Here is a 140,534-nt window from a genome sequence, read left to right as displayed (position 1 = left end):
GTGGGGAGGGGGGAGAAGGATGGCGGAGGATGGATAGGGAGTTTGGGGTAGACACGTACCCTCCGCCGCGTTTAAGATGGATCTACTGTACAGCTCAGGGGACTCTGCTCAACGTTATGTGGCAGCCTGGACGGGAGGGGAGTTTCAGGTGAATGGATACGTGTGGCCGAGTCCCTTTGCCATCCAGCTGAAACAATCACAGCACTGCCGGTCGGCTGTATCCAATATCAAGTAAAAAGTTAAAGCGTAAACCCGCGGGAAGAAAACTGCCGCCTCGCGCGACAGACACACCTCAGCAGCCTGTCAGGTCATTCCAGCGGCTGCCCCCCTCCGCGGCTGCTCTGCAGGGCTCCAGCGCCCACCTCAACAAGGCGCCGCCCGTCTCCCCCAGAGCCGGAGACCCCCCGGCGGCAGACGCTGCTTCACCCCCGTCATACTGGGAGTTCTTAAAGGACCCAAGCGGCAGCTCCCTCTGCAGATCAGAAAACTCCCAAAGGGAGAGGCGACATCTTCTGTTGTCGCTCATAAAATTACAGCGTATAGTCTGTTGGGCTTCCCAGGCGGCGCTTGTGGTAAAGAATCTGCCTGTCAGTGCAGGATACATAAGACACGTGGGTTCAGTCCCTGGGTCAGGAAGATTCCCCTGGAGGAGCGCATGGCAACCTGTAGGATTTTGAGCAGAGAAAGTGAAAATGATCGAACCCAGGTCTCCAGCATTGCAGGCAGATTCTTTACCAGCTGAGCCACAAGAGAAGCTCAAGAATACTGGAATGAGTAGCCTATCCCTTCTCCAGCGGATCTTCCCAACCCAGGAATCAAACCAGGGCCTCCTGCATTGCAAGCGGCTTCTTTACCAAGCGAGCTATCAGGAAATCCCCTGACCTAACCTGAATTACCTTTCAAAGGATCAGCCTGGAACCCATGGAGACAATAGACTGTAGAAAGGCGGGAAATAGAAGCAGAGTCAAGCTCTCTGGAATGAGTTTCTTGCCTTTGACACTGACAGGCATCCAGCAGCTGATGTCCAGCTGAGGTCTGGGAGCCTCAGACCTCTGCTCTCCCCTCACCCCGTGGAGTCCCAGCTGACGAGCAATTATTCTCCGTAAGGACAGAGGTCATGTACAGATGTGAGAGTTGCACCGTAAAGAAGGCTGAGCACCAAAGAATTGATGCTTTTGAACTGTGGTGTTGGAGAAGACTCTCAAGAGTCCCTTGGACAGCAAGGAGATCCAACCAGTCCATCCTAAAGGAGATCAGTCCTGAATATTCATTGGAAGGACTGATGCTGAAGCTGAAACTCCAATACTTTGGCCACCTGATGCAAAGAACTGACTCACTGGAAAAGACCCTGATGCTGGGAAAGATAGAGGGCAGGAGGAGAAGGGGACGACAGAGGATGAGATGGTTGGATGGCATCAGTGACTTGATGGACATGGGTTTGGGTGGACTCTGGGAGTTGGTGATGGACAGGGAGGCCTGGCGTGCTGCGGTTCATGGGGTCGCAAACAGTCAGACACACCTGAGCGACTGAACACCAACCAAAGACAAGGGCAAGGACCCTGTACGTTCACTGCTCACCCCTATTTGCCCTCCAATGATTGGGTACAGAGGCCCTGACCCCTGGGAGCTTAGGGCGGGGGAGTTGTTTGTAGAGGGGCCCCTGAAGTCTGGCTGAGCCTCGGTTTCCAGAAGAGAAAGGCACGAGGTGGCCACTAGGGGCCAGCATTGCTCCGCTGAGAAGGTGGCGCTCCGCTTCCAAGAGCTGGGCGCTTCCGTCCCAGGGAGAAAGGAGCAAAACCTCGCCCTGGCCCTGCGCGCGCCTTCAAGGGTGACGGATGACGACGACGGCGGCGAGGGTGGGGATTACTCCAGGGGTTTCCACGACAGCAGAAACTTTCCACCACAATCGCTTCTAGTGACTCACGGAAAATTCTGTGAGATCGCCCTATGGGGCCCTAGCTGTCCATTTTATAGGGGAGAAAAGTGAAAGTCACTCAGTCGTGTCTGACTCTTTGTGACCCCATGGAGTGCAGCCCGCCAGGCTCCTCTGTCCAGGGGATTCTCCAGGCAAGAACTGGAGTGGTTGCCATGCCCTCCTCCAGGGGATCTTCCCGACCCGGGGATTGAACCTGCCTCTCTCGCATCACAGGCAGATGCTTTACTGTGTGAGACAGAAGTGAGAACGGAGGTAGAAAGATCTCAAGACCTTCCAACAGCAGAGCCTTGCTCTCCTCTGATCCTCCCACGCCTCCCGGAACCTAAAGCAGCGGCGGTGTGAGACGTGGACACAGAGAAGTGGGGAAAGCTGCCTTTACTTGCCACGGTTTGTGGGTCCAAGGGGCTTAAGCACTTCTGAGGATGAGGGGACAATCAGAATCTCAGCACATCAGCTCGGAGGGGTAGCTAAAGTCAACCCACATAAAATCAAAACAGGATCAAACAAGATGGCAAAGCAGGAGAAATTACGTTTTTGATTGCCTAGCTGTCTTTTGGAGAAAGAAATGTCTTTTGGAGAAACCCACTCCAGTATTCTTGCCTGGAGAATCCCACGGACAGAGAAGCCTGGTGGGATACAGTCCTTGGGATCGCGGAGAGTCAGGCACAGCTGAGCCACAAACACCAGCATTCTTGCTTGGAAAATTCCACGGACAGAAGAGCCTGGTGGCTGCCATCCATGGGTCACAAGGAGTCAGACACGACTGAGAACCCACCGTTGTCTTATAAACAATTAATGGAATTTGTTTAATCCCTCAAAAAAGAGGGCGTGGCTCCCTATAAATGCCTTCCCCTGTCAACCCAGTCAGACCCTGCATCACCAGGCACTGTGTATCTCTCCTTTATCACCATCTCAAGGGCCCCGCTGACATTCTCTTAAGTAACTACTGGACTAATATCTCTCTCCCAGATCAGCGCGTTGGCCTCCTGGGAGAAAGGGGTTGGTCTCTTTGGGCTCCAAATTGTAGCCTCACCCCCAGCGCCCTGTGTGGCCCCGGAGAGGGTGCTCGGGAGGCGCGAGTGAGTGCACGCATGGACGAGCGAGTGCAGCGCGCTGTCCTGGCCCAGCCCCGTGTCCTCCTCGAGCTGCCCCTTCTTCCCCCGAGCGCTGCTGCGCCCGCAGGAGCGAGCTGTCTATTGCTGCTTGAAGGGTGACCGTGCTCCGCAAGCCCAGAACCACAGTTGGTTCCACGCCAAAAGCGTCCCCAGCCCGGCTTTGGACCGATTCCCCCCGGATGGGCAGATAGAGCACCGTGTGTGGTGACCCGGTGACGCCAGCCCCCAGCCCTACTCCTGTGCCCCCCGCGCCTCTGACGGCTGGGAGTCCGGAGAGGCTTGCTCATAAATTCCATTTCAGGCGGTCTGCTGGGAAGATTAGGATCGCACTGGTTTGGAGCCAGGGCTTTCCAGCGTCTCCCTGCAGGAGAAGTGGTTCAGGGATAAACAGACCCAGCAGTGAGACAAGAGAAGGAGGGGAAGGGAGAGAGGGGAGGGCTGGAAAGGAGGGAAGGCAGAGAGGCAAGATGGGAGAGGGGGAGAGAGGCAGAGACGCAGGGCAGAGAGAGGCAGGGCCGCCCGAAAGACGAGGGCTGGAGGCCACAGAGCGGGGCCTGGGCCACGGGGCAGGGGCGGCGGGCTGGCTGAGGCGCCTGTCCAGGCAGGCCAGTGAGCACAGCCTCACCTCTCACCGCTTCTGCCTCGCTTTCCAGTGGGCAGGTAGGCTCTGATGGACACGCCCGTGTGTGTCACCTGCCCCCAGCCCCCAGCCCCCAGCGGAGGGCCAGCACATCAAAACCCCCGCTAACACCAATTAAACACCGTCCGAGCCCCAAACCCAAGACGAAGCGTTCTAGGAGGATTATCCGGCCTAATCCCCACAACCACCTCACACCCCCCAAGTGCGTCCGTCACCTGAGGATGAGAGATTTACCTGCTCAGGGCCCGCCTGCTTCCCCCACGGGGTCACTCGGGGCCTGTGGACAACCCTCAGGTCTGCTGGTCCCTGCAGTCTTTAAGGCCTGGGGGAGGAGCTGGCTCAGAGCAGGCGCTCAGGCCGTGGCTGGGGAGGGAACCTAGCACCCATTATTGTCCCCCTTCTGCAGGTGAGGGCACTGAGGCTTAGAGAGACCAACTCAGTTGCCCAAGATCCCACAGGGAGGATACTTTAAAGCCCGGCATCCAGACTCCAACACATCCTGTTAGCCCCCAGCCTGTACAGCGGGAGGACAGAGCGTAATTGATGAGTACGTGCGCGTGTAAATGAATGAATGAATGAGTGCACTACCCTTCCCACCTCGTCTGCTTAGGTGGCCTGTGCTTTTTCGACATCGTGGAGCAAAGTAACCCCTTGAAATCTGGAGGCAAGAACTAGACCTAAGACCCTGACCTTGGAGCATCAGCTCACGGGTCCTGCTCGGAGACAGGCATCAAGGGTCCTGAGTCACACAGCCTGGTGGTTGGCAGACGGACACCTCCTCCCTCAGGCGTGCCCCTCCCTGAACCGACCCTGTGCTTGGTGCCCCAGCACAGGCTGGGCGTTAAACTCCCGCCCTGCTGTTTGCTCGCTGTGTGACCTGAAGCACCTCCTTGCCCTCTCTGAGTCTCTCCCACTGCGAAAATGGGAATATTGCTCCCAAACCCCCCAGGGCTGTTCTGAAAATTAGGGCGGGAAATCCTGGACCCCCAGCTCAGTTGGAGAACAGAGCTCTGCTCAGCAAACCCCAGCAGCCTCTCCCAGCCTCTCGACCTCTGCCCCAGGACCACCGACAGGGGCCTGCCAAACCCCAGAACCAACCTGACAACTTGGGGAAGTCTGCATCCGAGGAAAATGATTGAGGTTAATTCCTCAGCATCTCACACATACCACCCACCTCTCCTCCCAGCAGGCCAGGGAGGATTTATGAGTTAATGGTGGCATTGTCATGTAAAGGGCTTTGAGATCCTTGGAGAGAGGGCCCTGGGGATGTGGAAAGTATGGAATAGGAGGCATAATGGTATTAGCACCCAATTACTCCAGGATGATCACTCCAGCTCTCCCAGGAGCTAAAACCGAAGAGCCATCCGCTCCAGGACCCCCTCCATCACCCCGGCCAGGACCAGGTGGGGGCAGGCAGGTGCCCATCTGCCCTAGGAAGTGCACACACCCTCTCTGGGTGCCTCTGGGTGTCCGGCCTCATTACCTGTGCTGAGGTCCCTGCAAATCAACAGGCCCGTAATGCACTGAGCCTGCTTCTCTGCCCCTGTATGGGCCCATAGCGCTAGACCAGGCCACGCTGGTCGCGCCTAGGTGTCCACCCAGGATGGAAGCCGGGGAGCTGGCTCCCAGCCCAGGTTCCTTCCCCACCCCTCCACCTTAGACATCCCCTGAGGACACATGGTCAAATGGGTCCCAGAATCTGCGACAGAATACTTTTCACTTAGCACATGCCACTGAGTACCTTTCACCCGTTCAGTTCAGTCGCTCAGTCGTGTCCGACTCTTTGCGACCCCATGGACTGCAGCACGCCAGGCCTCCCTGCCCATGATCAACTCCTGGAGTTTACTCAAACTTATGTCCATGAGTCGGTGATGCCATCCAACCGTCTCATCCTCTGTCATCCCCTTCTCCTCCCGCCTTCAGTCTTTCCCAGCAATCAGGGTCTTTTCATAGACCTTTCAAGAGTCTCTTTCATAGCAACACATTTAATCCTTAGCACAGCTCTATAAAGTACCTGCCAATAGCGTCCCCATTCTATGGAAGGGGAAGCTGAGGCCACGTCCTTGCCCAGGTTCCCACACTGGGAAGCAGGCCCGCACGGCTCACCTCCAGGAGGGCCAGCTCCCGCCCCACGTTCTCATGCTCAGGACTTCCCGGAGGGAGCCACGGCCAGCTCTGCACTCACCCCTGCTGACGAAACATGAACAAAGCTGTATTGAGCCTCTATTGCAGGTCAGGTTCTGTGCTGAGCACCGGCCCTCTTATACCAAACTCACCTCCTGGGAAGCGGGGCGCTTCATTGCCAGCTGACGGGTGCAGGATCTGCGGCGCAGGGAGGGTCCCTGGCCTTGCGGCTGGCTGCGGTGCGACCACTCCATCATCTACGGCCCCACCCGCCCTCACACTCTCCGCGGGGCTTCCGCTCAGCTCACCAGTTCACGTGTTCGTTTGTGGAGGCGCTTACCTTGCTGCCCTGACTGTGCATCCTCGTCTGGCCGCGCCCGTCCTATCGCCTGCTGTGCCCCCGTGCCAGGAGCTGTGCCAGGTGCACGGGAAAGCGGCGTGGGAGCGGAAGGCACTCAGTCGTGTCCGACTCTTTGCGACCCCATGGACCACGCAGTCTGTGGAACTCTCCAGGCCAGAATACCAGAGTGCATAGCCTTTCCCTTCTCCAGGGGACCTTCCCAACCCAGGGATCGAAGCCGGGTCTCCCACACTGCAGGCAGATTCTCTACCAGCTGAGCCACCAGGGACGCCCAAGGTGCATAGTAGGAGCTCAACAGACACTAGGTTGGCCGAAGAGCTCATTCGGGTTTTCCACGCCGGCTTATGGCAAGCCCGAACGAACTTGCTGGCCAACACATTATTGTGACTAAAGGCTGAAAGGAAGCATTTTGTAGTCCTGGGTGCCCTCCGCACAGGGTGGGAACCTTAGACTTGGCCTTGAGCGAGGTAAGGAGGCTGGGACGGGGGTGAGCCTGCTCAGAGGAGGACAGTCAGCAGAATCATCCGGGAAGGGATGCCTCCCACCCAAAGCGGCGAGATTCTGGGACAAATGTGCAGCAAGATTGGCAGCCAGAGGGGACCTCGGAGCCCCTCCCCACGGGCGGCTCGGGAGCTGGGGGTCCCAGAGCCCTCACCGCCCGCTGCTCCTTGCCCAGGACTGACCGCCCCACCAGTCTTTCCCATTGGAGCCACGCACCCTCTGCAGATGAACCTAGCGCTTCTCTTTTGCTTCCTCAGATGTGGCCAGTGCCGCCAGCGGGCTCTCTGCCTTTGCCCACCCACCCCCACCGCACCTCCTCCACCCATCAGAAGTTAATTCCTCAGAAAACTTTCCTTGGGAGCAATTTCCACTTCTTATTATGCCCGCTGCGCCGGCCCAGCTTTTGCTATCTGGCTCCCGACAGCAGGGAAGACGTCTGACACTTGCCTGGAATAGCAGAGGTGACGGAGGTGGGGGGGGGCCGACTCCTGGGATTATGATAAGGGCTGGCAGGCCGTTTGGTATGCCAGCCCAGGCCACACGCTCTCCCTTCCATATTGGGGTGATAAAGATGATTTTCCATGCTGGTCCCTATCTGCTATCAAGACCAAACATTCAAATGCAACCCTCCGTTTTAAACTACCCCTCTGCAACCTTCTACAAGATACCACCTCCTCCAAAGAAAATTGAACCTTCTGATTTGAAAGAAGAAAAAAAAAAATTAATTGAAGTAGCCAGGTCATTCCCTCCCTAGGACTCTCGGATTTAATGAAAAATGGAGATGATTTTGAAGCCAGGTGTGCTTGTGGGATGCGGAGGAGGGAGAGAGAAGAGGCCTGGCAGGCGTTTCTTGGGTTGGTTCTGAGGAGGCCCCGCCCCATCCGGAGGGTTTGGGGTAAGGGCACAGCTTCCCGACCCACGTGCCAGATGCTCTGACCTCAAAATTGTAACATCAGATATCACTCCTCGACTCAGGAGGGAGATCTTGACACAAAAGAGAGGTGCTGGGTGGAGGGGTGGGCAGGGAGGAGGCGTGACTTCACGTCCCATCTTAACAAAATGTTACCCAAAGAGAAAGAGGCTTCAGGAGGGTTTGGGTTCTCTCTCTTTATTATTATTATTTTTTAGAGTTTCAGAATTGTTTCCTGGGTTTGGAGGCTGTCAGCAAAATACTTATTGTACTTTATGGTGCATTAGTAACGAGATTGTCTTCCCTTCCCAGAGCCGACTTCAAGCCCCCGTCTGTCTAGAAGGAGAGTGTATTAAGTACGAGGATTTCTTTTTTGCCAAAGTCAGCAGCTAGAGCAGAGACGCCCCAACTCCCAGAGCTCCAGCGGTCGTGGTGGCCTGGCCCATGGAGGCTTGGGGAGCAGGGAGCCCGCTGGACCTGGCCCCCATGGCCTTCCACCCCACCCCACTCTGGCATGGGCACCCCAAATTCTTCACACGGCCGCAGGGGGCTGCTGCCCCTCAGGGTCTCCCCACCCACCCCCAGCAGGGTACCACACCCCAGGATGACCTCAGTACTAGCCGCAAATTACAGCCCAGACGAGCACAGATTCCTGGCCAGCAGGGAAGTGCTGGTAGGGGGGCGCAGGATGGGGAGGTGGCCTGTCTGCCCCCTTCTGAAGAGCAGGGGGACAAAGGACCGGAACAGGGAGGCTGGCCATTCAGCCTGCCGCCCTGCCCACAGCGGCTTCCCATACAGGTTTTACAGGTCTGCCCTGGAGGCGGGGAGAAGCGTGGCCACAAGCCATTCATTACAAATTGGTTCAGGGAGGGCAAGACTGGAGAAGCTATTTACACACACACACACACACACACACACACACACACACACACACCCCACGCCCCAACCTCAGGTGGAAATCCTCTACTCCAGTCAGGATGGGCCCCAGAGCAAGCACTGGGCTAGGAACAGCATCTCCTTGTGTTCGCTGGGTGATGTCAGTGGGTCCCTGGCCCTCTGAGCCTCACTTCCCCACCTGGCAACCACGCTGCTGGATCAGATTGTCTCTAGCAGTATTCCTGATTCTGATCACATCTGTGTTCAGTTCAGGTCAGTCCAGTCACTCAGTCGTGTCCGACTCTTTGCGACCCCATGAACCAGAGTACACCAGGCCGCCCTGTCCATCACCAACTCCCAGAGTCCACCCAAACCCATGTCCATTGAGTCACTGATGCCATCCAACCATCTCATCCTGTGTCGTCCCCTTCTCCTCCTGCCATCAATCTTTCCCAGTATCAGGGTCTTTTCAAATGAATCAGTTCTTCGCATCAGGTGGCCAATGTATTGGAGTTGCAGCTTCAAAATCAGTCCTACTAATGAACACCCAGGACTGATCTTCTTTAGGATGGACTGGTTGGATCTCCTTGCAGTCTAAGGGACTCTCAAGAGTCTTCTCCAACACCACAATTCAAAAGCATCAATTCTTTGGAGCTCAACTTTCTTTATAGTCCAACTCTCACAACCATACATGACCACTGGAAAAACCATAGCCTTGACCAGACGGACCTTTATTGACAAAGTAATGTCTCTGATTTTCAATATGCTGTCTAGGTTGGTCATAACTTTCCTTCCAAGGAGTAAGCGTCTTTTAATTTCATGGCTGCAATCACCATCTGCAGTGATTTTGGAGCCCAAAAAAATAAAGTCTGACACTGTTTCCCCCTCTATTTGCCATGAAGTGATGGGACCAGATGCCATGATCTTCGTTTTCTGAATGTTGAGCTTTAAGCCAACTTTTTCCCTCTCCTCTTTCACTCTAATCAAGAGGCTTTTTAGTTCCTCTTCACTTTCTGCCATAAGGGTGGTGCCATCTGCATATCTGAGGTTATTGAGATTTCTCCCAGCAATCTTGATTCTAGCTTGTGCTTCTTCCAGCCCAGAGTTTCTCATGATGTACTCTGCATATAACTTAAATAAACAGGGTGACAACATACAGCCTTGACGTACTCCTTTCCCAATTTGGAACCAGTCTGTTGTTCCATGTCCAGTTCTAACTGTTGCTTCCTGACCTGCATACAGATTTCTCAAGAGGCAGGTCAGGTGGTCTGGTGTTCCTATCTCTTTCAGAATTTTCCACAGTTGATTGTGATCCACACAGTCAAAGGCTTTGACATAGTCAATAAAGCAGAAATAGATGTTTTTCTGGAACTCTCTTGCTTTTTCCATGATCCAGCGGATGTTAGCAATTTGATCTCTGGTTCCTCTGCCTTTTCTAAAACCAGCTTGAACATCTGGAAGTTTATGGTTCACGTATTGCTGAAGCCTGGCTTGGAGAATTTTAAGCATCACTTTACTAGCGTGTGAGAAGAGTGCAATTGTGATGTAGTTTGAGCATTCTTTGGCATTGCCTTTCTTTGGGATTGGAATGAAAACTGACCTTTTCCAGTCCTGTGGCCACTCCTGAGTTTTCCAAATTTGCTGGCATATTGAGTGCAGCACTTTCACAGCATCATCTTCCAGGATTTGACTAGCACGTCTGTGTTAGTCGTTCAGTTGTATCTGACTCTTTACGACCCCATGGACTGTAGCCCACCAAGCTCCTCTGTCCATGGGATTCTCCAGACAAGGATACTGGCGTGGGTTGCCCTTTCCTTCTCCAGGGGATCTTCCCAGCCCGGGGATCAAACCCACGTCTCTTGTGTCTCCTGCATTGGCAGGCAGGTTCTTTATTACAAGTGCTACCTGGGAAGCCCAATTCTGATCGTAACAATCATTAAATAGTAACAGTAACAACAGTGATAACAAGCACTGCGTGGTGAGAGCTGACTGGGGGCCAACGCCGTGCTGTCCCCTTATAGTATCTCATGGAATTCTCCAGCAACACTGCGAGCTGGGTATCATTATCCTTACCGCTCAGATGAGGGCGCAGGAGCTGAAGCAGCAAGTTCAGTGGCCCAGGAAGTGGAGGGCGCTTCGGCATCAGGCAGGCAGTATCCGGGCCCCCATCCTGCCCGACTCCAAATCCCCATCTCCTGACTCTCCCAGTGTGGCTGCCTTGGGCAGCTCTGCAGGTCTAGGGTGATCCATTTATCTTCCGACTTTTCCTCCTCAATTAAAAACAAAGAAAGAGATGTGTCTAGAATCTTAAGACTTCCAGAGGCTTTCCTGGGTGGAGAGTGCTCAGCCATGCCTGCGCAAACATCGGCTGAGAGATGGGGAAGGCCAGGTCTGGGTCGTCATTCTAGGAGGTGGGGAAGGTGCAGAGAAGGCCCCCAAACCCCGTGAGTGGGAGCCCCACCTGCCCACAGATCGTATTATCACCCTCCCCATCTCCTCTCCTCCTCCAGGATGCCCCCATCCCACCGGGCTCACCCCTCCTCCCACTGGGCCAGCATCTAGAGAAGGGCTTCTCAGCCTCAGAACCACAGACCCACTGAGCTGGCAATGCTGTGTTATAGGAGCCTGTCTTGTACGCTGCAGGACACTGAACAGCATCTCTGGCCTCTGCCCAGGAGACACGAGTAGCTTCCCGTCACTTATCCCTGCCCCCATCATTGTGACAGCTGCAAGTGTTTTCAGGTATTGCTGAATGCCCTCTGGGGGACAAAAGCGTGCCCCAGTTGGGGTCTGTTGCTCTAGTTGCTAAAAGTACAGGGGCCAAGGCACTCCGGTTCAGATGTCCCTCTGCCGCTGAGGGTCCCATTGGTTATCCTCTCTAAGCTCAGTCTCCACATCTGTAAAAGGGGGGTGGTAAAGACACACAGGGACGTTGTCTGAGGAGCCCATGAGATAAAACCTGTGAGGGGTACGTGAGGAGCTCAGCCCGGCAGCTGGCAAGTGTGCTTCACCAAGGAAATGGCCCCAGGGTGGGGGGAGCAGACTGCGTCTCCCAGAGATCAGCATCAGTGATGGAAGGCGCCAGAGCCAGCTGGGAGCAGCGCAGGCTGGAAAACGTGGGGACTTTGAGGCTTGATCCTGAAGACCCTGCTGGTCACACTGTCCAGCCCTTTATCCAAAGACCCCCCTTCAGGGATGGCTTCCTTTCACCAGATCATCAGTGCCTGACCAGGGCAGTTTTATCCCCAAAAGACATTTGGCATTGTCTGGAGATACTGTTAATTATTCCGACCGAGGGGGGTGGGCAGTGGGGGTTGTTTCTGGCTGGGGGTGCGGCTACAGACACCGCAGCACAGGGCAGCCCTTCACAGCGAGGAGCTCTCAGCCCAGCACGTCACTGCTGCCCAGGTCAGGAGACCCTGCACCAGACTGAGGGAAGCCCCTTGCTTCTCCTCTTGGCACAGAGCAAAGTTCTGATGAGCCAGCCCGGTCACCACAGTCCTCCACCAACCATCACCCTCCCTTCCGTGCCACCAGGCTGCCTGAGGGGAACACCAGGCTCAAAACCGCAGATGTAAGTGTATCCATACAATGGAATATTATTCAGCCATAAAAGGACTGAAGTCCTGATTCCCGCTACAGCACAGATGAACTGGGACAGCGTCCTGCTAAGCGAGGGATGCCAGGCGCTAATGAGACGTACTGTGTGATTCCACTGAGAGGAAACATTTGCAGCAGGCAAACCTGCAGATACAGAAAGTAAGGTAGTGGTTGCTAAGGGCCGGGGTCAGGCCTCCCAGGCAGCGCTAGTGGTAAAGCACCCGTCTGCCAGTGCAGGAAACATAAGAGACACGAGTTCGATCCCTGGGTCGGGAAGATCCCCTGGAGGAGGGCACGGCGACCCACTCCAGTTTTCTGGCCTGGAGAATCCCATGGACAGAGGAGCCTGGCGGGCTACAGTCCATGGGGTCACAAAGAGTCGGACACGGCTGAGCGACTTAGTGTGCACACACGCAAGGGCTGGGGTCAGGGAAGGAATGAGAGATGGCTGCTACGGGGTATGTGGTTTCCTTCGGAGGAGAGAGAATATTCCAGAGCTACATAGTGGTGATGGCTACGCAGTGTTCTAAGTGTTCTAAACGCCTCCGGCCTGCGTGGTTTAAAATGGTTAGACGTGGCGCACTTTGTGTGGCGTTGCTGCTTAACCACTAAGTCACGGCCACCTCTTTTGCAGCCCCGTGGACTGGACCTGCCAGGCTCCTGTGCCATGGGATTTCCTAGATAAGAAAACTGAAGGGGTTTGCCATTTCCGTCTCCAGGGGCTCTTCCTGGCCCAGGGATCGAACCCACACCTCCTGCATTTGGCAACCAGGGAAGCCCTTCTGTGGTTCATATACACGCATGTGTGTTCCCACAGTTGTTTTAAATGTAAAGAAAGAATGGAAAACAGAGGAAGAGGAGAAAGAAAGACTTAGAAAGGAAAGAAGGGAGGAAGAAAGGGCGAGCGGGACTGGGGTGGCTCCTGCAGGCGGGGGTGTGTGTGGGCGTCTGTTTCCTCCTCCTCCATCTTTCCGTTTGGGAATGTCCTTTGCTCAACAAACGAATCAAAGGAGGCGGAGGGGGGTCGGGGGAGAGAAGGAGAAGGGAGAAAGAACAGCCCAGCCCCTGGGGCAGCTGGATCGGCGGGTCAGAGAGGTGCTGCGGCCGGTCTGTCAGAGGGCTGTTTTGTCTGTGCAGCGCAGCACAGCTGGTTCCAAGCTTGGGGCTTTGCTTGCTTTTCCCTCGCTTTGACTGGCTGCCTGAACTTGGTGAATAAGCAATTTGAGAATGACTGGGGAAAAATAATATTTTCACTCAAGCCCAGGTTTCCAAATTGCCCAATTAATAGAGTAGAGAGAGACCTCTCTTTGAAGGACCTGGCCTCAGGCATTTGGCATCAGAGTGACTGCTGGTCCCTCTCCAAGGGAAGGGAAAGTGATGCAAGGGGCTTGGCTCTTCCCTGGGGCCGAGAGGGGAGGGTTTATACAACAGGTGTGCTGGGGGGCTCATCTTCACGGCCTTAGTTCTCCTGGGGGAAGGGGAAAGCAACCGCAGAAGTGTCAGCTGGGAACAGCTAATGGAACTGCACTATATCCATACAATGGAAGACGATGCTGTCTGGATAAAAAAGCAACTGTGAGCATGGAGATATACTTTCCTATAGATTTGAGTAAAACAGCACATAGTGGGGTGGCAAATGTAGGTAGAGGGGAAAATACTGGAAACAAACACGTGAAAAGAAAAAAATGCAGCGAATGATTTCGTGATGGGCGGTCTTTATTTCGTCCTACATCGCAAAGAGCGGGGGTTGCTTGTATAATCCAAAAACATTTTTTTTCTCCAAACATTTTCAGGGGATATCAAGGACCAGCCTTCCCTTTGAAATGGCTTCCAGCTTGCAAACAACCTAAACTCATCTCTGCTTTCTGCCTGTCACGGCAGCGGCGGGGGGGATTCAGATCACAGGCGGAGAAGCCACTCAGCGCAGGCTGCCAGCCACTTCCCAGAGTTGCTGCCTCGGCAGAGAGCAGCAGAGAGAACAGGTGCTAGGGAGGCTGTGGTGTTTGAGGGCTGGGGGGTGGGCGGTGGGCAGCGAGGGGACACACAGCCCCTCTCCAGGAGAGCGCGGTCCTCTCCATTCCCTGGCTCCGCCTATACGGACTTCCCTCCCAGAATCAGCACCATCCTCTTCGACCTGAGCGACCTGAGCATCAGTGGTCCTCCCCTTCCGCCTCCCATCCTGCCTTCTCTTGCGCCTGCTCTCCAGCTCTACTTTGATCACATAGCTGGTCGTGTGTCCTTGAAAAAGTCATCGGAATCACCATCGTTGAAGGGAAATACAGGGGCTTCCCTGGTGGCCCAGTGGTGCTTGCGATGCGGGGGACACAGGTTCAACTCCTGGTCGGGGAACTAAGATCCCATGGGCCACAGAACAACTAAGTGAGCCGATGCACTCTGAATGCGGGCCACAAAACTAGAGAGCACATCGACCACAGCCGAAGGTCCCCAGCACAGCGACCAAGACCCCGTGCGGCCAAATCAATGAGCAAAAAAGAAACCCACTCTGTCACCGTGGATGCTGAACCCACGGATCCAGAGGGTGAGCTGTATTCTGCTGCGCCGTACCGTTTCATATAAGGGAGTCGAGCGCCCGCAATTTTGGTGCCCACGAGGGCTGCTGGAACCAATGCCCCAAGTATGCTGAAGAGAGATAAACGAGGTTGTTTCAGTGAGATTCAAATGAGCACGTCCTCAGCGCTCCAGTCCTGCCTGTGACTTTAACCCTGCATTCAGGCCACTCCGGCCCACTCAGCCACCTATCTGGACAGCTCCCGGGGGCAGACGGACCTCTACCAGCGAGGAAAGTCACACAGCTGGAAAATGGCAGAGTCGGGGTTTGAACACAGACCTTAGGCTCAGGGCCAAAGCCACTTTGAACTGTTCCTCGCTTTTGTGTCCACGCTGTCCCTCTGGCTACAGTGTGGCTTGGCAATAAATGTCATCTGGTTCAGTAAACGTGTGTGACGAATCTTTAATAATAATAAACGTTGATTATACAACTACTAAATGTCAGCGGCTGCGCCAAGTGCCTCTCACGCACCACCTCGGCTAACATTTCATCAGTTAGGTACCAGCCCCGCTTTACAGACAAAGAGATGAAGAAACAGAGGCACCCAGGGTCACACAGCTTGGTGAGCCAGGGTGTCTGAACCCCGGAGGGCTGGCTGTGCGGAAGTTTACTAGCACTATGGCTTGGGATTTACAGCTGGGATCTGTATAGCTGGCTCAGCGGTTAAGAGCCTGCCTGCCAACACAAGAGACGCAAGAGACTCGGGTTCAGTCCCTGGGTAGGGAAGATCCCCTGAAGAAGGAAATGGTTATCTCCTCCAGTATTCTTACTTGGGAGAGCCCATGGACAGAGGAGCCTGGCAGGCTACAGTCCATGGGGTCACATAGAGTCCGGCACGACTGGACACACACACACCATCTATTAATAAACAGGGGTAATGGGTTCTATACTGACTGCCTTGGGTAGGTTCAGACAGTAAGGCCACTGGCAACCTTGACCCCAGGTTCTGGCTTAGAGCTGGGCAGCATTGCCCTGGGTCTAGCACTGTTGGTACCTCGGGTCTCCCATTGCTCAGCAGAGACTGGCAGCAGGGAGCTCTAGCTGTGGCCCAGTGGACGTTGGGACGCAGCTATAGGTCAGCGGACATCACCGGGTTGAAAAAGACAAGCTGTGATGCTCTTTACTTGGCAGCCTGAGCACGTGCCCCACTGACGAAGTGCAGGCGTTCACTTCCCAACCTCTCACACATCACGCACGCGCAGAGACCGCTGATACCTGCGATGAACCAGGCTTGCAGCCGGAGGCAACTGACTCAGCCACCCCCATGCGCACCCCAAGTTTGGGAATCCAGACCTTGGTACACAATGTGGGAGGCTTTGTGTTCAGGAAGCTCTCCCCACTGCTCTCTCCCATTGCTGCTCTCTAGGGTTTACCTTGCACTTGAAGGGAAAATAAAGAATTTGCCTCTGGAGGGTTTTTAAAGGACTCCCAGTTCTTTCCAAGGAAGCTCTGCTTTCATGTCAACTCCCAGTTTCCCTGCGAAAGCTTTGGTGTCCATGAGCATTTGAAGAAATGTTTGACTTTCCAGTGAGCACGTTTGAATGGCTCACGTTTTGCAATTCACAGCAACCAACCCAGGATCAGTCAACACTTTTTGGTTAATGTATCTTTCAGGGAATAAAGATAACTGAAGTCTGCTCCTTTTATCTGTATCTGTCTACATCTTCTACGAATTCCAGCCCACAGCGGGCTTTAGGGCACAGACGTTCACTGCAGCCATGAAATTAAAAGACGCTTGCTCCTCAGAAGAAAAGCTATGACAAACCTAGACAGCACTTAAAAAAGCAGAGACATCACTTTGCCAACAAAGGTTTTTCAAGCAGTCATGTATGGATGTGAGAGCTGGACCATAAAGAAGACTGAGTGCCAAAGAATTGATGCTTCTGAACTGTGGTGTTGGAAAAGACTCTTGAGAGTCCCTTGGACTGCAAGAAGATCCAACCAGTCCATCCTAAAGGAAATCAACCCTGAATATTCACTGAAAGGTCTGATGCTTTTTAAGTTGAAGCTCCAATACTTTGGCCACCTGATGCAAAGAGCCAACTGACTGGAAAAGACCCTGATGCTGGGAAAGACTGAGGGCAGGAGAAGGAGACGACAGAGGATGAGGTGGCTGGATGGCAACACTGACTCAGTGGACATGAGTTTGAACAAACACCAGGAGACAGGGAAAGACAGGGAAGCCTAGCGTGCTGTAGTCCATGAGGCCACAAAGAGTCAGACGCACCTTAGCTACTGAACAACAACAAACGCACAAGTCCACACACACACGTTCTCACTTTACAATTCCATGTTTCTTCCCTAGAATTAATCAATCTAGGAACACAGCTCTGTGAATCTTCTCAACCAGACCCAGCTCTGGACGTTCAGAGCAGAAAAATAATTTTCAGGTTCCAAATCCTGGATACAATCTTCTAGGGACCCTCAGACCCTGTAATTAAACTGAGGAGTCCACTGAGGCCCAGAGGGGAAGTGACTTGGCCAAGGTCATCCAGTGAATCTGTGCTGGAGCCCAAGTGGGCCCCAGGCCCCTTGGCTCCCAGTCCAGCGCTGCCCAGAGAGGTTCAAGAACCAAGGTCATTGTCTAAATCGCAAGGAGACAAATACACTTCCCCATCCCCGAGGACAGCCAATGGAGGGAATCTTTGCAGGCACAATTGCCACAGAAAGTTTTCAAAGCCTTTCCTAACCTAATATATGTAAAGAAATCTTTGGAGAGTCATTCCCCATTAATCAGCTGTCAGCAGCGTTCTGAGCGACGGAGGAGGAGGGGAGCGGAGACTAACTCATTTCCCAGAGCCTGTCTTCAGGATTTCAAAAACGAGTTTAGCAGAGCCAGTCACTTTGGGGGCATCTGAAAAAGATGAGAAATGCCTCTCACACCCCAAATACATGCCCCCCCAGTACTGGCACCATGGCCCCCCTCACACCCCCAAATACTCTAACCCAGCACCAGGACCCTGACTTAGTGACCCTCCCCTTTACATGAATCATCTGGAAGGCTATTAAAACACAGATGCTTGCCGCCACCCCCCAGACACCCACCCACCCACCCAGAGCTTCTGATGGAGCCCGAGACGTTGCATTGCTAACAAGCTCCCTGGTGATCTAATGCCGCTGGGTCCAGGGAACCACGCCTGGAGAGCCAGTGTTCTCGCTCCTGAAGCTGCTGGGACAGTCCAGACAAAAGAGCAGGGCGGGGAAATATGTTATTTATCTGGGAGCCAAATAACACAGCGGTCGGGCCCAAGACTCCAGGTCTAACAGAGGTTCTGGCCCCCGACACCGCTAACTGCAGGCGCGCCGCTCCCTGCTGTCTGGGGCCGGCATATCGTGGGTGGGTGTCAGGGAGAGGCCGGCATATCATGGGTGTCGGGGAGAGAGGTGTTGGGGTGCTGTCTTGGGTGCTGTGTGGAGGTAAATCAAGCAGGCGTTTCCCCCCTCCCTACACGGAAGGGAGGGACCCAGCACAAGGGTCTAGGGGAGCCTCAACTAGGAGAATATCAAGAGTGGTCCGAGGGGCTTCCCCGGAGGCTCAGCAGACTCCACCTGCCAATGCAGGAGACACGGGTTCAGGCCTTGATCTGGGAAGATCCCACAGGTGCGGAGCAGCTGAGCCCGGGAGCCGTGGCTACTGAAGCCCGAGGGCCTGCCAGCCCGCCCTCTGCAGCAAGAGACGCCCTCGTACCACTACGGAGAGGAGCCCTCGCCTGCGCCCCGAGAGAACGCCCACGCAGCAGCAAAGACCCCGCACGGCCAGAAATACATAAACAAAATTATTTAAAAAAAAAAAAAAAGAGTGACCCGAGTCTCATTTCTTTGCCTTGATATTGGGTTGGGGGGTAATTAGGTGCTAAGACAGCAACATGGGCTTGAAGTCTGTTTCTTCCCATTTATAATAATTTGCAAGTGGATACCTTTCTTTTTCAAAGTTAAAATCCTCACGATAGAAGATGCAGAAAGTGCCTGGAGGCAAAAAGAAGAAAAGTATCTTACCCTTTGGTAGCACTTATTCACTATTTGGGTCAACATTCCTCTGGGGCTACTTTTCTACGCATAAGTTTTGCTTTTTTTTTTTTAATGTAGTATCACGCCTTTTTGGAAGTGACTTTTTTCACTCAATATTTCATAAACGTCTTGCCAAGTTATTAAAAATTCTGAGAGGGAGTATAGTTAAGACAGACCTTGCATCTGGGTGACCTGAGTTCACCCTGAGGTCTGCCACTGACCAGGTAAGAGACCAGGAAAAGTTAATGTTAGTGTGCTTCATGCTCTTCCCCAGCTGGGATGGTAATGTTAGCAGCTCTCTCGAACAGCTGTAGGTATTAAATGAGCTAAGCATTTACAGTGGTTGCCAGCATGGAGTGAAAGAAATATTATGCAAATGTTACTTTACTGTGTGGCCCTGTGATGGTTCCAGAGTATGCCCCTATATGGATGCTTTGTAACATACTGGCAATATCCTCTTGTTAAAAGTTTCTTTTCCTGTTTTTCTTATTGTGGGAAAAAAAATGTGATGAACACACTTACATCTTTGCCCATATGCATGATAAATTCCTAAAAGTATAAAGCGATAGCCAGAGGATGGTTCTAAACATTCCTAAAGCTTTAGAAACGCGCTTTCCAAGTTGCCCTTCAGAAACTGATACCAGTACAGTCTGCCACAAACAGTATATGAGAGTTCCAGCTTCCAGAACCCTCAGTGACCCTGCTGCTACTGCTAAGTCGCTTCAGTCATGTCCGACTCTGTGCGACCCCATAGATGGCAGCCCACCAGGCTCCCCCGTCCCTGGGATTCTCCAGGCAAGAAGACTGGACAGTATCATTTTCCCCCTCATAGCTGCCACTGTGATGGGTGAGCATGGTAACTGGTTAATTTCATTTCTTGGGTATCTGGTAGTCCATGGGATCTCAAAGAGTCGGACACGACTGAGCAACTGAACTGAACTGAACTGACTGGATATCTGGTAAGACCGGCAATTGATGGCTCAGACAGGAAAGAATCTGCCTACAAAGTGGGAGACCCAGGCTTGATCCCTGGATCAGAACATCCCCTAGAGAAGGAAGTGGCTACCCACTCCATTATTTCTTGTCTGGAGAATTCCATGGACAGTACAGTCCATGGGGTCGCGAAGAGTCAGACATGACTGAGCAACTAATACTTAACAACTCACATGTATGTCTTTAATAAACTGCCTCTCCGTGTCCATTGACCAGGGGTTGTTCGTCATCCTTATTGATTTGCAGGAGCTCTTTGTATAGCAAAGACGTGAACAGCAGAGATGTTGCAAGTATTTTCTTCAGCTTGCCATTTACTTCTCAGCTTGATTTTTGGTGGGTTTTCCCACCTTGTGTGCTACTTTGTTCTCGGATCCATCTGGTGACAAGCCAGGGGGGCCATAGCTTCCTCCCCATCCTCATCTCCCCTGCCCAGTTCTGTCAGCCTAGGGCCCTTTTAAGTTTGCAGCCTGGGGCAGTCCCTTTGATTTACTGCCCCCTACATAATGAAAAAGCCCGGATTGGAAAGTGGTCTCTCAGATCTTTCCAGAAGTCCTAGATGACCCCAAATCTCCTGGGCTCCCACCCCTGCTGGCTGCATAGGTCACAGGTCATCACGCCCCAGTGACCCCCTAAAAAGGGATAACTCAGGCCCCTTGGTGATAGCAGTTGATGCTAGCCAACTGGCTTGGCGGCTTGTGTCTCTAAATTTCCCTGATAATTTTTGGTGGAATGTAGGTTATAACCCAGGACTGAAAGAGGAAAACACCATTCAGTTGAGAAAAGCAAAGAGAGCTGCCCTTACTGAGCCCTGCTGAGTACCTTCTCTCCCCAGCAATCCCCACAAGTTAAGTGTTTCTCTGCTCATTTTTAAAATGAAGAAAGCAAAGTTCAGAAAGGTTATGCCACTTGTCCCAGGAAACACAGCTCCTGAGGACCAAAACCTAAATGAAAACGGAGCTCATCAAGATAGAAGGCCTAGGTCCTCTTGCAGAATCCCACTCACTGGACCTATCTGGATTCTGCAAACTGGCTTCCCTCATAGCTCCGTTGATAAAGAATCTGCCTGCAATGCAGGAGACCCCGGGTTGATTCCTGGGTCAGGAAGATCTGCTGTAGAAGGGATAATCTACCCACTACAGTATTCTTGGGCTTCCCTGGTGGCTCAGCTGGTAAAGAATCCACCTGCAATGTGGGAGTCCTGGGTTCCATCCCTGGGTTGGAAAGAGCCCCTGGAGAAGGGAAAGGTTACCCACTCCAGTATTCTGGCCTGGAGAGTCCCACAGACTGTATAGTCCACAGGGTGGCAAAGAGTCGGGCACAACTGAATGCCTTTCCCTTTCACTTCACTTTCACTTTGCCACCTGCTTGCTCTATGACGCCAGGAAAGTTGCTTCATGCCTTCATCTCAGCTTTCCTTCATCTCGGGAGAATAACAGCCTGCCTGTATGTAACGCCACATTAGGAGAGAATCAAGTTTTCTTCTTTTTCTGGTGGGTTCCAGTGCCTTCCCGCTGATGGTTGCTCAACAGCTAGTTGCGATTTTGGTTCTCTGGCCAGAGAGGATGAGCACACGTCCTTCTACTCTGCCATCTTGAACCAATCACCTGGTTTTCTTATTCGAGGCTATCTGGCTTGGGTCTCAAGCTCCCGAGAAGCCTGGGACGGGCAGGAAGCTGCTCCATCTTCTTCAGTTCACCCGCTGGCAGTGGTTCTCAGCAGAGAATCAAGTTTTTAAAACATGGTCATGAAAACTCCCGGAGAAAGCAATGGCAACCCACTCCAGCACTCTTGCCTGGAAAATTCCTTGGACGGAGGAGCCTGATGAGCTGCAGTCCATGGGGTCGCTACAAGTCGGACACGACTGAGTGGCTTCACTTTCACTTTTCACTTTCATGCATTGGAGAAGGAAATGGCAACCCACTGCAGTGTTCTTGCCTGGAGAATCCCAGGGACGGAGGAGCCTGGTGGGCTGACGTCTATGGGGTCACACAGAGTTGGAGACGACTCAAGCGATTTGGCATGAAAACTCCATAAATTGTAAAAGTGTTCAAGTGAGGTGCAAATCCTAGATGAATTTCACAGAAGCGCTTACAACCTTACAATTTATACCAACGTGTATCAACTTGAATTCATCATACATACTATAAACATACAGGACAGATCTCCCACTGGTTCCTACCCTCACAATCACACACATTCATTTGCTCAGCAAATAATCACTGTTTCCTAGGTCCCGGTCAGGGTGGTGGGGGAGGCGGACTGTATCTGTGACCTCAAGGAGCTCACACTAGCACACACACGTGCACACGTACTCATACACACACCATGCACACGTGCACACACATTCTTGTCTCCACTTGAATGTTCCTGTTGAGTGTCTTGCTCTTCATGTCTGGGAACATTGCCTCTTCTGAGGTCTCAGAGGCACGGAATCCTTAAGTTCACTTGAAATCAGGTTCCCATAGCTTCTGCCTGCTGCAACGATCCCAGCCTTCCCAACACATGGCAAATCTGTGTTCATCCGGGTCCCCTACCTTGGGGTACAGGGAAGGCAAGTGTGGGCCTGCCCTTACAGAACACGGCAGCCAGAGACATCTCAGCTTCTACCCAGCAGAACATTTCACAGGGGCGAAAATCAGGCCACTCCAGATCCAAGCGTATTTGCCTAGGATATTAGATACTTCCCTGTCTTTGAACCAACACTATTTGGAACTTCTTTGGTGTTGCAGGGGATAAGAATCCACCTGCCAATGCAGGAGACATGGGTTCGATCCCTGGTCTGGGAAGATGCCACGTGCCTCAGAGCAGCCAAGTCATGCACCCCAGAGCCCTCAGGTCCTAGAACCTGTGCTCATCAACAAGAGAAACCACCGCACGAGACGCCCACGCCCTGCAGCGAAGAGCAGCCCCGCTCACCACAGCTGGAGAAAAGCCCGCGAGAGAAGAGCAGTGAGGAGCCAGCACAGCCCCCAAACCAGAGCCTGGCAGCTGCTTGCGCCAGTGAGGGTGGGTTTCAGAACCATTACGTTGGGAAACAAAGGCAAATTTCAGGATGAAGCCTGTGTATAGCATTATATAAACTGTGAAGACTACGTATTTCAATGTAAAAGGTTGTGAGATGATAAAAGGATATATTTTACTTTCCCGTGATTGTGGTAACAGATCTCTACAGGCTTGGTGGCTTAGGACAACAGGAATTTACTCTCTCACGGTTCTGGAGATCACACAGTCACTGGGCCAAAACCAAGGTGTCATAAAGTGTGTTCTCCCTGGAAGCTTTGTGGGAGAACCATCCCTACTTCCTTCGGCTTCCGGTGGCTGCCAGCATTCCTCGGTTTGTGGCCGCTTCACTCCAGTCTGTCTCCACAGTCACAGCGACCCATCCTCCTCTGGCTGCATCAAATCTCTTCCTTCCCCTCTCTTCGAAGGACACATGGTATGGCATTTAGGACCCTCCTATAAAATCCCTGTCTCAAGAGTCTTAGCTAAGTCTCATCTGCAAAGATCCTTTTTGATTTTAAGGTAACATTTAGAGGTTCCAGGAATTAGGACCTGATATCCCCTGGACCACAAGGAGATCAAACCAGTCCATCCTAAAGAAAATCAACCCTGAATATTTATTGGAAGGACTGATGCTGAAGCTGGAGCTCCATTACTTTGGCCACCTGATATGAAGAGCCGACTCATTGGAAAAGACCCTGATGCTGGGAAAGACTGAAGGCAGGAGGAGAAGGGGACGACAGAGGATGAGATGGTTGGATGGCATCACCGACTCCGTGGACTTGAGTTTGAGCAAGCTCCGGGAGTTGGTGATGGACAGGGAGGCCTGGCGTGCTGCAGTCCGTGGGCTCACAAAGAGTTGGACACGACTGAGCGACTGAACAACAGCAATCTTTGGGGGCTATTAGTCAGCCTCCTTCAGCGTGTACAGAAATAACAGCAAATTCATGACTGTGTTTCTTCTGAAGGAGAAGAAAGGGAATAATTCGGCAGAGGAGAGCATGAGGAAGTTGTCTACAGGCGCCCACTCTATTGCATCTGCGTGAAATACTTAATAATTTAAAAGAAATTTAAAACATTGCCACCTCCGAGCAGTGTGACCCTGGGCAATTTATTTCACATTTCTGGACTTTCATCTCCTCTTCTGTAATATGAAGATATCGATCCCTCCTTCACGAGAACATAGGAGCTTTCAACAGTATCATGTTTACGAAGTGCCTAGCGGGTGTCTGGTTCATCATAAGCCATCATTATTATTGCTGCTGTTGTTGTCTTTCTGAAACTGAGCAGCATTTTCTATAGCACACTCGGGCGCACGCACGCACACACACACACACGCACACACACGCACATGCACACACGCACATGCACGCACACGCACGTGCACGCACACATGCGCGTGTGCACGTGCACGCACACGCACACACACACACACTTACTGAGTGAGAGAAATAAGGTTTTCTGCTCCAAGCTCTGGTTTCTGAAAGCCAGCATTGGTGGGGGTGGGGTGAGCAGGAGAGCTGGGACCACGGCGGTAGAGGCGGGCGGGGGGACCTGTGCAAAGGCCCTTTTTGATCTCCTCTAACTGCCACTATAGAGAATTAGATGGAATTCATTTCTATGATGAAGGAATTAATGGTTATGGAGAGAATTGGGTTCAGGTGGAAGACTTGAATCCAAAGAAGGGAATAAAGCCTTGAAATTCAAATGAAAAATTATTATATAAGCATAAAGGAAACCTATTTTACACCTGTAAGACTAAATGTATAAATATGAACCAACCGCTCCCTCTGGGAAATGGGGATTGTGCTTTTAATTCACCTAGACAAATGTGCAGTGCTCTCTCCCTTCCCTCTATGCATTCTGGTGAAGGCCGGCACCTCCCGGGGCTGCGGAGCAATGCCCCCTCGAGACTGGCCACCTCCTCCCTTGGTCTAAGCATCTTCTGGGTTCCCCAGGGCCCCCAGGAGGGGGCTGCTCTCCTGAACCTGCGAATTGCGTGGACAGGGTCCTCTCAAAGGCTCCTCCCAGCTCTGGCATGCTCTGGTCTGGTCCTGCCATCCCCTCCCCACCCCTCCTCACCCCCACGGACTCTCGTACAGGACATAATGCCCTCTGGTCATTAGGATGTTTCAATTCCATTCATTTATTCCTTCAGTAGCATCTCTGAGCACCCCCCAAGTACCAGTCTCTGTGCTTAGAGCTGGCAATCTTCCAGTTTACCAAAGGGGAAACTGGTGCAGCAAGAAAAGAAATGGGAGCGAGACAGAGAGCCCCCTTCAGAGTCCAGGAGGACTAAGTAGAATCCTTTCCCTACCACCTGATGGCTCCTCGACCTGCAACCGGTCTCAGTTTGACCTTTGTTGTTCAATCGCTAAGTCATGTCCAACTGTTTGAGACCCCACGAGCTGCAGCACATTAGGCTTCCCTGTCCTTCACTGTCCCCTGGAGTTTGCCCAAACTCATGTCCAGTGAGTCAGTGATGCCATCCAGCCATCTCATCCTCTGCCACCGCCTTCTCCTCCTGCCCTCAATCTTTCCCAGCATCAGGGTCTTTTCAAATGAGTCACCTCTTCACAGCCAGTGACCAAAGTACTGGAGCTTTAACTTCAGCATCAGTCCTTCCAGTAAACATTCAGGGTTGATGTCCTTTAGGATCGGCTGGTTTGAAAAGGCAAAAGAGATGACACCAGATGAGCCCCTCCAGGTCAGCAGGCGTCCAATACGCCATTGCGGAAGAGAGGAAAAATAGCTCCTGAAACAATTTGACCTTGGACCTCCCTGAAACTCAGCTTCCCCCTCTGTACAATACAGATGCTGGTATCTACCACCAGGAGTGGCTTTCAGACTAAACAGGCTTTCCTGGGTGCCTGGCACGGGGCTACCGTTCAACACTACTAGTTACTTACCCTGGGGCTCAGGGTCAAAGAGTGACACGGTCACTCAGGTTAGCCCTTTCTTGAGCACCCTGTGCCCTCGCTCAGCCCCAGAGATAAATGCAAAAGGAACCCAGTGGCTGACTGTAAGGAGGAAGCGGGAAGGAAGGGAGCCAGCGCCCGCGGAGTGCCGCCTGCAGATCAGACGCTAGCCTGGGTGTTTGCACCCAGCGCACCACTGCTGCTCAGGATGGCACGGGTCAGCCAGGCTTCGAGCTCCACTTGCGCTACTTTCTCTCTGCACGTGTGGCTAGTCACCCTTCTCACGCTCCAAGAGACTGAGAAAGCCCTGGCGCACAGAAGCCACACCAAAGGTTCGATATCCCTACAAATCACTGGCCTCACAAGATTCAAGCCCAGGTCTCCCATCCTTTCTCAAGTCCAGACATCCTGTTTGTGCCAAATTCATTCATTCCCCCACCCATTTATCCAATGAGTATTTACTGAACGTCTACTAAGGAACTTAGCTGACGGCAGGAAATACACAGAGTAAGCGCTCCTGCACCCAGGAGAAGAAAGACCCCTCCCCACATGACGGAGGAGGGGCCTTCTCTAGAAGAGGAGGACGGAGAAACCCTGGGGACCCGAGGAACTCAATTCCACCAGCTTCCGCCTAGCAGCAAGCCCATCCGAGGTGGGAACCCAGCAGTGTCTGATGGTTGTATCCTCAATCCGGTCCCACCCCAGCCCTCCAAAGCCTGGGGGCCTGGAAGGAAAGCTTGACTGGGATTGTGGGCTTCCCTGGAACGTGTGCACAGCCACAAGCTCTAGGCTGGCTGGAGCAGACCGCCGCCACCCCTTTTGGATTTGTTTAATGAAAACGCTTTGCCGGTTCCACAGATGCTCAGCTGCGATAAGGTAACTGTCTGAGCACAGTAGACAACCCGTTAACGCTGGACTCAAGGCAAGTTGAACTTGGAGAAATGAACTGAAGCGGTCAGTGATTCCAGTCCATCTTCATCCGACACGTGGTCTTTTGTTCAGGCAGCCAGGGGCTTGGGAGGAGACGGCCCTCCCCAGGCTCCTCCACGGATCCAGCACACAGGGCTTTCTGTGGCACACCCACTTCCACCTCCTCGGATCTGTGTGCACACACACAGGCACACATGCCCACATACAGACGTCCCCACGCACTCGCATACGTGCACTCAGCTCACTTGTCCTCACGCACACACTCTGACAACACAGTCACCAACTCCCCACTCCACGCCCCTCAGGCCACTGAGACCCGATCGGAGGGACACTCTCCTCTTCCTGGGGAGGTCCTTTGCCCACCCCAGAAACGGCAAGGAAAGAGAGATTCACGGGCAGCGGGAAGGTGTGTACAGATATGGGGCAGCGCTGCACTTCTGAAAGTCAATGGGAAAGCAGGGACAAGACAGGGATGTCCAGAGCGGGAGGAGCAGGACGAGGGGGTGGCCCCAGCGGACAAGCCACCGGCCAGTGAGGGGCCCAGGCACCTCGACCTCACTGTCTTTCCTTCCAAGTTTTCAGGAGGCTCTCAGGACCAGCCTGAGAATAAGGAGAAAGCGGGGGAGGAGGAGGAGGACAGAGCCCCAGGAAGAAGGAAGGAGGAGGCTGCCTGAAGCCGAAGGAGCAGCAGGCCTGGGAGAAGCCTCGTTATGAGTGTGTTGTCACTGTTTACCTTGGGAACTGGAATCCAAGGCACCCCATTCTGTTTTTCTGGGGGAAATTAAAATGTCAAGCCCAGAAACACCCGTTTTGCTTTTTTTCTTCCTCGGGTTTGGGCAAATATTTCAAGGTCACTCTGAGAAGAGTGTTCCTTCCTAAGAGGAAAAAAATAGCGAAAGATGCTGGGGAGTAGGGGGAAAGGTGCCTCTTCCAAGACGGCCCTGAGGAATTCTGGCCTCCGGAACCGGAGAGAGCCCGAAGCTGCCACCAGAGGGGCCTTTGTTCGTGGATATTCCATTTCTCTCCCCGCCCCCACCTCCCTCATTATCAAACATTTGAAGACTGAATAATTCCATTTGTCGACATCTTCGGCTGGAGCCTCAGAAAATGCAAAAGGCCCTGCCAAAATCAAAACTCTTGGTTTTCAAGGTGGATTTATCACCCTTTAAAGGAAGATTTATTGGGTAATCGCCTTCAAAAAGTGCTCATTGCACAGGGATCTGAAAGAGTGTCCTCTCCCTTGGGCTGGGGAGAGACCCCTGGCCCCCGGGGGTCCGGGAAAGGAGCCCCAGTGGTGGCCATAACTGATCTCCTGAGTCTCATCAATTCACAGCCAGAGAAAGACCAACTTCCCCAGCTGAAGTCAACCCGGGGTCTTGCCCCTAACCCTTGGGCCTTTGTCTTTCCCATTTCAATTGGGGTTGGAGGGTTCCATTTGGGAATGTGGGGGAGTGGGGGATTCCTTATTTTAGCACTGTTGTGGCCCTTAATGAAGAGGGGGAGGAGCTCTTAGACCAGACAGGTGGGAGCAGAGAGCCACTGCTCAAGCCTTTAGAACGTCTAGGAGACACTGGGAGTGGGTGCTCAACCACACTGGGCCGGGCCTGTAGTTTAAGGCGGATGCCAAACAGAGGGAGGTGTCTTCCCAGAGGTCGCTGTGGATCCCCAGCTAACCAAAGGGACTCAGGCTCAGAGAGCCAAGCAGGACATGGCGGTGGGCGACGCGGCAGACAAACTGGGCAGAGGCGGGGAGGAGATAGCCCGGGAGAAGTCAGAAAGGCCGAGCGGAAATGAGAGGGGACTGGGGGAAAAGACAGAGGAGCCCGTGACACAGACTGCTGGGGGGGGCAGAGAGGGGCAGAAAAGTGTGTGAGACAGACAGCAGGAGAGGAGGGGAAGAAACAGGGAAAGAGAGAGACTGGGGTGAGGGGCTGCCTCCAGCCCCGGAACACTTTCCGGGCCAAGAGGAGGGGGAGTGTTCCCTCCCCGTGCAGCGGTGCCGCCCGGAGCCCAGGTGAACCACCCCCCTTTTCCCCTGCTGGATGTGAAATCGCCATTTCACCCCGCCACACTTCTTAATTGTTGCAAAAATCATTTGTGAAATTGGTCTCCAACAGGCAAGAACGGCCACGCTCATTCCGACAGACACCCCCCTCTTTCTCCCCGTCCGCCGGCCCGGCGGGAGCCCACGGGATCCCCCAGCCTCGGAAACCCAGAGTTGGATCCGCCAGCCCGGGTTTAGGGGCGCCGGCTGGGGGGTCTCCCTCGCGATTGACTGAACCCACCCCGCTGAGTCGTCTGCAGCAGCGGAAGGCAGGGACCAGGCCAAGAGTTAGATGGCCCCGAGTGGGTCGCCTGGGGTCCCAACGTCCTTGGCAGCCACCGGTTGGGGCCCTGAACTGAGAGGACTGGCTGCGCGCTCGCCCCACTCGGTCCGGAGAGGAGCCCGCGCCCGCGGCCAAGTGCGCGGAGACCGGATGGAGCTCAGCGCGCTCCGGAGGGCTTCTCTCACCCGGGGATCCACCGAATCCCGATTCACCCCTTCCTGATGGGTGCTGGGAGCTACGCTCGAACAACAAGGAAGAGACGGCAGAGACTAAACGCTGGCACTGACCCTCACTTAGAAGCACACACTGAGTGGGCACACAAGCCACACACCCACCGCAGACCCACACACCCACAAACACACCCACACACACACACCCACACACACACACCCACACACACACACACACCCCTTCCCCCCGACTCACACAGATGTGGACATGAACCACACCCACACACACCCACACCCACACACACACCCACACACACACCCACACACACACACACACCCCACACACACCCACAGACACCCACACACACACACACCCCACACACCCACACACACCCACACACACACACACCCCTTCCCCCCCTCCCGACTCACTCAGATGTGGACAGGAACCTGTCCACACACAGACACGCCGGCCAGCCCTCTCCACCCGCACACGCAGAGGCCGGGAGGCGTAGGCGCACCCTCACCACGACGGCGATTACTGATGGGCGCACGAGCAGATGGACAATGTGTGCGTGTGTGTGTGTGTTACATAGGTATGTCTGTGTGTATGCCTGTGTGTATATATGCAGCCACCTCAGGAGGTCAAGGCAGTCCAGACACAGATGAGATGGAAAAGGGACTGGCTCAAAGCTGACTCATGGTCCCCAGACTCACACATTGCGGCGTAAAATGCCACCTTCTCATCTCTCTTGGGGGCAAGCGGATTCAGTGGGGAAAGGGTCACAGAAAGCCTTGCAGGGCCCCTGTAACTCAGGTAGCCTGGCCCCTTGGTTTCCTAAAGGGACTGGGAGCCGGGGGCTTTCCAATTTTAAAGCTACTTGGTCTTCCCCCCCTCAATTCTGGGGCCCCGAGGGGGCATGAATGTAACAGCTTTTCAGCAGCCCCCATTTCTAGAAGGCCTCCCCCACCCCCGCCCCACCTCACCTGCTGCCGGAGGAGCCCCCAGTCCTGGAGTAGAGGGGAGAGGAAGGAGACTGTCACAGGCTTAGAGGGGCAAAGGTCACAGGTGAGGCAAGGGGGAGGGGAGGGGGCGCACTGGGCCAGCCTGAGGAGGCTCCCAGGACAGGGCTGGAGGGGGCTGACCCCAGCACGCGGAGAGGGCGGGCAGGGGGCAGGCTGGGGGTGGGGGCGAGTTTGGGGGCTGGGTTTATTTTATTGTATCTGGCCTCCAGCGCTGGGCCGGAGACACTCTTTCTCGGGGGAGACAAAAGACCCGCAGTCTTGGCGTCCTGCCCCGCTGGGAGGGCGTTTCACCCCCAGGACTCGGCATCCCCCTGGCAGAAGGGTCCGGTCAGTCCGGCCCTGGGAAAGGTGGGGAGAGCGCAAAATGGCAGGACCTCCCTCCCACACTCAGTGATTAACTGGGGCTCCCTCCCCCCCACCAGCAGAGGACCTTGGAACTAGGGGTCTCGAGGGGTACCCTCCCCCCCACGTCCCAGCCCTTTGGACCCCCAGATCCTGGGCACCGCCTTGCGGGTCCGCCTCAAGGCAGGGAAGTACCTGCTGGAGAGGGCTTCTGGGTGTGGGCTGAACAGGGGCAGGAGTTTAATCCTGGCTGGAGATGGGTGAGGACTGGGGGCCCGGGAGGGGAGGGGAAGAGGGAGAGTGTCCCTAACACTGAGCAGAGGGCTTTCCCAGCCCCAGACCCCGCCATCCTCCTGGGCTTCCCAGAGCTGCAGGAGGCCAGGCAAGAATAGGAGACCGGGGCTCAGAGGCAGTTTCACAGAGAAAGTCATACCCCTAGCCCCAGGTCACCTAGGCCAATTCCAGGTGGACCCCAATGGCAGAAATGTCAGAGTGTGTGAGTGAGGCCAGGGGGAAGACGTGAGATCCAGCTGGGCTCCGACTCTGGGAGGCTAGAGCTGAGGAGAGAATTCGAGGCAACCACCGACGGGAGGCAGGCATTCCCACGCAGCCGGACTGCAGAGCCGGGCTGTGGGCGACCTGGGGGCTGGGGGCTCGGCCGCCGGGCCCATCCGTCAAGGGAAGACACCGGGCCGGGGGGCCCCCTCCCCTTCTCCCTCGCCCCCCAACCCCCACCACGCCCCCGCCTTCTGCTCCCTCTATTTTAACGGGCGGTTCAGACGCTCCCCCCAAAGGGAGGTGAGTCGAGGATTAAAAAACGGAGGAGGAAAAAAATAAATTCGTAGATTTCTTCTCGTTATTGGTCCTCGGCTGCCTTCCGCCCTGGCCCCTGCCCTCCTCATGAATAAAAGAAAAGTCCGAACCCATCACGTCCCATTCGCCGCCGCCGCCGCCTCCCGCGCGCTACAGCCAGCACTTCTGCGCAACTTACCCAGCGGATCGCTCGCCCCTCGCCTCCCCTCGCCTCCCCCCGCCTCCCCCCGACCCCGCCACCCCCTTGTCGCCCCCTCTTCGGCCCCCGCAACCAGAGAGGTTCCTTCTTCCCTCCCCAGATCTTCGGGTGGGGGGGGGGGGGGCGGGAGTGTGAAAGCTGGCGCGTCCGCGAGGAGCGAGTGTGGTCGGAGAAAGAAGGCGTGGAGAAGAGCAGGCGAGAGGGCGGGGGAGCGAGAGGATAAATATATAAATAAATACGGAAACAGGAATCCAGTCCGCAGCCGCTCGGCTCAGAAACTTTGGCCCGCAGCGCGGGAGCGCGGCCCTCTCCAGTCCGAGGCTGGGGGCCCGGACTCCGGCCGCGATCCCCTCGCCACCCCCGCCAGCCTCGTTCGGCCTCCGGGCCGCGGCCCCCGCTGCTGCCCCGCGCATCCGCCCGCACAACTTCTGGCCGAGCGGGGCGGGCAGAGGAGGCCTCGGGGTGGCTGTGTTTGTTTGTTTGAACTTCCTCGTCGCCACCTCCCCTCTTTCCCCAGCCTCCCGACCTCCGCCCCCCAACCTCACCCCCACCCCGCCCTCCCCAGCTTCTGGACGCGAGCGGCTGCTGCCGGGGGTGGGGGGTGGGGAGTGTTTGCCGAGGGGAGGGGGAGGAGGTTTAAAAAAAAAAAAGACGGAGAAGAAGAAGAGGAAAGAAAGAGATCGCGGCAGGGGGAAGGGGAGCGGACGGGAAGCGATTTTTGCCGACTCGGGACCCGCCGCCGGCGTGCGCGAAGAATGGCGGCGCTTCCCGGCACGGTACCCAGGATGGTGCGGCCGGCTCCCGGGCAGAACTACCCTCGCACGGGGTTTCCGCTGGAAGGTAAGAGCGCCCGGGGTGGCCTCCCTCCTCCGCCGGGGCCTCCGAGTCCTCGGAGAGGTGGCAGTCTTCGCGGGGCGGCGGTGGCGCCAGCAAGGGGGGAGCCGGGGGGTTCCCTTCCCTTTTGAGTCCGAGTCCCGGCGCCCGACCCAGGAAGTTTCTGGGGACCCACACTTGTCCGTTTCCGCGTGGGTTTCACCGACCGGCGGCCCCAGCGTCCCGCGTCCTGGGTTGCGGCCTTTCCCCGCCAGGCTGAACTCCGAGGCGATCTCGACTCCTAGTCAATTTCAAGTCCTGGCGGATCTCAACTGATTCCACTCTCTTCAGATACTTTCCACCTAGTACTTTCTCGGCTCTCCCGTGTTCCGCCCGCTACGGGGCTTTCTACTCTTGTTTTGAATTGTTCTTTTCACCCCGGGATGGTTTAACAATCCCTTTTATTTCGAAATACCAACAGTGTGTGATGCTTTATATGTCTTAACTAGGACCTCGCCTTCGAGGCTGGAAACAAGCTAATGTGAAATAATAAACAGTAACGATTTCGGCCCCCCGGAAACTTTCCACTCGGGCTTCCGAACTCTAGAAATCCCTCGGGAGAGACCTCAAGACGGCGAGAGGGCCCGGAAATGTCCAGACAAGGGGAAAGTGTTAGTTTCCTAAGGCCTCCTCCCTAAACACCCAGCACCGGGGATGAGCCGAAGGGACTGGCGGGAGTGAACCGCTTCTCGGCTCCAGCGAGGGCTGGAGCGCACCGAGATCCTTTCCTGCATTTTTGTTTTGCTTTCTTTTAAAACTAATATTAGGTCTTCGACCTGTCAACTGAGGGATCTCTTGGCTACTGGGGGTAGGTAGCCCAGGATGTCAGACGTGGTTAGAGATAGGTGCGACTTTTATTTCTAATTACTCTTCTCATAATTGTATGAGCCACTTGTGCGCGAGGAAGGGAAAGAAGGCAAGGAGGGGAAGGACGGGCAGGCAGCCTGTGATCTGGGGAGGGGGCTGTCCCTCCGGCAGCTAGCCGGCGCGGGTCCCGGAATTAGACCGCGGCGAGGACAGCGGCTCCGTGATCAAGTGCGCGCCAGCAGCCACGCAGGCGGGAGAGCGCGGCGGCCCGGGGATTTGTCGCAGCGCTCTCTTGTAGCGAATGCAAGTAAAACAGGCGGCCGCGGCCGCGCAGCGGATTAGGACAATATTTGCCCAACATGACGGAGAATACTGAGGAGAGCCGAGTGCCGGTCGCTAAAGAGGCTCTTGAATATAAAGTTGGGCGCTCGAGAGCTCTCCAGCGCTAATGGCATATCCCGCCACGGAGACCGAGTGACTCTGACTTGGCGGCGCACGATTTCTGATTAAATCCGAGGGTGGCTTCAGGCACCCACTTTTCCATGGGGGGGGGGGGCGGCAGAGCGAGGGGAGGAGGCGGTAGGAACCGCTCAGCTACCGAGCCTCTTTCAATTATACTGTCAGCTCCCTCCACTCCCCGGGCTGTGAAATCGTTCTAATCTACCAGATCTCCGCAGCCGCAGAGTCCCCAAATTGGGGGGATGGAGGCTGGATTAGTGCACCGGGTGTCCCCCCGACCCCCAACCTTCTGGAAAGAAATTGTGTGGGCTTTGCATGAAAGCTTCCTCCGCATACTCCCCTCCCGGCTCGCACGGCAAACCGCGTCTGTCTTCCTGGTTCCCAGAAGGGGCTCTGGCCCATCTGTGCACCGGCCTCTCCGAACCTGCAGGGACAGTTCATGGGTGTCTGAAGCCAAATGAGTATTTGATTTAGGAGCTTGCTGACAGTGGAGCAAATCACCCCCAAATCATCCCCAAATGAAATCTGAACTGCGAGAGGGGTAGGAAGGAGAGGGAGTCCCTAGAGGGGCAGTCAGGAGCCCCCAGGGGCAGCAGCCAACGGCTTTCTGTGGCCGGTCCCTCTGCTGTGCCTCGACCATCCAGTTATGGGTAGGACAGTTCTGCTGCACAAGCCAGAGCTGTAAATACTAGTAATCAGCCCGTCTTTCCAGGGCCAATATCAAATGAATCAGACTTGACCACTTAGAGCATGGAACCGACCCGATGGGCCCCATCTCACCAGTTACCAGCCTCTCTAGAAGGCAAGCAGTGCTCTGCCCAAGCTGCCGGTCCAGAGGGCCGTCGGTTCAAGTCCCCAGGCTCCCCCGGTCTCTGGGCTCACCCCTCTGCATCTCTCTTTCCCCTTCTCAGACACAGATCCCCCAGGTGTATCCTCATCCCCCGTAGCGTGGCAGGACTGGGGACGCGGCATCTGGGGGGACTCTGGCAGCCAGCCGCGAGTCTCCCCATCCCTGCCGGGCCTTCCCTTGGCTTCATAGCAGCTTTCCCCCTGACATCTGAACTGCAGCAGCTCCAAATGTGGGGGATGGAGACCTGTTTACAGGGGTCCTGGAGCTCAAACAAAACTGAAGTGCAAAGGGCAGTACTCAGTATTCTCATCCTCACCCCATGCCTCTCTTTTTCCTCACCTCCCCCTTCCCTCTCCAGTATCCACCCCGCTTGGCCAAGGCCGGGTCAATCAGCTGGGTGGGGTCTTCATCAACGGGCGACCCCTGCCTAATCACATCCGCCACAAGATCGTGGAGATGGCCCACCACGGCATCCGGCCCTGCGTCATTTCACGCCAGCTGCGTGTGTCCCACGGCTGCGTCTCCAAGATCCTCTGCCGCTACCAGGAGACTGGGTCCATCCGGCCCGGGGCCATTGGCGGCAGCAAGCCCAGAGTGAGTGTCTTTGCCGCAGAGCTGACAGCCAGCCTTCCCATGGCTGGGGGTCCTGGCTGGAGCCGCACTCTGCCATCCAGCAGCAGTAGGCAGTGTCTACATGCTACCTATGGGCAGTACAGTGGAAAAAGGTCCCCAAGCACAGAGCTCCTCCATTATTTGAATTTCTCAGAGATGGGGGTAACCGGGGGCCAGATTTCCCAAAAGGCCAATGAGTCATTCCTGTGTTGTCCTTACAGCTGCCCAGAACCCCGTTACCATCCCAAATGGGGAAACCTTCCTTCAGTCTTGCCTGGAATAGTGGTGGAGGGGGGGGTCCTAATTAGGTTTCTAGTTTATTACCTATCCTATTCTACATTCCCCAACCCCAGCAGCCTTCCTGGGAGCCAGGAACAGGTTTCTGGAAAGGGTGAAGCCAGTCTCAGAATGGAGGAATGGTGACCAGAGCTGTCAGCCTGGCCCTGGGGCTCCTGGGAGGTTGATATTAAAAGTGTCTCCCTCCCCCCACCCCATCTTCCCACTCCGACTCTCCCACCTCCACCTCTGAAGCAGGTGGCGACTCCGGACGTGGAGAAAAAGATTGAGGACTACAAGAGGGAAAACCCGGGCATGTTTAGCTGGGAGATCCGAGACCGCCTGCTGAAGGACGGGCACTGTGACCGCAGCACCGTGCCCTCAGGTGAGAAGGCAGCTGAGCCCACACAGCGCGCCCGTCCTCACCCTGTGTGTTCTTTCTCCAAGCCACCAGGGCCACGGCTCGAGCCATGTGGGGCTGCGACTGGGGGCAAGGGGAGGTGATGGAAGCCCGGGAGCGTGGAGAAAAGCTGGGAGGAAGAGCCAGAGCGCAAAGGAGGCGGGGGCACAGGAGGGGGTTAAAACGAAAGGAAGATGGGGAGAGGGAAGAAGGGAGGCAACGAAGTTAGGGAAGGAGAGAGGAGCAGAAGAAGGGAGGGAGAGGGGAGCAAGGGAGGGAGGGGGGACGGTGGAGTTGAGCAGAAAGTTACAAAATTGGGTGACGAGCGAAGTTCCCTTGGTGCCTTCGCAGAGAATGGCCTACAGGGCTGAGTCCATCCTGGAAGGGTAGGTCACAAGCTCCCTGGACTTCTTTCTCCAGGTCACCATTTCTGTGCTGTTGCTGCCCCAGCCACCAGTGGGCCCCAAATGTGGAGGCCCCGGATCTGCTGCCTGTGGGCGGGAAGGTGCCCCCAGGGGTATATGTGTGTGCACCTGAGCATTCAGGGGTGTCTGTGTGTGTGTGCACCTGAGCATTCAGGGGTGTCTGTGTGTGTGTACCTGAGCATTCAGGGATGTATGTGTGTGTGTAGGGGTGTATGTGTGTGTGTGTACCTGAGCATTCAGGGGTGTCTGTGTACCTGAGCATTCAGGGGTGTCTGTGTGTGTACCTGAGCATTCAGGGGTGTATGTGTGTGTGTAGGGGTGTGTGTGTGTGTGTGTACCTGAGCATTCAGGGGTGTATGTGTCTGTGTGTGTGTGCACCCTCGAGCATTCAGGGGTGTCTGTGTGTGTGTAGGGGTGTATGTGTGTGTGTGTACCCAAGCATTCAGGTGTACCACTGGGATGCACACCTGAGTGTGGGGAGCAGCGAGCTGGCTGGAGGGGCCCCAGGGAGGTCCTGGGGGGTGGGGTGGGTATGAGTGCGTCTAGGAAGGTAGGCTACCCACTCCAGTATTCTCGGGCTTCCCTGGTGGCTCAGCTGCCCTGGTGGCTCAGCTGGTAAAGAATCCGCCTGCAATGTGGGAGACCTGGGTTTGATCCCTGGGTTGGGAAGATCCCCTGGAGAAGGGAAAGGCTACCCACTCCAGTATTCTGTCCTGAAGACTTCCATGGACTGTATAATCCACGGGGTCGCAAAGAGTCGGACACGCCTGGGAGACTTTCACTGACTGACTGACTGAGGGTGTGTGATCGCGCAAAGTCCAGGTGTGCACAGGCGTGGCAGGCTGGCACCAGGGGGCCTCTGTCACAGCCTTGGGGGGTCCGTGCCCCCGGGGAGTCTCCACGTGGGTGACCTGCCTGTGCCTCCGGATGAGTGTAGGTGGTCACCCGCGATGGGGCGGGGGGTGGCTGTGAGTCCCCCTGAGTGTGCTCAGGGGGAAATGCGCTTCGAGACTTCTCCCAGCGCCCCAGGCGGCCGGCCTGCGCGGCCCCAACGACTTATACCCGCTCTTTTGCCTTTGAATTTCTGAGGTTTAGTGAGTTCGATTAGCCGAGTGCTCAGAATCAAGTTCGGGAAGAAGGAGGAGGACGACGAAGGGGACAAGAAGGAGGAGGACGGCGAGAAGAAAGCCAAGCACAGCATCGACGGCATCCTGGGCGACAAAGGTAGGGAGCCGCCCGGGGCCGGGGACGCCCGAGCACGCGGGGCTCCTCGTGCGCCAGCGTGCGGGCGGTGGCGGCGCCGTCCCACCGGACCGGCGGGTGGAACGAGAGCCTGTCGGGGTGTGCGGGGAGCGCCCCCCGCCCGGGGCGCCCTCGGCTCGGGCCGGGAGCGGCTCCCGCGACGCCGTTGCGCGGCAGAGCAGGGTCCAGTCGTCCCCGGGTACCCCGGCAGCTCGTGGGGGCTCCGGGGGCCGCGAACCGCGCACCCTGGCGCACCCGCTCCGGCCGAGGGCTCCGGGCCGTGCGTCCTCCGGGGCCGGCGTTTTGGCTGGTAGTCCGGTGTCGATCTATTATTTATAGGAAACGGGCAAAGGGGCGGGAGGGGGGGGGCGGGCGAGGAAGGAGGAGCCGGCCTGCGGCTCCCTAAATGAATTTGTTAACCAGACCCGCACACGCTCTTTAAACGGTCCCTTGAAACCCCGCCTGACAGTTGACTGACCGCTGCAATCAATAAAAATTAGCGCGGGCCGCGTGGGCCGCCGCCTCACTGTCCGACCCGCGACGCCAGGGCCGCACAGACAGCGCGGAGGCAGAAGCGTACATTTTTAAGGCGCTTTCCTCTCGGGCACGCGCCGGTGGGCCCACGGGTGAAGGCCAACTTCCCAGATGCCTAGGGTGGGCGGGGGGGGGGGTCCCCGTGGGAGGGAGAGTTTCGGGCTCCACCCTGCCCTGTCCCCGCTTTTAGCGGGGCTGTATTTTGGAGATGAGCTGGGGAAGGCATTTTTCTTTCAAGCGCCTGCAGGCCCAGGAAAGGGGGGGGGGTGCTTTTGTTTACTGAAGGGTTATTTTTCAGGAGAAAGGAAAGTCCTTCCCCATCATCACTGCCTCCGTAGGTCTCTTTGAGACTTGGTCAGTGTGCTTGGGTGGGGGAGGGAGGGCCTGGAAAAATAAGTAAAAACGCAAGACCCAAAATCACAAAGATGGACCAGGGAAAGAAGCTAAACCCCCAGACACAATGCGGGGAGGCAGCAGGCAAACCGGAAAGGCAATGGCCTTTATAACCTCAAATAAAAATTTAAAAAAAGTGGCTTTGGAGAAAGTTGGGGAGGAGTGTTTTGAACCCCGAAACTTGTTCAAGTGCACAGTTCTCTTGGAGCTTCCTTCCAAGGGGTTACTGAGGTTCTCCTCTCCCCGCCTCCCTGGAACTTCTACCCGCATCTCCCTCTGGTTTTCAGTAGTCTGTCCCAACCTTGAAGATGAACTTCACAGACAAAGCCCCGCTTCCAAAGACAAGTCCCAGCGAAGCCCAGCCCCCACAGGCCTGATCTAAGGAGGGAGGGGGGAAGCAGGGGCAGCCTAGTGTGAGAGCAGGCTGGGGCTGGGGAAGGGGCGGGCTATTGACATTCAGGGCCCCTAGTAGAGCCCAGTCCCACTGGGACAAAAGGGCAGGAAAGAAAGGGAGCGGGCTGTGCCCGGCACCCCGCTGTGCGGGGCCTGCGGAAGGCCTGGGGTCTGCGGAGGGGGGCCGCTGCCTGCCAAGGAGCCCCTGGCTGGGCAGAGGCAGCCCAGGATCCTTGCGTGGGGACCCACTCCGTGTTTCAGTTTGGAATAAAAAGGGACTTAGTCAGACTTCCTTTGTGGGGGGCTGGGAGGGGACAGAGAACTTAAATAATCTTTCCTGGCCAATGCAGCGCTGCAGACGCATCTTCTGAGAGGCGCCCTGGGAGGAAAGAGGAGGTTTGGTTTTGTTCGGAGAGACTTTTAGGGGTGTGTGTGTGTGTGTGTGTGCAGCAGGGGTATGTCCAATTCAGTCTGTGAGGAAGCACAACAGACTCATTCCTCCTGAGACGGAAGAGAAAGAAAGGAAGAGGGTAGCAAGTCCGGTCTGACGATGCCTTTGGCTCAAAGGAATCCAGGGGTTTCTAGTGCTGACCTGGCTTACAGAACCAGCGGATAAGCAGTTTCGCTGGACAGAGGTTTTCCCTGAGTGGAACCAGGAAGCTCCAGGTCCCCAAGGGTTTCAGGAGGAGGCTGGCAGTTGCAGAGTCCTGGCGCTTCTGGGCGTCTAGGAGCAGAGCTGCAGAAATGAAATGAAAGTGGTGGGCCTGGTGTCCAGCAAGCTGTGTGGTTTGGGAGTGACAGTGGGCGTGTGGCACCCCGTGGCTGGGAGCTGGATGGCCGTGTAAGTGCACGTGTCTCAGTGTGGCTGTCTGCCCACCGGCCTTTGGAGTGGAATCGTGGGATTCTGCGTGGATGTGCAGTGCGATCGCAGACGGGCGGAATGGCTGATGTGAGAGCAGGGAAGAGAGAGGGCTGTCTTTCCATCTGTGGACAAAGGGTCCCTATCAGCTCTGGATTCGAGTACCTTGGCCAGGGACTGGCATCCTGCTGAACCACCCAGTTGGAAACTCTCATCTCTCTCCCAGGCCCCGGGAGTCAGTTTCATGGCCAAGTTAAAGGTGAAAAGACCTCCCAACCTCCACCCAAGTGGGCCAGGTGGGGAGAGGCAGAGATCCCCTTGGGCAGAGCAGGGGGAGGGGTGCACACCCACAAACTTTGTTTTGGCTTCTTGCTCTTGACAAATGCTTTCTCCGGGGGTTGCCCCTCTCATGGCGGGGAGTCGCCCAAGAAGGGGTTTAAGAGCTCTCCTCTTTAAGCGCTAAAGAGAGATCCCTCCCTGAGTCCGTTTTTTCCTATCGTCCGCTTGGCATTTAATAATGTTAAGACTTATTAGAGCTGGTAATGAAAACTGGGACTGCTGAATAGGAAACTGTGTTGGAGAGGGGTGTAATAGCTTCCAGGCATGGTAAGAAACTATTTATCCGCAATCAGTCCTCACTCTCAGAGTTTGAAGCACAAACGTTAAGTTGAAGGGTTTTAAAGCAGATTAAATTGAGCTTTTATTTCTGTGCACTTTCATCTCTGAACAGCTCACTTCTGCTCCCCTTGGGCTGATATTCATGAGGCTGTTCATATTTTTTTTTTTTTTTGCTCTTATCCTTGTTAAGGCTGAGTTATTAGGATTGTTGGTTGTGAGAATTCTCAGACCACTGTGGATAGGGGCTCCGGCTACACTCAGCACACCTGGAAAGGTTCCTTGCCCTCAGCCACTTGGCCTCTCTCCTCCTCACCCCTTCTCCGAGGAGAATCAGGGCAGACCCAGGCAGGGACTGCCTGAAAAGGATTTGAGGAGGGGTGGGGAAAGAAAAAGATTTTCCCAACCTGAGTCCAGGGAGATGCTTGTGGGAAATTTGATAGGGGTTTGCAGAGTCAAACCGTTCTTCTGTGAGAAGCGGAGGGAGTGAGTGTGAAGAAATAATTTAGAAAAAGAGTAGCAACAGTAGTAATCAGTAAGAGGCCTCTTGCATCTGACAAGTTTAGGCTGAAACTGACCAGATCAGACCGTAGTTGGTCTGTAGGGTAGAAAGCCCAGCTGGGTCACAATTAGTATGAAATAAGGGGGAAAGTCACAAGATTAAAAAGAAGAGTGCATTCTCCCGCGGAGAGGGGGCCAAGTCCATCTGAGAATCTGTTGACATCCGAAGTGGGGGGCCAAGGTGTGTGTGAGAGGCAGATCTGTATTTCTTTGCGTTCTTCCTTAATTCATTTTTAAAGCAGCAAACTTTCAGGTGTGCAGTGAGAAATGACGGGGAAGGAGGGGAGAGCCCGAAGTCTGGGTTTCAGACACTTGTAAAAGGAGGTGGGAAACAATTTAATTTGGCAGCAGCGATAGCTGCTAATGCGGTTTTCGGTCGTTTGCTACACCGGAGGAAGCTGTTTTGATTGTGTGTACAAGGACCTGCCAAATTTAATTAGGCTCCGGGGGAGCGAATGAATAGCGGGAGGGGGGGCAGGGCTCCCCTCAGCCCACACCGTTTTTTCGGCTTCACACCTGGAAGGGGCATTGTTTACTGGATAGGCGAGAAGGGGAAAGGGGAGGGAGGGGCCCCCAGGGAGAGAGGCCCTTGGAAGAGCGAGGAGGGAGGGGTCGAAGAGAGTCCATTTATCAAGAAACAATCTGCATTGATTTAAACCAACAAGTTCCCTCCTCTGTAAATGTGTGTTTAGAGAAAGGTAATTGACACTCCACCAAATCAAAGGATTACCCCGGGTTGGCAATCTAATCAAACAGAGTCCAGGCGGGATTTGAGGCTGTTCAGAGTGGGATCAGCTTCGCATAATGGGGGCTCGGAGGAAGATGGGAGGGTGTCAGGCAATTCCCCGGCTTTAGGCAGCGCTCGGCGGTGGATATTCAGTGAGACCGGAGGGGGAGAGGGGGGAGCGAGGGCTGTGCCGCGCTGGGGCGGTGGGGGGATGGGGGCAGCGGAGAGGGGGCGCGCGGGGCGAGGGGGGATCTACCCCGGCGGAGGGGGCCCCGGGCGAGGGGCGAACCCACACTGGGATGACAAGACTCCCCCTGTCTTTCCTCTACTCCCCCCAACCGAAGACGAGAGAGGGGCGGAGGGAGCCGGGACTAACGAAGAACAACAATGAGATAGCTGTTACAAAGGCGACCCTGGCGCGCGCGCGCTCGCAGCCCCAGAACCCACGGTAAACAAACAGAGCCGGCAAACTGTTTGCCAGATAAACTCGTGCCTAAATCGAGTGTGACGGGCAAAGAGAGAAGAGACAGAAGGAGATAAGGTTGGAGGGGGAATGAACGAACATAATCTAATAGAAGACATTTAGAAAACAAACTTGAAACAAGCGAGAACAGGCGAGCGGAGGGTAATTACCCGCCCCAGAGAGCGAGGGACGCCTTCCGAGGGCTGCGGGTGGGGTCTCGGAGACGCGAGCCGCCGAGAGCCGCGCGCTGCGGAGGAGGGAGGCCTTCGGGACTCCGCAGGGAACCGGGAGAGGGTCTCCGGGGCGCCAAGGAAGGAGCTCGGCTCCCAGACTGAGGCTCCCGCGCGGTCCCCCGTCTCTGAACGCGTTTCGGAGCAGGGTGGGGTCCCCCGCTGCGAGGGCGCGCGGGTTTTCTGTTCACCCCGGGGCGCGCACCGCCACGCACCGGCTGTTTCTAGGCGTTTGTACCTAAAAGACTTGGTGTGCACGGCACAGCCGTTAAAGGAATTAGATATTTACCAGTTTGAAATAAGCCTGGCTAAGAAGAAGAGAGAGACATTGAAAAGATGAGGCTGGGGGAAGACTTCAAACGAATTCATCATTTGGAATGGTGGAGAGGAGATTTACCAGACAGTATTGGGAAGTTATTTAGATATTAATAACACATTTTCCTGAGGCGCGACCACGGCGGCCATCTGCGCTGTTCTCCGAGCTATTTGGCTGGGTGAAATATGGGCGTCTCAAATGTTGGGAAGAGATAACGCAATCAGGCTAACCCTGGTCCTAAGACGGCATCGCAGCGTTAAACCCGGATTAACCTCCCCCTCCCACTCCCGCGGCCCCCTCCCCTTTCACAGCTTTCCAAATTTTTCAGTGGAATTTACATGGAAGGATTTAAAAGCACATATAACAGTAGCCTTAAAGCAGTAAGGTGATTATTTGGACTTTTTTTTTTTTAAAGGACGTCTTTCTGAAAATGATAGTTGTCACACACTACATTTTATATAAATAATATTATTTACAAACATACGTATTTTTATATATAGAGAGAGCACTGAGCAAATGAGATTTCCTTCTAGGTTGCCTGTTTGGCGTTTCTATTTACCATCATCAGCAAAGTTGATGAAGCTTCACTCCTAATGGGGACTAAGGATATAAACATGAAATGTACAGGATCCCGGGCCCTGGCTCTGGCCCTGGGACAAGCAGAGTCCAAAGCCAAGAGAGAACTCACACCACATAATGGACGGTCCCTGGTGAGGGGAAGCGTTCCTGCTATAAAGAGGGACATAGAGGAGACACCCCAAAGGGGACGTTCTCCAGGGACTTTGGGGCCTTGAAGGCCATGACTAAGGGGGGCACATTCCAGGAATTCCATAAAAATAGTTCCTCTTCGTCTCCCACTCCAGACTAAGGAGGTGATTAAGAAACCCAGTTGGGGTTGGGGGTAAGAGGGATTGGAAGGTTGGGACAATCCCCCCTCCTTTCTCAGTTTTTGCTGTCGCGGGCTTTTCTGCTTCTCTCCGCTCCCCCAGCCCTCCCGCCCCTTCCCCCAGCTCTGGCTGAAAGAGGAAAGGTGGAAATGGGGTCAGCGCTTTCTGACCCGCTCCGGAGCGATTGGCCCCGGCTGGGGTCGGGTAGAGGGAGGGAGGGAACGCGCCTTCCCAAATCGAATCAAGGCAGAACGGTGACCTAAGGGGGAAACTTCCCCATTAGTAGATAGATCTCTCCAGAACTTCAAACAAAGTGGGGGGAAGGGAGAGGCGAGGCAGAGGGGGAGTCCGGAGAGCGCGCAGGGGGCACTAGGAGCTAGCCAAGGGGAGGGGCCTGCAAGAGGAAGAGAAGGGGTCGAGGGCAAAGGGGAGGTGGGGGCCAAAGGAAGGGGTATAGGAAAGGGGGTGCGGGGGGTGGGGGCTCCACTTGAAACTTCAGCCCCCGGGGAGCGGTGAGGCGTCTCGGACCACAGCAGCGAGGGAGCGATGAGGGGAAGTTGCGTACACCCCAAGTCTTGCTCCGCAGAGGCCCCGAGGGCATTCCAGGGCGCCTTGGGCGGCTCTCTTGGGCAGCTGAGTGAGCGTGGGTTGCCAGGGGCTAGGAATGAACTGGTTCAGCTTTCTGGGGCTGCGGGTCAGCCCGTGGACGTTTCCAAGATGCGGTCGCCCGGGGCTTCGGGCTGTGCTGGGCCCGAGCCCGGGTCGAGAGGAAACGAGGGACGAGTAGAGACCCGGGAGACCCAGAGCCACGGAAGGGCGGGGGGACGAAAGACAGGAAGAGGGTGGAGAGCGTCGGAACAGAGCGCGCGCGAGAGAAAACTCAGAGAAAGACCCGCGCGGGAGGAAAGAGCCTTGCCTAGAGCGTTCGCGCAGGGCGAGGGAGGCGCGCCGCGGCAGAAAGGACAAAGAGGCGCCTAAGCACCAACAGGCGGGCCTGGGCCGGGCGGATCAGGACGGGCCGCGGGGCCGGAGACAGCCCGCGGGCGGCGAGGCCGAGCGCGCAGGGCCGGGCGGCGGCGGGAGGCGGGCGAGCCGCTGCCGTCCTTTTGATCCTCCGCGGCCTGCCCTTATCAGAAGAGCTTTCGGTGACACTGGCACAAAGGCAGTTCATCATATTACAGCGCGGCCCGGCGGCTCGCTGAGATCCCGCCGCTTAATTAGAGGCGAGCAAGTCGGGCCGGCGGGGCGGGCGGGAGGCCGACCCGGGTGCTGGAAAGCGGCCGGCCCGCGCGCCAGGCCCCTCCGGGACTCGCCGCGAGCGAGAGGGGGCGGAGAACCCTTCCTCGGAGCGTTGCTAAAGAAACGTCCCAGTCCGGGCTGCGCAGCCCGGAGACGGAGGCTCACCGCCTTCCGGTTTTTAGCAGACGCCCCCTTCGAAATTCCCAGCTTGGGGAGGAGATGGCGCCCGGGCCATCATCTCCACTCGCAGCTTCGGACGCGCAGACTGGAGGGTGAGCAGCGTGAGTTACAGAACTGGACGAGCTGCCGGCTTCGCGCTGCTCTGGATCCAGTCCTCACCCACCGGCTCCCAGCGGCTGATAGTTGGATTCCCGCCTCCGAGGGCCTGCTCTCCCCAGTCTCCGCCTGAACCCAGCAGGGCGAATCCGGGAGGGGCCGGGAGCGCTGCGGGGTACCGAGAGAGTAAGGGTTCTGCCACCCCCACTCCCCACCTCACTAGCAAGGAAATCCTGAAGAGCTCTCTTAGGCTCCTCTGGGTCTTTGTTTTCGTGAAAAACCAGAGAATTGCACCAGTTATCATCCTCTGGGGGACTCTGGACCCCTTTGAGAATCGGCTAGCACCCTGAGAAATTGCCCATTCACAGAGGTTCATACAGGAGGCATTTTACAGACAGAACATAAATGATCTCTCTCTGGGCTGCTAGAGGCCACACCCCAGTAAGAACTTCACATACACGTTTTCTGGTGACTCCGGTATTCTTGAGGGAACAGCGGATTCCAGGAGCAGGCTTCCAGGAGGAGGAAATGGATGGTGGATGGGATGGGATGGGATGGGATGGGATGGGATGGGATGGGATGGGATGGGATGGGATGGGATGGGATGGGATGGGATGGGGTGGGGTGGGGCGAGAGGTGAGGCTGAGCGCCTGCTTGCCTCTGGCCGTTGCTGCTTCCTCCTCTTTCCAAAACAGAGGCAGTGACCCCCACCATCCCACCCCTATGTGGTTGTTGGAGGGGTCCTTAAGAGGCTGTTGTGTGCAGAACTAAACCCAAACGCCGTGCGCCTCTTCTGTCCCTGGGAAAGAGAGAGAGAAACAGAAAGGGAGAGGAAAAAAGAGGTGGGGAAAGACACCTTCTCAGGGGCCCAAGTCTTCATTCTTTGTTAAAAATTGCTGAGCATCTGCTAAGGGCCCGGCACTGTGTTAAGTGCCCAGGATCCCTGAGACATCAGAAAGGCCTCCTGCCTTGGTGGAGTTCTGAGCCAGCTGGTAGAGACACAAAATTAAAGGCTGGTGATAAACAGACACGCTTCAGTGCGTGTGTTTGTGTGAGTGTTTACCTACCTGCCTGGTTACCTGTGTACGTCTGGATGTTCGTGGACGCTGGCGGATGGGGGGGATGAAGTGTGGGTGGGGAGCTGGAAGGGCAGGCACAACAGCAGGATGTGTTTGGGGGTCGTGGCTGAATTTGGCACGCAGCCTCCAAGCTCATCTGGGCAGCCGCAGGCAGCCGCCGGTGCCTCCAAGCGCGCCGCGGGTTCGAGCGGGAGGAGGACCGGCCGGCCGCGGGGCCGGAGCCGCCGGCCTTCCCTGTGCTCTTTGTCTGGCCGGAGATCAAAGAGGCCCCGGGCCGGACCGAAAAGAGGGTGGGCGCCGGCACTGAGAGGTAGCTTGGAAACTCCCCCCTGAACCCCTCTGGGGCCCTTTCCGGGGGACCCAGACCCAACAGAGCCCCAGCCGAGTGGGCGGCCATCCTTCCGCGGGGCCCTCTCCACTCGGGTCACCCGGGGTGACAGGTGGAGAGGATGTGATGGTTTGGGGCTGGAATTCGGACCGCAGGACTCCGGGCAGCTGGGGAAGGTGTCGAGCCGGCAAGAGTGGGTGTCCGTGGGTTTCGGTGCAGTGTGTTTCTACTTGTGCGTGGAGATGCGGCCAGACCTTCCTGTTGCCTGGAAGCTGATCCTCGAAGCCCGCGCCGAATTTTCTGTGCTGTCTAGACAAGAACATGGGATTCACGCTAGAGTTTTCTTTCTAGAGCGACCGTTTCGGCGTTGGGAGGGGTCGGAGGCGTCCTAACGAACCTTCTCAGGGTCTTAAGGAAGCTTCTGGAACTCTCTAGTTCCCAATGAAAACCTATAAAAAGCTTGTATCTCCGGATCTCTCTTGTACCCACGGGTACAACTGACCCACGGCTGGTCCAGCTGCAGAACTAGAACCTGACGCCAGAATCTGCACTAAGCTCCCCCTCCCTTCCCCCTCTGGCGACCCTCATCCTTACAGTTTTCCTCCTAGTCTGGACTTTTTGAGCGCGGATTCACGCCTCGGAGGGTCAAAAAGTCCGGCAGAAATAAAGAAATCCCAGCGTCCGCACTTGGGAGAAGGGGCGCAGCTAGTCTCCTTCCTTCTGCTGCCCCCCTACCCCACCCCCATCTCTGTCCCTTCTCTGTTCTGCCTCCAGCTGCCGGGAAAGTCCACGTGCAGAATCTCTGCCACCCCTCCCATCTTCGGCGACGGGGGAAGATTCTGAATTATTGCGCCCCCATTTCTGGGGTTTATCCGAAGTGTGGAGAGTGAAGCCTAAGACAGAAGGTCCTGGAACTTTCTTGAATAGGTGGGGCAGAACTTCCCTCCCTCAGGGGGTCGCCTCGTGTTTAGGTCAGGACTTTCCTTTTGGTGGCCTGTACAGGCAGGCGACAGCAAGGGATTTAGCTGGTGCGCTCGGAGCTGAGAGCCCTGGGCGTCTCCCCCCCCCCCCAAAAAACAAAACAAAACCACACAAACCCCCCTTTCCGCCCCTGGCTGCACGGTGGGTTTGAATGCCGGAGCGCATCTTCTAGCGCGGAGCCTCAGTTTCCCGATCTGATTAGTGGGGCTAAGACCCCTCCCCACCTCGCGAGGCGAGCGGGAAGCAGGGCCGGGAAAGGCTCTTTAGAAACCGGTCCGCGAGTCCGAGGAAGGGGGGAGGAAGGAGGGGGAGTTCCTCCCGCGCCCTGGCAGCCCCCTCCTCCCAGCGCCCTGTCGGCCCCGTCCCGCTCGCGCCTCAATGGCCACTTTAGAAATACAAACAACTTTAGAAATAAAGTAACCAAACCCCCGAAAGGGGCTTTGAAGGGGCGAATGCCTGGTGGCGCTTTACTATGGTGTGGGCCGAGGCCCCGGCCTAATCCCGCTTTCATTTTCACCGACGGCCGCGGGGGAAGCGCTCCCGGCCTCCCGGCCCCTCAGGAGGCTGATTAGCCCACAAAGAGCCCCCATTATCCCGAGAAGAAAACCGGGGGGCGGCGCGGGGGGAGCGGCCTGCCCGCGCCCGGGCTATTGACTTAGTGGATGAAGTCAAGAACCGGCGCGCTGGGAGCCCGGGACGGGGGCCGGAGGCCGAACAAAACAGGACGCGCAAAGCCCCACCGCGAGCCTGAGCCCCGGCCCGGGCGCGCCAGACCCCGGTGGGCTGGGGGGCTTCTGCTGGGTCAGCCGCCCCTGGCGGCCCCCGGGGCTGGGGATGTCCCACCGGAGCCTGGCGTCGCTGGCTGTCTTGGGAGGGGGCTCGGAAGAAGGGAGAGAGGTGTCTGGGGTGAAGCAGTGCTGGCTAGCGCTGCGGCCCTGACTCTCAGGCCTTGCCTTCCTCCTCCGGAACAGAAGGGCTTGGCCCCCCGCGGGTCCACCTGCGGCCTGCGATGAGTGACGTCTGGTGGGCGGAGGCCACTTCTGGAGAGGCCCTGGAGGAGGGCCCTGAGTGAGAGGCCGGGAGAGAGGAGATGAAAGAAGTCCTGGACCTCTGCATGGTCTGGGTAACTTTGAGTGAGTTCCCTTGAGAGCCTCAGTGACCCCATCTGTAAAATGGCCCCATGGATGACACCTGTGAAGTGCGCTGGAAAGAGTCAGCAATATAATGACATAAATCACAGGACCGATTGATATTTTTCTCCAATCCTTTCCACCTCTTCTTCTCCAAGGCTTCTTTCCATCTACAGCCCACTGTCCTTTGGCTTCAGAAATAATGGGGGCTAGAAAGCTACAAGCGATCACTGTATTTGGACTGGGGTGTGTGTGGGGGTGAGGGCAGGTACTCAGCTGGGTGCCAACGAATAGAGCTCTTCCTTAACTGAAAGAAATCAGCTGTCAGCGGGCAGCTCCTCATTCAGCAGAGGCCAAAGAAGGCAAAAATAGAACTCCACAGCCTTGTCAGATGTGCAGACAGACTTCCCTTCCTAAAGAGCGCTGCCCACTCCCAAAGAAAGGCAGCTTTGGCAGGTAAGGGAGGAAGGTGGGCAGCACGCGGTGACTGAGGAAATGGTGGAAGCACCCTCCAGGGGAAAAGGAAGCAGGCCCCCAAAGACCTCCCCTCTCCAGTCCCAGCTCCTCACTTCCGAAATGGAGTAGGTCCACACCCTGGCCCAGGCTGTCCGTCCCTTCATTCCACAAGTGTTAATGAAGCCCTCCTTCCTGCGAGCTGTGCTGGGGGTGATCCCACCAGAGCCCCAATTGTAGACTCCTCGAGGCAGAGTGGAGGCGTTAGGCCTTACTCCGAGGGCAGTAGGGAGCCAGGGCCGGGTAGAGTTGGACTGAGCAGTGTGTACAGGAAGGTGTGCAGAGACCAGCCGGGAGGTTAATGTGAGACAGAGGCACAGAGGATGAGCGGAGGGATTTTAGGAGAGGGGAGCCCCAGCCTCGATGGAGAGGCAGGGAGAGAAGCAGTTGTTTCCAGATTCTTCCCACCTGATGCCCACGTGTGCTGAGCCCGGGGCTGGCTGGGTGAATTCAAAGGAGCTTGGAAATCCTGTCTAGGCTGAGATCCCAAAGGGTAAGACGGTTGAGCCTGTACATCTAAAACGGCCATCAGCTCAGCTCATCTCACAGATGGGAAAGCTGAGGTTCAGAGGTTGTAGCCAGAGAGAGCCCAAAGGAGGAAGAAATAACCTGGTCTGCTGGCAGTTGCTTTGGTAAAGGGTCAGAATGAGTTGGTGGAAATCTCATCTCCAGGAATTGAAGGCTTTGGAGGAAGGGCGTGGAAACACCGCCCTTTCCCATCCGTAGGGCACATCATTCTTTATGTGTAACGTGATGCATGCTTTCAAGTTCTATTTCAGAGGAGGAAACAGGCACGGAGAAATGTGCCCAAGGAAGAAGGCCGTGGGGCTTCTTCCCTAGTAGGGTCTGCAGGACTTTGATGCCTCTTTCCCCAAGAAGGCTGAAGGGCACAAACCCCACTGTGCTTCCTGCCACTTCTGAGCAATGCAGCCCCCAGCAGCCTCCCCATCCTTCACGAACCCTAGATCCTCAGGCCCCAGAGAGACTGTGGCTTAAGCTGGTACCCCCACCCCCACCCCCCTGCCCACTGCTTCCCATGAACACCTACTGGGATCTTGAGACTTGAGGGATGCTGCCGATTTGGCCTTCTGAGGGTCTGGGAAGAGTCCTTTTAGCAGCAAGAGAAAATAAAGCCCCAAGGGAAAGTAACTACAGTATCCTGGCTAGGGCTGGAATTCAGATCCTCCCATGAAGAGGCCCTGGTTTCAGCACTAACTGCCATGTAACTCGACACAATTTCTCTGGTCCCTGCTCCTGTCTGAGCAATGGCAAGGTGCAACCAGCCTTGCGGTTCTCTAACGCTGTTCCTTGGAGCCTTGGGGTTCCATGCAGGAGCTTCAGGGGTGATGCAGTCTGTGAAGGTCCGCCAAGCACTGATGCTCTGAGCACGTCTGCACTGGGAGGTGGTGGGGGGAGGAAGTCAGAATTATTGATAGAGGAAACTCTGATGAGATGGGGCTTTGTCCTGGAGACTAGCCGGGACTACTGTCCTGGCTACTCTGGAGGGGAGGAGGGAGGAGCTCTGTTTATGCCTGGAATCGAGCCCCAGGCTGTGGTCATTGGTCTTCAGAGATAAGCTGATATTGCTTATCTGGTGACAAATGGTTCCCCCTCCCCTTCTATTGCCCTGATTAGGGAACTTTCTCTCCTGGCTGGGAGGTTTCTCTGGGAGAGCAGGCAGAGCTGGGCTTGATTCCAGACCGTGGGAGTCCCTGCCCAGCCTGCTGTGTGACCACGGGGAGGCGGTTGCCCTCTCTGTGCTTCCTTGGGACACTGGTGGTGTGGCTGGTTTGCAGTGCCGTCTTGGCTTGGTCCTGGAAGGAGGATTCAGTATAGGGTAGGAGAGATGGAAGGCCAGGAGGGCAGAAGGGTGTGCCCAAGTCACCCAGGCATTTTTGCCAAGCCTACACACCTGCTGCTTTCTCAGTTTGGGACTTCTGCGGGGAGTGGGGTTTGGGTCGTTCTGATGGCCACCCCAGTTGAGAGCCGTTGGCCTAGTGCAGCGCCCTATTTATAGACGGAGAAACTGAGGCCCAGAGAGGGAGAGAGACTTGTTTCCTGTCGCACAGCAAATTGAGAACAGTCGGAACAGAGACCGACCTCCAGACTGGGAGACCAGACGCCGTGCAGGGAACGTCCTTCCAAGTCTCTGGGCGCCTCACCTTTGATCACTGTCACTGCCCCCACTGAAGGGGCATCCTGCCAAGGCACCATGCCGAGAACCATGGGGCTGAGGCACCCCCTGCCTGCCCTGTGCCCAGCTCTGCCCACGCCGCGGGGATGGCCTCCAGACACTCACCGTCATCTCAGCTCAGGCCTCCAGCCCTCCCACCCCGAGGCAGCCACTGCTGGGCCGTGAAAGGAGCCAGTGAGACCCAGACCCAGCCCCCTGCCCCGTGTCCCCCGAGAGAGTCACTTCACCTCCCTGAGGCTTGGTTTTCCCATCCAGCCAGTGGACAGCAAGAATTACAACAGGAGTGAACGAGTGAGAGGGAGAAAAGGTGGCTGGCACCCAGGGAGCGTGTGATTACCATGAGATAACAGGCAGGCCTGACAGTGATCCGTGTGGCATAGGGGGGGTCCCTAAAAGTGGCTGAGAAGAGAGCTTCCCGAGCCAAACACACGTTGTTTTATCAGGGGCTGGAAAATAGCTATGCATATGTCTTTTCATATGAATTTTAAAATATATTACAAAAGCCGCAAAATACTCATAATATTTCAAAGCAGAAAAAAGTATATAAAATGTTTTTTTAATATATAAAAAATCATCTACTTCTCTAGCGAGAATCCTCTACTTCCCTAGAGATAACTTTGTTGAGACTGGGGGTATAGCTATCTCAGTGTATATACATATATCTAGATTATATCAATATTCATCAATCCATCCATTTAGATGTATATTTAAAGGAAAGTGACATCACGTCAACTTAACCCAGGGACTACAGAGGCTTCGGAGGGGACCATGGAGCCCCCCCAAACAGAGTCTTCACTCATGGGCGCTTGTCTGTGTGTATGCATTTCCCTAAGGGAGAATCCCTTAGGTTTCCTGGGCCTGCTAGCGCTCGAGAGCCTCGAAAGGTTGAGCGTTCCGAGGTGGGGGCTTTGCAGGCCTCTGTCCTCTCTGGTGAGGGGCAGACAGAGGTACCCCCTCCCCCCAGGCCCTTCAGCGCTCCCCCCTCCCCTCCGTGCACCTGCCTGGGCTTCCGGCCTCCTCGGCTTCAAAGCGGCAGGCTGGGCTTTACCTGCCTCGCCTTGGAGAAAAGCAGCCTGGTTTGAAAGGGGAAGTGGCATTTCAGGCACTTAATTAGACCCAGGACAAGAATGGAGGCTGGCTCTAGGGTCAGGCCAGGGGGGATTGTTGGGGGATTAACACCCAGGTAAACCCATCAAGGCTCACTGGGCCCCTTGGCAGCAGGCAGCGGAAAGGCTGGGCCGGCAGGTCGGGAAGGGGGGCGGCGGGGTGCAAGGGGGGTGGAGGATGGGAGGAGAAGGAAGGGTTCCTCGGCCTGCAGCCTCTACCATCCTCCTTCCTCTCCCTCACCACCAGTGCCCCAGGGGGCAGAGCTAGAACTACCACTTTATTCCCACAACGATGTGCTGAGCACCTACTGTGCGCTGGGCACTGTGCCAGGGCCTGGGACAACAGCCCGGAACCACACAAAACCCTGGTTTCCTGGATCTTGCACCTTGGGGGAAGGGAGGCAACATACACATCCCCAAGTCAGGAAATACTTCCAGAAGGTGGACAAAGGTTTGAAGAGGATAAAGCAGAGTCCTAAGACAAAGTGACTGACGGGGTGCAGTGGGGTGGGGTGGGGTGGGGTGGGGTGGGCTGGGGTGGGGTGGGGTGGGGTGGGGAGGGGAGGGGAGGGGAGGGGTAGGCTGGGAGAGTGATTATCAGGGCAGCCTGCCTGGAGGAGGTGATATTTGACCTAAGGCCTGGATGGCAAGAGAGAGGCAGCCATTTATTGAATATCTACTTGGGAGAATAGCCCATTGGGAGCCGACTATGGGTCAGGCACTGGGTTAAGCCCTTTATAGGAATGAATGCATGAAATCCTCCCAAGAGCACCTTGAAGGAGGGATTATTGCGACGCCCGCTTATAGATTCAAAGCGTGAGGCACAAGGAAGTATTCAGCCTTTGGGGCACAGACAGATAGGGGTGTCTCATTGGAACAGCATGCTGTTGGCCTATCCCCCTTGTGATGCTTCATCTCACTTAACCCCTCAACCCTGCCCTGTGGGTATTTATTATCCCGATTTTGAAGACGAAAGCAGAGCTCAGAGAGGTTTGCTGGATTCCCCAGAGACACACAGCCAGCAGACGGCAGAGCCAGAAACAGAACCCGTGCGCTGCGAACTCTTCCTGCTCTGGCGCCGGCATTTGGCAGGCACCTGACTCTGGAATGCCCTGCACTGATTCGAGCGTCCTGTGTCCCTGGGGAGTGGCTCCCCTGTCTCTAGAGCCAGGGGCTTGTCATTAACAGAAGATTCAGCAAGAAGGCGGCTTGAAGATCTGTTTTTCTTAACAGGGTACCCTGCCCCATTTCTGATCTGCATTTGGGACTCTGAACTGAGAAATTGAAGGTGGCCTTGGGAGTGTGTTAGAAGGTAGACGCTGGGATCCATTCAGGGAGTGTTTTTTCCGTGTGTGTGTTGTTGCAGCAGTACTGTGCACACATGGTTGCTGATGGATCATGTTTAGGAGTCAAGGCGAGGTAGGGTTGGCTATGGTTGGATTTTTTCTTTTTAAATCAATTGGTTTTGGCCACACTGCTCGGTATGTGGATTCTTAGTTCCCCAACCAGGGATCGAACCCAGGCACCTGCCTTGGAAGTGCAGAATCTTAGCCACTAGACCTCCAGAAAAGTCAGGACAGGGGCTTTGTCTTGGGATGTTGGTATGTGTGAGTGTGTCCTTGTGATGTGAGGTGTGAGGATGGCGTGTGAGTGTGTTCAGGCGTGTGAGTGTGTTCAGGGGTGGAGTGTGTGGATGTGTAGATATGGGTGTGCGTCTGTTGGCGATGTCACGGGAACGGTCCTGGGTGCGTGTGTACTCTTGGGGTTACATCATTTCCGCTGTGCATGGGAGAGGTCAGTGCGTTTCTCTGGGGTCTAAGCGCACCTGCCCCCATCTTCCAGATGGCAACTGAGCCTCAGAGACTTGAGCTGCCGGAAGCTGCCTAGTTAGTTAGTGGCTGAGCCAAGAAGGAAAACCAGGGCTGCCCTGGGTTCCAGCCTCTCTCCTCTGGTCCCCAGGAAGGGTTTAAGGGACAACAAAAGGTTCACAAGCCAGCATGCATGGCGGCAGCCTCTGTCCCGGGGCCTGGCGGGTGGATGTGTATGCGGTCACATGCTTGTCCCCCTCCTCATCCTGGCGTCTCAGCCTCTGCCCACTCCCTGGGCCCCCGGCCCAGCCCTGTTGCACGAGGGGCCTTTCTTTCTTGGGATTGCAAATACGCCGAAGATTAACGCCCGCAGCTGGCTACAGCCCTGAACAATGGCAAGACCTAGGAAGTGAAGAAATCACCAGAGAGGCACCACAGTCCTCTCCAGAGAGGCAGTCCGCAGGGTCTGCCCACTTGACTCGGAGTGACCCATCCCCCCAGCCCTCCCCCCCCCCTCCTCCTCCCAGCTAGAAAGGGAAAACAGCCGGTAAAGAAATTCTCACTCCAGAGAACACTGCTCACAAGTTCCCCGCCTTAGACCAGAGATTAGGGGAAAGTTAAAGAAGGGGAGAGGCACCCCTTCCAGGGGGAATAGCCAATAAATAATCACATGTGGGAGAGAGAAGGAGAAGGCTGGGCAGGGGCCGGGGGGGCTGGGATCCCAGCTGGATGCTGTGACCCAGCCTGAGATGTATCAGCTCCAGCTCTGATCTCCTTAGTGGACGACAAAGCGCAGCAGAATCAAGCAGAGCCAGCTCACCGCGATGCAGAGCCTTTCTCCTTCCTGAATCTCGGCTCACCCACTTCTTCCTGGCAAGCCAGGAGGTGAGCATGTGCGCCTGGAGGGCTTCACAGGCGGCAGGGCTGGTGGAGAGAAAACAGCAAGGTCAGCTGGGCTGGGAGCTAGCAGGGCCAGACTGCAAGGCTGTGACAGCTCCAGCTGGGCAGGCCGGGCTCTTCTCCAGCTAAGGCGAAGTGTTAGTCGCTCAGTCACGTCTGACTCTTTGCGACCCCGTGGACGGTAGCCTGCCGGGCTCTTCTGTCCTTGAGATTCCGCAGGCCAGAATACTGGGGTGGGTTGCCGTTCCTTCCTCCAGGGGATCTTTCCTACCCAGGGATCAAACCCCGATGCAGCTCTGGAAGACGAGCTCGGCAGGGCGGAGGACTCACCGTGTGCCGGGCAATCGCCCTCCTTAAGGTGCCCACAAGCCTGTTGAGTATCACAGGTTTTCTTAAACCCACTTTACAGATGAAGGAACTGAGGCCCAGAAAGGTTAAAGTTACTTGCATAAGATCAGGTCTAGAAAAAGAAGCGGAAGGAGTTTGATCCCAGTCTCTCTGGCTTTCAGGTCAGTCCCCCGACCACCTCCCCCAAGAGGGGCCAATCAAAGGGAGAACTGAATTCGCTTTGCACAGGCTTACCGTGACACAGTCACATCAGAAGCGCATATGTATTCCTTTCTTTTTGGCATAATTATTAGGATTTAATTTTAACTCTGCTCTTTCATCTGGAGCTGGTCAGGTTTGTGCAAGCTCCTTCCCAATTCATCTCAACAGCGCAAAAAAGAAAGAAAGAAAAAATACTGTTTTAAAGGAGGATGACATAAGTCCCTTCTAGCATCCAGAAGCTGCGCTCCCTGGATTCCAGTTTGCACGGTCAGAAACAAGGGCTACCGCCCTGTCCCAGCCCTTGACTGGGAAGCTTAGAAATGCAGGTGGCACGTCCCCTCCTCAGATGAAGCCACTTAATTACCACGCAATCAATATGCAAACAAGTGCCAAACTGGGTTTGAATCAAATTTCTCATTGGGGACTCAGTGGGGGAGGAGAGTCCTGCAGAAGGGGGGCCCTCTGGGGTGGGCTGGCAGGGAGGGGGGCTGTGGACAGGGGGGCTTTGACTGGGACCCGGGCACCCGAGGGCCGCTCCGAGGCCCCCGAATCCCCCGGTGTCTGGGTGGTGTGGGGCCCTGCTCCCATTGAGGGAGCCAGGGTCTGCGGCTCAAGGCTGCGGGCTGCGGGAGGGCTTCCAGGCCTGTCAGCTGAAGTCTGGCGGCCTCCACTAATTCATTTGACTCGGAAATCTCAGTTTGACCAGGTCCCCCCTCCCCTCTTTAAAACAAACTCATTAAACTTGTCAACACTCATTAGGCCTGTAAAACATTGAACTAGAGCCACTGGGGAGACTTTGAGGAGGTGTGTGTGTGTGTGTGTGTGTGTGTGTGTGTGTGTGTCTGGGAGCCTGCACTGCAAAACTGAACCAGGACCTAGGAAACCATGACTTGTCGGGGTAGAAGTCAGGTTCATCTGTTCATCTGCTTCCATCTTCCTGCTTCTGCCTTTCACCACACTCACAGCAGCGTGGGGACCCGGGTGGAGCCCCAGAGTCAGGACAGGCTTGAGCTCAGGTCGGACTCTGCCCGTTGGGCGGTCCGGCAGCTCTTTCTGCTCTGTGCTGCAGTCACCACTTCCTATTATGGGCGTTGTAATGAAGGACCTGTCTCACTGGGCTCTTGGGAGAATAAGTTCATAAAGTCTTATGACCATGCCCAGCACCTTTAAAAGTGTGACTTCTGTAGCTAATGTGACTTTAAATAACACCTTAAAATGTAAGAGGCAGCTTTGTTTAACACTGGAAAATGTGGATTAGAGAAGACTTGAGTTTGGACCTTGGGTCAGGGATGATTTCTCTGAGCCTTGGTTTCCCCAAGTAAAATGAGGAAAAAAAAAATGTGTGTTAGAAAGTAGCACAGTGGTGAGAAGTGAGTTAACACATGCCGAGTCAAAATTAGTGCAGCGTCCAGCGTGGTAGAAATGTTGGAATATACTGTCTGTCCTGTTCCCCCAGTTCAGCCCACTCCCCTTACCTCACCATGCATCATGGAAATGGGGGGCGGATTTCTGGGTCTTACTCCCTTGGGGAGGAGCAGGGGGAGCACTTTCTGGGCTTCCCAGGTGGAGCTGGTGGTAAAGAACCTGCCTGCCAGTGCAGGAGACGTTAAGAGATGCAGGTTCGATCCCTGGGTCGGGAAGATCCCCTGGAGGAGGGCAACCCACTCCAGTATTCCTGCCTGGAGAATTTCATGGACAGAGAAGCCTGGTGGGCAACAGTCCATGGGGTCACAAAGAGTCGGCCACCACCAAAGTGACTTAGCCGCACGCACGCACGGGGGCACTTCCTACCACCTCAGCAGAGCTTCAGAGGGAAATGGGGCTGGGGATCGAAGCTGCAGAAGGAAACATTGCTCAGAAGAGGAAAAGCTGCCCACCCACCTCATCCCATCACTTTCTTGATTAATTAAAGGAAATAAACACACACCTCCTCCTGCTTTTAAAAACCGCCTCATGGGAAGGAGGCCACGTGACCCCAGGTCTCACACAGAAACTGGACAGAAGTCGCCTGCCTGTCATCCCTCCTGAGCCGCACGTTCCTTCTTAGAAGCGTCTCCTCTCACCCCGACTCCCTGCAGCGGCGACCTCAGCCTTTCCAGCCCAGGGCACCCAGCGCCAGTGACCCAGAGAGGCTCAGATGCAGGCGGGCCTGGGGCCCCTGTGAACAGCGGTTTTGTCTGGGCGCCCATCTAGGATCTGTGGCTCTGGCTGCGATGTGCTCTTTTTCCCTTTAGAGTGGGGTGTCTGCCGGCTTTCTCCTTTTCTCTCTCTTTTCCATTCCCCTTCTCATTGAGAATGCCTCCTAAAAAAGAAAAAAAAGCCACGCCAGCCTTCTATTTTTCTTCCCTCTCCGAAAATGAGAACATCAGCTATTGAGGCGGATTGATGAACTCTTCCCAAAAGTTTATTAAGGGAAGGTTAGACAAAGGCCCCGAGGCCCGCGGGCAACTGAGCAGTCAGTACGTGTACCGGCCCCTTTTGTCCCCAGGGCCAACGCATGAATACCCCTCAATGGCCCTCTTCAGAGTGACGAGATCAAGCCAGACAACGGCCTGCTGAAAGGGGCTGCTTCTCTCCCCCGGCCCGGAGCCCCGTCCCGCTTCCCCCGCATTAGTGTGCATCTGCGGCAGTGGAAAGAGTCGGCTGGGGTTCACCGGTTTTGTGTGGGTTTTCCTTTTTTCCTAAGTGCAGCCTTCCTCCGCCTCCTCCCCGCCCCCACCTGCCGTCCCGCCCCTCCCCCCCCCCCGCCCCCCCCGCCATATGTTGCCCAGCACAGCCTGCTGGAGTCTTCCAGGGACCCCAGGGTGGGTAGTTCTGGAGAAAAGCTAGAGACTGGGGTCTCCTCCCGTCTCGCTGCCTCCTCGGAACCGTGTTTATTGAGCGCTTACTGCGTCCCGGGGGCTGGAGGAGGTGCGGGTGTGCATCACCCCTCAGGGGAGCCTTCATGTCGAGGATGGGGTTACTCACCCCCAGTCGTGGGTGGGAAGTGAGACAGAGGAGGAAGATGCCGCTGGGGTATATTCTGAGCCTGGCTGACGCTTGAGGCCTCTCCCTGTTTTCCAGGGTCTGCGTTCAGGACGCAGTTTGAAGCCGAAAGCGAATCTTAGTCCCAGTGATAAGCAGGCTTCTAAGCAGGCTGGCTGACTCAGATCAGAGAGAATCGGTGTTGTTTTGGGAGAGCAGTCGTCTGGAAGAGGCCTGAATCTTGGGGTGCAGGGCTGTGGGAGAAGAGCTGGCAGGGGCACTGGACTGGAAGTGGGGTCAGAACCCCTTCCTGACTATCGCCCAGATCAGCCACCAGAAGGGGGAAAACTCCAGGTGCCCTCGAACTAGGATGGGGAGTGTGTATGTGTTTGTGTATGGGTCTGGATGTGTGTGCATAGTACATGTGGCCAATAATGTGTGTGCACTTGTGTGTGTACATGTGTGTGCATGTGTGTGCATATGCGAGTACACATGGGTAGTCGTGTGTGCGCTTGTGTGCCCTGTGAATGTGCACATGTGTGCATGTGTGTGCATATGTGCATGCAAGTACATGTGGGCAAGTGTGTGCACTTGTGTGTTGTGTGTGTACATGTGTGTGCATATGTGAGTACACGTGGGCAATAGCGTGTATGCACGTGTGTTGTGTATGTGTACATGCATGTCTGTGCAAATGCGAGTACACGTGGGCAATAGTGTGTGCACTTGTATGTATGTACATGTGTGTGCATGTGTGTGTCTGCAAGTACACATGAACAATAGCGTGTGCATTTGTGCTTTGCATGTGTGCATGTGTGTGCACATGTGTGAGTACATGTGGGCAATAGTGTGTGCACTTGTGTGTTGTGTGTGTACACGTGTGTGCATGTGTGAGTACATGTGAGCAATAGTGTGTGCACTTGTATGTGTGTGCATGTGTGTGCAACTGCGAGTACACGTGGGCAATAGTGTGTGTGCACTTGCGTGTGTGTGTTGTGTATTGTATGTGTACATGTACCCGTGTATGTCCTGAAGGTTTCACTGTCCTAGTGGGTATAGTTCTGTGCTTCCATCTCCTGGGCCAGATTAGAACATTTTGGAGGGCGAGGACTAGTTAACTGCATTCTATTTTGTTTTGACCCCCTCTGCTCGGTTCAATACCGTAGGCAGAGTAGGTGCTCAAGACCTGCCCCCTAAATCTGGAACTTTCCTGAGACAGGTGGCAGTGGAGGCGAGAGGGGCACCAGGCATCTGCTGGGAGCGGGGCCAATCTCTCCCGCCCTGCCTCCCCTTCCCCTCCTCCCCCTCGCTCCCTCCCACACCTGTCTTAGCCTGAGTACTGAGGGGGCCTGAAAAGGGAGCCTCATGATCGCGGGCTAGAGAATCAGACCCGGATGCCTTGCCTTCACCTTCTGAGTAACTTCCCTTGTAGCCAGGAGGGGTGTTGGCAGTCCTCCTCCCTGGTGGTTGTTCCCTGGAGAAAGGGATGGACAGGGGAAGAGACAGAAACTGAGACAGGTGGGAGGAAAATGCTGCTGCCTCGGAGCCTCTGCATTGGGCCTCCCCTCTCTGGGGGGGGCCAGGCTGCCCTGATGTGCATGGAGCTGTCCTGGGTCAGCACTGGGGCTCTCACATTCCCAGGGAAACTTCAGTCCTGGGCAGACTCGGGGGACAAGTCTCTTTGAGGCTCAGCTATGTCAGCATCGAGTGGGGTCATCTCAGCCTCGTCCCGGCTTTGTGAAAGGGCGGGGTGGGAAGGGAAGAGGGGCTTTTCTTCTCTGGAAAAGCATGGAGGGCTCTGTGTTTCGAGGCAGCGTCTGGGGAGGCCTCTTGGGCCTGCATACTTGTGCTGGGTGGCTGAGGACGGTTCTGGCTGCTCCTGGAAGTGGAGCTTGGGGCTAGGGCCTTGGGGTAGGGGAGTTTCCACCAGCAGAGGGGTCGCCAGGGTGGGCCCGATTCTGACTTGGTGGTTCGGTCCTGACTTTATTTGGTCACACTGCGTGGCTCGTGGGGCTTTAGTTCCCTGACCAGCAATGGAAGCCGTGCCCCTGCAGCGGAAGCATGGCGTGTTGACCAAGCGGCCCACCCTGGGGGTCCCAGCACTTAGCTTCAGACCGAGCTCCAGTCCCGGCCCTGCCTCTCGCCAACCAGTGATTTCCACCGAGTCACCCGGTCTGTGAAAGGGAGTTGAGACCCCTTCAAACCCCAGTCTGCCCAGAGCAAAGCAGGCCTCCAGCAAATATCCCCTCCTCCCTTCACTTCTGCTCTGCTGGTCCCCCAGACCCTGTATTCCTTTCTGGCTGAAGGGCGGAATTAGAGGGAAGCAAACGGGAAATCCAGATGCTGAATCTACCCAGAGAGACCAAAGCGGGGTGGGGATGAGTGAGGCCTGCCTGGCGGGGGGGTGGGTGAGATGGGGAGGTGGTCGAAGCATCGTCATAATTTAAGAAATCTGCCTCTCCTCCCCACAGCCCGCCCCCCCCCGAGATAACAGTCGCTATTTCATGGATGGTTCAAGTCAAACGTCCCCCAAGGAAGGGCTGTGACCTTCTGACCCCTGTAACCTGTATTTAGCACGTTCAAAAGTCCCTCCTAGCCCCAGAGAGCTGACCTGAGCTGGGACCCAGGCAACAGGGCAGGCAGGGCTATAAACAAGCCCGGCTCCTTAGACTCAGGAATCCTGAGCGAAAAAACAGAAGGGCGCTCAGAGGTGGGGGGGACCCAGGCTGGAAGCACGCCGGCCAAGGAGGGGCCGGGTGAGGGTGGAGGGGTGGGAGGGCAATCGGGAGGTAGAAAGAATTAGGGGAGAAGCAGTGGTCAGCCAGCTCTCCCCAGAGAAGAAGGTGTTTCTTCTCTCTGACCCTCAGTTTTCTTACCTGTAAAATGGAGCTAAGAATTCTGTTCTCTCGGGGGTTTTAATAAGGATTCCGTGAAATAGTGTGCAGCCTGCATGAGCTTGGAGCATATTAGGGGCTCAGGAATGCTGCAGGGAAAAGATCAAAAGAAAAATGTGATAAAGCAGGGGCCACAGAATGGGGGGCTGCGACTGAAGATGGTCGCTGGTGCCCTGAAAGCAGGGGTCCCAGAATGGGGGGCTGCGACTGAGGATGGTCGCTGGTGCCCTGAAAGCAGGGGTCACAGAATGGGGGGCTGTGACTGAGAATAATCGCTGACACCCTGAAAGCAGGGGTCACAGAATGGGGGGCTGCGACTGAGGATGGTCGCTGGTGCCCTGAAAGCAGGGGTCCCAGAATGGGGGGCTGCGACTGAGAATAATCGCTGACGCCCTGAAAGCAGGGGCCACAGAATGGGGGGCTGTGACTGAGGATGGTCGCTGGTGCCCTGAAAGCAGGGGTCACAGAATGGGGGGCTGTGACTGAGGATGGTCGCTGGTGCCCTGAAAGCAGGGGTCACAGAATGGGGGGCTGCGACTGAGGATGGTCGCTGGTGCCCTGAAAGCAGGGGTCACAGAATGGGGGGCTGTGACTGAGAATAATCGCTGGTGCCCTGTTGTCAGTCCGTCAGCCGGTCGTTGCTGAGCTCTGACTAGGCGCCAGGCGCTGGGCTGAAGTGGAGAATGACCTGGGACATCCCTGCCCTCTGGGGCCCCTTGTTTGGTGTGGGGGACAGACAGACAGACAGGATATGCCCCTCCCATGGTGTGAGCAGTGCCTGAGGTGGGGCACGCAGGCTGAGAGGGGAGGGAGATGAGTTTGTCTTTCTTTTCTTCAAGCTCACGCCTCCGGTGCGTCTTTCCAGAATCTTTCTAACCCTCAGTCTTCTCACCTGTAAGATAGGATGAATGACCCAATGGACAGTTTAGAGAAAGCCAACGGCCTGGCACGGAGCCGGCACACAGTGGGTCGTCACGGTGCAGGCACAGAGGCCCGCCCGGGGCCCACGCTGCCTTCTGGCCACACGCAGGAGCCAGGGCTGGGCTCCCGGCCGGCTGGCCTTTGAAGCGGAGGGCAGCTCCTTATTACTGCAATTAATTACCCAGGACAATGGCGCGCAGCCTTGCCCTCTGCCCGCGCCTTCGAGTGGCGGGGGGTAAGCGGCTGCCTGTTTGTTTACGGGGACAGGACGCGTTGTTGGTTTTACACTCCAGCCTGTTTTGAAGTCAAGGAACGTTTCCAGGGAGGGGGTGGAAGCCAGCCTCCCAGAGCCCGGAGAGTGGCTTCTTTATTTTTTGGTCCCTGGTCGAGCACAGCCTGGTCTCAGCGAGCACCAATGTCCTCAGAGGCTGCCCTGGGACTGGATGACGGGGATGGGTGCTTTGCCAGGGACAGGGTGGGCACTCAAGGGCCAGAGATGCAGCCTTTCTTCCATGAGCTCCCTGAGTTGGGGGCTGGGGGCGGGGCTGACCTCCCGGAGCCTGAAGTGAGCCCTCTGAAGCGTGGGGCCCTGGCCAAGCCTCTCGCTCTCTCTTTGGCGACCTTGTCCTCAAAACAGACCCAAAGATGATGGCCGCGTCCCAGCAGCCTTGTAGGACGCCTAAGCGATGCTCCGTGATGATGTGAAAAAATTAGGTAACCGTCGTCAAGTTGTGGAGTTTGCAGTCACTTCTTTGTTCTTGCTTTGGTTCGTGTGTTCTCTTGCCCTGTAAGAGAGGTGATAGATGCAGGTCAGACTTCTGCTTGGAATGAGAAAAAAGAAAGCTGGTTTCTAACCTCTTATTAGTTCTTTCTTTTTTTTAAGCAAAGATTTATTTGTTTTATTTTTTGACTGCGCTGGGTCCTCACCGCTGCTCTCGGACTTTCCTTAGCTGCAGCGAGCAGGGGCTGCTCTTCGCTGTGGGTGCGAGCTTCTCACTGCAGCGGCTTCCCTTGTTGCAGAGCCTGGGCTCCGGGGCCCGCAGGCTTCAGGAGTGGTGGCACGTGGGGTTGCCCATGGCGTGCGGGATCTTCCTGGAGCGGGAGTCAAACCTGTGTCCCCTGCGTTGGCAGGTGAATTCGCAACCTCTGGACAGCCAGGGAAGCACCTGTTAGTTCTTCATTATAAAAAATTACCCGCTTCACGTGAAAACAGACGCCAAGCATAGGAGGATGTAGAAAGTTATCTCCTTCTTTCTATCCCCCAGAGTTAAATATTGGGCATTATTTGGGAGTCTAATCTTCTAGGTATTTCTCTGCAGGAAAATGTGCACATCCATACATGTATTTATTTTGACTAAATGGGCGGCATGCCCTGTTCTAGGCTCAAGCAGTTCATGTGTCAAGGACATCATTTTCTGGAGGCTGGTACCAGAAGCTGCTCCCTTCTCGATGCCTCACGAGCCGTGGGCTCTTCAGCTGCTCTGTCGCTGTTGGTCTGACAGGTGAGGGCTGATGTGCCTAGCCCTGGGCCTGTGACTCTCGCCTGCTAACTCCAGGAGCCACTGCTGCCCCTATTTTACAGATGGCAAGACTGAGGACCAGGGAAATAGAGGGTTCCATCAGGCCTCCTGATAGAAAGTAGCTGAGCTGGAATTTGAATTTTTTAAGTCCTCTGGAATATTCTGGAGTGTGCGGAGGAATTGGCCCCATCCTAAAATACAACTGCTGAGTTCAGAGGACAGACTCCAGATAAGAACTGCCTGGCCCCATGGGAAAGATAAGCAGTGCAGACGTTCTCCCGACAGGCCAGGAACTCCTGCAAGACTCTAACGTGGCCTTGACGTCAGGGCCGGCTGCTACCAGCCCATCCTCGGTGGCTCATTCATAGTACCACCGCCTTTCCTTCTCCCTCCCGCTAAAGAGAGGGCGCACAGAAAGAGAGATGTCCACCCACCCCTCACCCATCATGAAGAATGTGAGGTCCTGGGGCTTTGATTCCCTTTCCCATCCAGGATCAGGAAGCTCCCAGCTCCCCCAGGTCATTGGCACTAGGATTGTGATTTGGAGCAGAAAGGAGCTTCCCCAGCATCAGATCCATCTCATGCGTCAGCTCGGGAGGCATCTAGTCTGACCCTCTCACTTTCACAGATGGAGGGGCAAAGGCCCCAGAAAGGTTAAGTGACTTGCCCAAGGTCACACAGCTAATTAGTGGCAGGGCCGGGACTGATTCCATCTTGCTGGAAAGATGATCTCGTTCCTCTGAGGCGGTGGTGACCCCTCTCCTGGCCCGCCTGACGGCCTACAGCCACATCTGGGTTTCCCCTTCCCAATTGTTGAGAGTCCTCCAAACCCAGAGGAGAGCAGGAGGCATGACAAACGGGGAGCCAGTGACCTGGAAAAGGGAAGACAGAGCGTGGGGAGAGGCAGGAGGCGGTGCTCCTGGGCTGAGGGTGAGCTAGCCACGCCCGGAGTCCACTTACGGCCAGCACTTCCCCTGTGGCTCAGCTGGTAAAGAACCCGCCTGCAATGCAGGAGGCCCCGGTTCAATTCCTGGGTCAGGAAGTTCCCCTGGAGAAGGGATAGGCTACCCACTCCAGTAGTCTTGGGCTTCCCTTGTGGCTCAGCTGGTAAAGGATCCGCCTGCAGTGTGGGAGACCTGGGTTCGCTCCCTGGGTTGGGAAGATCCCCTGGAGAAGGGAAAAGCTATCCACTCCAGCATTCTGACTTGGAGAATTCCATGGACTAGAGTCCACGGGGTCGCAGAGTCGGACACGACTGAGCGACTTTCACTTTCACTTGGCAGTTTGCAAAGCTCTTCCAAGGCTGGGATCCTCACTACCCGCTGTGGGTTGTCACTCTGTTTTACATAAGGGGAAACTGAGGCCTGAAGGGCGACATCAGTAGCTCAGAGCCTCACAGTAAGTGATAGAGTGTCAGACCGGGGCTGGGGCGGGGAGCTTTGGGGTCAGCTAGCTCTCTGCCCCCATTATACAGATGAAAAGTGTAAGGCCCAGAGGAGGGCAGGCCAGGGGCTCCTATTCTGGGATCTGCTCCCCTGGACACATGTTGTTCCCCTGAACATATGACAGGTGAGCCCCAAATCCCGAGGGAAACAGGACAATGTGTTGCCTTCCCCAGGGACCACACCAGGCTCTTGAACATGCCCAGCCTGAGATACCACCTCTTGCTTCCAGGGATTCTAGCATGCAGTGTAGGGTGGTAGCTGAGCTCCCAGGCTCCAGAGCCAGCTGGACCTGAATTCCAATCCTGACTGTGCAGTGTGTCCTTGGGATAGTGACCTCGTCTCTCTGGGCCTGAGTTCCCTCGTGTCCACTCACTCCTTCATGTGATGCGATCCCATCACAGACAGCGGCTGAGCAAGTTGGATGGCAGACCCACGCACACAGCAGGGAGCCTGGACGCAGCTCTCGACAAATGTGGCAGCTGATTATTTTTATTTCCGGGGCAGACTGAGAGGGGTTGAAATTGGAGCTCTCCGCCCCAGTAGCCTTGACAACACACCTATGGTGCGTGTCCTTCCCAGAACTCCAGCCAGCACGGAAGGCTGAGGGACCAGGTGTCTTGTGTCTGGAGCTAGACAGACATGGGCATGGGCAGGCTTGGGGAGCAGGGCGTTTCAGCTGCAGAAATGATGGAGTTTCCTGCAGGAGAAAGCAAGGAGTGGTTATTTGCACCCGAAGTGAAAGTCACTCAGTCGTCTCCGACTCTTTGTGACCCCATGAACTATGCAGTCCATGGAATTCTCCAGGCCAGAATACCGGAGTGGGGAGCCTTTCCCTTCTCCAGGGGATCTTCCCAACACAGGAATCGAACCCAGGCCTCCCCCGTTGCAGGCGGACTCTTTACCAGCTGAGCCACCAGGGAAGCCCCAGTTGGTGCAGAAAATTTGTACCTGTTTTCTGCTAATTGACAATAATGATTCTGTTTCGAAATGATGATTTGATCAGGAGGAGAAGAGCCCCCAGCTTTGCAACTCCAAACCTCAGGCCTATCCCCCGCCCCGTCCCATCACACACAGGGGTCTGGTTTCAGTCCAGGGGGACCTGAGCACTCTGGCCTGTGGGGACCACAGGCCCTGCAGAGAAGGGGTTGTTGGGTGTGGGGAAGTGTGCTCTCTGCCTCCAGCCCCAGCAGGGCAAACGGCGCAGGGGGGTGCAGCTGTAAGTGACACGCTCCCTCTAGGAGCTGCCCGGTAGGACCTCCAGGGTGCGAGGGGCCTTCAGCCCGCTCTGCCCGTCTCAGGCCCCCAGGAGGAGCCAACTCCGTGGCAGCCAGTGACCGTGGCAAGGCTTCGGGTCGGGGAGGGCGCAATGGGGCCCCGAGCTGACTCTGGGAGGCACCCACCCAATCTCAGAGCTAGGACACCTCCCCATTCATTCCCTGGCAAAGTCCTTGGGGTTCAACCTTTTGCCCAGGTGGTGCGTGGCAGCGTTCCACCTGAAGACAGGCTGTGAAAGTCAATTATTTGAAACCGGGGAAGCCAAGGCCTCACGGGCCTCTCAGAGCAAACAAGCTCTTGGCAAGTTCAGAGGAAAGGAAACAGGATTGAATTTCCCCTCGGGCTCACCTGGGGGAGATTCAGGCTGCTTGGTGCGGGGGGCGGGGGGCATCTGGGAGCCTGGTTCCAGTGGTAGGCTTCGGGGGCAGGCGTGCTTTGGAGCTCATTCACAAGAGCCCCCTGAGACATCCTACCGCTCCCTCTTAGCAGCTGGTTCTAGGACTTGGGACGTCTAAGGTTGGGCAGTCCTTCTTTTGGTCTGACTCTCTTCCCTCCTGCTGCAGACCCAAAGATGACAGGTCCTTGACTACTTGCCCTTGACTCAATAGCTCAGTTGAGGAGGAGCTGGGTTCAGGTCCTGACCCTGCCACAGCTAGTCAAGTGTGCAGTGGGGCTGGACTTCCCTGTGCGTGCTCCCCATTGGTAAATGGGGCAGCAACAACACCCACTCTCAGATGGTCAAGTGCTAAATCTTACGGAAAGGGAAGGGCTGGGGAGAAGTTTGTTCTGTGACTGGTCTTCATTTTTGTCCTCTGTTAGAGACTTGCAAGGGAAGGAAAGATTCTTTGGACTAAATACATCCCTCACTTTGCAGCAGCCCCATAAAGGGAAACCCTTTTCCCAAGAAGTGTAGCTAGATCCCCCCACAACAGTGGAGCCCAGGAGGACAGGTTCCAGGAGACGGATTCTGGAGGGTGCAGCTGGAAGGACTGAGGTCACACTTAAGGAAATGCCCACCCACTAGTCTCTACAAGTCATGAGGTCTTGGGTGGAGGGTGGCGGGGAGGAAGATTAGCTAGGGGCCAGGGTGGGATTTACTCCAAGAATGTGGTGGAGGCAGGAGGATGGTGTGAATGACCTCCCCAGTCCAGTCCCAGGAGCTCCTGCCCACCTGTTACCTTCGGCTGGGGCCCCTGAGCCAACCCAGCCAGCACCAGGGGTGAGTTAGGGAGAGTCCAAACTTAGCTCTTCCTCCAGCCGAGGCCACTGGCAAACGTGCTCCCACTTCCCGTGCCAGTCCTCTGAGCTCTTAACCATCTGTCTCTTCAACTCCAGAGCTAACTAGGAGATGGGAAATTCGGGAGCAAGGCCCAGGAGCCCCAGAGCAGCACTTCTCAGCCCTAGCTGCATGGAAGAGTCACATGGGGGAGCTTTAAAAAACCTCACTGCCCAAGTTGCCCCTCCAGACCATTACATCAGAAGGGAGCAGTATTTATTTGAAAGGCTCCCCTGAGGATTCTAATAAGTGGCCCAGGATGAGAGCCCAGAGTCAGAGCTGTGGGTATTCCATCACACGGATGCCTGAGCCACACGATCCCAGCTTCCGCCTCTTCGCCTGCAAAACCGGGAGCCATGAGATGGCAGGATGGCAGCTTAGGAGGGAGAGCATGCAAGAAGGTGCCTGGGGCCGAGTAGGTGCTCGTTAAGTGCTCGTGAAAATAATCGCAGCTCCCGTCATGGAGCCGTGCTTGGTGCCGGGTTGGCACGTCTTTTTCCACAAGGAGGGTTGCCTTTGTCCTGGTTTTGGAACAGGGAGGTGTGTCTGGCGGTGCTGGAGGAGGACCCTGCCTGGTTCTTGTTTGGGCACATCTTGGGTAACCGTCAGCAAACAGTGACTCAGCCGCCGTGGAGCCCCTTCCCCAGCCAGGCCCGTCTTCCTCAAGTTTCTTCCTGCAGCATGTCGGGGCCCACGAGGAGGCAGCCCGCACCTGTGTCCGTTTTCCTTGGGGGTGAGGGACAGCGAGTATCTCCCTTGCCTTCCTGTGCTCAGAGCCTTGCGTCACTTGGGCACCTGCCTGTCTCCCAGGTGCTGGAGCTCAGAGGCCATGGGGCCAGTGTGAGCTCGCCCAGGATTCAGACTCCCGGCTCGCTGGTCTCCGAAGCCACGTCTTGCCAGCCACCTCTAGTTCCACGTGGGGGGCATGAGAAGGGCGCTCCAGCCCCCAGCCTGGCTGACGCCACTCAGTTCCTGGCACTTGGCCCCCCCTCTCTTTTTTTTTTTCTCCTTCCCAACTCCCAGGCCTGCAGTGTCTTCAGCTGAGGGGTGGCAGCCAATAGAATTGCTTCCAGGTTTGCAGGGGAGGGCTGGGAGGGATCAGGGCATCGTCAGAGCTCAGAGCGTGCATCCTGCATCAGTGACCCCAGGGCTTAACTACACAGCGGCTGTACTGGCAGCACCCTTTGCAGAGCCCTGTCTGGGAGGCCTGCTGTTGGCCACCATTCCCCCCATTGCTCACATACCCGAGTGTCCACGGGTCCCTAGAGGAGGGCCAGTGCAGCTCTCCCACTGACTTGCTGTGTGACCTCAGGCAAGTCACACTCCCTCTCTGGTCTCGGTTTTTTGCAACTATAAGTTGAATCCTAATGAGTTGGGACTCTCAGGTCTCCTAGCTTGAACCAACAGACTCTCTTGACAAAGAGGATTTCAAACATCAGAGACCAAGTTCACCTGGGAAAGCCTCCCCTCCCCACACAAAGAGGTCAGTGTGTGCCCTGGACCTGGGATCAGCTCACGCTTTGCCTCTCTGAGCCTTGGGGTCTTCTTCTGCAAATGGAATGATAGTCGTTGCCACATGTTGCCGTGGTTAGGGGAGTTCACTTATTCACATTTAAACAGTGCCAGGCGCATAGGAAGTGCTTCCTGGGGGCAGTAATAACAGCTGGGAATGGTGTTTCCGCTTTCCAGAGCCCTCCTCTGTACAGTGGGGGCAACGGTGCCTACCTGGTGGGAATACTGCCAGGATTAGATGAGACCATTGTAAGTGCCTGGACCTGGGTGCCTGGCAAATGGTCCCCGTTATTGTCAGATGAATTATGCGCATGGGTGTAGCTGAGTCACTTTCCTGTCTCCACCCCGCACTGTGGGACCGGGGCGGTAGGAGCCGGGAGGTGGGGGTGAAGGGGGTGTCACCATGCTTATGATACCAGAGACATTCTGTCCCACGAGTCCTGAGCGCCCGGCCCCAAGGCCCCGCCGTGCCCATCTCCACCCTCTCAGCCCCCAGCCGGGGACGCACCAGCCACACCCTCGCCCAGCCCAGCCCTGGCCATGTTCTGCACTCAGCCTCCCCTCCACCCTCCTGCCTTCCTTGGGCAAGAGCTCTCAAACGCTAATTTATGAAACCTGTCCACTTGGAGCCCAGATCCGCCACCCCCCAGGGGCGCCCTTCTGTCTGCCCGTCTGACTGTCCGCCACACGTGGCCCTGGGTCCAGCTGAAGACTGGGTGCCCCCCGGCCACTGAGGTGACACCATCCACCTGGCTCCTCCTGCCATCAGGCACCACTTAAAGGGATGTACCCTTCAATGCGGAGGGCCAAGGCAGGGCTGGGATACTTTCAGAAATGGAAATGGGACCCATTTGTTTATGATTTATTCCCTGACACTTAACGGGAACCCGATGGGAGCAATAAAAGTCCTGCCTCACCCAGCTCCCACCTCAAAAGTGGCTGGAGCCGGTCCAGTTCTCCGGAGGCAAAAAGCATCTCAAAGTGGAGCAGACCGCTGCGCCCCCTCCCTTCCCCGGCCCCCGGCCTGCTCGCTCAGCTTTGAAAGACTGCTCGCTGTTCCCTAGATGAGCGGGGCTGCCAGGCTTTCCAGGCTGTGGGGCAGGAAGGCAGGGGGGCCCTTGCTTTCGAGGTCGAGAAGGTTCCAAGGAGGGTTTGAGGAACAGACTAGCATATTCTGGGCTCATGATCGGCCAGGAGCAGGGGCCGGCGGTGGAACAGAAATCCAGTTTTCAATTTTCCCCAAGAGAAAATCGAGTGCATGAGAGACAGAATAATTTTCCAGTGTGCAGACCCTAAGTAAAACCTCCTTGAGACATTGCGAGTTATTAAAGAGGAGGAAAGAAAAGAAATTGTAGAATCCGTTTGCCTTCAGCAGAACGGCACAATGCACTGTTATTTCCAGGGGAATCTAATTAGAGGGCAGGCGGCCCTGGCAGGGTGGGGGCGGGGGGGCGCCCTGTGGCCGTGTGCGAGGAGGGCTGTAAGGGTAGCAGTCGGACTCTGGGGGAGGCCTCCCCTTCCCAGCGTCACCGGGGTTCAGCTGGCTTGGATTCGAGTCTTGCATCCGGGCTCTGCGTTGTCTCTGAGTTAGAGCCTTCGTGGGATCACCTGTCTCCTCATTTCAGAATGGGAACGATGCCATTCCTTTCTGCTCAAGTTGTCAGGATGGGAGGAGGCGATGTATTTAATACCATCCAAGCTGGACACGGAGCCTCCCTGGTGGTTCAGAGGGTGAAGAATCTGCCTGCCGTGCCAGAGACTCAGGCTCGGTCCCTGGATGGGAAAGATCCCCCGAGGGCTTCCCAGGCGGCGCTAGTGGTAAAGAACGTGCCTGAAACACAGGAGGTGTGAGAAACGTGGGTTCTATCCCTGGGTCGGGAACATCCCATGGGGGAGGGCCTGGCAACCCACTCCACTGTTCTTGCCTGGGAAATCCCATGGACAGAGGAGCCTGGTGGGCTACAATCCAGTTCAGTTCAGTTCATTTCAGTCGCTCAGTGATGTCTGACTCTTTGCAACCCCATGGACCACAGCACTCCAGGCCTCCCTGTCCATGGCCAACTCCCGGAGTTCACTCAAACTCATGTCCATTGAGTCGGTGACGCCATCCAACCATCTCATCCTCTGTCATCCCCTTCTCCTCCTGCCCTCAATCTTTCCCAGCATCAGGGTCTTTTCAAATGAGTCAGTTCTTCACATCAGGTGGCCAAAGTATTAGTGTTTCAACATCAGCATCAATCCTTCCAATGAATATTCAGGCTACAGTCCATAAGGCTGCAAAGAGTCGGAAATGACTGAAGCAGCTTAGCACACAGCACGCAAGCTGGACACACGCTGGGCCCCTGGGATTGTGTATTTCTCTCCTTCTTCATCTGCCACCAGTGTCCATCTCCACACCACGGTCACTGACACCTTCCGACTCTCCAGGCACCTTGATCGAGCCCCTCACTTTCAGAATCCCTGGACCATCTCCCCCTCTTTCACCACTGACCCTCTGAAGGTAGCCACCGGGTGCCCTAGGTGCCTGGTATTACCTGTCTAGTTCAGCCTTTGAGGTTGCCAAGCCATCCCCGCTCCTTCAATGCACCTGCCCCTGACCTCTTGCAGGATACGTCAGGTTCTTTCGGTAGAAGATCAATTCTTTTGTTCAGAAATATCTAACAGGAAATAAAGGTCCCAGGAATTGTAAGCACATGTGCTCATACCCAGCGGGACCGTGGCTGACAGTGGATGTGGGTCCTTCCATGGGACTCACGTTGCACGGGATCCAGACATTCCCACCGTGTTCCCCTCTGTGGCGACAGCTGCAGCCCCTCCCCCAACGCCACCCCAGGCCAGACAGAGAGTGCTGGTCTGATCAGCAGCCGTCTCAGGGCGATTTGGAGCGAGCCCAGGATGGCACTGTGGGGAGAGGGGGAGAAGGCAAGCATGTAGAGAAAGAGGCGTCGGCCTGCGCTTGTTCCGCGCTGTCGCAGGCCTTGTTACTGCCCTCACCCAGTGAAAGGGAGATGGGGGCAAAGGGGTCCAACCACGTGCTCAGACTCCTGGTGGCTCAGGTCCAAGCCCTGGCCAGCTGTGTGACCTTGGGTAAGTCACTGCCCCTCTCTGAGTCTTGTCCTTAGAATCAGTTCCGTATCAGTTCCACTTTGAGTCTCGTGGGAAGATGTCAGTTACGCGTGCCTAGCACAGCCCTTGGCCAGGTAAGACCATCGCGAGGGCCTGTTATTGCTGCTTCACCCTCATGGAGATTTATCCCCACTCGGTCCCCAGAGCTGGGAAGCTGGGGAGCCCAACCGCTTACCACCTCGAAGCACGGTTTTGCCCTCTGAGAACCAGTGTGTTTTCAGATTCCACTCCCTCCCTGCTGGTTTAACGGACCTAACCTATGGCTGTCCACGTTTGGGGAAAATAACATTATTTATTCTATCAAGATTCAGCAAACTGAGCCCAGAGCAATAATTGTCCCAGGGTGTGAGTAACAGGTTTTATTTTTATTGATCAAAAACATTTTTTTTTTATCAAAAACACATCAAACTAGAAAAGGCGTAAGCAGCAGGATCAAATTGGATTTTAACTCCTTTAAAAACAGGCTCCTCCAGCCACCCATTTCCAAAGGTGTTATTCGCAGGGAGACTCTCGCAGTCCAGGGTGGCCAAGGGGTTCGGTGGCAGCCGCAGAGGCTGTTTTGTGAGCATCATTCAGACGGCGCATTAGCATCTGGGCCGCCTCTGAGTGGACTAGCCATCTGGATGTGGATGGAGGGGTTCAGTGGAGTACCTGTGTGTTGGTTTACGGAGCAGCGATCCTCCAGACCTCTTGGAACTGTTCAGCTGGCTAGCTGGGGCTTTCAGCGCGGTGCCAGGTGTCTGACGATGCATAAATACATCTCTAATGAGATCATTGTGCAGGGTGATTCCAACCTAGTCACCAACGAGCACGTTGGCCTGAAAAGCAAGCCTTCGTCGGCATCTGTCGGAGCGTTCCAAGTCATAGCAGAGATCTGAGCATACTGGAGAGGGCTGTGCGTTCGCTCCATAAGTGTGCATTTATTCACCCATTCATTCATTCACCAAATCTGTGTTGAGCTTTTTGAATGGGCCAGGCTCTCTTCTGGGCATTGGGAATTAAAGCGGTGAACAAAATCCTTGTTCTTCTGGAGCGGAAATAGATAACGACTCTCCAGATAATTCAAGCTGGGAGGCTGGAAGGTGGGCCAGGGAGGAGGCAGGTGTGGGGCAGGGTCCCTGACTTTGAAAACCATTTAAAGTCACTGTTTGGGTGGGCGGCAGGCCTTTCCCCTGCTAGTAATAGTGCCCACCCGATTGCTGATGGTGAAGGGAGAGATGGTGGGAGAAGGAAGGGAGCTTAGGAAGGGAGACAGTGTAGATAGAAGGAGTGGGAAGAGGCTGGGGTGGAGCTGGGACAGGCAGGGCCCTGTGTAGGGCTCCAGGCATGCCAGTGGTCTGTCCCGGGTCTGATGACCCAGCCACCATGGCAGGTCGGAGGACCACAGAGAAGAAAGTCCACCTGCTGAGCTGACCCCCTGGCTGGTCCTCTTCGGGCTGACCGTCTTCTCCCTCATCATTCTGAAAAAGACCTAGGGTTTTGGTGCCATGAGAGTCTGCGGTCTCTTTCAGCCTGTCTACTCCCATTCTGATAAGATTAAGAAGACTTGTATGTTTTTCCATTTCCCTGGAGCAGTGTGGTTTTTGTTTGTTAGCTGTTGTTACTTTTCTTTGAATTTCTGTGGAGCAAGGGTTCTCAAAGCACGGCGCCCAGCAGCAGAGGTGGCGTGGTGTCCACAGGGAACTTGTTGGAAATGCAGCTTCTTAGGCTCCACTTGCTGAATCAGAAACTCCCCTGGGCGACCCAGCAATCTCTGTTTCATATCTGAGTCCCCGATAGCTCAGTTGGTAAAGAATCTGCCTGCCATGCAGGAGACCCCGGTTTGATTCCTGGGTCGGGAAGATCTGCTGGAGAAGGGAGAGGCTACCCACTGCAGTATTCTTGGGCTTCCCTGGTGGCTCAGCTGGTAAAGAATCCACCTGCAATGGGGGACACCTGGGTTTGATACTTAGGTTGGGCAGATCCCCTGGAGAAGGGAAAGGCTACCCACTCCAGTCTTCTGGCCTGGAGAATTCCATGGACTGTGTAGCTCATGGGGTTGCAAAGAGTCGGACACGACTCAGCAAGTTTCACTTCCCCGAGGATTCTGATGCCCTAAAGCTTGAGAACCACCCTTGTAGGAGCTGCTGGCAAGGGCGTTTGGTTTAGGTTTACTTAAAATCCATTCGTTAGTTTTGGTGTGGGACCCACCTGGGCTGAAGGGAGGCTTTGCCACTTAGTATCCGAGCAGGTCTCCGCCCTTTCCTGAGCGTTCACCAACGAGCCCTGGCTCCAAGAGATGACTGAGAATTTCAGGCAAGGGCGCAACGCGTGTTGACTTCCCGGCACGGAGCAGACCCTGAATAAGCCGTAACTCCCCTGCTCCTGCTGTCACTGCGCCATGTGACAGACGCAAACCACCAGAAAAAGACAAGAGTGTTTCACAGGACAAACGCTGTTCCCTTTTGAAAGAAACCAACCCCACCAACTCTAGAAATAATGGAATCCCAGCATCCCAGCATCTCAGAACCATGTGATGTTAGAGCCGAAAGGAGGGAAATTCGTCCTGCCCCCTCTTTCCTCAGGGAGAGAGACAGAGGCTCACAGAGGTCCCTGGCCCCTGCGGCACAGCTCTTCCCTCCACCGCCTTCCAGCCCCACCGCCTGCCTCCTCCCCTCCGCTGTCCTGCCTGCTGACTCATTTTGCGGGAGGAGCCCCAGATGAGCCCCAGCCGCTTTTTGCTGTTATCTTCTGTAGCTGGACACCTCGTCCATTCCGTCCTCTGCTGTATCACCCGGAGCTGGTTCAGAACCTACACGTGTTCGACCCCTATGTGTCGAGTGGACGCTTTACTGTCTGGGTGCAGGAGCCTGGACAGAGAGAGGGTCCTGGGAAGCCCCTGGCCCTCGAGGCGGGTGAGTGACATCCTCCCGCGGACCCAGCAGCGTCCCAACCCCGGGACCCGGCTCTGAGCGGGTGTCTGCTTCGAGGCCCAGTTTTCCCGGGCTGGGGCGTCTGCCTGACATGATACGTAACAGTAATTAAGAAATAAGCCGCCTTGCCCAGCTTCACAGCGATCATTTGGCTAAGTAACTACCATGGTCTAGTGCCACAAAAATCACGCTTAGGGCACGCTCCTTATGGCCATAAAATCTCTCGTTTTCTGCCTTTCATCAGCCTCCCCCTGCCATCTTCGCCTTGCTTTATTTATACATTCGTCCTCAAACAATGGCAATAAACTCTTTCCCAGAGTGTTGCAAATCAGAAATTTGTCCACATTTTTCCACCACCTTCCACTGTGGACCTGCTCTGCCTGGGAACGGCCCAGCCGGGCCAGCTGGAGGGGCTGGGCTGCCATAGATTGATGGGGGCACAACAGGATGAGGTTGCCGGGGAGCGAGGCTGGGGAGGGGCAGTGGGAGAATGCACCGTGAAAGGCCCGCTGCCCAGCGACCAGCCGGAGACACAGGGGATGGGGAGAGGGGAGGGGGCGCGGCGGGGAGGGGAGGGCAGGGGTGGGAAGGGGGACGGAGGCGCGAGCCTGCCCACCCCCTTCCCCTAAGAGAGGGAGAAGGGTCCAGGACCACTGGCCAGGCAGCATGTGGTGCGCACCCCAGGGCCACGAGGTCCATCCTTCCTTACCCCCGCAGGAATCAGATGATCTTGGGGCATCCCATAGCCCACCCTGCACCCCCTCCTTAGCAGCCCAGTCCCCCTTGAAGCTCCCTGCTACCCTCGACCACCAGCATTCTCTCATGTAGCCACAGATGCATGTCCCAAGCCCTACTGTATGCCAGGAGTTGTGCTGGGTTCCGGAGTGGGAAGTGACGCATAAATCAGATACCGTCCAGCCCCCTTCTCAGGCTCACTCTCAGAGACCCAGGAGGACCTCTGGCTTTCAGGGATGGGCAAAGGAGGCCCAGAGAGGGTTTGGGACTTGCCAGAGTCACACAGCAAGTTGGAGGTGAAGCCAGCCACACACAGGTCAGAGTTCCAATCTGGAAGCCCCCTGTCTTTTCAAACAGCTCACCAGCTCCCTGGGGACCCTACTCTGGGTAAAGTAATAACCCCTCCTCCAGCTGTGGTCTCAGCTGCCTGTGGCAGGGGTGAGGTGGCGCGTCTGGAGGGACCCTCTTTATTTTAATCTGGAGTCCCCAGGGGCAGCGAGACGGGGAGACGGGACTCGGGTGGGGCCTCTGCTGCTGGTCCACGGAGGGGGAAGTCTGTCCTGTTAGGTGGGTTCTCAGGTAAAGCTTTCTGTCTCCAGGGAGGAAGGCCGGCCTCCATTAAGCAACGTTAATGGTGCAGCTTGTTTTCCCAGCGATCCTGGTTCACCTTCAAACCCGCGTCCTAGAATCAGCTCACAGCCCTGTCTGCCTCTAACAGAGTAGTTCTCTTCCAAAGGGGCGAGATTCTCAGAAATCCGCTTGTTTTCATGGTAGTGGACTTGAATTGCCCTGGCTTTTGTGTGTGTGTGTGGGTGTCCCTTAATGTTCCATATGTTAGAGTTTTCTGGGAGGCCCATTCAAAGAAAGATGAGGGCGGGGTCAGATGGACACTGGACAGCCAGAAATGAGTCCTGAGGGGAAAGGGATCAGTCCGGGGTCCTGAAAGAGAACCTGTGACTTGGGGGAAACTTGAGTTGTTTCTCCTTGTTTTGCTGATGGCAAGGTCCATGGTGTTTTTGTTCAACTGACGGCTGCAGTTTGTATTGGATACTGTTATTAAGAACATTCTAGGAGAAGGCAATGGCACCCCACTCCAGTACTCTTGCCTGGAAAATCCCACGGATGGAGGAGCCTGGAAGGCTGCAATCCATGGGGTCGCTGAGAATCTGACACGACTGAGCGGCTTCACTTTCACTCTTCACTTTCATGCATCGGAGAAGGAAATGGCAACCCACTCCAATGTTCTTGCCTGGAGAATCCCAGGGACAGGGGAGCCTGGTAGGCTACCGTCTATGGAATCGCACAGAGTCGGACACGACTGAAACGACTTAGCAGCAGCAGCAGAGTGATAGGAACACAGAGGTGTGCCCAGTCACCCCGCCCTGGGGTCATGCCCAGTTATAGAAGAAGAAACATGTCAATAGATTAGAACTTTAAGAAACCCCCAGTCTTATTGCAGAGGCATAACCTCTACTCTGGGGTGTCCCCAGCTTGATGGAGGAGACCTAGGTCCCATTCTCAAGCAGTTCAAATAAACCTCTTACAGACTGGATGATAAGGCATATTCATAAACAGAACACAGGCCTTAAAACTTAATTGTTTGTCCCCAGCAGGAGTCAAGGCCACGGGGGGCAAATGGCACAGGGATTTCAGGAGGGTGTTCAGGGTGTGGTAGTCATGGAGGGCTTCCTGGACTAGGTGGGCTTCAAGTCCAGGCTTGAAGGATGGCGGAAGTGGGACCTTAGGAAGTGGTGTGAGGGCAGCATCCCAAGCCTCTGCAGGGCATGGAGGCCTGGCCGCAGCCTGCAGGGGGGCACGTTTGGGCCAGGACAGGGAGGACCCTGAACGCCAGGCTCACAAGGGTCACCTCGATGGAGAGGATGGGGCTTGGGCACAGGCTGCCCGGGCGCAGCCATCAGTCTGCTCCAGCTCCTCCCGAGCCTCCGCATCCACAACACAGGGCTCAGGGAAGTCCTCGTCTCTTAGGCCTGCTGTGGGGCCTCGCGACTTGCTACAGGAGCAGCGCAGAGCCCCAACCACGGGCAGCTCTCTTCGAGTTTCCTCTCCTGTGGCCTTCATGCAGTGGCAATAATAACTAACATATACTGAGCACTTACTGTATACTCCTGCTATACGAGGCTCTGTGTGGTCACAGAGCCCAGCCTTTGGGGTTCCATGAGCCCCGGGTTTAAGCCCTTTCTCCGGGCTGAGCCTGGAGGCAGGAGGGTTGGCAGATGGAACCAGGCTCTGAAACCCCAGGTTCTCCACCCCGCTTCCTGTGATGGCTTTCTAGCGGCTGCAGCTTTGAAGAGAGGGAGAGGGGAGTCAGCAGGTGGCGGAATGGGGTCCGGCAGGCTTGGCTCCCTGGGCATATGGTCTTTTCACAGCGGCTTTGTGGGGCACGGACGGGTGGCCAGGCTGCCTTTCCTTCCCTGCCATGCAGGGCGGCTGCATCTGGCTTGCCGGGGCCCCAGGTGCTGCCATTTCCCCTTGGCTGGTTTTGAGGCCTCGCCCCGGGCCAGCTTCCTGGGGGCCCGCCGCCCTGCTTGGCCCCTTCGGCCCTGCCAGTGTTGGTGCCCCAGCTGGACGGCTCACCTGAGACCTTTGCACCCTCTCCTCTCTGTGGGCACCACGTGTGTCTGTGATGGCCCACCCCTGTGGATGGGATGTGGGGTCTGTGCGTGTGACTGTGTTTGTGCAAAGCCCCCACCATGGGAGGATAAGGAAGAAATGACAGAGAGGCATTCATTCACTCATTCATGCATTCCTTGTGCTTGGTGCTGGGCAAATGTGCTTACCTCCAAGGACTGCTGAGATAGGTGAAGTTCTTGTATTCAGGCACCGGTAGTAATAACAGTAATAACTAACATATATTGAGCACTTACTGTGTACATGGCAGTGTTATAAGCCTTGTCTTGCAGTAATTCAGCCAGTTTTTGTGTGTGACGACTCTGTGAGGTCCGTGCTATGGTTTCCCTCATTTTGCAGAAGAGGAAACTGTGGCCCAGAGGAGTGAAGCAGCTTTCCTGAGTTAGTGGGGGAGCAGGCTGTGATCACTGAGTCATGGGTGCCCCGTGGTGTTTCTCAAAGTTTCCATCTATGCAGCTCCATCCGTACCCTGAGGGGCAGGTGGACGGCGTTTCTCCCAGTGGGCGGATGGGGAAATAGAGGTTCCAAGGGTGCAAGTGACATATTCAGGGCCACACAGCAGGCTGAGGGCTGAGCCCAGAGGCCCGGCTCCCCACCTGCCAGGCTTCTGTCTGAATGAGAGGAGAGATGGCTCAGCTCAGCTCAGTCACCTACACTCCTGGAGCTCCGCCTCCAGACGGCTGTCTTCCCTTCTTCCCTGACTCGCATCACTGCCCCTGTTTTAGAAAGGATGAAAATGAGGCTAGAGGGTCAGTTACACACTCAACATCGACAGTGGTGGGAGACAGACCCAGAATTCAAACCCAGGTCCATCTGACCCCACAGCTCCTATCCCGCCCACGTTCTCGCAGTGTCTGCAGCCTCGGCGACACTCCTTGAGAAGAGGCCCCGTTGGCAATCCCCCCGTTAGAGCAAACTCTTGTCTGCCCAGCACCTACCTTCAGCTCACCCTCTTGCCGTAAGGAGGTGAACCTGCTTTTAAACTCTGTCCCCAGGAAGTCTTTGCCGACTGAGTGCCCTTGGCTCAGACAGCTCCAGCCCTTTACCAACTCTGTCTTCTCCTCTAAACATGACTTGTGCTTCACAATGTGTGGTTCACAGTTCAGGGCAGCAGGATCTCTGGATCCATCATGAGGAAAAACGTGGCTCTGAATTCTGGAACGGCAACAACACACTGCTATTTCCAGCAGTACTACTTCCTTCTTCCTGGACATGCCCCTTCCTGGCAGGAATGTACGACGAGCGCCCTCTAGTGCCTGAGGACAGGACTCTGCTGTGACCACAGAAACCACAGTCAGAGAATACCCCAACGGACACAATTTTTTATAATGCAAGTCATCTACCAAAGGGTCAGAGTTTTGTTTTGTTTTTGGAGTTTGCTGGGATTAGATGGACACTTCCCAGAGAAGAAGTTTTGTCACGATTTCCTCCCCTCCTTGAGTTGGCAGAATGACACTGGGCGTCAGTCAGTCGCTGAGAAATAGCATAAGATTTGGAGTCAGATGCTTCCCTGGTGGCTCAGAGGATAAAGCGTCTGCCTGCAGTGCAGGAGGAGTGGGCTCAATCCCTGGGTTGGGAAGATCCCCTGAAGAAGGAAATGGCAACCCACTCCAGTATTCTTGCCTGGAGAATCCCATGGACAGAGGAGCCTGGTGGACTACAGTCCACGGGGTCGCAAAGAGTCAGACACGACTGAGTGACTTCGTTTCACTTGGAGTCAGATAGAACCTATTTGGATCCCCACGTCACCAGTGCCTCCAGTCCCCTCAGGAGGCCTCTGGGAGAGCAGGACAGAAGTGAATCCATGTGGACAGTTTAGCTGAGCCCCAGCCACAAGGGCGCAGAAGCAGGCACTCCAGACTCAGATGGAGAGGTTGTGTCTGGAAGGCTTCCTGGAGGAGTGGTCCAAAACGGATGGCAGCTCACGCATGCTGAGCACTCACTTGTCCCTGGCACTCTTTCATGGCCTTAACAGACTCGCTCATTTACTCGTTCAGTTATTCACCAAATATTCGGGTGTCCACTTTATGCCAAGCCCTGGAGATTCAGCAGAGGAAACGCCCACCTGCTTGGAACTTGGACTCGAGTGATGACCAGGATGATGGAGGGGGTGGGGACAGGCAATGAGAAGGAATGTTTAGCACCTCTGACTGTGGTGCGCACTGTGGATAAACCGTAAAGGAAGGAAAGTGGCTCTTGGGGCAGGGGGAGGGGATTCCCATTATTATCCATATTGACACACGTGAACTGTGCAGAATCCAGGCAAACTGTGTCAGGGGCCTGTGCTTTTCAATGCCCCTTTTTGGTGGCCTGCTGCACAGGGCAGGCCAGAAGGAGGATGAGGGGGTGCTCCAGGCAGAGGGCACAGCCTATGCGAAGGCTGGCAGTTGCTGGGGCAGGAGACGACCGTGGGAGTCCGGGGAGAGATGGACAGACTCTGGGGCTGAACCGGGGTGGGGTGGCGGTGGACTTGCAGATAAGAAGGACGCTGCATCTCCTGGTTTGGGTGCTGGGCTGGCTGCCTGGGAGGCGTGATGGGAGAGCGAAGGGGTTGTTAAGGACCCCGACGGTCTGCAGTCTAGATGCCTGGATGGTGCTGAGACGGGTACCCCAGAGCAGTTCGGGCAGAGGAGGTGGACGGGGCGGGGGTCACTTCCAGGGAGGCGTAACTTGGGGTCCGATCCCTGCCTCTATCCACCCCCGACCCCCCGGCCCCTTGTGAGCGGCCTGGCCTAGACCCCGCAGAGGGACCCTAGGAGCTGCGCACACCACGTGCTGGTCACAGCTGAGCAGTTCGCACAGAGGGACAGGGGGGACACCCGCTGCGGCCCCTGCTCACCGGCCCCCAGCTGAGCTGTAAATGACTTTTCCATTTTCCGAGACCTGCGCCCAGGCCTGCTTGGTATTCAGGGACACCCAGCCTGCACTCGCCGGCTCTCGGCTCTGCCCGAATTACTTGATTAAAACGCATATCAACTATTATGTGATTCATTTCTCTGCCGCGGCTCCGGGCCGGCCTATGTTAAACTGTAATAAAGGTTGGGCTGGGAGGCTGCGTGGGTGGGGGTGGGGTGCTCAGGAGTGGGATGGGAAGGCATCTCTGAGTTGGGGGCAGCTGAGATGAGGACCCCAAGTCTCAGGGTCTCCCTGCTGCCTTCCGCAGATTTGGGATGAAAAGGATTTGGTTTGGAGGTGGTCATGTCCCTCCTGCCTTCTGAGAGAGAGGTGGGTAGGTCCCGAAATTGTGACCATCCTGTTTCCAGACTTTTCCTTTGGCAAATGGGAGAACAGAGAAAGTTTGAAGGTTGGAGTAGGATTGAGCAGAAGGTGCCTTAGCTTTCATGATCCAAAATGGAATTGTCCATCACCTTGGAATTATAGCAAAGTTGGCTTCCACTGGGCTGGGAGTCCTGAGTCCTGGGTGGTCTTCCCGGCTTCAGTGACCTTGATTCCACCCACCATCTGTAAAATGGGGCTAATCCCGCCTGCTTGACCCTCTGTTGGGAGAGATTGTGTTGGAACATTGAAAGGGCCTGTAAACTGTGGAGTGCATGTGCAAGGGGAGAGTAGTGACTACTCCAGAGTGTCAGTTTGAAAGAAACTCTGTGATCATTCTGCTGACCCTTATCCATTTAAGAAGGCTTACGGAGCCCCTGCTGGGTGCCAGGCCCCGTCTCTGCTGCACTCCTCGATCTCCTGGTCCAGTGGGACCGAGAGACCCAGTGACAGGCCAGCTTGACGTTTCCTGAGGAGCTCTGAAAGCTCCGAGGATGAGACACAAGTGAAACCAGCCTGGCCTGCACGGACCCAGAAAGACTTGCAGGGGAGGAGGGCACCCGCCAGCTGGGTTCTGCCGGATGAGCAGGAGTGCGCCAACGAAGGGTGAGGCGTTGTGAGCAGAGGGGGCTGGAATTCAAAGGCAGGGAGGCGTGGGGCAGCCTGGCTGGGTCGTTTAGGAAGCTGAGAGCTGGACAGGGAGCGAGGGGTAAATCTGGACGTGTGGGCAGGCCCGAGGGTGGTGGGGCCTCACTGGCATAACTGAAGCCTTCCCAGTCAGCGGCTGTGAAAGCGAGGGAGCTTTGGAGGAGCGGGCAGAGGCTGGGGTTGAGAACCAGAGGGCTGCCCCCAGTGGTTTTCTGGCCACTTGCATCAGCCCGGCCTGGGCTGGACTCTGGCCGGAGCAGGCCTGTTGAGGCCTCTCCTCTCTTTTTCTGTCCTTGGGCTGCTCTCCAGTCACACGGAGCTGTCTCCCTGTTTTACAGCCGTCTTGGCCCCAGCCCACCTGGGAGTAGTGCTCCTCCAGCAGATGGGAAGTCCCCAGTGCAGGGGGGACGCCTCCTCCATCAGATGGGAGTTTCCTAAGACGGAGACCGCTTCACCCTCCTAAGATTGGGAGGGCTCCAAGGGAGGAAGTGTATTGGACTCCCCACCTCCCTACGTGAGACAGGATCTGGGGACCCAGAGAGAGGGTCCCTCACAATATTCCTTGCCTGGGGTCACCTCCAGACCCGTTCCAGGCTCTGTCCCGCCCATTGTGGGGCCTGTCCACCCACAGCTGCTTCAGAGCCAGAGAGGAGGAGGAGCTGAAGCTGCCTGGGAGACTGCTCCCCTGCGGCCCGCCCCCCAAATCCAGCCTCTTTAATGGATGCAAGCCCATGCCCATGCTTTCCACGTGTCCCCATCCCCGTGCTGGCGGCCCAGGCTGCACCCAGAGGCTTTCAGTGTGTGGCTCTCAGCTCCAGCCAGCAGGGCCTCTCTGTGGCCACGTCCACCTAATCCTTTGGATTAATTTACCTCAGAGGCTCAAGGGTTCCCAGGGGTGTGGACAGGGAGGGGCAGCATGTGGGAAACCAAGGCGAGGCGGTAGCATCTGAGTTCTTTGTGTCCCTCCTCTCGGTCCAGTGGGACCTAGAGCACCAGACACAGGCCAGCCTGCTGTCTCCGAGGAGCTTTGAGGGCTCCGAGGACGAGTGGAGAAACCAGCCTGGCCTGGGTGGGCCCAGGAAGGCTCTCCAGGGGAGGACTTTACCCTGTGGGCTCTGCTGGGTGAGCAGCAGTGCCCTGAGCCTCCTTTTTCTCTGTCATCGTCATCAATAATTAATAGTAATAATAGTAATCCTTCATGTGCCCTTTACAGGCTCCAGGCTCCTCTGAAAGTCGTTATTTCATTCTGTTCTCAGAGCAGTCCAGGGAGGGGCGCAAGGATGTAGCACTGTCCTCATTTTTACCTCTGAGACAACACAGGTCCAGAGAGTGGAGGCAACGTGTCCAGCGCCACGCAGCAAGGGAGGAGACAGACCTGAGAATCCAGGTGTCAGGCCTCCCAGGAAAGGACTCTGGACCAGACCAGAGCTGCCCCGGGGGCCCTGCAGACCCCCTCCCAGTGTGTCTTCCTCCCCATCCCTCTCCTGGAACAAGCGTGGCTTACTGGTGGTGCGGCCTCTTTCGAGTTACTGACCCTCTGTGCTCCATTTCCCTGTTTGTGAAAGAGCCAGCAGTGCGCTTCCTAGGTCTGTGTGAGGCTGGCACACGGAAGAGTGAGACAGACCTAACGTACGGTGGGAGATCCTCCCCCGGGAAGGGCCAAGAGGAGGTGGGAGATCCTCCCCCGGGAAGGGCCGAGAGGAGGTGGGAGATCCGTCCCAGAGCCTAAGTCACAGGCCCCAGCCCCACTCTCCAGAGCTCTCCCTGCATCTCCCGGCCTTGCTCTCCCCACTCAGCATCCAGAAGGTTGTCACGACAACCACCAGCATCCTACTGCAACCCCTCCATTCTTTTCTCTTTTTTAGAGTGATCGTATTTTTGTCTCTTTCATTTACATTTACTTATTTTGCCCGTGTGGGATCTTAGTTCCCTGACGAGGGATTGAACCCCCACCCCCTGCTGTGGAAGCATGGAGTCCTAACCCCTGGACCTCCAGGGAAGCCCCCGGGTCTTCTCAATCAGCAGAGACCTGTAGGGGCCTGCTCTGCCTTTCCCGGCCTAGGTTTCCACCCGGGTGTCTCTCTGGGCCTGTGAAGTTCCCAGATCCGTGCTGAGTAAGGGGCAGGAAGGACAGGGAGACGAAGGGAGAAATAAACTCAGAATTCCACGAGTCACCTAGAAAGCCCGAAGTCATTGGGATGGCAAGGCTCTGAGGCTGGGCAAGGTCTGGTATCAGAAGTACCTTGAACCTATCCTGCATCGGTCGTTTGCTGATTGCGTGCATGACTTTGATTCCAGTCTGCCCTATTATTAAGGAATATTCTACCCAATACAAAGGTATCTTTAAAAACCGAATTCAAGGAAACTGATCTTCTTGTAAAGAGAATACACGTATCACATCCTATAAACAGATGCATGCATGCAAAGTCTCTTCAGTCGTGTCTGACTCCTTGTGACCCCATGGACCATAGCCTGCCAGGCTCCTCTGTCCATGGGATTCTCCAGGCAAGAACACAGGGGTGGGCTGCCACGCCCTCCTGCAGGGGATCTTCCCCACCCAGGGATGGAACCTGCATCTCTTGTGTCTCCTGCAGTGGCGGGCAGGTTCTTTACCACTGGCGCCACCTGGGAAGCCCACAAACAGCTGGGACCCATACAAACGAATATCCTAAAAACAACCGAGGTCATTAAATTCTACCGGAGACTAGTGTGGGCAGAAAGAGCTTGAAGCCTGTCCTCTCCTTGTTAAAGAGAGACCAATGGTGCTAAAGACATGCTGTCGTTTTGGGTGGCCACCAGCCCTGTGTGGCGATCTAAGTTTGCAGGAAAATGAAATAACGTGAAAAACTCAGATCTTGTGCTAGACACATTTCAAGTGATCAGAACCACAGGTGGCTGATACTACCATATGGAACGGCACAGACCTGGAACATTTCCACATGACAGAAAAGTTGTGTTGGATGGCACTGCTCTAAATTGAACTGAGACTTAATCAGGCTGGAGATTCTCCCACGACAGGGCTGTGCCTCCTCCATCAGACTGGGGCTCACATCTCCTCCCCAGTCTGACCTCACAGGTCCAAGTTCAATCTCTGCCCATAGGCGTTGCCCCGGGCAACCCTGCTCCTCATCTCAGCTGCTGTCCTAGCCCAAAGTCCCCGGGAGAGAACAGAGCTGGTTGTCCCATTCCCTGTCTGCGGGCGGGCCTCCCTTCCTGCCAACCTCTGCTTCCTCCTTCTGAGGCCCCAAGGGCCCTCTCTCCTTGTCAATGTCAGAAAACTGAAGCTATGCAGTGAGTTGCAGGAAATGAATCCTTGGGATTAGTTGTATTTGGCTCTGAGCCCCAGCCGTGCTAGGGAAGGCACCCCAGATGCCACCTGTGCCCGTCGAGGCCCCCTCTCAGTGATGGGGAGCTGGGCAGCTGGGAGAGGGCAGAGGGAGGGGCTGGATCCACCCCAGGTCCCTGCCTTTAGGGCTGAGACAGGCAGCGATTAAGGCACGTCTCCCTTGCCATTGGTTCCTTGCTACATAGCGTCATCATCAGTGGCCAGTGAAAAGCAGGGATGACTTCCCAATGGCCATGTTGGCTAAGTCCCTTCAGTCCTGTCTGACTCTTTGTGACTCCCTGGACTCTAGCCCACCAAGCTCCTCAGTCCATGGGGTTCTCCAGGCAAGAATGCTAGAGTGGGTTTTCATTTCCTCGTCCAGGGGATCTTCCTGACCCAGGGATCGAACGCAAGTCTCTTATGTCTCCTGCATATGGGGGGCTACCACTAGCGCCACCTGGGAAGATGGCCGTGTCAGCAGGATGGAGGATAGGTGATCTGGGGGAAAAGGGGCTTTGCCTGAGACCTGCCAGCCATGGGCGCCGCCCCACGATAGCATCACCCGCCATGCCCTTTGACGCGCCAGACCTCTGCACACACTCTTCCCCCAGCCTGGAAGCCCTGTTCCTTCGCCTTCACTTGGCGTCTAAGAAGCTGCGCTGGGTGTTGTGTTGTTTTCAGGGTTGAAAGAAGGCTGTCCCTTGTGGGAGGAGCCTCGACCGATTTGGGTCAGCAACCTTTGAGGCCATTGGTAGGAACAGGACGGGAACCAGGAAAGCAGGGCCTGAGTGTGGATCTGGATGCTCACTGAGACTGTGGGCACTTCGGTTGCTTCTCTGTGACTCAGTTCCTCCCGTCTGTAGTGCAGGCATGTGCACACTGAGGCTCTGAGGCTCGACTCAGGCTATCTCCCAGAACATGGCCTGCGTGCACAGTCTGTGCGTGGCACACGGCTGGTGCTGCCTCAGTGCTCTGCAGGGGGAAGGAGAAAACATAGCATCCTTCCAGGAACACTGAAGGTGGAGATGGAAAAGGAGGGAGAGGAAAGCGAAGCAAGGAAAGGGAGACGCAGGTGTGGGGAGAGGGAATCGTCCCTGCCTGCTTTCCCACTTCTCGTCCTTGGTTTCCTCCTCTCACCAGCCCCCTTCTCCTCACCCCCTCTAGGGCCCCTAGGACTCCTGAGGGCGCAGTCTCAGAGCCCCAGCATGCCCCTTGCTAGCATTCCTTCTGCCAGATCAGGGATGGCAAGAGGCCCAAGCTTTGTGGGCAGAGTCAGTTCAGTCCCCAAGGTATGTTCAGCCCTGACTGTTGAGGAGCTTGATCAAGCCCTTCCTGCCACCTTCCTCTCCCAGACGCAGAACAGGAGTAGGTCCCTGGCCTGACAGCCCATCCAGAGTCAGGACGTGGGCTGGCCCCAGACCCCCAAGCTCTCTCTGCAAAGGAAGCAAAGGCCTTCACCCACCCCTGGGCTCCAGGGTGGGAATTACTGGGGATGATGGGGCGGGGGGGCGGGGGGGGGGGGAGTCATAGTCATTACCCAGATCACCAGGCGAGGTCTCCCCTCCAGCCTGCAAGATCACTCAGCGATCCTGGAACGGCCCAGCAAGGGCCTGGGTGTGGAAGTCACATAGTCTAAACCTTTCATGGCGAAGAATGGGGGATCTGAGACCCAGGGTCAGAGTGCAAGGCATCTGGGGGAGAAGCACGCCTGGAACCCGCGCTCCCTGGCTGCCAGCCCGGGCGCAAGCGTCTGCCCGCTTCCTCGGTCCTTGCCTTTCTTCCTGCTCCCCTTTCACTTAGTTTCTGCAGTGTTTTCCCAAAATGCGATCGCGTCGTCGTCTAAGTGATCGTCGTTTAAAGAATATTAAACTGTAAGCAAATTTCAAAAAGAAAACAAAAGTCCGGTCATCCTGAAGGCTCGCGTTTGTTCATCTGTTGAGTGTGGTGTTCCACAATGTGCTACGTGTGCTTTCTCCAAAAGTGGGTTTCGGCTCTGCACACTGGTTTGTGCCTTGCCTTCTTCTAAAAGTCACGTTGATTGAGGTACAGTGAATAAATGGGAAAAATTCTCCCCTTTTTGGAGAGTTCAGTTCTAGGAATTATGACAAATGCATCCCCCGAGCCCTATTTCATGTCCATCCTTTCACGTCAGTGGTGATAACCTAAATGCCCAACTACAGGGTGCTTTTTTTTTTTTAATGGCTGGACCGTAAGGTATTTAACCAGTCCCCTAGGGTAGGCAGGGAGGAGAAGGCAATGGCACCCCATTCTAGTACTCTTGCCTGGAAAATCCCATGGATAGAGGAGCCTGGTGGGCTGCCGTCTATGGGGTCGCACAGAGTCGGACACGACTGAAGTGACTTAGCAGCAGCAGCAGCAGGGTGGGCAGGGAGGTTGCCTCCCAGTCTTTGCTCTGATAAACAGCGCCGTGAAGGACGTCCTTCCTGTACTCAGAGGGATCTGACCCTCAGTGCTGTGGAGGCCTGAAGGTGGGCACACAGCTCCCGTCCATCTCACTGGGCCCCCGCCCTCTCCTGCCCTCTCGCTTGGCTGTAGGGAACCGTCTGGACGAGGGCTCAGACGTGGAGTCAGAACCCGACCTCCCTCTGAAGCGTAAGCAGCGCCGTAGTCGGACCACGTTCACGGCCGAGCAGCTGGAGGAGCTGGAGAAGGCCTTCGAGAGGACCCACTACCCAGACATCTACACCCGAGAGGAGCTGGCACAGAGGACCAAGCTGACCGAGGCGCGCGTGCAGGTGAGGAGCACCGGGGCCTTGTGCTGCAGGCGCCGTCTGGACAGGCTTCCCCCGTGGCTCCGTGGGAAAGGACCTGCAGTGCAGGGGCTGCAGGAGACCTGGGTTCGATCCCTGGGTGGGGAAGATCCCTGGAGGCGGGCATGGCCACCCACTCCTGTATTCTTGCCTGGAGAATCCCAGGGACAGAGGAGCCTGGCGGGCTCCAGTCCACGGGGTCACAAAGCGTCAGACACGACTGAGAGACTAAGCGTGCGCCGCAGCACACATGTCATCTGGAGACCAGGATTGAGAGAGGGCGTGGCCAGGGTCAGGGGGTTTAGTGGGCCCCTGGAGTAGGAGTGGGGATTCTGTGGCAAGTGGTCCAGGGACTGTGTAGACAAGTAATGCCCCCAGCACTTGGTACAGAGTAAATGGGCAGCAAACGTTAATCAACTGACTAACCAATCCTCGGACAGCCCCAGGGAAGCCAGGAGGGGTTGGGAGGACTTGGACTGCCTCCCTCCTCCTGCCGCCAAGAACTTCAGGAAGATGAAGGAAGGAGGAATGGAGGGAGAGACAGAAAGGGAGAAGAGGAAAGGGCAAGGGAAGGAGGAAAGAAGGACATTAGTTCAGCCACAAGAGAGGGGGCTCAGGGAATAGAAACACTTCCAAATCTCTGAGGAGGGGAAGAAAGATTCAGGACAAAACTTTCCAGAACAGACCTAGCTTCCTAGGATGGGTAATGAGTTTCCTGTTATGGGAAGGATGCAAGCTGCCTGGACGCATATTCCTGGCCAGTTGGAAGCATCCGGGGAAGCCTGAGCAGACTTTGAACACCCTGTGGACATCCACACCCGCTAAGCGCCTGGTGCTCGATCGGTGGGCCTGCGGAAGGTGGGGCACAGGAAGAGCCATGTCTGTCTAGGGTTCAAGGCCTGCAGTGGGGATGGGGGAAGGACCTGCCTCCTCTCCCCAAGCTGAGTTCTCAGATTGCACGATGTCTGTAGTTCTCTAAGTCAGAGCCTCTGGGGGCCTGGCTGGGTCGGGGGGCGGGGAGGGGCAGAGGAGGAAGGGAGGCTGATGAACAGCTCCTGTGGGAGCCCGTCTTGGCCTGGCCCCTCCGTGAATGGGGAGCTGAGTCTGCTGAGGGGCTGCCCCCAGCTACTCGCTGGGGGCTCTTCTGTCTTATCCGAGAGGGATCCGAGAGCTCCTGTCGGCCATCTACCTTGTGGCCGCTGCTGGGGGGCTCCTCCCACGGGACCCCAGGGAACCTCAGAGCCCCTTGGTAGGCCAGGCTGGCCACTCATCACAGGCACAGTCACTGAGAAGTGATGCGGCGCCAGGGGTGTGTGTGCAGAGCTCAGGCCTGTGCGCGCCAAGCCCAGGCTCTCTCCTTCTGGGAAGGAGAAATGGACTCAGCCTGGCATTTGAAAGCAGTAATGTGCCAGAAGCAAACGGGCATTTGAGCACTCAGGGTAACCAGCATACCTCCCTCTGCCCACTGCACCCCTCCTGGAGTGGGGGGCCCTGGGCTACCACGCAGGGAGACCCTGGGGGGCGCGGATGGGCGGCCGCAGCCAGCTCGGCTCATCCCAGCCCCCTCCCCTCGGGGTGACACCCGAGCTGCCGGCCGGGCCTCCCTCCTCTGCCTCTGATCCCCCTGCAGCTGTTCTCCCGGGCACATTCCTGGGTGCTTTCTCATTCCCACGTCTGGCGGCCACGGCTGCTTCCCACCACCTTGAAGCCTGACCGCGCCTTGTAAAACGTCCTGGCTGTCAGGGCAGTGCTTTTATTGGCCCAGGGGACTCAGAAACAGGTGCCACTCAAGGTCTGAGGGTGAGGGGGCGCTGAGAGCAGGGGGAGAAGCAGAACGCAGGCACACCCCCAGCGCGGGGGCCAAGGCAGCCGTGCTCCACGTGCTGGTCCCCTCGCAGACCCTCAGTGCCCCAGGGCGGGGCTGGCTCTCCCCCGACTCGTGGCCTGAGAACTGGGCCTGATCCCAGCAAAGAAGGGATCGATGCACGTTGAGTTTTAAAGAATGAACAGACTGACCGCCCCCAAATCAAGACAGGAATAATAGAGCATTTGGCCTGGAGAGGAGAAGGCTTGGAGGACGCAGTTGCTCTGAGAGGCCCTGGAATGGGGCTGGGGAGGGGGAGACCAGGAGCCACAGGCTGGGTTCCCACTGGTTTCTGCCTCTGATCAGCTGTATCACCCTCAACAGATCAGTTTCCTTTCCTGAGACTTAATCTCTCCTCTATAAATAAAGGGGCCAAACTGAATGAGCATGAAGGCTCCTTAAAGTTCTAGGGTCCTGGCTTACTGACAGTCAGAGCCGCCTCGGGAGGTGCTGAGATCACCGTCACCAGAAGTGTTCAAGCTGAAGTGCGATGTCCGGGGGATGGGAGGCCCCGGTGAGAGGGTTCCTGCTGTGGACAGGGCGGCCTGGGGCCTGAAGCCCTCTGAGTTCTGCTTAAATCTTAGGGCTGGATGCTTCTGCGGTCTTGGCCTCTGATTCTAAGAGCCTATAGTTCAGGGGTCTGGCAGTCCTGTGCGTTTCAGGGGCACTGGGAGGTGCCAGAGGGTTCAGATGCCTTGGTGCTAATTCCAGCTCCATCACTTACTCCCTCGCCCTTGGTTTCCTTCTCTGCAAAACGGAGATGATGGTAACAGGGTCCGCTTCGTTCCGAGGACTAAATGATAACATGTAAACAGGCTCACACAGAGTCAGGAAGTGCCCTGAGTAGGGGCTGTGATTATTAAAGTTCACCTATTCTTAGTGGGCCCAATTCTGGCCACCCTCGCACCTCCAGGCTTATTCATCTAGCAGTCATACTGGGCACCTCCTGTGTGCCAGGCGCTGTCCTAGGCACCAGGGACCCACCCGGCAGACAGAAAGCCCCGCTGTCACAGGGCTGGTGTCCAAATCAGCAAGGAAGCCGGTAGGCGCAGCTCGGGCAGGACCTCGTCACTCGTGTGTCGCTGCTTCTGCCTCCCCTCCAGCCCTGCCCCCCAGCAGAGGGGCAGGCACCTCCCTTGGAAACCCACAGGGCACTGTGTGGGGTTATATGGTACCCCCAGTGTGGAGATGCCCATCTCAGTCTGCAGGAAGCCCAGCCACCGGGAAGGGTGGGAAAGGGGCGAGAGGCAGGACACGTGCCTGGCGACCGGTGACTCCTTTCCCTGGAGGGGTCTTCATTTCTAAGCATCTGGGGGCCCGACCCCCACCTCGCAGACATCTTCCTTGCAGGTAAACAAATCTGATTCGTCCTGAGCTCCGAGATTCCAAAGTCTGCATGTCTCTTCTAGAAACAGAGGCTGAGAGCTGAGAGCCCCCAAGGCCAGCCCAGGTGTCTCCCACAAGGCCTGGGAGAACATCCCGTCCTCCAGATGAGCAGCATCCAGGGACCAGGGCTGCGTGCAGCTCATCTGGTCCCAGTTTGGAGCCCTGCTGTTTGCCTGGAGGCAGGCGGGCTAGAGCTCTGAACCGAATCCCATTTGGGAGGCACTGGAGGGACTCGCTAATTAATAACTTACACTGAGTCTTTTCGTTCCGCTGGATGACATTCATGATGCCTTTCTCGTGTGCCAGGCACGCTGCTCAACGCCCTACATACGTTATCTTCATCATCCTTACCATGATCCTAAGAAGAGGCAGGGACAGTCAGTCTCTCCATTTTACAAATGAGAAGCCTGACCTTTCACTAGCAGAAGCAACTTCCTAAAGACAGGTAATAAGCGGCTGTCCTGGGACCCAAGCCCGAGTCTGTCTGTGTGCTCCTTTCCTCGGGGCTGCATTGGAAGGAGGGCCAGATGAGACGTTCAACCCAGTCATCAGACTCTTCTTATGGTGTCCTGCTCCCAGGGCAAGAGCTGGAGAGAAGGACCAAAAATGAGTAATAAAACTCACCCTCTGTTTTCAAACGACTCAACCCTGATCAAAGATTCTGGGTGGGGCTCTGGGTCCACCACCATCCTTCTGGGAGCCTCCATTTCTCCACCTGTAAATAGGAAGCTTGCAGTCCGTACTGGCCAAGAGCCCTTCCAGTTCAGACGCCGGAGGCTTTCCAGCAAAATAAGTGTTGGAGATGCTGTTCTAAATAAGCACGTTGCCTGTGTTAACTGCCTTGAGGTCCAGAACCACCGAGAAGGTAGGGGCTATCATTTGTGCGTGTACCCGGTCACGCAGCTGTGTCTGACTCTCTGCGACCCCACGGACTGTAGCCCGCCAGTCTCGTGTGTCCGTGGGGGTTCTCCAGGCAAGAACACTGGAGTGGGTTGCTGTGCCTTCCTGCAGGGGATCTTCCCAACCCAGGGGTCAAACCTGGGTCTCCTGTGGCTTCTGCACTGGCAGGCAGATTCTTTAAAACTGAGCCTATTAGCAACAAAGAAAGTGAGGCTCAGAGGAATAACAGAATTTGGCAGGATTCAAATTCAGGCAACTAATCAGACTCCAGAGCCCCTACTCTTGTGTGATGTCACACTTTGTGAAGATGGAGATGCCTGCTGGACTGGGGGCAGCCCCGTGGAAATAGGACAGTGAGGAAGAAGAGGAGAGAAAGAGAAAGCAGAAGGCATGTCCTCTCCTCCAGGAAGTCCTCCTGGATTCTGGGAGGATTGGAAGCCCCTCCTCAGACCTCCTCATGGCCTCTCACACGCCAGCCCGTCTAAGCTGACTGTACTGAAGAGCAGCTGTCCTTTGACATGTCTGACATATGGCCAGGCCAAGGGCAGCTTGAGGGCTAGGATCATGTCCTGCTCACCCTCTGTCCTTCCTGTCCTGCTTGACGCAGAGTGGAGTCCCGGGAGCGCCTGGAGATGGGAGGGAGGGAAGTAAGGAAAGCAGGAGCGAGGCGGCCGAGGAGAGAAGGCGGGAGAACGTTTCCGCCTTAGCTGAGTCCTCTTTATCTGCAGATGACCCTCGCTAAACAAACGAAACCAGAGCAGAGTATCCCACACAGAAATCATTCTCCACCATCTTCAGGATGTGGGCCACTTTTGCAATATCCATATCTTCACTTACTTAAATAAAATAAAATCAGTGTATTTTAAAATAAACATGCATATCACTCTCAGGGTGGCACAGGGGTAAAGAATCCGCCTGCCAATGCAAGAGACGTGGGTTTGATCCCTGGGTCGGGAAGATCCCCTGGAGGAGGGAGCGGCCACCCACTCCAGTTTTCTGGCCTGGAGAATCCCATGGACAGAGGAGCCCGGCAGGTTACAGTCCATGGGGTCGCAAAGAGCCAGACACGACTGAGCGACTGGGCGCACGCGCGCGCACATCCCTCTCATGGAAGGAAGGCGACTGGAGACACACACAGGGAAAACGAGACAACCTGGGAAGGTCTTTCAGGAAGGCATCACCTGGCAGGGCATCCTCTCTGGGTCTTAAAAAGAGAGGTTGATGAATGTTGTGTGTGGGAAAGTTACTCAGTCATGCCTGACTCTTTGCGACTCCATGGAATTCTCCAGGCCAGAATACTGGAATGGGTAGCCTTTCTCTTCTCCAGGGGACCTTCTCAACTCAGGAATCGAACTGGGGTCTCCTGCATTGCAGGCGGATTCTTTACCAGCTGAGCTACCAGGGAGGCCCTGATGAGTGTTAGGAAGGCATGAAGGACATTGAGCACCCAGTTGAGACCTTCTCTTCCACACACCCCAGGCCCTGAAGAGATGGGAGTGGTTCAAGGTTATCTAATGTCTGTGTCACTCGCCTCTGGGGAGGTGTCTCCACCTTGGAGTGCAGGAGCCCCAGCCTTTGGGAAACGCTGATTTAAAACAGAGCTGTTCAGAGGGCCTCAGTCAGCCTGGCCAGCGTTCATCTGCCCTGGACGCCCCTGGGGAAGCCCTCTCTGCCCTGGGGAGGTGGGAGCAGCCAGGCCCTGCATTTTATGTGGAAGCCAGTTTTTTCATCTTTATTTGGCCACCACATCTCCTTCCTTTGTGAACCCTAAATGGGTCAGAGCCAGCAGCTCTGTTCATCCAGCTCTGAAAACCGAATTCCATTTCTCCCCTCGGAGAAAAGACAAATGACCCGAGGGGGCACAAACACGCCTCCACCCCCGTTCAGACTCCCCCTCCCGCAGGTCAGCAGCAGACGCGGACTAGAGGGTTGAGGGTCTCAAGTGATCTGTGCCAGGGGAGGCCTAGGCCTTCACCCATGAAGGGGAGGACTCCCCACTGGGCCTTGCAGAGGGCGGAGGGCGGCACCAGCAGAGACTCACCAGAGTCATCTCTGCTTCCCACCATCCATCCATTCATTCAACAAGGATTCCTATAGAGGTGTGAGCAGGGGGCCAGGATTGCCTGGCCTCTGCCTGTGGGGCTTAGGGCCAGAGGGGAGACAAGAAAAACGGATAAAGACAATTGTTCGGGTAAGGGAGCTCACAGCTGGAGGCCTCCTGAGAAAAGGAGGTGGGGACTGGCCTAAAGTACTTTTGAGGCAGGCAGTGCCCACTGGAGCAGGAGGAGGCATTTCTGCGAGCCCTGCAGGCCAAGGAGCCAGCACTGGGAAGAGTGTTTGAGATGGAGGGAACAGCGTGTGCAAAGTCCAAAGGTGGAGAAGCACCACCCCTCAGGAGCCCCGTTTTGTACACTCGGTCTCATATTTCTCTGGCCTATCCCAGGGAACTTGCTGCAAATCCACACGAGAGGGTTCTAGAAAGTCAGACTGACTGAACTTTGAACCTCACAGACTAGCCATGTGGCTGTGGGCAAGTGATTCCACCTCTGTGAGCCTCAGTTTCCCCCTGGGTCAGTGGGACTAGGAGGGCCTCGTGGGTCTGCGTATGGACGGATGTAGGGAGCGCGAGCACAGGGCTCGGAGGAAAGGGAGACTCGGAGATCTTAGGGTATTAGTGAGTCCCTGTGTTTGGGGGTGGGCGTGGGGGTGGTGGGCTTTCCTAACTCAGGGGGCCTGTGCAGCGTAAGCCAAGCAGGGCCTCAGGCTCCAGACGGAGAACTAGCTTTTGCATCCGAGTCTGGCAGGTGGGTCTCATTCAGGTGGGTTCTGGATGTGTGGCCTCCTCCTTGGGGGCTTCCTGGAGGAGATGAGGCGTGTGCAACATGGATGAACAAGGATGGTCATCCACTGACTTCCTTCAGGGCAGGAGCAGCTGCAGGGAAAGAGCACTGGGCTGAGAGTCGCTCGGGCCACCCTGTCACGTGGGCAAGCCCCCTCCCCCCCTCTGGAGCCCAGTTTGCCCATCTGTAAAATGGGGGTCATAACAACGACTTCGTCCCTGGGTAGTGAGGTCCTGAGGACAGAATGGGATCCTACTCATGAACGTGCTTCGCAAACTGTCCTGAGCTGCAGCAAGGTGGGGCTCTCTTCGGAGGAGGACACTGGCTGGACGCAGGGTGATGGCGCAGGGGCCCGGTTCGAGCTGTGCCTCAGCGCCTTGCCGGAAATCAGGCTGAGGGCTCAACGCTCGGCTCTCCGTCCCCCAGGTCTGGTTCAGCAACCGCCGTGCCCGCTGGCGTAAGCAGGCAGGAGCCAACCAGCTGGCAGCGTTCAACCACCTTCTGCCAGGTGGCTTCCCGCCCACTGGCATGCCCACGCTGCCCCCCTACCAGCTACCGGACTCCACCTACCCCACCACTACCATCTCCCAAGGTGAGTCTCAGCTGCATCCTGGCATCTCGGCCACGCCCCTCACCCGCCCCGCCCCTTCATCCCCCGCCCCCCCCCCGCTTATCTCCCCACCCCGCTCTCACCCACTCTTTCCCTCCTCAACAAAGAAGGAATAAAAATTGTTTTCTTTGGCGGAAGGAGGGGAGAGAGGTTATTTGTTTTTCTTGCTCTTTAATGACCGTGTTTGTCTGCTTTGATGTGGACAGTGAAGATTAAAAGAGATGGTGTCCTGCTCTTGAACCTCTTGCCTCTGCATCCAGGTGAAGATAAGCAAGGTTGCCTCCATGCGCACGTTTAACAGAGCTTCTCAAACTATAACAGTCACATGAATCTCTTGGATCTTACTAAATTTCAGAAGAGACGGTGGTGGGCCCTGTAGGTAGAGAAGGGTAGCACCCCTCCTCCCTGGCCCATGCCCCGCTGTCTGCCCTCTGCCTGCTCCCTCCACTCCACCCCGCTAGCACACAGCAGGAACCCACTGCTTGACTTCTGTCTCATGGAAGAGCCTCGTGGCTTCCTCCTAGAGGACAGGCAGGCTGGAGTTCTAGAAGCTGGGGAGAGAGGCCTCTTTGTGATTCCTGATGAGAAACTGAACCATCGCCCACGGTGGAGGTCCCATCTGCTGGAAGACCACGTGGCGAGGCTGTGACAGAGAAGAGCAGCCCAGCGGCTAGGAACAGAGTGGCGATTCAAACCCTGGCCCCCTGCTCCCTAGCCACATCACCTTGCGCAAGGATGGGCCCTAATCCCATTGAGCCTCAGTTTCTTCATCTGTAAAATGGGAATCATTCTTGCTTCATACCCTTGGATGGGATTTGTGAAAGCACTGGTGATTTTGGTGCTCACCAAATGTTATCCAACAGCCCCAAACAGACTGACAGAGTCCTCAATAATATCTGAGTTTTAGCCCAGATAAGGTTTATTGAGCACCTACTATGTGCCAATCACTGAGAACAGGGCTGGTGCACAGTAGGTGGGGAGAAGTTGTCTGGAATGTTGGTCGGTTATCAGTCGAGACCTGCCAGTTCCTGGTGTCCTGCTCAGAAGCCGGGTGTCCCATCCCCAGTAGTGAGAGAAGGCAGCCCCCTCCCCCCCGCCTCTGCTGGATGGAGGTCCAGAGAAGGGAGCTGGGGACCTGCCTTCCAGACGGGAGGCGCCTGCCCCGCTTCGCCCTCTGGGGCCAGGCCGCTGGCTCAGCCCTTTGCTGGCTCTCTCTGCAGACGGGGGCAGCACCGTGCACCGGCCCCAGCCGCTCCCGCCGTCCACCATGCACCAGGGGGGCCTGGCCGCGGCGGCCGCAGCCGCGGACACCAGCTCTGCCTACGGAGCCCGCCACGGCTTCTCCAGCTACTCCGACAGCTTCATGAACCCGGCAGCCGCCTCCAACCACATGAACCCCGTCAGCAACGGCCTGTCGCCTCAGGTAGGGGGCCCCGCCTCTCTGTCCAGGGTCCCAGGGGCCAGAGGCTTGCCAGCCCATCCAGCGAGGGTTCAGGGGGACGCAGGTGGCTCCCTCTTGGGGAAGAAGTCTCTGGTCTCCGCCACACCGCTGGCTGTTGGTCAACTCGAGAGGGTTTGCGTGGGAGGCGGGGTGGGGGTGGGCTCCTCCCACCTTCACTTGTCGTTCTGTGAGCCTTTCACCCCGGGTTTGTCATCTGCAAGTCCGGTGACCCAGTGGGCAGTTGCAGAGAAAAGGTTTCCGTCACAGGTTTCCATACTTCTCACCACCCAGAGCTTGTTAATCTGACCCATCGCCTGCTTCCTGACTGTGCAGACCGTAACAGTCGGCGTTTTCAGCGCACTGATGGAAGCCTTGCGCTATTTCCTAGGGGATGCGAGCTGTGGTTGCGGCTTTGTTCTAGAAGCAGTAGTCCTTCTTAGATTCCATCCTGGGCTCCATCTCCCACCTTTGGTCACTAGGAGTGACTAGCGAGTGAAAGGCACGACCACCACCTCCTGGTGGAGAGAATCAGTCGGGCGGGGATGTGGGGCGGAGGCATGAGTCTAGCCCGGGAACTCTGCTCCCATTGGGTCTTGGAACTCTGTTCCCTCACATGTGATTGGCTGCTGGTTAAGTCACTCCATGCCTGATGGAGCTGATAGAAGTGGTGGGACCATCTTTAGATGAAGGCGGAAAGACAAGCTGGAGCTGATGTGGTTATTGGTGAGCCTGGGGAGCAGGACTCAGTGATGCTTGAAATCAGAGCAAACTGTAAGAACTGTTGAGTTCATGTTTGCTGCTATGACAGGCTCTCAGACATCCACAGGGAAAGAATTAAATCCAAGACTCATTTTACCCTGCCTCCCACCTTCTGAGACACCTCTCTCGTGTCTGTGGTGAGAATACGTGTGATGCAAACTTACCTGAACAGCTGTAAGAACAGGTGAGGCTTGGAGCAGGGGGTGGGATCCCAGCCCCACTGTTCAGAGAGTTACGCTAGTGAGCATCTTTGAGCTTTGGGGTATCCCCCATGAAACAAGAGTGATTAAATAAAGAGTTGCTAACCTCCTAAGAAGGGCCTTCTCTGCCTTCAGCATGCTAACAGGTCAAAGCACTCAGCACAGAGCTGGCAAAAAATAGGAGTCAAATAAACATTAGTTCTCTCCCTCCCTGCCCCCACAACCATTGCCAGGACAATATAGTAATATGAGAAATCTGTTACGTAAAGGAAAAAAATGGGACCAAAGAGAAGGTCAGCTGCATCCCCGCAAGTTACTTCCTTCCAACTACGTGATTTTGTAAATAAAGTTTTATTGGAACACAGCCATGTCCATTCATTTACATATTTATGGCTGCTTTTGTGCTATGGTGATGGCAGAGTTGAGTGGTTTCCAAAGAGATCACAAGGCCTGGCAAAGCCTAAAACATTTATTATCTGGCCCGAATAGAAAAAATGAGCCACCGTTGGTGTAAAATATTTCCCCTGCTTAATACCCTTTAATTTTCTGCGTGTTTGGGGAATTTTCCTATTTGCCTCAGTTAATGTGTGTCATTGAGGGCTTACTGGGGCTTCCCAGATGACTCAATGGTAAAGATTCCACCAGGCAGTGGAAGAGCCACTGGAGACATGGGTTCAATCCCTGAGTCAGGAAGACCCCCTGGCAACTCCAGTGTTCTTGCTGGGGTGATCCCATGGACAGAGGAGCCTGGCGAAGTACAGGCCATGAAGTGGCAGAGTCGGGAGCGACTGAGCATGCATTCAGCTCCATCCTGTGCGTGTGGTAGGAGCTAGCGTCACCCCATTCCGTGGACAGGACAGCTGGCGTGTAGAGAGCACGCACGCAGGGTCCCTTCCCCGCTCTACAGGTTAGGTTTCTTATCCATGAAGTGGGGGTGATGCCAGCTCGCACCTCATAGGGTTGGGAAGGCTGACTGAGGAGACCTAGGTAAAGCTCCTGGCCCAGGTCTAGCGCAGACTTGTGAGTGCCCAGTGAACGGAAGCAGCTGAAGACAGAGCTCCCCGGGGTGAAGCTCCAAGGCTCTCGGGCCCCACTTGGGGGGCTGATGCAGACTGCCACCAGAATGTTTTCCAGTGGAGCCTACCTGTCCTCTTTGGGGTTCAAGGCCACCACCTTCATCTCATTGGTGCCAAGGACTAACTGGCCAAGCTAACCTTCCAGAGCCAGGTTTAGACACAACGGGATCAGCAGTCGGCCGGGTAGGGATATAACTGCAGAGACCCAGGACGTCCGTACCTGAGAATGGGGCCCGGGCCCAGCCTCGTGATGCAAAACAAATCAGAGGAAATCTGAAGAGGGGCGCAGAGTCTGAGTGGGCCCTCCAGCGCCCCTCACAGAGGGGGCACAGGACACACTGGCTGGGCTGGACCCGCGCGTCCAGGGCACCTGGCTCCCCTCCGCTGCTCTCCTCAGGCCCCTGTCTCATTGTGGGCTGAGCTTTAGCCCTGGAAGCAGCACTTTCGTCACAGGGCAGAGGAGAGACTAGCAAATTAAGGGGCCCCTAGCTTGGGGAGCATGGTTCAGCACTGAGATTAAAGGGTAAGGAGGTTCCAGGTGCTGTCTGGGCCCAGACACATCAGGCTGGGGGTGGGAGGGGGAAAGGGGTGAGCCTGACCCGCTGCTGTGGGCAGTCAGACCAAAGCTGGCCGCACCCCTGCCCTCCTCTGAGAGGCCCCAGCTTCTGCCCACCCCTCAGGGTGGACCGTCGTGTGGGGCGTGATGGATCGAGGGAACTTTGGAGACCCGTCCGGAGGTTCCCATCAAAGGTGTGAAGACAGACAGGGGGTCTGACAGGGGCAGAGGGGGCCAGGAGGTGAGCAGCTGCTGGAGGGCAGCGCAGGGGCTGCAGGCGGGGCAGACACACGTCAGGGCAGGCCGGGTGGCTTCCGAGTGTGGACCCCCTGGGGTCACGCTGCAAATGCTTCCTGAAGGTGCAAGAGGCTGTTTCAGGATCCTAGGCGGACATTCTCGGCTTTTCTGAGCTCTGATTCTCCATGCACGTCCTCCCCTGTCTGAGCGTCTTCACGCTTCCAGCTTATCTGTGTGGTCCTGGGACGGGTGGGCCCAGGGGTTCTCCGCCAAGGGACAGAGCCTGGGTCCCGCTCTCATTTGTAGAGCCTGAGATTGACCCACCCCCATGCCCTCCTGCCTCGCAGAAACGCACACCCTTGCCCTCTTTTTGAGAGACTGACGGGCAGTGAGGGGAAACCATCTCGGGAAGACAGTCCTTCCAGCTCAGCGGACAGAAAAGCTCCTTCAGCCCATGTTGTGGATGAGAACACTGAGGCTGGGACCTCAGGTTAGGGGCCAATAGGCGGAGCTGAGTCATATGGGCAGCAGCCTCCTGAGAGGTGTAGATGACCCTGAGGCTTGGTTCCCTCGGGGCCCAGGCCCTCACTCACCTCCAGAGCCCAGCCTGGCAGCATTAGGGAGGCAGCAGGTGAACGGGCCCGGCTTTGCCTGGAAGCAGCTCTTAGAAATCAGCTGAGGAGAACTTAGGACCAAAGGACCCTTCAGTGACACCCCTTTGGGTGATGCGATTCCTGCAGATGGAGCAGTTCGTACCAGCCCTTGCGCTGGAGTCGTGAGCGGGGCACACTTTCAAGGGTGACGGGTGGAGAGAGAGGGGCCGCTTGGGTCCTTGGATCCCCCAGCGCGATGAGGGAGACACAGCCCCCGCCCTGAGGAGCGACTCGGGGGCTCTGGGCTCAGATCCCAGAGTCTGACGGAAGAGGAGCCCTTGTCTGTGGACGCCCCAGTCTGATGCTGGAAGCACCCACAGCTGTGCCTTGGAGAGCTCCCAGTGTGACGGGGGAGACAGGCCACGGACTCATAATCAGCGCTGACCTATCTGAGCTTCTGAGCAAAGAATCAGGAGCAAGGATCTGCTGGTTCGAGGGTCACGAGGGCTGGAGGCCCTCATGGTCACATGGGCAGGCCGCCTGTCCCGGGGCTTCTGCGGGGCCTGTGCCACCGTGTTCCAGGGGAGCAGCCCGCGGCTGGGGCTGCCTTCTCCTCCAGGCTTTCTTAGAGGCAGCTTCTCATCCGAGTCAGAAGTGGAAACTGAGGCCCAGAGAGGGGGAGAAAATCGCCCAGATCCCAGCGCCCCGGGCCCGTGGCCCCCCGCCGTGGGCGCCTTCCTGGGAAGCAGGCGTTTCTGCCACCACGCCTCTGCCTGCTCCATCACGCCGCCCCGGGCGTCATCCCCTTTGGCTCCTCTCTGGAGCTTAACGTGGAGGAACCTGTGAAGGGATTTACATATTTACGATCTCCCCCCCATGGAACTAATGAAAAATGGAAAGTAGTCTCTAAGTGTGAAGTTAATCACACGGTCGGTCGTGATCACCGTATCTCCTGTAAGAGATATGCTGACGGCTTCCGTGGAGCGAGTGCTTACCGTGGGCCAGCCGTGGATGAGCTAAAGGTTGCGCCAGCTTCGTCCAGCCAGGCTTGGCGACCTCTGTTTACAGCTGAGGAAAAGGAGCTATGCAGCACTGTCCTGGCGGCTCAGACAGTAAGGAGCCTGCCTGCCGTGCAGGAGACCCGGGTTCCATCCCTGGGTCGGGAAGATCCCCTGGAGGAGGGCATGACAACCCACTCCAGTATTCTGGCCTGGGAAATCCCATGGACAGAGGAGCCTGGCGGGCTACAGTCCGTGGGGTCACAAAGAGTCAGACATGACTGAGCAACTAACTTTCAACTTTGATCTGTCCGTCCACCCGTCTGGCAGACGTTAATTAGGCCCCTGCCACCTGCCAGCCCCTTGGTAGGTTCTGGGAAGGTGGCAGAGCCGGGGTTCGACTGGCCTGGCTCCAGAGCTCACTGTGCTGTTCTCTCGTGTCTGCCGCGGAGGGTTGGTCCTGTGATCCACGTGGGGAAAGTGCGTTTTGAGGCCACAGTGGCAGTTAATGCCATGGCCAGGTTCATGGTCTCCGTCTTCAAAAAGCCCAGCTCCCCCCCTAGATCAGCGGGGACAAAGCTCAGAGCCTTCCAGTTCTTTATTGGTGGGGTCTCCTGAATGCCTCTCCACTGCGACCCTTCTGGCATCCACTGAGGCCTCCAGGGGACCTGATCCAGCAAGGAAGGACAATCCATCAGCTGATCATGGACAGATCCCATGCCCCTTATCAGCCCTTTGCTTCTGGGAAGTGACTCCAGGCCCCTGGGACTTGGGAAGACAGGCTCGGAGAGGTGAAGTGACTTGCTGAAGGTCACAGAGCAGGTGAGTGGTGGCGATGGGACTCAGCAGGTGCTCCTGGCCCACGCATCTCACCTGCCCCTCGCCCTCGGCTGGATAAGGTCAAGCCTGATCTTACCCCTGAGCCTGGGCCCCTCACGCAGTGGCCACTGGAAACTCCCTTTCGCCTTTTTCTCCCCCTCACTTCCTCTGTGTGTGTGTGTTTTTTTCCTCTCCTTTATTGGCGACACTGCGTCTATAATAAGCATTTAAAATGAGTCTTGCTGGACCAGGAACGGGGAAGGAGGAGGGAGTAGGAGATTTGTAGGCAGGATGATGGGGAGGGGGATCGTGGGGTGTTAAATAGCCCAGAATTTTTAAAAAACTGATGCAAATCACTGGTAGGAGAGAAAATTATGTGCAATTACGTCCTGATATTGGAAGGTTTTGCCTAGCCCAGGCAACAAGATCTCATTAACAAGCAGAAAATAAGATTGAAATGGTGTGTAAAAGAGCTGAAAAATGAATTTGAATGCTGCGTTTGTCCACAATTACCCCCTCCTTCACACATATTTTATTGCAATTTTTTTATTATTCTTAATCTCTCCATTCCTCAAAGCAGATTGGGGACATCCTGGCATTACCGGGGCGTCGGGAGGAGGTGTGAAGGATTTCCCGCTCCCCTGAAAGGAGACCCTTCTCTCGCACATTTTCCAAGGTTGGGTTTTGGAGGGATCAGAATTCATTTCTCCGGCTTAGCGGGTTGTAGGAACATGGGGCTTTAACCCCAGCCGAGTGAGCGCTCCTCTGGGCCCTGCCCCGCCCTTCCCTCTCCTCCCTTCCCAGCAGCTCCTCTGCCTCCAGCTTCCTTCCCTTCGCCTTCTCAGGGTCTCTCCCAGGCTCTCCCTGTCCCAGGAGGTCTCTCCTGGGAAGCCTGGGGCAAGAGAAACTGCACAGCCTCTGCCAGGGAGCAGCCAAGTTGGAGTTCTGGTTCTGCCTCTTTCCAAGTTGCTGTGTGGCCCTGGGTCACTGGCTTAACCTCTCTGGGCCTCCTTTCATCATCTGAAAATTGTGGTGATGATGCTTACCTTTCCGGGGCTGCTGTGAAGACTAAAGGAGAATCTGAGTACAGTGCCTGGCAAGTGGTGGTGGTGGTGATTTGGTTGCTAAGTTGTGTCTGACTCTTGCAACCCCATGGACTGTAGCCCACCAGGCTCCTCTGTCCATGGGATTTCCCAGGCAAGAACACTGGAGCGGGCTGCCTTACGGCAGGCGCCTAATGAGCTCTCCACCCACCTCCCAACTCTGTTGTACTGGCATTCCATCTGTTGTGTCTTTCCCCCCTTCCCCTCAGTACTGGAAAATGCCTGAGTTGGTTTCCAGTCTTGGGAAGAGAGAATGCCTGGGTGCAGGGAGTGGAAAGCACAGGAAAGGCCATCTGTCCCCTTCTGCCCTCGGGCCCCGGGAAAGGACGAGCTGGGATGGAAGGAGTGACCCACCCCGGTTGGAAGGACGCTGATTTTCCCCAGGATTAGGGGAAAGCTATCTGAGTCACCCCAGCCACCCACTCACACACCTATTTCTCACGATGACCAGGGGTGATGGCATAGGGTCAGCGGTCAGCTTGTGGAAATGACCGAGAGTCTGTGGCCAGATTTTCCTGGAGCTAAAGCCAAATGCCGTTTTGCAGTATCTGCCCTCCCCAACTGGCTTTCACTGAATCAGTAACAGCCCAGCTCCCAGACCCCCCGCCCCCAACCAGTCACAGATCTGCCAGCCCTAGTCATAGCCCTGATGGGGGTACCAACTGGGGGCAGTGGGGAGTGTCCACTCAGCTAATCAGGCCTCCCCGCAGCCCAGTGCCCCTTCCGCCTGACTCCCAGCGCAGGACAAGGATGAGCTGCGTGCTCAGAGAGTCAGCCTTGGGGTCCCAGGCATCCTCAGCCCTCCCAGCCCCCAGGGGGACAGACCCTGCCAAGATCCTGCTCTCACACCCAGCTTCCCTTTGTCCACGGTTAACCTACCTCAGTGGGAAAGGCTCAGTTATTTCCCCCCTGGAGGCTGCTCGCCAGACACAGCCACCTGCTCACGTCAGTCAGAGCCCAGCGCCAGCCCACAGGGAGAGGCCCTCATCTCCTGTGAAAACAGACCCGTGTTTATGTCTCTGCTTTTCTCACCCCTTCTTCCTGGGTGGAGGGGACGGGGGAGGGGAGGAGAGTGGGGGACAGACGGGCAAGACCTGGATGGGGAACTTTCCTGAACACTAGTGATGGGAGCAGGTCATGCCTATGGGCAAGTCCTGCTAGGAACTGGAGGGCCTGGTTTATTGCCTGGCTTCCGGGCGACTTTGGGGTCTTTTTATCATGGAGGGCACCCCTTGGGCTTCCCCTGTGGCTCAGTGGTAAAGAGTCTGCATGCAATTCAGGAGCTACAGGAGACACAGGTTCCATCCCTGAGTCAGGAAGGTCCCCTGGAGGAGGGCATGGCAACCCACTCCAGTATTCTGGCCTGGAGAATCCCATGGACAGAGGAGCCTGGCGGGCTACAGTCCATGGGGTTGCAAAGAGTCAGACACGACTGAAGTGACTTAGCACGCACACACTGGGCTTTTCTCCATTCTTAGAGGACTGAATGGGATTCTGGGAAGACAGAATCTTGAACCTGCCTCCCTGAGTCTGGACGAGAGCCGCGGGTTCAGGGCTGCCCCCCACAGATGCTCCGATTCTCTCTCTCTCTCTCTCTCTCTCTTTTTTTTTTGGTCCACCATACATCCGCAGCGATCAAGACCTCCCTCCTTGAGGAGGTATAGGTGGGAGCTGACCTCTGCCCCTCCCCGTGGGCCTGGTGTCATCAAGCAGGGAAGGGGAGGTCTAGATGTTTCCAAGCACCACTGGACGGAGGGACCATGGTCTTCACAGTGTGTGTGTGACGGTCCATCCTGGCGACACACAGAATCTGGTATCTGGTCCGCAGTGGGCCTCCAACAAGTGCTGGTGAGCCCCCCGGCGCACTGCAGGCCACACTGCACGCAGCTTGGTCTGTGCCCAAGGCTTTCGAGGCAGCTGGTGAGCTAGTCTGGATGTCATTGCATGCAATGCCCTTCATCCATTTGTTTACCACCTGCTATTAACACAGAGTATGCACGTGTGCGTGAAGTCGCTCCAGTCGGGTCTGACTCTTTGCGTACCTGTGGACTGTAGCCCGCCGGGCTCCTCTGTCCATGGGATTCTCCGGGCAAGAATACTGGAGCAGGTTGCCATGCCCTCCTCCAGGGGATCTTCCCGACTCAGGGATCGAACCCATGACTCTCATATTGCCTAGCATTGGCAGGCAGGTTCTTTACCAGTGGCACCACCTGGGAAGCCCAACACAAAGTATAGGGAGGCGCAGAAAAGAAATATACACGGCTGTTTCTGCTCTTCCCAAGTCTATTCTGGGCGAGACTCACCAAAGAACAATGAGAGAATCAGTTATTGACAGTTGAGCAGGATTTCTGGTCAGATCTGATAGCAAGAGCAGAGGAGTTCGGAAAAGGGAGGGCATGGTCAAAGCAGGCTTCTTGGAGGAGGCTTCTCAAAGGGGTAATTGCAGCATTTGCTCACAGGAAAATCAGTGAAGGAGTAGGAGGCTGGTGCAGACTGGACCGTTCAGTTCAGTCGCGCAGTCGTGTCCGACTCTCCGAGACCCCATGGACTGCAGCACACCAGGCCCCCCTGTCCATCACCAACTCCCGGAGTTTACTCAAACTCATGTCCATTGAGTTGGTGATGCCGTCCAACCATCTCATCCTCTGTCGTCCCCTTCTCCTCCCGCCCTCAATCTTTCCCAGCATCAGGGTCTTTTCCAATACGCAGCAACTAATATGGCAAATGCTGAAACAGTGTCTAATTCAGACACATCACCGGCTCAGTGAGATGACCATACAGACCAGGCTTTGGGTCCCAGGTTGTCTGTACATACTCGCTGTGTGACCACAGGCAAGTTACATGAGCTCTCTGCGCCTCAGTCTCCTCATCCAGAAGATGGGGCCAATACTAGTCACCCGGTAGGATTTCAAGAAATACATGAGATGGTTCGTGTGGCATGCCTGGCACCGTGCCTGGCGCAGGGGAGGAGCTCACTAAGTGGCAGTGTGTCCCTCTCTGCGTCTCCCTGCCCTGATTAGAAATGGGGTGCGGGGTGGGCGGTGGATTGGGAGTTTGGGATTAGCAAACCATTATATATAGAACGGATAAACAACATGGTCCCATGTAGAGCACAGGGAACTATATTCAATATCCGGTCACAAACCATAATGGAAAAGGAAAAAAAAAAAAGAAAGAAATTGAATTAGCCATTCTTTTCTGGGACCGGAGGCCTGGCTCAGCCCAGCCCAGGCTGGTCACTGGCTGGAAAGTGGCCAATCTGAGTTCCCTCTGGACTTTACTTCTGACTCACTGTGTGACCTTGGTGGACGCCTCACCCCCCTGGGCCTCAGTTTCCCTATCTGTGCCGTGAATGCGGTGGGCCACCCACTAGTTAGGAACCATCCTTCCTGTGCAGAGTCCGTGATTCCCAGGAGTTCTTTGTAAAAGGAGCTCACGAGCCCCAGTCCCGGGCTCCGGGCAGGGGCCAGCCCTTCTCTCCAGCCTGTGCTTCCTCCCTGCCCTCCCCAGCCTTCTGGGGCCTCAGCCTGAGGCTGGCGGGCTTCCCACCAGGCCAGGGGTTCAGCCAACCAGACCTGCCTGGCATGGTAGAAGAATGCAAAGAGAGGAATCGGTCCTTCTTTCTGATTAGCACGGGGAGTGTGCTGAACCAGACCGTCCCAGCCGTAGAGGGAAGACAATAAGAGAGATTAGCAACGAATACAGCACGCAGACTCAGGACTGGGCCGGTCCATCCCTGGGGTCCCTGGCTGTAGGAGAGCTCTGAGATGGCAGGATAATACCGGACCTCGGAGGCCAGGCAAGTCCCCAGACAGGAAAGGCAGGGGAGACTCTGAGGGTCCCCAGAGAGCCAGACTCCTGCCTCCAAGCCTCTGCACCTGGTACATCCCCTGCCCGGGTCTCCTCCACAACCTGTCATCATCTCAAACCCACTCCTACTTACTGTTCGGGACCTGGCCCCTTCCAGGAGCCTTCCCTCACCCCTCATGCTGGGTTAGTTGTGCTTTCCTTGTGCATTTATCACAGTTTATCAGGGCATTAAAAGTACCTGTATTACTAGACAAACGTTGTTCCACCACTGTCGTGTCCGACTCTTTGCGACCCCATGGACTGCAGCACGCCAGGCCTCCCTGTCCTTCACCATCTCCCAGAGTTTGCTCAAACTCATGTCCATTGAGTCGGTGATGCCATCCAACCATCTCATCCTCTGCTGCCCCCTTCTCCTCCTGCCTTCAATCTTTCCCAGCAACAGGGTCTTTTCCAGTGAGTCGGCTCTTCACATCAGGTGGCCAAAGTACTGGAGCTTCAGCATCAGTCCTTCCAATAAATATTCAGGGCTAATTTCCTTTAGGATGGACTGGTTTGATCTCCTTGCAGTCCAAGGGACTCTCAAGAGTCTTCTCCAACATCACAGTTCAAAAGCATCAATCCTTTAGCACTCAGCCTTCTTTATGGTCCAACTCTCACATCCATACATGACTACTGGGAAAAGCCTTAGCTTTGACTGACCATGCAGACCCTTGTCAGCCAAGTGTCACTAGATAAATATTCAGTACTAATAGTAATAATTCAATTTTGGGGGCACTAACACCACAGGCCAGATGCTGTCCTAAGCTCGTTATACGGATTATCCCATTTAATGGTCATAACATCTACTTTGGAAGGGGAGGACCTGGAATTATTTCTGTCTTACAGACGAGGTGGGGGACAGTGGCACCAAGCAGTTTAATTCATTTGTCCAAGGTCAGCTGCTAACAAGTGTTGGGGCCTGGACTTGAACCTGGCCCCAGAGACCATGCTGTTGGCCAGTACACGTCACAAAAGTAGTCTGTCTTCCACTCGCTGGTGAGACCTCTGAGGTCCTTAAACCCTTTGGTTTCAGCTTTTCCCAGGGCCCTAAGAGGTAGGAGGGCAGAGCAGCTCTGGGATCCCTGGGCCTGGGCCCCACCCCAGCACTGTCACTTTTCTGCCTGGGCGATTCCGAACAGGCTTTTGTCTGCCTCAGTTTACCCCCTCTGTAAAATGGAGCTAATAAATAGTCCCCATCTCAGAGCTAGTCTGAGGAGTAAGTGTGCTGATAGACGCACGGCAAGTCGGCATCTGGTAGCTTGCGGCGTAGCTACTTGCAGATGGGGGCTCCCAAGGCCGTACCGGGGAGCTGGTGTGGGGCCCCAGGCTAATTTTTCCTGGCACCTTTGGGGTTTCCTGCTCCTCCCTGCCTCTGGGTCTAGGCTCCTGACCTGCCCCAACCTCAGCTCCAGGGTTCCCCCTCCCTCCAGACCCTCCCAGCTGAGCCCTCTCCCCAGGTGGGAACCTTTCTCCAACACCTTGGTCGTTGGGACAGGTGTTCTGAGCTGCTCTGGCTGGAGGGGGTTTCTGTGGGGTCGGAGTTGGTGGGAAGGAATCAGGGGGAGGAGGCCCCTCTCCTGGGGCTTCTGGGAGCATCTGAGACGTGAGCCAGGGTCCCCCAGGAGGCCCGAGCGTGGCCCCCACCCCCCGTGGGTGATTCAGCCAGAGACGGCCACTCTGTGCTCCTGTCTCCTTGGGAGTCAGGAGGGCCAGCCCGGTGTCTGGAAGGCGGGTGGCCCGACCCCACCCTCAGCCCGCTCAGGGCCCCTCCCCCTGCCTTCCTCCCGCCGCCCATTTTGGCCCTGTCTACATCCCACTCCCTTTTCTCCATCTCTCCTTCTCTCAAATCCAGACCCTCCCCCGTGCTCTGTCCCCTAATCTCTCAGACCTGTCCGGTTTCCCGGAAACACCTCCTTTTCCTCCCTCCCCCCTCCCCTCCCCCCTCCCCTCCCCTGCCCTCCCCCCTCCCCTCCCCCCTCCCCTCCCCTGCCCTCCCCCCTCCCCTCCCCTGCCCTCCCCCCTCCCCTCCCCTGCCCTCCCCCGCCCCCAGACCTTCCCCCATGCTCTGTCCCCTAATCTCCCACAGCCTCTCCCGGTTTCCCCCCAAACACCTCTTTCTCCTCCCTGCCGGGCCCTCCCCCCATGCACCCCTCCCCTCCCTCTGCCCTCCCCCTCCCCTCCCCTCCCCTCCCCCTTTGCACCCCTTCCCTCCCCCCCGTCCCCCAGCCCCCCGCCCCCGTTTCTGTCTCCCACCGCTCCCCCCCATCTCTCGGTACCCAGCTCCGGTCAGGCGCGGTCCCGGGCCCAGCGGACCTGGGGCGCGGCGGGGGCGGGGGTGGCGTGGAGCGGGGCGCGGGCGGGGAAGGGGGGACGGCGGATCGGGGGACGGCGGATCCGCCGCCGCGCCTTTGATCCATGGCCCGAGGCCGCCTGACAGTGGAAAATGCGGGGAGACAAAACCACTCAGTCAAAGTGATTCCCAACAACTGTCTCCCCGAGATAAGGACGCGCGGGCTCGGCGGCCGGGCCGGCGTCAGGGAGCGGCGGCGGGTCCAGCCGCCCCCGGAACGTCCGGCCGGCGCGCGTAGTCTGGGGGGGACCGCGGGCCGGGCAGCTAGGGCGCCCAGCAGAGGGGCCCTTCTTCCTTCTCCTCGCCCCCACCCTGCTTTCCTTTGGTCCCCGGGTAGCCGGTGATGCACTTGCTAGAACATTCCCCGCCGCCCCACCTTCACTTACCAACCCCTCTTCACTTCCTCCGAGGAGAAGCGTCCCTCCTCCAGTCTTGAGTGACCTGCGCTCCTTCCCGGGGTAGCACTTTTGCCTCTGGATGCTGACTTTCTGGATTCTGCTCTCTCCCTAAGCAAGAGCCAGGTTTTTCTGGGGGCCTGCCTTCAGCACAGAGCCTGGCGCATAGCGGGGTCCGGTAAGCACGGGTGGAGCTGCGCTGACACTGGGCATCCATCCGGGTTTGCCTTCCCCGGGACCCCTGCCTTCAGAGGCTTTCCAGTTAGTCTGGCAATAGTCGAGCGGGCAAACCAAGAGCCAGAAGCCCCCAGAGAGGAGGAGATGCCTCAGACGAGGGGAGTGGTGGCGGGACAGCGTCTGTGACCCCCACACCCACCGCACAAGCACACGCCTTCCTCAGCCGCCAGGTTCGGCTGGACAGACCACCGCCTTCCTTGGCTCCTTGGGGTCCACCGTGGAAATCCAGGAGGCGATAAGAGGTCAGATTATGTAACCTGAGTGCAAAAGGGAACCCTCACAATCCCATCCTAAGCCGCCAGGGCTGTCTGGTCTGTTTGGGACAGGGAGAGCCCCCAGGGTCCAGGTGATGCGGGAGAGGGGTGCTGGGCAGAGTTGAGGGGAGGCAAACCCTCATCTTAGGGGTACAGGCAGGATCTGGTTTTGACAAGACTGTTGGAGAGCGGCTTCTCGGAAGGTTAGGAGACTCAGTTAGTGGTTCCCAAAGCTGTGCATCAGAATGATTGGGAATGCCTGTTAAAAACAGAAATTCCCAGGCTCCACCCTGATAGGTCATTGTTGTTGTTGTTCAGTTGCTTAGTCGTGCCTGACTCTTTGAGACCCCGTGGACTGCAGCACACCAGGCTTCCCTGTCCTTCACCATCTCCTGGAGCCTTGCTCAAACTCATGTCCATTGAGTCGGTGATGCCATCCCACCATCTCATCCTCTGTCTCCCCCTTCTCCTCCCGCCTTCAGTCTTTCCCAGCATCAGGGTCTTTTGCGATGAGTTGGCTCTTTGCATCAGGTGGTCAAAGTATTGGAGTTTCAGCTTCAGCATCAGTCCTTCCAGTGAATATTCAGGGCAGATTTCCTTTAGGAGGGACTGGTTTGATCACCTTGCAGTCCAAGGGACTCTCTGGTGGAGGACAGGAGTCTATATTTTAAAGAAGGCCCCGTCCGAGGCAGCTGTTGTGAGGTTTGGCACATCCTGAGCAGCAGATTAGGGAGCCTTCACCTTGTCAACCTCTCGTCAGCACCTTGACCCCCAGGCCTCCTTCTTTAGGAAGTGACTCAGGGGCAGGACTGAGACCTCTCTCAGCAATCTCCAGGATAGACGACTGCCTTGAAGTAATTAACCCACTCGTTCCTTTTATGATAGACACGTCCTATAGCGCTGCACACTTTTCACTGCCTAGAAAGACTCGGGAATAGCTGGGCCTTTCCTAGGGCACAGTGAGCGTGGCCATCCCCAGGTCCTTGCAGATCTGATCGGTGGACAGCGAATGCAGTCAAGTTGCATGGGCAGTCCCCACTTTGGCACAAAACCCTGGGAAGCCTTTTTGAGCACACTGAACAGGGAGACCCATCTCTTCCCCAGCTCCTGTCCCTCCACCCTGCTGGGCTGCTGGGGGCCAGCAGAGAGCATGATAGCCCAGCATGAGGCTGACGCTCCTGCTAGACAGGGGTCTGGCCTGTGGCACCAGAGGATTAAGGTCCCATGAGAACACTGTCGAGTGTTACACAAAAAGTGCGCATCCAGGCCGAAATTGAGACGTGACGCCCCGGGGCAGAAGCTCCTGAGCCGCCCCCTGGGGGCTGCCTTCTCACTGTCACACAGAACAGCCATCCCCACCCCTGACTCCCCCGGTGTCCTTCCCTGAACGCCCTGGATGCTGACTCCACCCCCAGCCAATTCCAGTCTCCCTGTCTAAGCCTCTGGGGAAGTGCCTGTCCCAGCTGAGGTCCCACTCTGCTTTGAGCCCCAAAGAAATGGGGTTTTCTTCCAGCACCTTTACACAGTCCTCAATAATGACAAGAAATCCCCCATCTGTTCAGAACCAGAGGGGCCAATGATGTGCTTCCACCCCCGTTAACTGTTTGGTCCTCACTGAGCTCTGAGGGCCCGCAATCGTCACGCCCATTTTGCAGACTCGAAGAGGCAAAGCTCAAGGTCAGCAGCAAGGGACAGTGTCAGAATTCAAAAGCCCGGTCTGCCCGATGCCAGCGATTAAATTCTTCCCTCCATGCCGGACGGTCAGAGCAGAATTCTCGCCTCTCCAGGTCTGCTCTGCACCTTGACAAGCTCCCGGGGGATTCCCACGTGCAGGAAAGTTTAGAAGCACTGACCGGAATGACCGTGTTGTGCCTTCCCAGCTCTTAGATGCCTCCTGAGCTTCTGGAGTGACTCAGAATGGTCCCACCCTGGGCGACAAAGGAAGGGGACAGGAAGGGGCTTTGGAAGAAAGCTGCCAAAACCCCTCAGGGGAAGAAGCAGGGGAGGCTGGCTGAGGGTTTCTCCAGCCTGGGCTGACCACCTGCTGGACCAGGGTTGAAACCTCGCCTTCCAACCTGGTGACCTCAACTCTGGCATGCCGAGCTCCAGGGCTGATTAAAGGGCGCTGCCTGCTGGAGGTGTGTGGGCACAGGGGCAAGGAAGTGGACAGACCCTTAGAGGATCGGGGTGTGAGATGCTGATGGAGAGAAGGGAGGTGGGTTCAGCTAGGCAAGCAGGATGGTCAGGAAGAGAAAGGAGGGGAGGCTGAGGGAGGGAGGTGGGCAGATGGTGAGAGAATCTGGGGGAGAGCTTCAGAGGAATAGAGACGGGAAGAGAGATGCCTGGAGACAGAGAGAGAGAAAGAAAAGGAGGAAGAACAGCAGGGTCAGAGCTGTGCAGAGAGGGGCGAGGACAGGAAGCAGAAGGCAGAAGCCAGGAGAGGCGAAGCGGGGATGACGGGGGAGCCGGGAGTGATGGCGTCGGAGACACAGCTGCAGGGAGATGAGCTCACGGAAGTGGGGTGGGCCCCGGATCCCAGACAGAGGGGGACTCCAGAGCTGGAGGGGGCAAGTGCAGAGGGCATGCGGGAGCTCCGACCCGGCCCTGCAGCCAGACTCAGGTTTGATTCCCAGTCCCGCCCCCTGCTAACTGCATAGCTTTGGGGAAGGAAGGTGCTGCACCTTGGGTTCCCGCATCAGGGGGTGTGGGAACCTGCTGGAGCCCAGCTGCCGTCCAGGCTCCCTCTCCTCTTCACGTGGACCAACCGATGGGCCAGATGTCCATAGCAGGGACCTCACCCCAAGCCCCACTCCCAGCCCTGGCCTCCTGGCGTGGCGGTGGTTGGTCTCCCAGCCCCCGGAACCAGGGGTGAAAAGTCTTGGCCTTCTGATGAGTGTTTCTCTTTAGTTCCAGATGCCACCCTGACAGGGGCCCCCCTGTGATTAATGTCCCCGCTCCCGAGGCTGGGACCTGCCCCTGCTCCCCACCCTAGAGCTGGTGGGTGTGTGGGCAGCACAGGGTCTGAGCCTTCCAGAGTCCATCTGGTCCTCCCTCCTCCTGGATCCGAGAGCAGGGAAGACCCTCCCTCAAAGCCGGCCTCAGAGGAGCCACTTAAATTCAGACGAGCCGACTTTTCATCCAAGCTCCTGTTCCCCTGTCTCTGTGATATCCTTACCTGCAACCCACGGTTAGGAGGTCATGTCAGCAAAGCGCCCAGAGCCCCTCGGGGCAAAGCACAGGGACCTGTGAGGGCCTGCGGGGAGGTCCCTACAGCCCCGATGACAGAGGCACTAAATGCGAGCCTGGGCGCAGGAGATCAAGTCTGGCTCTGGCAGTTACCCCAGGGGGTAACTTGACAGTCGTCGAACCACATGGGGGCATCGGCCTCCAGTCACTTGAAGGCTCTTACGCGAGTGGCTGAGGAGGGGACTGTGGCTAGCTGGGGATACTGCCAGGTGATTTGGGGACTGCTGTCAGAGTCGGGGACCGTTCTTGGAGACGCAGGTGGAGCTCCAATTGGTCGTGGTTGAATGGGAGCGCTTTAGATGATAACGCTCCAGGTGGGAGCAGAGGTTACAGTTTTGTGATCCTGGGCAAGTGACTTGACGTCTCTGGGCCTCAGTTTCGTCGCCTATAAAAAGTGGATGACAGCAGCGCCTGATTCGCAGGGATGTTGTGAGCAGTAGGTGGGTTGACACAGGAAATGCTTAGAATGTTGCTTGGCATGGAGTCAGCGCTGAAGCTGTGTTAGCTGGGGTGTGCAGTCAGTACAGAGTCGTGGAGTTGGATTGTGTTGGGAGCTGGGAAGCCCGCTGCATTGGGGTGCATGCCTTAGAGGATGGGGTGGGCACTCCTTTCTGATTACTTCCCCCCACCCCCTTCTCAAACAACCCAGGGCATCGCCTTCCCAGCCCCGGGTGCCAGCCGAAAAGCTCCTATCTCATCCTGCATCTCTCCCAGCCTGGGGCCGGCAAAGAGACAACATCTCTCCATGGCCGTCCCCAGCCTCTTGTTTGTTTGGTACAATCGGAGCCGTGGGCACGTTTTCTGCTAATTTTGTGGCTGCCTTTATCAAATGGGGATTCACAGGCGCTTAAATTCCTCGATAAGTGGATTAGTCGGTGAGCTAAACAAGATGGTGTGGGACGCGGGGGCTGCTCCGGAGAAGATATTTGTTTCTCGGAGAATGGAGCTTGCATCCCTGCCCTGTGCAGCGAGGCAGGCAGGGCGGAGGAGTAGCTGGCAGGCTGGCCCTCTGAGCTCCTTCTCCCAGGGCAGGGGAGCGCTGACTCGTGGGAACTCACTATGGCGCGAGCAAGAAGTGGGGGGGAGATTGGGTCCCCCTGCAGAAGCAGCCTTTGGGTCCTCTGGGAAGGAGAGGGTGGACCCCCAAGTTCCATTCTGTACCTGTAACCCCAGGCCTGTCTGGGGGACTGTCACCTCCCTGGACAGCAGCTCCCTCACCATCTTCCACCCTTCCGATGCCTTTCTCTTCCCTCCTCGCTTTCCTTCAAGCCTGTTACTTTTTTTTGTTTCTTTTCTGTCTTCCCTCAAACGCCTCTAAAGGGCTTTTGCAAAATGTGGTGAATCCAGATGTAGATGAGACATAGTCCTTGCTTTTACAGACGACAGACCAAACCAAACCCAGAGGTCCCCACAGACGGCAACAATAGGCAACTCTGGGCACACGCTGGGCTTCTGGAGGCTCACTCCAGAGTCCAAAATGTGCCCCCCGAGAAGGCCCTGGGAGTCGTGAGCAGCATGTTACAGACTGCTCACGGATAGCCTTTAAAACGCATGCTCATTTTGCCTGCTTTGCCGCTGTGGAGCCCTATTTGTTGGCCATCATAATAAAAATTAATTAGCACCAGGGGAAGTTGATGCTCCAGGAAGCTGTGCCATGTCATCTTGTGACCTGGCATGGTGCGTGACTCCATGCAGCAGAGTGGATGTCGAGGCTGGGAGAGAGGCATCGATGACCAAGAGGCTGATGTAATCCTAGCAGGTGCAGGGCGTGCAGAAGGAGGACTCGGGTCCGAGTGGACGTGTGGAGGTCAAGGCCGGAAGGGGAGGCGGGCAGTGCCCAGGAGAGAGGTTGAGCAGAGATGTGGATTTCAGCAGCGTCTCTCTAGAGAGACCAGGAGACGGAATGTATGTTTAGAGGGAGAGGAGAGAAAGAGGCTGGAGGACGCGTGGCCCAGCTGTCCCTCTAGGTGGAGGAGAACGCGGGGGGCCTCAAACGTTTGCTTTTCCCTTCCGTTTTTTAGCGTGGTAGCCAGGATCTTGCTGTCTCTGCTCTCTGCTGCAGTGCAGTCTGGTTGGAGGGGGGCGGGGAGCAGAGACTCATCTCAGAAGGGAAGGAAGGATGGAGCAGAGCGGCCAGGGTCCCCAGCTGGTCCTTTGCAGTGCCTGTCCTCCCAAGCTGCCTCCAGCTGAGTGTGATTTTGCTATTTATTTACATGTAATTATTGCTATGAGGTGCAGATATTAACGCTGTCAAGAGCAATTTGCTCTGACATTTTTCACTCGCTCAGTGCCCCCGCCACTCTTCGACGGAGCCCAGGGCTCTCCCTGCTCAGGCCGCTGCGCGCTCGGTGGCCCGGCCGGGAACCACCCAGCCGGCAAGGAGTGGCGTCCGTGAGCTCACCCGGCTCCTCTGCAAACTCATTAAGCTTCGAAATTGAAATTGGTCCGGGAGAGGGCTGGCTGGGCCCTGCTCCACCCAGACGAGGCTGACTCAAGGCCTCTCTGCCCTGCCCTCCTCCAGGAAAACCTGGCAGGGGCTGGTGGCGGAGGCTGGCAGAGGACAGCTGGTGAAGCGGGTGGAGGGTCGTTGTCAGAGAGGTGGGCGCACACAGCCACCAAGGGTCAGCCAGGACCACTGACACCCTGTCGACCCCATCAGCTGCTCCCCCGACAAGAAAACCAGGCAGCTCTAACTTTGGGGAACATTGCTGCAATTGACTGCTGTACCCCTCTAACAAAGAGGCTTCCCGTGGGACCACGCAAGCTTCGTAGGCAGCCTGCAAAGAATGGTACCATGGGGTTGGGGCGGGGCGAGGTACCGAGCTGGCCCTGCAGGAGGAAAATGCTAGGAAGAGAATCGACTTTGGAGTTAAACTTTCTGAGTTCAAATCCCAGCCCACCACTTCCCGATTGTACAGACTTGGGCGAGTTTTTTAGTTTCCTCGAGCCTCAGTTTCCTGATCTGTAACATGGAAGAGCCAATACCCATATTTCACTGAACCTAATGATTTGATCAGGTGTCCCTGGTGGCTCAGTGCTAAAGAATCTCCTTGCTAACGCAAGAGACACAGGTCTGGTCCCTGGGTCCAGAAGATCCCCTGGAGGAGGAAATGACAACCCACTCCGATATTTTTTGCCTGGGAAATCCCATGGACAGAGGAGCCTGGCAGGCTACAGTCCACGGGGTCACAAAGAGTCGAATTGGCTTAGCGACTCAACAAGACGATTTGAGACTGGCCCTTTCTTTTGCTTCTCAGAAGGCCTCAACAAATGCTTCGCACGCAGCCAGCATCCGGGCTGCCCCGTTAGGCATAGCACGGTGCTGTGGGTGGTGAAATGCGTTCCGGTTCTTCCAAGACTGAAGTCACATCATTCGACGGCTGTGCTAAGGAGTGAATGGCAGTGCCTCCCGCACCCATAGTAGGTGCTCAGCACATAGTAGGTGCTTATGGATGGAAGGGTTGGATCGGATTTGCTTGTGAGCCTCTGGATCACGAGGGGCTGCTTTATATAGACGAGAAGATTGAGGTTTGCTCCTCTTTTCATTCCCTCTTTCCACGTTCAGGGCGTTGCTCCTCCCAGAGGGCCAGCAGGGCCTGAGCCATCAGGGCAGCGAGTCCCTAACGCATTGTGATACGTGCCAGCTTGTCGGCCCAGGTTCTAACGAGGCCTCCCTTTCACCACTCACTCCCTGCCATGGCCAATCTGCGTCCAGTCTCGGGTAATTACTGAGAGGGAGCTCCCCCACCCCGCCGGGGGCGCCGAGAGCCCAGGCCACCCTGTCCCCCACCTCCTCTCCCAGCCCGCCCGGCCAAAGTCAGCGAGGCCCCCTCCCCCTCCCCCGCGGCCCTCCCCCTCCCCCCCCCAGCTCAGCCAATTAGGCCCCCGACACCTGGAGCCGCTGACAAACTGCTTCTGTCTCTTGCTCTCTGTCTCTCATTAGGGCCGCCGAGCAGGGGAGGGGAGGGGGAGGAGATGGCATCCTTCATGCTTAGTAAGGCCAGATACATTAATTACAAAACGGCCATTTGCCGCGTGAAAGTGTGCTAATTAAATTTATGCAATCATTATCTTTAAATAGTCATATCTTTCCCGGCGATCGGCCCCTTCCTTCTCCAACCCCGCCGCCGCTCCGAGCGGACTTGCGCTAATCCCGGCCCCCCATTATCGCACCATCGGAGACGGTGTCTGAACCCTCCGCACCCGCTCGGCTCCAGCACCCGCCGGGTCCCGGGGCCGGAGCACGGGGCCCGCACACCCATCCTGGCAGCGAGCGCCTTCAGGCTGAGGCCAACCCGGGGTCCACCGAGGGAGGGGGAAGCCCAAGGCGGCCCTCCCCCACCGGTATTTCTAGATGTTTCCAGAGATACAGTTTGACATCTTATTGACCAAACATTGGAAATGTGTGTGAGAGAGAGCACCTTAGCTTCTTGGAAGGCATTCTGTGCACCCCACCCATTTTATATGTATACCCTCATTTTCTAAATGTACCCCCATTTCTATGTACACCCCCATTTTCTAGACAGCTTTAGCTAAGCCTTCAGGACCCCTGAGGTGAAGAGGGGGCTCTGACACCCACAGAGCTGAGGGGAGGGGAGGGACCTTCCCTTCCTTTTCATCGATCCAGTCTATGCCAGGCCTTGTGCTGGGGATAAACAGAAGAGTCATTCACACAGTCACAGGTGTGAATTCATGCTCACACACATTCGCACACATAGGCCTCTCACAGCACTCACACGCGCTCACAAGCACACGCACAGAACTCACACCCGCACCCGCACACGTCTACACGTGTGCACATAGCGGCACTCACACATGCACACAGAATGCCCACACACCGTATGCCCACACACAGTATGCCCACACACCGTATGCCTACGACTCACAGACACACACAAGCGCCGACTGGACACCCGCTGTGCGATGGGCAGTGGGGAGAGGGCACTCATTGCGCCTCTAGCAGCTCTTGGTCAGACCCAGGGGCAAGGTCGCTCTGCGGCCAGGGCAGAAAGGGGGACCCCAGTCGGGCTGAAAATCCTCTCTCAGAGAGGCCCATTTTTGGCTTCCCCTGTCTGCGTGTCCCCCTCCACACACCAGGAGGCTCTTACAGGAGGTCTTGGCTGAGTCCTCGCTCTGCAGAAATTACCCTCCCTGCTTTCCTCTCCAATCAAACAGAGCCTGACTCCTGAAGTCTTTCCGGGCGCCCTGTGTTGAACTGGGCTTCCCTGACAGCTCAGTTGGTAAAGGGTCCGCCTGCAATGTGGGACACCTTGGTTCTGTCCCTGGGTCGGGAAGACCCCCTGGAGAAGGGCTAGACTACCCACTCCAGTATTCTGGCCTGGAGAACCCCACGGACAGTCCATGGGGTTGCAAAGGGTCGGACAGGACTGAGCGACTTTCACTTACGTTGAGCTACCCCATGGAGTGGAGAGAGAAGCCGGTGGGCTCTGGGGCAGGGCCGGAGGTGGCAGTTCTCCTGAGTGCGCCGGGAGCCTCTGAGGCCTCCAGACCCCGGGGGGCACCCTCAGAGAGGCCACCGAGGGGGGCAGGCTGGACACGTGCCCAGACACGTGGGCAGCATCCACAGCAGCACTCACATGTGAGGCTCACTCATGGTGCTCACTCACGTGCACGCAAGTACTCTCACACGAGACTCACATGAGCTCACACACAGAACTCACACGTGCACGCACTGTCACGCAGTGTCACGTAGTTTCATAGAATACTGCATGCACGACACACATGCACACGGAATGCCCACACGTGTGCCCACGGACTCACAGACACATGTGCAAAATTCAAATATACGTACACACAGCCCTTCATGTGAACGTGCATATGTGCCTTCCCACACTGCCCTCAAACATGCAGTATCCCCATATGGGCCTGTGTAACACACACGCACGCACACAGAGTTAAGAATGACCCAGAACCATGTATGGTAAATGACAACCACGGCCAGCGCAGGGCTAGAAGACCGGACTAGAAGTCAGGGGTCAAGTGTTCTTGCCCCAGTGCTGTCACTCATCCCCTAGGTTATTCTGGTTGAGATCCTCCTGAGCCTCAGTTTCCTCATCTGAGAAATGGGGTTAATAGTTTCATAGAATAGTTCTGAGGCTTACAGGGAGATGGCTTTGGGAACCGTAGCGTTCTATGCTTGTGCAAGAGAATGGCCTCTCTGGAGGGCTGGGTGGGGACAAGTGAGAGGGGCACTGGAGTCAGGGGCAGGGGAGGGGTGCTTGCCGGGGTACCAGCTCTCCTTGGTGGGGGCGGGGGGACTGCTGTGTGAGTTGTGTCTGGTGGAGGGGGTGGCGGGCTAGGGCCATGAAGCAGAGATGGAAGGAAACGAAAGGCGGGCGGGGGACAGGGAGACCTGCAGGAAATCTTGTTTGGAAGCTCAAAGTCAGCACCCGAAGCCCATTACCGCTGTCCACAGGGGGCAGGGAGCGGGGAGGGCCCCGATCCTCTTAGCAAGAACTGAGTGCCAGAGAGGGGGGAGCGGCGGGGGGCAGCAGCCCGGGTGGGTGATTTCTCGCTTGCACTAATCCCAGCATGGAGCTGGGGACGGGCGGCCGGACGGGCGGGGTGCATCTGTGATGTGTGTCTGCGCGTCCATGGGAGTGGTGGGGGTGAATGTAGGCACAGAAGCTGGCCTTAGTGAGCTGGCAGGGGTGGGCAGGGGTGAATGTGGGCGTGGAAGCTGGCCTTAGTGAGCTGGTGGGGGTGGGCAGGGGTGAATGTGGGCATGGAAGCTGGCCTTAGTGAGCTGGTGGGGGTGGGCAGGGGTGAATGTAGGCACAGAAGTTGGCCTTAGTGAGCTGGCAGGGGTGGGCAGGGGTGAATGTGGGCACAGAAGCTGGCCTTAGTGAGCTGGCGGTCACGGAGTTGAGAGGCTGCAGTGTGCACGAATGTGTTCAGGCCTGTTAGCCCGTGTGCATCCGTGCAGCATGTGGATGGCGTGGGGGCAGGCTGTTGCTCACGCGTGTCCTCTGTGTGTCCGTGTTGGTCCGTCTGTGTAATGCCGTGCCTGTCTCAGTGTGAGCGTCTGTGTGTGTTCTGTGTGTGAGCCCATGATTTCACCCATGTGAGTGTGGATGTGTAGTCATGTTGTGTGTGTAGCAGTAACAGTGATGATCTGAGAGTGGTGATTCTCAAACTTGGCAGCTTTAGAATCACCTGGGGAATGAGCTTTTGAAAATCTCAATTCCCAGACCCTCGGGTCAACTATTCAGCGTCTCTGAGCCAGGGGTCCCCCATCTCTGGGCTGCGGACTGGTACCTCCCGTCAGATCAGTGGAGGCATTGGTTTAGAAGTGAAGTGCACAATAAATGCAAAAGCGCTTGAATCATCCTGAAACCACCCGCCCCTTCCTGGTCTGTGGGAAAATTCCTTCCATGGAACTGGTCCCTGGTCCCAAAGAGGTTGGGGAGCGCAGCTCTAAGGGACAGGGTGCTGGCATCAGTATTCTAGAAGACTCTGCAGGCGTTTGCACCGGGCGGCCAAGGCGGAGAAGCAGCTATCTCAGCAGACAAAGCCTCGTGGGGCCACCCTGTGCCCGCCGCCCGGCCTTCAGCCTTCCCCTGTGGGGTCTAGCGGGATGCGGGGATGGACTCGGGGCCCTGCGGGACCAGGGCGGGCCGTGAGCCAGGCTTCCCCACCTCGGCCCCAGGCTTGGGCAGTTTTGGGCCCCAAGAGACAGCCTTCATGTCATGCAGACAGAAACTGCATTGCTTCCCCGGCAGGCTGAGCCCTCACCTTCTCTCCTCGACTAGAGGAAGAGGCTGCCCCCCAAACACGCCCCCCCAGCTCCTGTGGAAGTCAGAGGGGTGAGTTAGTAAGAGGGTGGGCCAGGCAGAGGTCTAGTTGCTTCTGAGACTTGGAGACAAAAGTGTTCAGTGTGCCAAGACAGCTGGTCATTTGGGGCCAGAAGGAGTGACTGTCGTGGGTCCTGGGACTGGCTACCCTGCCGCTCGTTGGCTGCGACACTTTGCATGAGTGCAAGCCGCCGAGCCTGTTGGAGCCTCAGTTTCCCCACCTCTGAAGCTGAGGTCCGTCTCCAGGGTGCCTCCCAGCTTTCCTGTGTGTATTTGGGTGCATCTACACGCACGCGTGTTGTGTGCAAGTGCACTGATGAGCCTAAGAAAGGCGGAAGGGCATACGCGAGGTTCATCAAGCCGGTTTATTGGGCTTTTGATGAAAGGCTTCTTGGCAATCTGGAGAAGAGCCATTTTGAGCTGCCTCAGCTTCTGGGATTCAGGTGTGTGTCCCTGTGAACGGCGTGTGTGTTGTGCAGGTACGTGAGTTCTGGCCCTTGCTAGTTCTCCACTGGGACTTCGAGATTCGCCATCACTGTCTACAAGTGAGCAGGTTCAAGGACCCGTGGGGACCAAGGCTGGCCATGAACTGCCCTCCCCTGCCCAGACCATCCCCCGGAGCGGGTGTGGCCTTTCCTTGGGCAAGAAAGGCCCATCTTGCTCCTTTCCAGAGTGCAAGCAGAGTGCCGCTTCATTCAGAAAGCACCCGCTGGCTGCCATGCGCCCTGGGGCAGAAGAGAGACAAAAGACAGGGTCCCTGACCGCGAGGAGTTCCTGGATCTGCCCTCTCTCAAGCCATGGCACACGTAATCCAGTTGGAAGTTGCGGGGAGAGGGAGAGGTGGGGGAGAGCTTGCATTTACCAAGAATCAGTAACGTGCCAGGCACTGGCTGAAGCATCCTATGTGAGTTTACTCATTTAATCCTTCCAATAACCCTATAGGTAGCAACAGTTATTATCGCTCCCATTATACAGATGAGAAAACAGGTACGGAAGGTTACAGAAATTGCCCAGTGTCAGAACTAGTCAGCGGCAGAGTGTGGACGCTCATGCAGGCATCCTGGCCTCCCAGCGCTGCAAGGAGACCCCTCAGAGCCCTGATTGGCCAAGTGCCCTCGGTGAAACTGTTGTTGGCCAGGGCCTCGGGCCTCAGGGTCTCCTGGCGTGGAGGAGGTGGGGCTCTTGACCTACTGCCTGGTTGCTGGTCCTGTGGTCCTTGGCGTTATTCCAGCCCCAGTCTCACCTTGAGGTCCGCCGTCCTGCCCACACGCGTCTCGGCCCCTTCCCCTCCCTGCCCGCCTGCATCCCGCCACAGCCCCCACTCGCCCACCCCGAGCCGGGCCATGGAGGGCCCACAATGGTGATCGCCCTTCTAATTGCAGCCTCACTCCCAAAGCCACGTTCGGTTATCACAGAGGGTGCAGATCTCACAGCTCAGCCTCCCCGGTCCCAGGCCCTCGGGGCCAGCTCAGGAACGGAGGGAATTAATTACATTTTCCCATCCCCTTCTTTTAAAGTAGGGGAGCGCCGGCAGGTCCCTGGGGAGGGGGCGGTGAGCAAAGGATGTGGAAGGGGGGCTGCTGCTGGGTTCCCGTGGCCCCCACCCCCCAAAACCTACAAGCCTCTCCCCAGCAGGCGGAAGGTGGGGGCGCGGGGAGGTGAGGCCAGACCCTCATTGATTTAGTCCGGTGGAGGCTGGGACTGATTTAGAGGAGAGGGAGACCAAGGGGGCGGGGGGCGGGGGGTGGGGAGGAAGGGACGGCTGCCACTCAGCCTGACGGACAGCCCAGAGATCGGCCTTCAGATAAAACCTTACAGATGTGGAGGTCGGTATTGATTTTGAGTTAGTAACGGTAAGGTACCAAGAAGTAATACATTAGTGAAAGCAAGGTCACTGGGAAAAAAGTAAAACCCACTGGGGGAGAGGCCATAGCATTCTTGAGGGGGGTGATTACCGCATCAGATCAGGACTTCCTCAAGTTCAAAAGTTTGCAGGCCCCAGACCTCTGGCTGGGCCCCTAACTGTGGGCCAATGCTTCCTGCTTCCCTGGGCGAAGGGGGGCCCATGGGGGCCTGTGAGCCTGCCCGAGGCTGGCGAGGGCCCTGAAGGTCTGTGGAGCTCTGCCCTGCGGGGCTGCCGCCGGCCTCTCTCCCCGTGCTGTCTGGCTCAGCTTGCCGTGGGGAGGGATCATAGCGAGGGGGAGGGAGACACGGCTTCCAGTCCCAGCTCTGCCACTTCCTGATGGTGCAATCTCAGGCACTCCTTTTCACGTCGCTGTGCCTTGATTTCCCCATCTGCAGAATGGGGGTAAAACAGCTCATTTGCCGGAAAAGTCATTCCATGCTCCACCTCTCTTTGGAGGGGTCTGACCCCATCAGCTTGGACGTGCTCATGCCTTGAGATAGGAGGCTGGACGCAGGCGAAGCCCTCTGGTCCCCAGACTTCCGGGCACCCTGGAAGAGAGCGAGGAGATGCTGCACAGCCCCCATGCACACCCAGCCCACATGTGGACCCGATTTGACGTTGCAGGGCAAATCCCACTGGGCAAATCCCACTGAACATATCCCAGTACAGGGAAAGCTCCCTGGGCCTGAGCGGACTCTGAGCTGTCTCTTGACGGCCCAGGGTCCAAGCCCCCCAAGCCACTGGGCACCACACGAACCCCTTCTCACAGAGCATTCCAGGAAGGCTAGCATCGACCTCCTTGCTGTGTCTCAGACCTGCTGGGCGTGTTCCAGCCTTTGCACCTGCTGCCTCTTTTGCCCGGACAACTCTCGGTTCTGCCTTCCCGTGGCCGATTCTATCTGGTCTTGCTAGTGAGGTCTCCCCTCACTACTCCACATGTTCTGTCTTTCTTCCACTGCACTTATCAGTATTGGAAATTATATGGTTTGTTTCCATCTTCCTGCACTTGACTGGCTGGCAGCTACTGGAGGTCATGCAGCTGTTACTCTTCATTACTGTATCTCAATGCCTGGTGCAGTGTCTGGCACATATTAGGTGCTCAATAAATATTTGTTAAGTGAACATGCATGTATTTGACAGGATTTTCTGAGCTTATAGTTTGTAGGAGGTACAGTGTAGCCACCAGGGCTGCAGTGATGGATGAAACAAAATTCCATTCTGCCCTCAAAGAGCTCATAGCTGAGCCCTGTCTCTAGCCTGGCATATAGTAATGCTCTGTGAAGTGTCTTATGAATGAGTAAGTGAATGAAGGAAGGAAGGATGTCTTTAGGAAACACTATGTGGTTTGGGACAGCTGGGACATAAAGTACAAGGTAGGAAGGAGGGGGGGATTTGGGACAGGCAAGTGGAGGTCCAGTCACACGGAGCTTTGCCCTGTTCATTTGGGAGGTTCCAAAGAGCCACTGATAATTCTTGAGCAACGTAGTCAGATTTGTTGGGTGGCTATTGCCTTGCAGGATGAGTATGGATCTGTGCACACCTTCCAGCCTGTCCTCCCAACATCCTTCCTCTCTCCCCAAATACCTCCTGACTTGTCTCCTCCATCCCATCCATGCTGGGCCTGGCATCTTGGTGATATGTAAAGAGAAGGATTATATCAGAGGCTCATCAGAACTGACAAACTCTTACGAGAGGGTTCCCACCCCACAACGGTCCTTTCAAAGAAAGGGAAATGGGACCTGTGTGTTTTCCCTGAGCCCCTAAGTTTGTTCTTGAGGCCAGGGCTCCTTGAAGGAGGAGCAGCGTTAGTGTTTATATGGGGTAGACAATGGGAGGGAGGGAGATTTTCTTAATTCGGATGGAAGCGAGATCTAGACCGGGAAGCTGACAGGCAACCTAGAAGAGAATCGGGTCTCCTAACCCCAGGGCAGTGTTAGACTCCTGAGTGTCCCCCGCCCCCGCAGACCCACCAAACACACACACCCAGCAACGTCCTCAGGCCCAGGACCCCACCGCAACACTCAGGAAAGAACAAACCCAGCTCCACCTGTGTTTTTGTCATCCCACTGGGCGGACACCCTGCAAAGTCCCACCCAAAGCTCACCAGCTGCGGTGGAGACAAAGTCCAGCCCCAGCAGACCTGGTGCCTTTGACTTCGGCTCTGGGGGTGGGGTGAGGAAAGAAAGGACAGAGGGCTTGAAAGAAAGGCTGAGAGGCGCCTGCTGGGTGCATTGCGGGAAGAGTCAGGGGAGGCTGTGCTTGCAGTATTCTTGAGGAGCCAGGCCCCCCGCGGGCCTGGGATCCCATCCCACACCCCCAGGGAACCCCCACCTGGAGTGAGAACCCCTATCATGGTCACGTGTCTAAAACCCGTCCTTGAGAGTCAGACTTGACATCATCAGGCTAGAGGGGTCAGGCCCTGGCACCCCCGCTGTGAGGTCTGGGGAAGACGCAGCTCTGGGTGGGCCTCGGTTTCTTCATCTGAGAAATGGGCGTCATGACTCCGCCCCACACGTCTCTGGAGGGCTCTGCACTGGCAGTCACACCGAGTCCGTTGCTAAGAGGAGGGAAAGAGAAGGAGGATCAGAGGACCTGGGGCCGCTGATGCCTGAGCACGTCCCGCATGCAGAGCCCGTCCCGGCCTGCCGGCCCCGCTCTGAGGATAGAGGTGGTCGTAGGGGTTAAGGGTTAGCATGTGGAGGAGCTCAGGATCTGACCCTGGCCTGAGGATTCCACATTGGTGCCTCCTGCCTGGAGCAGGGATGAGTCAGACCCGAGAAGGTGAAAGTTTTCACAAGGCGTCCAGTCAGCCAAAACTTCGTCGCTCCAATGTGCAGAGTCCGTTTTCTCCCCAGGGGGCGGGTGGGCTCATCAGAGAGCACACCGAGTGCCCAGCATGGGTGGCAGTGTGGCCCTTCGGCTCCGTGCAGAGCAGGCTGTCAGCAAGGCGGGCCTCGCCGGGGCCTGGGGTCTCCCTCCCATGAAGGGTGGCGTCACCAGGAGGTCACCAGGGTACCCGGCAGGCCAGGTCCACAGGACTGCTCCTCCCTCCCCTCCCCGTCCTCTCTGGATTGGCCAGGTCACCCCTGACCCCTCCCCTCCCCTCCCCCCCCTCCAAGAGCTGGACCCCCGGGATGCCTGAGTGCCCTCCTGCAGGCACCCACAACCCCCTCTGTCATGCCCCTCGTCACTCCAGATCCTGGTGGTCTGCCGCTACTTGCCACCCGCCCCAGACCCAGACCCTCTCCCTGGGCCAAGGTCAGGTACCAGGGCTCTTCCTCCTCTGAAGTCCCGGGGCCTGGCCTGAGGCTTGGAGCCATAGTCATCATCCGTGTGTGTTTGTTGAATGAATAAGTGAGCACACCAATGAACCAACACCAAGTTCTTTCAGCTGAGTTTCTAGAGACGAGCCCCACCCCGTGAACTGGGCTTGCCATCACCCATAGTGACTTCCTGTCTGCCAGACCGTGCCACGCGGAGAAGGCGGGGATGGCCATGGACATCTGTGAAAGCACTTGGAAGCACCGGCCGTGTAGGGCAGAAGTTCAAAGTCGAGAGTGTCGTAGGCGCAGCGCAGGACTGGGGGCGACGCCAGCCAGATCCAGAGTGTTTAACCGCTGTGTCGGAGGATGGGGGCATCCCAGTCTGATGGGGAGGCGCGGTTCCTGGGGGAGCTCCCTGTCTGACGGAAGAGACACAGTTAGCTGTTCCATTCATTCACTGATGCACACGTGTATTCCTGCATTCAGCAGACAAGCGCAAGGTGCCCCTCAGGCCCCGGGAGCAGAGAGGGAGACTGGGCCTGCCCTGCCTTCAAAGCTATCAGTGCAGGGACGCTCCCAGGGCCGGGACTTAACCAGACAAACCCCCAACCATCTTCCCCACAAAGGCAAGTAAGCCAGGTAAACGGAGGATCACAAGGCTGCAGGGCCCTCAAGGGAGACACTCCAGTGAAGGTCTGTCCAAGGCCAGCCCGGCATCGCCCCTGCGCCCTGCTTGCCTCTGCGGGGTCCCCCAGGGGCCCCGCACGCCTGCCCTGCCTGCCCTGCCCTGACGCTCTCTCCCCACAGGTGATGAGCATCCTGAGCAACCCCAGCGCGGTGCCGCCGCAGCCCCAGGCTGACTTCTCCATCTCGCCGCTGCACGGCGGCCTGGACTCCGCCACCTCCATCACGGCCAGCTGCAGCCAGCGGGCGGACTCCATCAAGCCGGGAGACAGCCTGCCCACCTCGCAGTCATACTGCCCGCCCACCTACAGCGCCACCGGCTACAGCGTGGACCCCGTGGCTGGCTACCAGTACGGCCAGTACGGCCAGAGTGAGTGCCTGGCGCGTCAGGCGTCCCCTCCTCTCCCTGTCCCAACACCCCCCCGCCACAAGGACCTCCCACTTGCTTGTAGAAAACTGTGAGGGGGTGTTGGGTGGGGGTGCCCATTGCACAGGTGAGGAAACTGAGGTCCAGAAAGGCAGAACTGCCGTCCTGACCTGATACAGCCCTGGACCCCTGCACTCACGCTGCTCTTGTCTTGGAGCCTGGCTGTCCGTAGAAACATGATACGGGCCACCGGTATCGTTTAAAACTTCCTCCTAGCCACCTTTTACAAGGGGGATGAGTTTACTGACATTTCTTAGGGAACCCGGGATATCTTAAAAAGATCATTTCGATACGCAAGCCACATGACATGATGACAAGACTTTTTCACATTCTTTTTTCATAGACTGTTTTTGAAATCCAGAGCGTTTTCCTTCAGTTACTAAGTTTTCACTGGAACTATGAGATCTGCCTTTGTTTCATGAAATTTACAACTGGAGGAAGTAGATTTACACACTCCAGTTGTTTCAAATATTTTGAAAAATTTCTCAGTCACTGTGAATGTGATTGTGATAGTCGCTCAGTCGTGTCCGAGTCTTTGAGACTCAGGGACAGTGGCCTATCAGGCTCGTCTGTCCGTGGAATTCTCCAGGCAGGAATACTGGAGTGAGTAGGCATTGCCTTCTCCAAGGGATCTTCCCAACCACTAAATTAAAGCAAATTAGAGGTTTTAAATCTAAGAGAAAATCAGATTGGAAGGCAACTGCAGCTCCCCACTTGCAGCAGGCACATGCCGAGTGCTGGGGAGCCAGGGGACAGACCGTGCCCCTTTCTCCTTCTCCCCCACACCCCCAGAGCAGAGCTGTGTCTCGAGCCCTCTCCCCCACGCCACCCCAGCTTTGGTTTCTGCAGACCGTGAGGCGGTCTCTGGTGCCCACCCCTAGCGCCATGCTCTTGGCCTCTGGTCTGGAGCAGAGGCGATGGGCCCTCAGACTGGGCCGCCACCTCCAGCTTCCAGGTGGACTGGGTGGCCGTGGAGCCATTCCCGACAGCCAGGGTTGGGGGTGCTGAGGTCACGCGGCCCCCAGCCCGGCCCCCGGCAAAGGCGTCACCTGCTGGTGTCAAACTCATCAGAAGGGCGTGTGGCAGCAGGGTGTGACCTCCCGGCCCGGGGCCCTCTCTGCCCCTCCGCAGCCCTGGCCTGGCCCCTGACCTCTGCTTCCTGACCCACCCCCGCCCCCACCCCCCACACAGCCTCGCCTCCACGGCTAAATGCGGGCCAGCTGTGCCGGCCTCCACCTCCCAGCTGTGTTCATGGCCTCCTCCCTCTGGGGGCGTGTGTTCACGTACGTGTGTCTAGGTGAGCGTGAGTGTCCGTGTCAAGAGTACCTCGCGGTCTGTGTCTGTGTCTGTGTGTGTGTGTTGGCACACCCGTGTTAGTGCACACATTCTGTGTCTAGGTGAGCAGGCGTATGTATGTGGATCCATGAGTGTGTGAGTGACACACTGTATCTGTGCACACGACGATTTACATGTGTGTGTGAATGAGCATATTGTGTGCACGTGGGTTTGTATGTGAACACATGTACACATTTGGTCATGTGAGTATATGTGGCCATAACATACACGTGTGTGTTGAAATGTGCATTCAGGCGTGATCATGTGGCTCGGTGTGTGTGTGACTGCCTGTGTGTGTGACCTGCTGTGCTATGTGGAGTGTGCATGTGTGTAAATATGGACTATGTGTGGCTGTGTGTACATGTGTAGACATGCGTTTGCCATGTGCGTATGGTGGAGTGAGCGTGTGTGTTTGGAGTCCATGTGTGTGCAGAGTATACTTACAGGTATGGATATGCTTGAGCGTGGGTACAGGTGTGGCTGTGTGTACTGGTATCCAGGTGTGCATCTGGGTGTGAGCTCATGATGTGTGTGTGATTGTGTCTGTGTGAGTGTGTGCATGTGCCTGCGAGTCTGAGAGCTGGGCGTGCACGCGGGCAGGGCGGTATCTGCAGAGGGGCCGGGGTGGCCCCGGGCCCCAGCCTGCGTTCCCGGGCACGGAGCAGGACACACGTGCTCTTGATAAAGAGTTCAGCGGGCTCCAACGGCAGCCGCAGCCCCGGCCCGAGGCAGGCGTTAGTCACACCCGGAGCCCGTGCCCGACTCCAGGGGTGCCTGCCCAGCTCGGAAATAAAATTACCCCTAAGTCAGCATGGGGGCCACGAGGGAGAGGGGATCAAAAGGGAAAGGGCCCGGGAGGCGAGAAGGGAGTTTTGTTCCCCTTCGCTGGGGAAGAGCTGGCCCCGGTTTCCTCCCTGCCCCGCTCCTCACCCCCCACACCTCCTCACCCTTCCGACCTCCAGCTCCGCCCCCCAGTCATCCCCCTCCAGCCCCACCCTGCCTCCCTTGGCTCCGCCAGGGGCTGCTCAGAGCTCCTCCTGGGCCACCTCCTCCAGCCCTTCCCCAGGGGTAACCCAGCTCAGACCCCACTCTCCTCCACCCAGCCCACAGAGGTGAGATCTCTCCCCCACCCAGCCCACAGAGGTGAGAGCCTCTCCTCCACCCAGCCCACAGAGGTGAGAGCCTCTCCTCCACCCAGCCCACAGAGGTGAGAGCCTCTCCTCCACCCAGCCCACAGAGGTGAGAGCCTCTCCTCCACCCAGCCCACAGAGGTGAGATCCTCTCCTCCACCCAGCCCACAGAGGTGAGATCTCTCCCCCACCCAGCCCACAGAGGTGAGATCCTCTCCTCCACCCAGCCCACAGAGGCTCCCGGGGCACACTAGGAGAGGACTGAAGGAGAGTCTGCCCCGCCACCACCCTGATGTGGGCAAGTCACCCGCCTCTCTGAGCCTCAGTTTTGCCATCTGTGAAATGGGGGCCCAGGAATTCGATTCCATTGTCTCGATGTTTTCCCATGGTACCACCCTCCTCGGCTGTGACGTCCTGGGACAGCCCAGGGACACACGTGGGGTTCCCACTGACCACCTCCCCATGTCCACGGGCAGCTGAATTCACCATAGTCCGTGTGTGACAGCCTCATGCTCTAAGCTATGCTGTGTGTGCCCAGGGCACCTGGCATCTGCCCACACCTGTGCTGTGCGTGAGTTAGCCCGCTGGGCACTGGGTGAGATGCGTGTTCATCATCTCGTGTAATCCTCAAAAACCCCAGGTTACAGATGCTAAGGCTCAGAGAGGCCGGGAACTTTCCCCACGGTCCCACGGAAAGTGGGGTCTCCGAACTTCAAACCTAGTTCTCTTTTGAGTCAAACCACAAACTTTGCAAGATGCTGAGGGATGATGGACACCAGCCCTGGGTGTGGAGTGCTGTTCACAAGCTCACACTCATCTGTGTGTGGGCAGAGGCTTACTTCCCTGTGAGTATTCACTACTCTGTGTCTATACTGGCTCCAGGGGGTCACTTTACAACACGCATGTGTGTAAAGGAAGAAGTGATCACTTCTTGAGTGGGTCTGGCACCCCGTCCTCACCGCCACCTGGTGCAGGGTACTGGGTTATTCCCTCTGCGCAGATGAGGAAAGGGGGTCCCAGAGAGGCTGGCTGGGACCAGCAGACAGTACCTGTCCGGGCGCACAGGGCCACCCCTTTGACCGTGGGGAGCCTCACTTTCAGGTGTGCCTGGGCCTGGTGGACCAAACCCCAAAGCAGGAGAGTGAGCCGCCTCGCCTCGGTCCTCTCCTCTTCCCAGGGACACCGTCACACCCTCCCCCGCTGCTCCCTGCCACCATCCGTCCGTCCGTCTGTCTCTGCCCGTCCCTAAAGGGGGAGGGGGCAGGGGACAGGGGGCAGGGACAGGGCGCACGGCAGATTAATATGGCCCTGGTGTTCCCAGAGGCCAGGGCCGTACTAATGACGGGGCTGATAGAACGCAGAAGTGTGAAAAGAATTTTAATAGATCTGACAAGTCCAATAAGAATTTGTGTCTAGAAGGGCCCTCCTCTGGGGCCGCTGGCTGACGAGATGCTGACGGCTGAGGTTTGTTTACTGGCTGGCATCGCCACCACCTCTCCTGCCAACTCCTGATTAATCTAATTTGAGGCGTTGAGAGCCCAGGCTCGGGCACGAGGCAGAGGAGGGGAGGCTCGGAGAGACAGAGAGGCAGGAAGGGCCACTGACAGGCTGCAATGAGAAATGTCACAGCCCTGCCCTCGCGGGACCCCGGCCCCACCCCGGGGAGAGGCAGGCTCTGCGGGATGGCGGGTGCCCTCGAAGCTGGCTGAGTCGTCAGTAAAGCTCGGTGTTCCTTGGTGTTTCCTTGGTCGTCTTGACAGCAGGGCCTGGGGAAGTCCCTACAGCGTGCAGGGCCGTGGCTGGTGACGGAGAGACTAAAGGGGAAGGGACAGAGTGAGCAGAGGTGCGAGCAGAGTAAAGTCAGGCTCCTCCAGCCCACATGTGCCTCTGTGCCGGTGGCTCTTCCTGAGCCTCAGTCTCCACATCTGTAAAGTGGGAACAGCTGTAGCCTAAAGCATGGGGCAGCTGAAAGAATTAGATGAGATATCGTCTGCCTGGCACTGGGCAGTTTCCATCATTGTTATTCAAAGCCAGACCTTTCTGCCACTCCTGCAGAAGAGCTGGCCCTTAGACAAACCCCTTACCTTGCCTGGAGTAGAGAAGGGCCATTCCAGGCTTCGGGATGTAGGGAGCTCCATACACTCTCAAGTGCTGTGTGGGGACCCGGGATGATTCTGCAAGAGGTGGAGCTGGCAGGGGTGGTTAGCAGCTAGCATCAGACTGCCTACATTTGAATTACAGCTCCACAATTTAGGAACGCTGGGATCTTTCAAGTTATGCAACCTCTCAGGGCAGGGCCTCAGTTTTGTCATCCGTGAAATGGGGATGGTAATAATCCCAGCCTCACAGAGGTATTGGGGGAATCAAGTGAGATGATGCACGTAAAATGCTTAGAGTGGGACTGGCATAGAGTCAGCTTTGGGGAAACATCAGCTCTTCCCTGCCCCCCACTTCCTGTTACCACTCTGACAACGTGGCCTCCTCTTGGGCGAGGCCTGAAACCCAGATAAGACAGACCCCACGTATTAGAGACAGTGTGGTCACAGCTGCTGGGTCCCCCTGAGACCAGAGATGGGAGGTTTTCTCACCCTCCCCCAGAGTAAGGGCTGGACCCTAGGCAAGGGTAAGGTGGGCCACCACCACTCTGCCCCACCAGCTAGGAGCCTGGAGGCTGAGTAACCTTGGAGGCAGCACCTGGGGGCTCAGCGTGGGAAGCTGAGGGACGTGGAGTCCAGGCCTCCAGTAAGGCCCAGCGCATGCGTATATCCTTTAGGAATCCAGGGAACCCCCTGTGCCAGGCATCTCAAAGCACATTGTCTCATTTGGTCCTTAAAACAGCCCTTGAGGAGGCTGGAATTTGTCCTCCCCGTTTTACAGACAAGGAGGCAGGGCTGGAGAGACAGAGTGTTTTGCCCAAAGCCGCGTGAGCAGGAGATAGTCAGGAGGCCGAGTCGCCCAGTTCACCATCCCTTTCCTTCTTTTCCCATCAAAGGGCATGTCTTCTTACTGCACCTCAGCCCTACGAGCCCTCGTCCGTCCAACCCCCTGTGCACCCCCAGGCGTGGGGCTGACTGACCGCTGCATATACATGTTCTCATCTAATCACAATAACCTTTCAACCCAGGTGCTAGTATCACCTTACAGTGGAACTGAGGCTTGAAAAGGTGACATGGTATGTCCCCAGATCACACACTGAACGTTGACAGGTGCGGAGTTTGAATGTAGGGCATTTGAGCCCCTAGGCAGTAGGGCCTCCTGGAACTCAGTTACTGATACAGCCCATCTCAGCTCCCTATTTGCCCTCCGGCCACGCCGTCACCTCCCGGCTCCACCCACCCACCCTAGGCAGGGGCCCCCCAACTCTGGGAAGGCATGGAGAGTGTTACCGGGCCCCTCAGTGGGCAGGGGACAGTGAAGGGAGAGCCCTCTCTCCAGCTTCCTCTCACCTCCAGATCGGAGGGTTCCCAGAAGGTAGGATAGGCCAGAGCTGCAAATTCTGGCTTGGGAGGCAGCCTGTCTGTGCCTCAAGGGGCCTCGGTCACAAGCCAGGCAAATTGCGTCCAGGATGGTTTCGGCTGCAGCCCCAGGCAGGCACAATGAGGAGAGTCGGCCCAGAACACAAGCGGGCCACCTGCACACACCCGATGCGTGAGCCCGGCTGAGGTGGCACTCAGCTGTGCAGTCACCTGTGTTCCCGCCGCTCACCTCACGCAGGTGCACACACCTCACCCACGTCTGTGCACACATACAAGCACTAGCATTGTTCATGTCCATCACTCCATCACAGAGAGTCTTGTTCCCACGGTTCACACACACGTGAATAGACGCCCTCAGACTCTCATCCCTCTCCTCCGGGTGACCAGAACTGGCAAGGCTGCAGGTCTCATTTCCCTGCATTACAGGCTCCTGGCCCTTCCTCCTGCAGGGACCCCTCAGCTCCCTGGCAAAAGCTCCCTTCGTTTTTGAGTAAGAGGTCTTGCTCTGCCTCAGCTGTGAGCTGGGCTTAGGATCCAGAAAACGCAGAAGGACCTTGCCCCTACTACTACCTGGCCACCAGGGGACTCGCCAGATGTGCCTCAGAACAGGGATGGGTAGAGGCGTGTTGGGGAAAGGGACAGTTCTTTGCTAGACAATGGGATACCCTAGGTACTTTCCTACAGAGCCCACAGGGGAGCTGGGTAAACAATGTGGGAAGCAAATATTTGCTGAATGATCGGAAAGGAAGTGAGAGAATCTTATGAATAAATTGATGGATAGGTGGGTGGATGGATGAACAGGTGGATAAACAGACAAAAAGTGGATGGGCAGATTGATGGTGAATGGATGGACGACAGATAGATGGATAAAGATATGGTTGTGGATGGATGGATGGAAGAAGAGATGGGTCGATGCAGAGAAGGATGGATGGGTGAATTGGTAAATGGATGGATGGATGGATATATGGATGGATGAACAGATGTAGGACAAATTGAATTAACAGGCAAAAAGAATGTAAATTTCTAGAAGTCTCTCTTTTTTTCCCCAGCTGCTGTTGATTACCTGGCCAAAAATGTGAGCCTGTCCACACAGCGTCGCATGAAGCTCGGGGAGCACTCGGCTGTGCTGGGACTCCTGCCTGTGGAAACTGGCCAGGCTTACTAGGGCCCCTGGGGCACCTTGCCCCAGCCTGAGTCCCAGCCTAACCCTTACTGATCCCTGAGCCTCCCATCCTCAGTCCCTCCATCGCCCTGGGGTCCCTGGAGGCCACGGAAGGAGCCCATTCCCTTCCTGTGGCCAGCCCTCTGGAGACAGGCAGCCTGCCCACCATTCATCTGTGGTTAGGGACCTGGAGTGACCCCCTTGGAGTCTGCCCCTTCACTCTGCCCACTGGAGGGCCTCTGGTCAGCCTGCCCTCTTGCCCCAGCCAAATTCTGACATGGCCTCTGCCATCTCAGACCCAGAGATCCCAGCTCACCCTGAACAGAGCACCTTGGGCAACCAAAGGAGGATGCTGTCTGGGATGAGGTCCAGGAGCCCTTTGACCCCAGTGCCTGTGAGTCCCCTGGACAGAGGTGGAGCCCAGAGGGCTGATCTCGGTGGAAGTGCTGGGAGTCAGCCCTCCTGGTGGGTCTCTGGCTCAGGGCCTGAACCACAGCTCCTCCTCCTTAGCAAAGGAGGGGGGACCTTGGCCCTGGGATGCTCCCAGGAATCACCCACGAATTTTGAGGTCTTCAGGACCTCTCCACCCACCTCTGCTGGGTGGAGGGGGAAATCTAGCCCAAGCAAGGGGCTTGGGAGGACCAGGAAGAAGCTTAGCCAGGGGGCAGGGCCACTTGGGTGGGGCTTGTTGGCAGTGGGCTGGTCCAGGATACCAGGACCCAGGCCGGATATTCAGAAGCAGCTTTAGGCTCTAACACTGAAGCCCCGGTTCCAACCTTGCCCATCCCAGGTGGGGTCTGGGGAGCACACAGACCCTCCAGTTTTCTCATTTGCTGAATCAGATGACAGGGGGAGGAGACCAAGTCTTGAGAACATGTGAGTGATGAGGCAGGCTCAGAGGTTTCATAACTGGGGTTGCTCTGTTTGTGGGCAGCAAACCTTTGTTGCCAAAGGCTTCAGCGGTCTGCCTTCAAGTCCACAGCCCATGGAGCTTCGATTTCTCACAAAGCCTCCTTCAGAGACCTGGGCCCATCCCCTGAATGCCCTGCCCTCTAGGAAGGGCGCCTCCATCTGCTCTGGAAAAGGGTTCTTGGGTCATCAGGGACTGCTTGCCCCGCAGACAAGACCAGAGTCCCCCTGGCATTGGGGGGCGGGAGGGGCATGTCCCTGTCCTACCCAGACTGGCATCTTTCAATTCTCAGCTGAGATGGCTCTGTCTTCTGATCCAGCACCCCTGGGCGTGGAGATGTGGCCAGTCTTTGAGCCACGGCCCCTGGGAGAGAGGGGCACCAAAGGTTCTGGAGAAGAAGGCAAGGTCGTCTTCCGTGGCCATTCCAGTGGCTCTCCCCAGCTGCCTTCTCTTTACACGGTGAGACCTTTAGGGAGTGGCTCAGGCCCCTGACTACGGCCTCCCTTGTAACTCTTCCCTTTACCCTTGATCAAAATTCTATTCATCTCCATCTCCATCATCCTAATCTGCACGTGGATCACCTGCATCAAGTCCTGCTGGGTCAGAGGCGCTGGAGACGGGAGCCGCAGCGCTGACTCTGCGCAGACCGGACCAAGCTGCTTGGCCCCTCCTGGGCACCTGGCACCACCTCCTTGCTCAACTCATGCCTCGTCCTCAGCTCACAGGAGATTCCCAGAGGGACAGGCTGCCGCTTTGGGAATCAACCTGAGCGCCTCCCTTCTGGGGAGCCGGGTTAGCAAGATACTAGGACAGTTCCCTGCATGGACATCACCTCTGTGATGAACGCTCTCACCTGCTTCCCAGCTTCAGACTCAATAGTCTCAGGCCTGTCCTGGACCACAACCAAGGTGGGCTGGATCTCTGGTTTTCGAGGAGCCTGTGATTAACTGGGGACAAACAGACTCTTTGGTAGCAGTGGACACCCAGCCATGGGTGACCCATCAAGTTCAGCCAAAGTTTCCATGGGAGCATCCAAGGCAGGAGACTTTGGGCTCTTCAAGCTCTGGACAAAAATGAAGGATGCGTGTTGTCTGTTGGTGACCAGGTCCGTGTTTTTGTAGCTGTCATAGCCAGGAAGCAGTTCTTCCTTAAGCTGAACTACAGTCTTCATCCACATTCCTTGAGTGGTCAGTCTTTCCCTCTGGAAGCCGGTCTCAGCCATCCTCTGCATCTCCTTACACCCTAGGTTTTCCAGGAGCAGCAGGGATCTCAGGCTGGTGACAGCAAAACCACCCAGCTCTGTGCCCCCACCCCCGGAAGTGACATTCCAATGCTAGGACCAACCCCAAATATCTGCCTGCGATGGCAAAATGGGTGTAAACCAAATGATTTCTCCTTACGTCCATCTTCTTTGGAGTTCTCCCAAGCGACCATCTTGGTAGAAAGTGGGACTTTTTCCCCCAGGGGCCCCACCCTCCTCAGAAAGAAACCCTGACCCTAACAGGTTTTTTCCTAAAACCTAGTGTATTAATGTGTCTAACCAACTCAGTCTGTAAAATTCCGTCTGGTGTTAGCAGCTTGCAGCTTCACCAGCAAGATGATACTGGATAAGAATTATAAAGCTTCCAACTCTTGAGGGTTGACCACAGGCTGAGAAAGAAGGTCTGAATCCCAGTGGCGAGGCTGGCCCAGAAACAATCCCGCTCTAGCCCTGTAAATAGAGTCCATAGCAAAATAAAACATGCTTCCTCCAACTTCTCACAAGTAGCTATTGGTCCTACCTATGGGGGCCCCTCTTCTGAACTCATTGTACATTAGTTGGAAACGTGGTGATGTGCTGTTCGTTTATAGGAAGTTGACTTTTATAAATATATATATAAATACTAAAAAAAACAAGAAGGAACGAAAACCCCCACAGTGCGTGTCGTGCTAGCGCCAGGGACCATCTGTAGGGACATATCTGCATACCGTGAGTTTCAGATTGTACATTCCGGGCTCTGTTGGGTTCTTTCATTTTTATTGCTTCGTTTTTCACTTGGTATTTCTCTCTTGCTATGAAAAAAAAAAAAAAAGTGACATGTAAGAACCAAGCTATGTTTTATTTTTTACTCGTATGTTTTCCTTGATTTACATTTGCCATTCTTTTGCCAGAGGAACGTGAAGGAGGAGAGAGATGGGGGGCATGAAAGAGAAGGAGGGAATAATCGAGAGAGGTTTGCCCAGAAGGAAAACGAGAAGGTCAGATTTTCCATCTGGTCCACCACCGGATGGGACAAGGCAGATTCATGACGCTGATCACCCCACTGAAATCCTGTGTTGTTCGACAGGGTGCGGGCAATGCGTTCAGAGGTGTGGATCCAGGAACTTGGGAAGCCCCACAGTGGCCCCAAAAACTCATGATGCTCTGGGGCCTCTCTCGGGTTGGTGCTCCCCTCAAGCCCCCCAGCGTGCCCTTCACTGTGGGATGCTTTCTGAGGCCGACTGACCTCCTCCTTCCCCTCCCACAGAGGCACCACACCCGAGGCCAAATGGGGGTCCTCCAGCCACCATCCTCAAATGCTCAGAGGCATCTGCATATCGATAAGGCCAATCCCAGCCCAGGAGCTATCTGCATAGCACTCTAGATCATTCCTTCTTCCCAGTAGTGGCAACTTGGTTGCTTCCCTGTGTGACTCACAGCCATTTTCCTCCATGTGGGAGCGAGTGTGTGTGCATGAGAGTGTGAGTGGGGTGTCCGCGTGGGCGCAAAGGTGTGTGTTTAAGTATAATCGCACCATAATTTATTCAGCTATCTGGAGTAGTAGATTCGAAAGGGAAACTGGCATTTGCTTTAACTGCCTGCTTGTAAGCGCTTCCTCTGTAACTCAGGCGTAACTGTTAAATATACATTAAAAAGAAATTAAAAGCATCTCCAGGATTCCGTGTACTCAGTTGATCTCCATGTGGGACTGCCCTTAAACGGGACTGAGGGGCAGTCAAGAAGACCTTTGACCTAATCTGGAGAGTGTGTGTCGAGGTGTAGGAACTCCATTTCTCTGGCGCCCCCCAGGTCTCCCAGTGCTAAGCAGATGCTGGACACACAGCAAAAGCTTCAGCAATGTTTATTCAGTGGACACATCTCTCTGGTGAAGCCTCAGTTCTCTTCACCAGGATTTTCCTGCCACTAAACATAGAACCCTCTGTGGCCTCTCCTTGTATCAATAGACAGAATTTGCAAGGTGGGAGAGAGCTCACAAGTTTACTTATTGTCTTTCAAGCAGAGCCTGATATGACAGGGTTGCCGGCAGGTGAATTATTGGAGAGCCTTCAAGAGAAATCCTTGAGGGCAGTGGTCCCCAACCGTTTTGGCCCCAGAGACTGATGTCGTGGAAGGCGATTTTTCCACGGGGGACTGAGGCAGGGGTAATGGTTTCAGGACGATTCAAGCACATTACATTTGTTGTGCACTTTATTTCTGTCATTATTATATAAGCTGCACCTCAAATCATCAGCCGTTAGATCCAGGCAGTCGGGGAGCCCTGCTTAAGGGAGTGAAAGGAGAAGGATGGGGCAGGGGAAGGAGCTGGGCAAAGGGGAGGTTTTACCTGGAGTCTAGGCCCAACCTGGTCTGGCAGAGAGCTCTGGACTGAGAATCGGAGAATAGAGTCAGCCTCACCTTGAGATCAGGGGATATTTGCTGCACAGATCAGTCATTCACTGGCTGCTGGCTGTGCCTGGGGACGGGATGGAATGGGTGGGTAAAGGGTTTGTGTGGCCAAGCACCTTTGGTTAACGTGGCCCCTGTGGGCTGAAGGCAGTTCTCCAGAGAAAGGAATGGCAGTGAGCCCTCAGCAGCAACTCTCATCAGTTGGATGGGTGCGCCGGCCCCGTCAAAGGGCCTCTGGGCAAGGACTAGCACCATCGACTCCACATACTCCTCTGGCACTAAACCCGGCCACCTGTGCCATTCCAGGGTGCTGGTTTACATGGGTCATCTGAGCAGGGAGGGGGCGAGGTGGAGGAGTTTGGGGGAGATAATATGCATGAAGGATTGGTAACACGCACACAAAGGAAGAATCTGAGTCCACCCAATCCAGCCAAGTTCT

The 140,534-nt window shown here is 56.3% G+C and overlaps 1 protein-coding gene across 1 annotated transcript; it reads left to right on the top strand.

The window, feature by feature from the left end:
- Nucleotides 1-32,106: 32,106 nt before the first annotated feature.
- On the top strand, nucleotides 32,107-135,624 carry PAX7 (paired box 7). Its single transcript, XM_052664173.1, has 9 exons — nucleotides 32,107-32,198; nucleotides 34,706-34,941; nucleotides 35,494-35,620; nucleotides 37,150-37,284; nucleotides 88,415-88,614; nucleotides 96,046-96,211; nucleotides 97,450-97,652; nucleotides 128,133-128,379; nucleotides 135,427-135,624. Exons 1-9 carry the CDS (start codon nucleotides 32,114-32,116, stop codon nucleotides 135,540-135,542), a joined length of 1,515 nt encoding a protein of 504 aa, XP_052520133.1. The 5' UTR covers nucleotides 32,107-32,113; the 3' UTR covers nucleotides 135,543-135,624.
- Nucleotides 135,625-140,534: the final 4,910 nt, after the last annotated feature.

The sequence above is a fragment of the Budorcas taxicolor genome, chromosome 2 (assembly GCF_023091745.1).
Source record: "Budorcas taxicolor isolate Tak-1 chromosome 2, Takin1.1, whole genome shotgun sequence".
Lineage (NCBI taxonomy): Eukaryota > Metazoa > Chordata > Mammalia > Artiodactyla > Bovidae > Budorcas > Budorcas taxicolor.
Note: the sequence above shows the minus strand (reverse complement) of the source record. Positions and strands in the feature narration are given on the sequence as shown.

Bases quoted from the DNA above. Each gene is read 5' to 3' on its own strand.
- PAX7 (XM_052664173.1), top strand. From the start codon at position 32,114: ATGGCGGCGCTTCCCGGCACGGTACCCAGGATGGTGCGGCCGGCTCCC. The intron at 32,199-34,705 runs GTAAGAGCGCCC...TTCCCTCTCCAG, and splicing joins CACGGGGTTTCCGCTGGAAG to TATCCACCCCGCTTGGCCAA. The intron at 97,653-128,132 runs GTAGGGGGCCCC...CTCTCCCCACAG, and splicing joins GCAACGGCCTGTCGCCTCAG to GTGATGAGCATCCTGAGCAA.